This window comes from Lampetra fluviatilis, chromosome 18 (genome assembly GCF_964198595.1).
Source record: "Lampetra fluviatilis chromosome 18, kcLamFluv1.1, whole genome shotgun sequence".
Classification (NCBI taxonomy): domain Eukaryota; kingdom Metazoa; phylum Chordata; class Hyperoartia; order Petromyzontiformes; family Petromyzontidae; genus Lampetra; species Lampetra fluviatilis.
Window position 1 is genome coordinate 3,657,849 of NC_136292.1, and position 105,217 is coordinate 3,763,065.

The 105,217-nt window shown below is 46.7% G+C and overlaps 1 protein-coding gene across 9 annotated transcripts; it reads left to right on the forward strand.

The window, feature by feature from the left end:
- The first annotated feature begins 60,117 nt into the window (after positions 1-60,117).
- Positions 60,118-104,554, forward strand: LOC144937101 (uncharacterized). Of its 9 annotated transcripts, XM_078864362.1 has the most exons (29): positions 60,598-60,986; positions 65,081-65,158; positions 65,607-66,038; positions 66,575-66,775; positions 67,403-67,887; positions 68,003-69,170; positions 69,869-69,959; positions 70,237-70,335; positions 71,017-71,139; positions 71,544-72,241; positions 72,355-72,793; positions 73,032-73,192; positions 73,436-73,567; positions 81,290-81,332; positions 81,452-82,794; positions 83,322-83,685; positions 84,240-84,932; positions 85,422-85,742; positions 86,206-86,747; positions 88,744-88,905; positions 89,952-90,085; positions 90,245-90,326; positions 94,833-95,054; positions 97,119-97,230; positions 98,314-98,921; positions 100,327-100,492; positions 101,385-101,660; positions 102,317-102,679; positions 102,841-104,554. In XM_078864362.1, the coding sequence occupies exons 3-29, from the start codon at positions 65,697-65,699 to the stop codon at positions 103,821-103,823; spliced, it is 10,353 nt and encodes a 3,450-aa protein (XP_078720488.1). In that variant the 5' UTR covers positions 60,598-60,986; positions 65,081-65,158; positions 65,607-65,696; the 3' UTR covers positions 103,824-104,554. The 9 variants fall into 9 exon arrangements, with proteins under 9 accessions (XP_078720490.1, XP_078720488.1, XP_078720491.1 ...); XM_078864364.1 differs by lacking the exons at positions 60,598-60,986; positions 65,081-65,158 and adding an exon at positions 60,118-60,186; XM_078864365.1 differs by lacking the exon at positions 65,081-65,158.
- Positions 104,555-105,217: the final 663 nt, after the last annotated feature.

The following is a 105,217-nucleotide window of genomic DNA, read 5'->3' on the forward strand; positions in this document are numbered from 1 at the left end:
CCACGGAACAAACACAGACTTTAGAAGCACGTCTTGATATTCCTTTCGGAGTAAATCTAATTCATCTTTTTTTTTGGGGGGGGGGTCAATTTCCAACTGTAGGTTTTGGTCTTTTAAGAACACTTAATAGCATGAGCCAGACTTAACGTTTAAAACACATGTCAGCTCTCTAACGCTTATAGAACATTTTACATCACTCAGTCACCATCTCCCTTCTGTATGCGAGAAGCAAACTTTCTGTCCAGAAAGTCTGCATGTCGATTCAAAACTTCGCTTCGCAGTAGTCTCGTTTCACGCATTAATCTTGTCCCGACCAATTGTTGTTTTGTATTTTTTGTTATTCTCAATGAAGAGAATTATGAAAAGATGAACGAGCGCAGCGAGCGGTATTGCCACATTGCCTGTCGGACAACGAACCTCAGAAGGTGTACGTGCCAGAAACAACTTTGTTAAACCCTCCTCTGTATAAAAATCCTTGTTCATGCACTGCCACCGGCGTTCGTCGCGTGGCAATCAATCTGAGATTTTAATGGTCGCAGCCGGATAAGCCCAAATCAATTAAACAAATAGACCACATTGTAATGCGTGCGCTTGTGTAATCATTCAACCAATAAACTCGATTGATTTAAGAACCCGGCTTAACCCAGGGCATCTCTGAAACCCAGATTTGAACCCAGAATCTCAGCGGTGGCCGCCTTCAACCCCCAAGCCATCCCAAGCCGGTCCCACTTCTGGAAACTAAATTTATTTAACGCCTTCAATAATAAAAACCCAACACATTAAGGTCTCACTCCAATTGCCTAATCAACGTGTAACGATGACTCCGTCGGCGTTAATTGCCTGCTCCACCGGTGAACATCATGGGGCTCATATCGCTGAGGGTCCCGAGTGAAAGAAAGGAGGGCACCACTACAATCGTCTCGCATCACGACTGCTCCCACAGGTCACGGCTGGCCTCGTGTGCCATCGGTAAATACAATGCGGTCATAATATCACGAAATAGATTAGCGCACGCATGCCCGCAGTCATTTGTCGCAGGATTATAATCAAGGGTTTTGTTTTTGTATTATTAAACGAGAAGGCATGTCCTGCTACAGACGGGGTTATCTTCAGTTTAACACGTAGGCTTTCGCGACCAATATTATTCATAATATAGGTTTTTGGGTTTAGATCGCGTTATTTATAAATGTGTCGTAACCCTCCACCACCCTACACGGCCGAACAGTAAAAAATGTGTCACGTTTTTTCAAAGGACAAAGCAATTCACTTCTTTAGCCCCAACGGTGTGTTGAAGAGAGAATCAACAGCATTTTTAAATGTATTACTGGCCAAGACTAATTAGAGAATCTATTGAAATTGAGAGAAACAGAAATAACTTCAATCGCTCTGACAGCTACAGGCTTAGTGCGGCCTGGAAGTGTATTATTAAATAAACACAATTACAATTCCTTATAAAAGAAACAAATACCAATGAATAGCAATTGAATGATTACCAATCTATATAATTACAATACCCTCCCCCTCTCTTTGCCTCGAATCACTGCACCAGGTTGAATTAAATGATGTCGTCACCCTGCTGCTGCTGCTCTATTTAAGACTGGGAGCAACAGGAGAGCTTCACCATTCTTGCCCGATGAAGCTGATTGCAATTATACTCTTAAGTTTTTTCGGTAAAGTCACGTAGGTAAAAATAAATAATAATAATAATAATAAAAGAGTATGAATCCTTGCAGTCACGAAAGCTTCAAATCTAGAACTGATTGTAATTACCAGCGAAACGTCGTACTACTCAAATTTTAAAATGATGTTGATTCTCTCTTCAACACACCGGTGGGCTAAAGAAGTGAATTATACCATTGGAACCTCCTTTGCCTTTTGGCGTCATCTGGTCCAACACCATGTGAGACTAGGCTCTAAGAAAAGCTGTCTCGGGTGTGGACCAATCAATTTCAAGGACATTGCATACATTATCAGAGTTATGTTTTTTGTTTGCATTCCGACCGCAGGTATTGTGGTCAATGCAAACATGACTCCTTGTAAAAAAAGGTGTCAGTTTTGTTGCCAGATAGAAGGGTAAAAAAAACAATTATCGAAGTGAATTATTTTGTCCTTTGAAAAAACGTGACACTTTTTTTGCTGATTGGCCGTGTCGGGTGGTGGAGGGTTATCTTCTCCATCAGCTCCATCCCTCGTCTGCTGACGACTCTCAAACACTCACCACACACTCACCACACACACGACTCTCTCCTAACACTCAGAAGTTTATCGACCCCCAACACCACGACACGAATACACCGCACCACGACATTGCACGACTACACCACGCCACTACACTGCATCACATCACTAAAGCCAACACCTGAAATATACAATACATCCCTACACTACATCACCAAAGTACACCACTTGTATACACTACCACACCGTTTCTTCACGGGACTTTTGAACACTTTACCACACAACTATCAACTTCAATGTTATACTTGTTCACTTGTTTCACACTCATTCACCCATTCCTTCATCATTTACTTATGTATCTCTCACACAATCATGCCTCTCATTCATTCTCACCCATTCTCACCCATTCCTCCCTCACTTAAACCTCTCGATCCGTTCATTCACTCATTTACCCTTCTCATCTACAGACGTTTTATTCGGACGAACAGCAAAATATTTGATCTTGATTTCAAGCTTTCGTGATTTTACATTGCACGTGAGGGATTTTAGGGCCAGTTGTTGAATTTCACAACACATATGACGACAGTTGTGAGATTTAACAAAAAAGTTATTGAAGAAAATGGCTATAAGTCTTCCCTCATTCAATCGCTTAATTTTCTCCTTCATTCTTACCTCATTCACTAATACCTCTCATTCATTCTCACTCTTACCTCATTCAATCACTAATTTAAATTACTCATTCTCATTTAATTAAATCACTAATCCCTCTAATTATTACCTCGTGCACTAATTATCTTGTTCATTCTTTACTCATTCAATGAATCATTCCAACCAGCAGCTCCCACCAAGCTCCCTGATGCTCTCCTATGACTTCCTGGTCCAGCCGTTGCCTTGGACACCGTTGCTAGGGACACCGTTGCTAGGGACACCGTTGCTATGGACACCGTTGCCAGGGACGCCTGTCGCTAGGCCGACGGTTGGCCCTCGCGACAAGCAGAGAGACATTTGATTTCCTAAAGCGCATAAGCTCGTTAGCGTCAAGGGGGATTTGAATTACGTAGTCCACATAACTCGGCAACGCGTGGATTGTAGAATATATTTTTTTAAATCTTACACACCCTCAGACGAGGGGCTTTAAAACGATCCCAAAAATTTGTGCGAGTAGCTATATAAAAAAAATAGGATTTGTATAACGTTTAAAAAAAAAGTCATGCGAACAAGCAGGGGCTGGGATTTTACGAATAAAAATAATTGTGTGAGTTCACTCCAAGCCAATGTGTTATCCTTGCCTCTGTCCTCACTGTGATAGAGGCAGTTCTTAATAATCATCTACAGCCTCGCTTGGGAGTCGGCTGGCTTGAAGGCGAGATAATCTAGGCAGGCTCCGAGTCCGGATAATCTGTATTAGGCGATACTTTTCACGAGAGCATAAGTTAAGCTTATCCAGAATAATCCTATAGTATTGTTTCCACATATTCACATGATGGATGTGGCGTGCCAAATTAATTCCCCATAACTGAGTTCCGAACTGTTTGCGATAAAAATTAAGCGCTGTGAAAATGTCATATTCATATTCTAATTGGCGTTGTTTTGAGACTTGAGATGGGTCCTGGTATGACCTCGTGGAAATTTACTCATTATATGAACTAATTGACTCATTCTAGTTTTAATAATATTATCTTGATATAATTTTAGATTTGAAGCTTTCGTGACTGCAAGGATTCATACTCTTAGGTTTTTTCGGTAAAGTCACGTAGGTGAAAAAATTATGTAATAATAATAATAATAAAAAAAAAATTAAATAATAAAATAATAATAAATGAAAATAACTCAATTAAATCACTACGTGATTTGACGGAGGCTTGTGTTGCTTCTGAAATGTCGTGATTTAATTTAGTTATTTTCATTTATTATTATTTTATTTTATTATTATTATATATATTTTTTATTTACGTGACTTTACCGAAAAAACCTAAGAACTAATTGACTCAATTTATACCTGACATTAAAAAACGAATTCATCATCAGCTATGATCAATCTATTGTCAAGCACTCGACATTATTTAAAATAACCAGGGCAGGCTCTGGAGGTATCGGGTTGGATGGTTCAAGCAGATCTGTGCAACCTCCTACCCCACTTTGGAAGTGGCCATGGGACTGCAGTACAGCAAGTGGGATGCAGGGTGTTCCCCTCCTGTGCGTGGTGGATTTTCTCCAGGCACAGGACTCTGATTTCCTCCCCACGTGTCAAACATCATCTCCACATCTCCACATATATATAAAAGGCAAAGTTGTGATTTTGTGCGTCTGTTTGAAATGTTTAGCGTACTTCCCGACATGCAAAAAACTTGAAATTTGCCATGTGGGTACTTTCCAGACTGTACACCATGCACGAATTATAAAAATACACTTTTGGTTTTTTTTGGAGGAGGGGGGAGCTCAATAATGCATAGATTGTTTGCACGGCAAGTGAACTGTGACGTCACATCTGTCACGTGACCCGCGCACGTGGAAGCGTGACGCGTTGTAGTGTAGCGGGTAGCGCGCTGCGCTACGAACCCGGCGACCCGAGTTCGATTCCCGCTCACGGCCACCACCGGTGACGATTATTTTAACCGGTCCTGGGCCTCCCCTAGGTCGACTCAGCCTCAAACGAGTAACTGGTGTGGTGTGTGAACATCGCCACTGGGGAGACAATGGCGGCCGGGCGTGGTTAATCCAAGCCCCGGGCGAAGCCGGGTAGTAAAGCTAGTTTTTAAATACATAGTTATTATTTTTTTTTAGTGCAGGAGCCTCTTGCGTAAGTAGCACGTTGCATTGTTACGCAAATAAATAATATCACACTTGTTTACATGGCATTGTCCAAACATCCCAATTCACAACGGAGCTGAAAATTACCCTTAAGGCTCTGCAGCGTTTCTGGATAAACAAACAACAGGATTATTGTTGTTATTGTTTAGGGTTGTTTGTATTCACGCTGGCGTTCGTGTTATGGCCAGCGGAGCAAATTAAACGATGCCTTAGCCCAAGTCAAACAAACATGAGAGTTGAGAAACGTTATAGGGAAATCCACCAACATCAACACGTGAATTATTTCAAGAACTACTGCAGTATTTGATTCGTAACGACGGTGGCGTTGCGTGGTTGATGGGGGGGGGGGCTCTCTGAGGGGGCCTCGCCCTCCTCTTCGTATCCCGGGGCCTGGACCCCCCTTCGGCTCCTGTGCAGTTGCACCGCCTGCACTCTTGCTACTGACCTACGAGCACACCCCCTTAACGTGCAGCGTTTAAAGACACCGTCGTGCGTCGTCTCTTTATCAGTCCAAAACGCAAAATATTCACGAATATCAGCCACCATAAATCCACTGCTGGATGAAGGCCTCCCCAAGTCGTTTTTTGCAATCCAACCCATCTATCGCGTGCTTGAGATTTCATTGAATGGCTCCTTCCCGTCCATGGACGGGGCCTTCTCTCTCGGCTCATCGGCTGCCACTCCGTCCAAGGGGATCTATTCTCAACCAGTCGTCCGTCATCCCTTCGGTGCGTTACTTGGCCCACTCACGTTTGCTGGCTGGCAGTGCGCTGCGAAAAGCGCTCTTCGCCAAACTCGTATCGAATTAAAATCGTAAAATCATTTTCGTATTGCCCCCTCTGGTCGGTAGAGAGGGACCCCTAGTGGCGAGAAGTCGGGTGCCGTCGCATTTTTGCGGAATTTTTTAAAAAACTATTATTTGGAGTAAAGTGTGCACGTGCAAGCCCTTGGGTGTCATTCCACTGCTGGATGATTGCTTCCTCCACGCCGTGCGGGTCACAGGGGTTGTATTTCACCATACTTCATCATTCTGGTCGCTGCGGGTTGGTACTTACGCAGGATGTGTAAATTCTCCGATATGTCGATATTCAGTGATCGACTCTCTTTTTTCACGCGATGATGAATGTACACACGGCCACACGTGGCTGCAGTGGACCACGTAAACCTATCGTATTCCACTTTACATTCCAAAACTATTTTAAAACAAATATATTCCTGAACAGCGCGATGCATGCACATTGATCCCGGCCGCCTAGGTTCGAGTTCTAGCGAAGGATAAGAGTAGCAAGATTTTTCTGAACCTGTCGTGGGCCTCTTTTAGGTTGACTAAGCCTTAAATGAGTAACATGGTGTGTGTGTGTCAGTCGACCCGTGGCACCTGCTGGGTCTGCCGCGTGGCCTCCTGCCAGCGGGCGTTCGACACTTCACCTGATAGCCTCAAGGTGCACATGGCCTGGCACAAGCGTCGTGGTGACGTCACCGCCACTTAGTGGCGAATGTTTGTTGTTGTTGAGCTGTGTACGTGACCTCGGCAATGACGAGATGAAGGCGTCCAGATCTAAAGTTATGACCTCCCCACACTTTCAAGTGCCAGAGCCGACCTCAAACGATGCTCGCACTTGCCCCCGGTAGCCTATAGAGTTAGCTGGGGAAATCTACTTGATTACTGTATCATTTACTTGATACAGTAAATTTAGCTGTGACGGTCCCACCTGATGACGGAGACTTGTGTTGCCTCCGAAACGTCGTGATTTATAATTTTATTTATTTATTTTTCCCTACGTGACTTTACCGAAAAAACCTAAGAGTAAAGACAAAGATCCCCCGTATAGCCTTAGCAAACTGTTGGGGCAAGTGCTGTTAGCGAGCACCTACAAAGGCCGGCAAGGCGCACGAGGGGTGGGTGGCCAGCACCATGCCCTGTCGCCTTTGTCTCCCCTAGTGGAAATGTTTTTTTACAAATAGCACGAGATAGTCATTTGAGACTGAGTTGACCTAGGGCAAGCCCAGGACCGGTTCAGATAATCGTTACTGGTGTTGGCCATGAGCAGGAATCGAACTCGAGTGGCCACGTTCGTAGTGCAGCGCGCTGACCGCGACACGACGCACACGTACATCTTAGTCACTTGTAAGAAACTCTGGAAGTAACAGAGATGGACTGAAAATACTGTATTTAATTTAAATACGTATATGAATCATTGGTAAAAAAATATTCCCCTCCAAATGTCAGATTAGTGCGACCAAAATGCAGCGACGGATCAATATGGTTCGCTGGCCGTGTTAAAAGTGGCGAGGAATTGCGTAGCTGCGGGCCGAGTGAAATAAATCCACGGGACGGGTTGCTGCCCTGAGTTGCACGCATGTATGAGTGTTAAACTTCTTTCGCACCGTACGTTAGCCAACCGTGCTAATCGGAGGTGCGGGTGAAGGACAACAAACGAAACACACACAAAAAGCAGTGCTAAAGAAATGAGTGTTCAAACCTGTGTCAATTATTTAAAAAAAATTTGCCCTTCGGTGCGAGACGCACGGCTCGGGGGAGTCGTCGTCTTCATTCAGAGCATGACGTGGCTGCCACCTGCCCTCTCGCTACGTACGCGTGTTGTTCCTTGAACTTCTTTCGCGCCGTACGTTAGCCAAACGTGCTCATCGGAGGCGCTTTGGTATCGCGACCGTAGCCCACGTTGTGCGTGTCCAGCCAGCTCTGCGTACAGCTGTCAATCAAACCTTGGAAGACAGAAACCGCTCCCAGTGAAGTCGTCAGCGAGGACCTCGTGGTCTGTGAAGAGTTGGTGACAATTCGACCGCATTGACTCTTTTCCCCCACGCCCGTTCTATTCAGATCTTTGTCAATCCACTGCTGGATGAGGGCTCCACCCCCCCCCCCCTGCCTCCCCACAAGATGTGCGGTTTGTTGTTTTCTGGGTTACTTCGCCATACTTCCCCATTTTGGTCAATACGGTTTGCCACTTAAGTAGGATGTGTCGCAATGAAAAAAAATCGATTGCTTTTTAAATCCTTTATATTAAGTTCACTTGCTTGCTTGCTTGCGCGCTTACGACCGTGCAAATCTTTCGGTCGTTTTTTATCCCACTTCCCGTGATCCAATCGAGCTGACATTTTGCACACAGACTCGTTGTGCGTGACAATTTATTTTCGTGAACATTTTTTTTCCAAAATTACCAATTGCTTAATGGTGGCAGGCAATCATCTGACCCATAGGTGGCAGCCATCTCAAGCCAGAGGACGAGAGGACTCTAGCCGCCACGCATATAAAAGATTTATAGTGAAAAACTTTGTTTTTACGGGTTAATTTACGTTGCGATTAATATATAGCTGCCACTAGTGGCTGCAGTGGACCACATAAAATCATCCCGTACAGCTGAACATTCGAATAAAAAATACATATCTTCCTTCACAACACGACTTGATGCAATCGCATTGATCGCGGCCACCTAAGTTCGATTCCCAGCGATGGAAACCAGTAGCAAGATGTGTCTGGACTCTCTGGCACGTACGGGTTGGTCAAAAAAACAATGTTGTTTGTTGGGTTAGGAACTGGTGGCTCAGATATAGATCGCCACTGACGTTATCCGTGATCGGCAATTGATCTTCTGTCGTTAGAAATGCGCTAACCACTGTCCCACCACTCCCCCTCCCCTCACAATATATACTGCATGTATACAAATAAAGTGGCTAACATAGCAGTCAGCATCGGCTACATCTTACACGTTACACCCAAATGCGGTAGACGGGTGTCGTTCGCTTTCTCTCGGCTTTGGCGTCACACTCCGTGGGAGCTGAGTTGATTCACTGATACGCGATAATCGCACAGGCACACACAAGTGTTTGGAAAAAGACTCTCTGGCAACTGCCTGATATTGCTGGTTGTAACTGCCGGCGAAACGTCGCACCCGATTGTTAAATGTCGTGGCTCGCTCTCCAACGTTGGCGGTGCCGCTGAATCAGTGATGACGTCCGTACGTTTGTTCACGTGACATCGTTAATACCTGGCTGTGTCGGGTGGAGGAGGGTTTACGACACACGTATTACTTATGCGATCTGACCCAAACAAATTAATTGTGAATCGGACGCTGTCTTTCCGACAGCCCTGTTCTTCACCTGAGGACGGCTGCTTGCGTTGTGGCCGAAACGTCGTGAGAATTGTATTTTATTATGTTTTATTTTTATTATTTTATTATTTCCCTTCTACGTGACTTTACCGAAATAACCAAGAAGATGAATCCCTGCAGTCACGAAAGCTTTAGATCGAAATCTTAAATCAGTTCGTGTAGAATTCTCAGCTGACTTCCTATTTTTTTTTACCAGGTAAGGCCCACTAAACGATACATATCTCTTTTTCAGAAGCGACCTGGCCACAAATTATAGCTCAACGAAGTGGCGGTCCATCACGTGAAATTTTAAAAGTAGACAAACACTCTGAACACGTGTTTCTAAATGTAGAGAGAAAACCGAAGGACCCAGAGAAAAATCCATGCGGCAACGGGGAGAGAGAGACACGCAAACTCCAAATATATAGCAGCAGGCGTCAGGGTCGGGATCAAACACACGACCTCTTGTGCACCAGGCGAGGTAGTTAACATCTCCTAGCCAGCGTGATAATGATGGTGATGAGAGAGCCACGTAAACTACAAATATACAGCAGCCGGCGTCAGGATCGGGATCGAACCCACCGACTTCCTGTGCACCAGGCGAGGTAGTTAACATCTCATAGCCAGCGTGATAATGATGGCGATGAGAGAGAGACACGCAAACTCCAATTATACAGCAGCAGGCGTCAGGGTTGTGATTGAACCCACCATCCTACTGAATATAAAGCCAGGCAGTTAACATCGAGACTATTTAAGCATTTTGGTGTTTACAATTAAATAAGCAATTTGGTGATGATGGTGCTGCTGCATTGGCAGTGGTGCACAAGTACAAACAACAACAATAATTATTATTATTATAATAACGCAACGCATACGTCAATAACACAGGGGCATATAGAGAGGCCACAGCGAAATAGTCGCTTGTCTGTCTTCCTATTGCCATTAACGTCGTCTATTTTATATATAAATTCATTTTACGGCCACAGTGGTATTGATGAATGTGTTGAGTTTTGTTGTTTTGTTACTCTGTATCGGTGTTCGGACTTTTCTCGATACTATAACAAGCATAAGCACGTGTCCTCTCGCCCTCCTCGAACAATCATTAACACGTTCAGTGTTCGGTCACGCTCATCCATGTGTAGGAAAATTGCATTTAATAATAATACAATTTAACCGATCCAAACATAATTGTATCATTGATACGGCATTTTAATATCGTAGCGGATAAACTGTTTTGTTGACAACGTTACTAAAAACAACATAATTTACGTTAGACTTTTGGTTGAAACCCCAATTCTTGTAATCTAATTAATCAAACGATAGCACACATACGAGGGTATTTGGCGAACCTGTTTTTAGATACTTGCAAGAGAGTGGCAGACCGCTGCTCAGAGTTTGTGGAATCCAACAACAACTTCTGTACAGCATTCTGAGTATTTTCAATACGACAGTAATCCAGTAAACGTGGTAACGATGAAGACAACGTTGGTACGTGACCGGAATCATCGGAGCAACGTTGGGCCCAAAAGTTGGTCGAACGTTCGCTTTAACATTGACCCAACGTTGGTCCCCATGATGTTCCACGTGTTCTGGGAGACTGCTCCAAAGGTGCGGTGTGACAGCAGCGTTGGTTTAATGACATTTCCGGTCGTGGGAAATGTCAGAGCAGCTGAAATGTACCGGCACGTGACAGTGCAGGGAGGTAATGCGTGTGGTCCCTCACTCGGACGTGTGTTTGAGTGATGCTCAACCATTAAAAATGGAGAGAGTCGGCGAAAAAAAAAAACGGGGATGGAAATGTAAAAGCAGATGTCTTGAAATAGTAGCGTGCGTGTCTTAAACATGATACATCTGCCATTAAGGGGATTAACAACACCGACGCGTACGTGTGGCAGAGGGAATCTGAAAACTGGGAGTAAGTTAAATTCCCTTCTCGTTACATCGCAGGATGGTTTAGCGATATCGCTACGGATCGGGAAGACATTCATCCAGCGGTGGATCGATTGAATGGTCGTGACTGACGGTCATGAATTCACTCCGCTTTCAGATGGAATAACAGTGCAACCTTTAACGCAGACATCACGCGTTATTGGCAGCGAGAAAGAGAAAACCTGTTGTTGAAGACACTGATGTGAGTGAGTGTGTACACACGCGTCTAAGCTGTTGCTGGCTATATCGAGGATGTGAGCCACACTTGGAAGCATCTCGCACTGCATTCCCTCGACGCCCTCTCTGTTACATCTCCTCGAGCCGCCTCGTGTTGTACTTTGGAAAACATCGCGTACGAAAATAATTACCAATGTTACACTTTAAACGGACGCTGTATTCGGAGTGCGCTTGGGGGGTTTCTCGATAGACTCCCGGGTCTCGCTTTCACGCGTGTAACACGAAATCGTCCATTAATTAATGCGCATATATATAATGTGCTATGAAGCAGGGCAATTTTGCAGAAACATCGCCTATTATATGTCGATGTCCTTTTTAAGGCTACACAAAGACGAAGTATATTCTTTGGGTCTTTCGGCAAAGTTACGTAGATATGTTCAAAGAAAATAATACAAAATCTACAACGTTTCGATCGCAATACAAGCGGTCGTCATCAGCCCCCCCCCCTTTTTCCTGATGACGATCGCTTGTGTTGCGATCGAAACGTCGTAGATTTTTTTGTTATTTTCTTTGAACCTATCTACGTGACTTTACCGAAAGACCCAAAGAATATTAATTCAAGCAGTCACGAAAGCTTTAAGTCAAGATGTGGTGAAGTATGTTAAAGTTTGGTGAAGTGTGGTGAAGTGTGGTGAAGTTTGGTGAAGTATGGTGAAGTATGGTGAAGTGTGGTGAAGTGTGGTAAAGTTTGGTGAAGTGTGGTGAAGTTTGGTGAAGTATGGTGAAGTATGGTGAAGTGTGGTGAAGTATGGTGAAGTGTGGTGAAGTTTGGTGAAGTATGGTGAAGTGTGGTGAAGTGTGGTGAAGTGTGGTGAAGTATGGTGAAGTGTGGTGAAGTGTGGTGAGGTGTGGTGAAGTATGGTCAAACAACGCCCGTGACCGACAACGGCGTGTGGATATATTCACCCAGCAAAGGGATTCACAAAGCCTGAAGTTAACACGCACGGGACTGTATATAAGCATAAACGAACCACTTACGAACTAAGGTGACAACCGGAAGATGTCAGTACAGCCATGCACTCACTTCCCATATACGTGTGTGTGTGTACATATAGTTTGTGAATGCGTTGGGCCAGTCTGTGGATTTAATCCATCTGTGCGGAGTGTTGAGTCGTTATCACCTCGTTTTCGTGGTGGGTTTTTCTCGGGGCACTCCAGATTTCCATCCCACACCAAGCCAAGGCAGTCAATTCGTGATGTTGACCAAGCGTTCAACACCCAGGACCTTCTTGATCAAATAGTCTCAAGACTCGATGAAGACTTTCGTTGGTAAATCATTGTCATCGTTATTATCATTTAGATTAGGCACCGAGTAAAAGTCGGAAATTAGATACTGAGTGCTGTCGGGGTTAATAAAAGTCATGCCTGGTCTATATGCATCTGTAGAAATAAAAAAACAATCAATAAGTTGAGCGAATTGAATTGTAACTCTATCCACAAAACCGACAAGTTATTTGTTTTCAAGATACGCCACATCACGCTTACGCGATGCATACGAATATAACACATCGCTAGGAATTGTGTTAATACAATCATTCTAAAATTTTGATTTAAAGCTTTCGTGACTGCAGGGATTCATATTCTTGGTTCTTTCGGTAAAGTCACGTATTGTTTAATATTTGTATTATTTTATTATTTCCCTTCTACCAAGAATAACAATCATTCTAATTTTATACGTACGCTTTCACGATTGAATGTCATGATTCATAATCGTTTTTTTTTTGGGTTAGGTCGTGAAAAAAATGTGTGTCGTACACCCTTCTCCACCCATAATGCCACGTAAATAAAACGCGCCGAATGTATTCCAGCCCGCAGCGTGCTGCTTCAGCAGCGCTACCGGCACGGATGGAGGTTTACAACACGCGTTGTGGACACGACCTCACCCAGAAGAAACCAATTGTGAATCAAAGTAATTGTAACTAATTACTTAGCTTGATGCTGGGTAAACAGAGATGGGGGCTAAGCGGTGTACGTCTTTGAAGACAATATATCGCTCCATTGCAGTAGGAACGCGGGCAGTCGCGCATCCACTATCTTGCAAAGGTACTGCACATCAATGCACAAAGACAAAGATCCCCCGTATAGCCTTCATAGACTTGTGGGACAAGTGCTGTTAAGCGAGCACCTATGAAGGCCGGCACGGTACACAAGGGGGGGGGGTGGGTCACCAGCACCACGCCCGACCGCCTTTGTCTCCCCCCAGTGGCGATGTTTTTACACACTGCACCAGGTATTCATTTGAGGCTGAGTCGACCTAGTGGAGACCGAAGACCGGTTCAGATAATCGTCACTGATGTTAACCGTGAGCGGGAGTCAATCTTAGGTCGCCAGGTTCGTAGCGCATGCAGATCGCTAACCACTACACTACCGCTATTGTACACACACACACACGCATGCCATGCATTATACGTAAATTGTTACCATCACAATTAGAGATATCTGTCCATTGGAGATGTCTGTCGGAGGCACACAACTGGCCAACGCAGCAGAATATATTCAATTACATTTACATATAAAAGCAGGACTCTTCTGTTTCGTTATCATATTTTTTATAGTTTTATTATTACGAACCAATGTTTCTATAATATGAAGATTTTCTTTACTCATGAATGATGCGACGCATTTATTTTTATCGAACTCCGGGGCTCGCGACACGTGCATCGACTCCCGTCAATGGAATTTGGCCAAAGCATCACAGTGCAGGACTCTCCTGAATGAAATCAAGAAATAAAGGCGCCTTAAGACTCATTGAGACTCCCCTGGAGTGATAATACGCATGGACAATCGTTAATATTATTACGTGACGTATATATAGTAACTCTATATTACGGTGCTTGACAAACACTGGTGGTGCGATACCACTGTGCTTCGTGTGAAAACATGTTTGGAAATATTTGAAAATATATATCAATATATATACTCTTCTTGGTTCTTTCGGTAAAGTCACGTAGAAGGGAAGAAATAAAATAATAAAAATAAAACATAATAAAATAATTCTCACGACGTTTCGGCCACAACGCAAGCAGCCGTCCTCAGGTGAAGAACATGTCTGTCGATAAGACAGAGTCTGAATGACATGTCCTAGGCTTGGAGCGTCTATTTAAGCTGGGAGGGAAGAGGAAGAGCGCCTTCTACGTGACTTTACCGAAATAACCAAGAAGATGAATCCCTGCAGTCACGAAAGCTTTAAATCGAAATATATATACTGCCATTTATAAATGTCAGTATATATATATGATTTGTGTTGTACGTGTGTGTGTGTGTTGGGCGTGATGCTGGCACACCCACCCCTTCGTGTGCCGTGCCGGCCTTCATAGGTGCTCGCTAACAGCACTTGCCCCAGCAGTCTGTCTAAGGCTATACGGGGATCTCTGAGATCATGTACTCACAGACGTGCCACTTTGCCTACGCGGTGTGTAAAAAGAACACACGTTTTTGTTTTGTACAAATACGCGTGACACACACACACACACACCGTATAACACACACGCCTACGCTTGTTGAATACTTAAAAAGAAAACAAGTGCAAGGCCTCACCGCATTAGCGACAGTACCATTATGACCACAATGATGGAGCCGATACATCTCACAACACCGACGGCAATCGTATTTGACGGCTGTCGATTGCAACTTCAACAGCGCTGGTTGTTTGTTTGTGCTTGCTTTGCGTTTTGGGTGTCTTTGGTGGGCTTGTGCACGCACAGCAATCGTCATATGTATACACATCTCTACGTATATCTTCTTGGTTCTTTCGGTAAAGTCACGTAGAAGGGAAGTAATAAAATAATTTATTTTATTAATTTAAAGTCACGTAGAAGGGAAGTAATAAAATAATTGATTTTATTACTTCCCTTCTACGTGACTTTACCGAAAGAACCAAGAAGATGAATCCCTGCAGTCACGAAAGCTTTAAATCGAAATCTCTACGTATATATACGCCTAATATAATTCCAGAAACCCCACTCTCATATCGCTCGTGCCGCACATGGCGAAATATGGTGCACAAGTAAGTGAATGCTCTGCATGGGTTTAAATTCATCCGCTTCCCGAGACTATCGGCTTGGATTTATGTTTTCCCCTGTGGGCTATATCGTACGAGGTGCAGGAGTGGTGGGACAGTGGTTGGCGCACCGCACTCTGTGAACTCGGCTACCCAAAGTTCGATTTTCTATCTACGTGACTTTACCGAAAGAGCCAGAGAGTAATGTCTACATCTTAATTATGTCTGTATCGCTATCATTAATTTCATATATATAGCTATAATCACGTGACTTTCGGACAACCACCCTTCCGCACGTGAGGATAGACTGTTGCCTCTCACTGACTTGAAGCAGGGCGATGGCTCGAAACGTCGCTATGCCATTTATCTCTATCCGTGAAACCCGATTGCTGAAGTTTCACTTATTGTTTCGTATTAATGACTCTGATATTGAATGTTGTTGTTTTTTCCAGCTACCATATAATTCGACCACTAATAATGCCAACGCGTGGAGTCAATGCAAAAGTTCATATATGGTGTCCGATGTGGAACTGTGGACGGGGAGGGGAGGGGGGCGAGGGAGGTAGGGGGAGGGAGTGGCAAACGGTGGCGCAGCGGCTTGCGTAATGCGCTATAAACGCAGCTGCCTGAGATAGACTCCCGGCCACGGCTATCATCAGTGGCTATTCATATGTAAACCGCTCCTCGGTGACCACTTGGACCCAAACTGACCAGCGTGGTGAGTGAGGTATGGCTGATGCAAATGACATACACAGCGGTTACCCTACATGAAACCGCGACCTCTACAGTGAACGCAAGTAAGGTCACGATGGCCAGCGCTTGAGTTGACATGAAATTCACACAAGCTGTGGAAAAGAGGTTGATAGCCTAAAGAAGCAGCATTGCCTGAAACGTCGCCATTTATATAAATATATTGTTGCCGTTTAAGGCAACGCTGTCATTGACTCACGTCTGTTAACATTGTTTGTTATGAATGCTGGATGAAGGCCTCCACAGGCCGTGTCGGTAATTGGACTTTGGTTGGCCATATTTCACCACGATGGTGAGTACGGGTTGGGGAGAGAGGCAACAACGAACACACACACATCCATTGGAAACTCATTTCTTTGGAACTGATTTCGTGGTTAGTTTGTTCTCCTTCACCCGCACCTCAGATGAACACGGTTGACTAACGTACGGTGCGAAAGAAGTTCAACATGCCTACATATTCGAATAGCCACGTTTCACCATCAAACAAATCAGGGACCTAAAATGCGAGTAAAAGACCATCAGTCAATGGGATTTCTGAACCGGCCATTCACCAGCAATGTTGGTTCAAGCGCAGAACAACTCCAAAAGAAACCGGTTCCGAATGCCCCCTGAGCCTCATCGGCAGGGTGAAGTCTCGTAAACAACTGCCTCTGTATTTTTATTTAAAGCTTCTTTCGTGACTGCAGGGATTCGTCTTTTTGGTTCTTTCGGTAAAGTCACGTAGAAGGAAAATAATAAAATAATACAAATGTTAAAAATATATAAAATATTGTTTTATATTTGTATTATATTATTATTTCCCTTCTACGTGACTTTACCGAAAGAACCAAGAAGAATATGTTTAATTTGCTTTATACAGGCCACCCACATCGATATTTGATTAATTCTGGGATCAAACAAATTCATTGTCTACGCACTTTTTATTTCGATTTAAAGCTTTCGTGACTGCAGGGATTCATCTTCTTGGTTCTTTCGGTAAAGTCACGTAGAAGGGAAATAATAAAATAATAAAAAATACAACATAATTAAATTAAATTTCTGAAATTTCAGACGCTGTCTTTCCGACAGCCCTGTGCTTCACCTGAGGGCGGCTGCTTGCGTTGTGGCCGAAACGTCGTGAGAATTTTTTTATGTTTTATTTTTGTTATTTTATTATTTCCCTTCTACGTGACTTTACCGAAAGAACCAAGAAAATGAACTGCCGCTGGGTTGCTTCAGTTCCCCCTCCTTCCCCCCACATTATGGCGACACTCCACGACCACAAGGCACGCTCGCCATATTATTATACGAGACTAGAGTGGATGTGAAACATTACCTTTAGCCAATTCCTTAAAATTGGCACCCTACTGACAAGATGATCGCTATTATGGAGAGTAATGTGTAAATCCACTACTGGGTGTGATGCCTCTCGGCGCCGTGTCGGTCACGCGGGTTTGTTTGACCATACTTCACCACCCTGGTACAGAAGGCCTTTACTTGCATGCCTACACTTAACGCACACGTTCTGCCCATAGTCTGAGTCACGACCGTGCTGGCTTAGGCCTTAGACTTCCAGTCAAACAATAATATTATCGTCGTCTCTTTACATAATTCTATTAAGTAATAGCCATGGTAACTCGTACTCTGTGATCGCATGTTACAGTATTCTAACACACGTGTTTTCGTGCGTGCGCTTTTAATGGTGGAGCGGTGGCGCAGTGGTTAGCGCACCACAATGCTGATCCGGTGACTTGAGTTCGATTACCGGCCACGGCTAACATCAGTGACGAGTGATAACTCAAGCGGCCCCGCGCTTCCCCCCCCCGACCCTTCACAAACCATTATTAACCAACGTGGTGAAGTATGGTCAAACATTAAACTGTATATAATAGCCACTGAATGGGATGGCCTTTGTCCAGCAGTGGATTAGCAATGGCGGTGTCAGTTAATAACAAAAATATGCACTTTGCACATACAAGATGAATGAATATTAATGTGTGAATATGTACTTTGAACTGCCGCTGGGTTGCTTCAGGCCTACTTCCATATATAGTGGAGGCATACGACGCCGTTATATGTTCATACCGATACGTGCTGCCAAATCGTTACTGGAGTCATTCCAAACGTCAGACGCTGCTTTGTGAACTCAATACAGAGCGACCATTTCCAGTAATAAACTCTTCACGAAACGCGTTGTAAAGTTAATTCATATTAACTCAAACAAAACGTAGCCTGCTCTATGAGTCACTGGTAGATATTTAGTATAACAATAACAGCATGTGTGATTTAATCAATGATGTCAAATGTCTTGATTTGGGGGGAGGATATATTTGTTGTTAGTTTCTACACCTGTCACTGTTGTTATATTCTTTTCGCACCGTTCGTAGCCAACCGTGATATTCGGAGGCTCGGGCTAAGGACAACAAACTAAACACAAAAAGCAGTTCTAAAGAAATTAGTTTTTTTTATCTAGATTTACAAGTACATAGCTCAAGTTGCTTCCTAATATCGGAAGCCACTGCGTCTATGCACAACGCGGGTACTGGCACGTATGCGTTCTGTGCAGGTGGTGTAAGAAAAACATACAAGGATCCCCCGCATAGCCTCAACAGAGCGTTGGGGCAAGTGCCGTTAGCGGGCAGCACCTAAAAGAAGGCCGGAACGGCACACGAGAGGGTGGGTTGGCCAGCAACCACGCCCGACACTGCATGCGCACGGGTTTGGCTTGAGTTGACTGATGTACCTTCATACGATGTTCCATAAGGGTTAGAACAGCTGAAACTTGGCATACAAAAAAAACGCACGGCTGGGTTTATACTTACTGTGTATCTGAGAAAATCCAACAACGGTTGGTTTCCTCCAAACATATTATGGCGACGCGAAATGTGATTATATAGTTTCGCTCATAGGGTGGCGTTTACCGCAACGTTCTGGACAAATTTGCTGCAAGTCGCGCGCTGAGTGCGTGCACACACCCGACATGCACACACCCGACACGCACACACCGACACGCACACACCGACACGCACACACCGACACGCACACACCAACACGCACACACCCGACACGCACACACCGACACGCACACACCGACACGCACACACCCGACACGCACACACCGACACGCACACACCGACACGCACACACCGACACGCACACACCGACATACACACACCGACATACACACACCGACACTCACACATCGACACGCACACACCCGACATACACACACCCGACACGCACACACCGACACGCACACACCGACACGCACACACCGACATGCACACACCGACACGCACACACCGACACGCACACACCGACATGCACACACCGACACGCACACACCGACATGCACACACCCGACATACACACACCGACACGCACACACCGCAACAGGTACGTAGAATTCTATATTTGAAGTTTTCGTGACTACCATCATAACCACCATCACCGGGAAAGTGTAGGTACGTGGACGATTCACCTATCGTGGAGTGTGACGCTAGAGTCGATAAAAAGCGAGCAAAGCCCGCCCGCATTTAAGACCGTCACGCAACAAATGAAACGGCACACGCGTGTACGTCTCTTAGTCGGCTAGCCCTTACAAGACGGAGATTGTTATATATAGTTGTTGTTGTTGTTGTTTTTATAAATGCCACCTCTTCAACGCCGGTGTCCTCGGCTGTGCTGAACAGCTATGCGCGGCGTGTCTCTCCTGGTTGTGCTACCGCGTGTTGCTCGGCGCGATGTCCGACGTTTCAGCTCATCGACGAAGCTGCCATCGAGTGCATGACAAGAAAAAAAACGCCGGGCATCGTGCCGTACAACACGCAGTGCAATTCTCCAAAACGCCATCGGGGGGGGGGGGGGGTCTACATTTGAACACCTGGCATAGGTATACGGAGGTGCTTTAACGCGTTGGCGAAAATGTGCCGATGCTCTAATCCACCATCATCATCATAATTAACATCACCACCATCATCATCATAATGAACATCACCACCACCATAATCATAATCAACATCATAATAAACATCACCACCATCATCATAATCAACATCAGCACCATCAACATCATAATCAACACCATCATCATAATCAACATCACCACCATCATCATCATAACCACCATCACCGAGAAAGCAAGCAAATCAAACTAAGGCGAGATGATCGATTTTGCCAGCCGTGTGGTCAAAGTAAACCTCGCTCCCTCCCACCCACCACCACCAATGTACCAGATCGTAAGATGCGCATTCACAAAACGACTCCTCTCACAACTGCGTTGTCAACATCGTGCACAACTTTCGGTACGGGCGACGTGAAGGCAACAAAGACAAAGCCCCCCCCCCCCCCCCCCCCGTGTATAGCTTCAAAAGACTGTTGGGGAAGTTCTCATCGCGAGTAGCACCTCTGCACACAAGGGGGTGTGGGTGGCCAGCGCAGCGCCAGGCCACCTTTGACGATGCTTCACTACACATTGCTGCTGAGTCGACCTGGGGGGGGGGGACACACCGGTTTTAGATAATCGTCGCTGGTGTTGGCACATGAGCGCGATTCGAAGTCGGGGTGGCCGGGCTCGTAGCGCAGCGCGCTGACCGCTGCACCACCGCTCCCTCATGACAAGGGCAACGGGCAGGCACGCGGTTTGACGCGGGGACACGGCAACAGGAGATCCTCGCTCGGCGATGAAATCAAGCGGGGAGTGAAACTTCGAGCAATGGTCAAAGGCACGGGAAGACCCCCCCCCGCCCCCCATTGTTAATGCTGCAGTAGCACAATCTTGACCCGAGTTCTATACGCGTGCGTATTAATGCATGTACCGTGTATCAATACATGAGCATGTGTATCAATACTTAAACATGTACATCATTGCATACACATGTGTATCAATACGTAAGCATGTATATTAATGCATAAGCATGTGTATTAATACTTAAGCATGTATATTAATACATGAGCATGTGTATCAATACATAAATATGTGTATCAATACTTAAGCATGTATATCAATACATAAGCATGTGTATCAATACTTAAGCATGTATATTAATACATAAGCATGTGTATCAATACTTAAGCATGTATATCAATACATAAGCATGTGTATCAATACTTAAGCATGTATATTAATACATGAGCATGTATTAAAATGCATAAGCATGTGTATCAATACTTAAAAATTGATATTAATACTTAAGCATGTGTATCAATACTTAAGCATGCCCGACACACCACGTCCAGTATCCATCTCTCGCTACAGCTGTTGCTACTCGTCACGTTCCCCTACTTCAGCCGACCAGCGAGGTGTGAAGCGATGAATGTGTGCGCACACATTGCCATAGAGCGCTTTAGTGATATAATTAACACTTGTCGCTTTCTAATAACTGCAAATTATAGGTACACTTAGCCGGGGAAGGCAGCGAATCAAGTAACACCACAAGCAATTCCAACAACAACTGGATGCCACTGAGGGGGAGTGCAGAACGCAAAAGTTCCGGAGCAAACATCGCGGACAGAGCCGCATGGAAGGCCGTGATCGGGAACGCCTTTGAAAGATCGATCGACTAACATTGCCCATAGATTAACATTGCCCATAGACTAACATTGCCCATAGACTAATTTTGCCTATAGACTTAAATTGCCCATAGACTCACATCGCCCATAGACTAACAGTGTCCATAGATTAACATTGCCCATAGACTAACATTGCCCATAGACTAACAGTGCCCATTGACTAACATTGCCCATAGACTAACATTGCCCATAGATTAACATTGCCCATAGACTAACACTGCCCATAGACTTACATTGCCCATATACTAGCATTGTCTTTCGACTTACATTGTCCATAGACTTACATTGCTCATAGACTAACAATGCCCATAGACTTACATTACCCATATACTAACATTGCCCATAGACTTACACTGCCCATAGACTTACATTGCCCATAGACTAACACTGCCCATAGACTTGCATTGCCCATATACTAACATTGCCCATATACTAACATTGCCCATAGACTTACATTGCCCATAGAATAACATTTCCCATAGACTAACATTGCACATAGACTAACATTGCCCATAGACTTACATTGCCCATAGACTTACATTGACCATGAGACGTACATTGCCTGTAGACTAGCATTGCACATAGACTAACACTGCCCATAGACTAACATTCCCATAGACTAACACTGCACATATATTTCGATTTAAAGCTTTCGTGACTGCAGGGATTCATCTTCTTGGTTCTTCACAAATAGTATTTTATTATGTTTGATTTTTATTATTTTATTATTTCCCTTCTACGTGACTTTACCGAAAGAACCAAGAAGATTTCCCATAGACTAACATTTCCCATAGACTAACATTTCCCATAAACTTACATTTCCCTTAGACTAACATTGCCCATAGACTGACGACACAGAGACACATTTTTGTAAGAATAAAAGCAGTGGTTTGTGCTTCCCTTAAAGCCATTTCCTTTAACGTTAATTATACAGGCACGTCCACACACGTAGTGGGTGCACATTGAGTGGTTCATGCACATAGTTCGTACAGTATTTTGAATGGCCTTTTACAACTACACTCCATACCTAAGCCAATGCTTCTCAGGAGATTATCCGATGCTATTATTTGGCAAATCGTTCCTGAAAGTCAAAATCGTATCTCTCGTCTTTACAAAAAATACAATTGTAAGAAATGTGCTGACGAGAGTGTCTTTTTAAATATTCTACACGTGTACAACTCGAGTAATTTACACCATGTACCTACCTAGACAATATGTAAAGTCGGATCGTGTAAGAAAGTTATTGTAAACAAATGGGGCTGGGAAACATTGGCACAGATGGCTCATAAGGCTGATGGACTAAAAATGTATATATTATTTTGTTGCTTGATTATTTATTTATGATTTAATATGCTGCTATATGCATCTATAATATACACAATAACGTATGCATTGCACCTACATTTCACGCGAAATGGTATCAATATTCATGGTGGGTGCAGCGCACTGCAAAACTATGAACCCGTCCTGGACACACACCTACCCCCCCCCCCCTTGTTACCAACTGTGGTGAAGTATGGTCAAACAAGCCCCCCCCCCCGGTCCAATTACCCCGCCTAAAGACCGACCCGGCGCGTGAAAAGCCTCCACATTCATCCAGCAGTGAATTGACAGATTGGGCCGTACACTTTCAGCGCATTAACATGTGCGCACACATATACATACACACATGCCTACATATAATATGAGAACGCGATAATCAGTGAGTTTGAAACGTGTGTGGATGGATCCATGTTTATTTATTTTTGTTTAAAAACACATCTTAGAAAGATGCCCTGCGTGTTCATCCACACGCGCTCGTGAACGCAACCTGCAGGGAAGTATACACGAGTTGAACACTGTTTTAACCCGAGAAAGGCATTTTAATACTATATGTCTGTGTCTATTGGATATAGCAAAGTCCTGCACTTAAATATGTCACTGCTCTCTGTTCGTATGGAAACCAACGGAAGTTGCTATTCTAAGAACTGTGCGCATTACGCTTACGCCACTGCGTCCTTAGAATGATATTACGCACCGTGCAATAACAATTAATTAATTTTAAGTTCGGCGAACATATCGGTATGGGAAACGACAGAACGTGGTACACGCCTTGGTGCTGTTTTGTTGTTTTTGTTTAATATATGAATTTCTTTTGCAGCAACAACAACCAAAAAAACATTGCACATTAGCGTTTTATATATATACATGCTTATTTACGCTACATAATATCTTGCCGTGACTTGGTGGTAAGAAATCGACGGACGGCAGAAAAAAAGGAAAACGTGCCAATCACTCTTGAAAGTTTCAACAACAAAAAATAACAACAACAATAACAACGATTGTAACAGTAATAATCATCATCATCACCACCACTACGTCCCATGCACGAGTGCAAGCGACTCGTGAACGTGTGGCTTTGTGTAGAGTCTGCAGCGTCGATAACCGCATTATGCTGCAGCACATCATACATTACATAGGTACATATTTATATGCGATCATTAGTCGCTGTTTACGAGCGGTCTGGAGAAACAGCAGCGCCGACTTCGGAACGATCCATGGGGGGTGGAGATGGGGTTATATCACGATTAAAATCACAATTAAAATCACAATTAAAATCACAATTAAAACCCTTAGAGGGTTGCGAAGCGACAGACCAGTAGTTGATTCGGACATTAGGCTACGAAGTTCGGGCGATCTGATTTGGATTCCCGATCACGGTTAACGTGAGCGGAGAGGGATATAAGAAACTGGTATTAGTAGCCCCCCCCCCATCCTCCACAAACCCGCACTGACCAGTGTGGTGAAGTATGGTCAAACAGCCCCCATGCCTTCGAGAGGGAGGCCTTCATCCAGCAATTAATTTACAAAGGGCTTATGTTACATATGGTATATATAATATAAAAACCTGACCAGTTTTAGTCCTGGCCTGATAAATGTTGCAAGGGACTGGCGCAAGTGAGCGCAGGGTGACAACTCGTCAAATGTGTTGTTGTCACTGTGTCCTCACACCCCCGTGCACTGCCCGAAGCGAGCGTCGCTTCTATTCCGAGACCACTCGACAGCAACATTCAATGACCGCGTCAGTAAACCCGCGCTTCAAATCTGCGTTGTTATTATTATTTTTGCATATTTGTAACAAAAAAGACAGTAACGTGGGATGTCTGTTTGATTTTTACGCAAGAGTCTGACTTACGCGCTGGGATATCTTCCTCAGTGTCCGAAATAAGCCGACTGCAGTCCGGCACCAGGGAAGCCCATGAGTGACGGCGAGTGCGCCTGCCTGTGCCCCGCGACAGTCGAGTGGTGATGATGGTGGTGGTGGTGGGCAGCTAAGCCTTGCTGCAGAGCCGAACTGCCGAGCCCCAGGTGCCCGGCCAGGCGGTAGCCGGTGCCCGGGCCCACGTGGATGAACCCGGGGGAAGCCGCGGGCCCGTTCGCGCCGGTGCTGCTGTGCAGAGAGCAGCCACTCGGGCTCCCACCGCAAGGCACCACCGGTGTCGAGCCGCAAGCGGCTACGGCTGCTGCCGCCGCCGCAGCTGCTGCTGCAGCTGAGCCGTGGTGCTGCTGCTGCTGCATGAATGACTGCAGACCCAAGTGCTCAACGAGCTCCTGATGGCCGCCACCCAAACGTCCGAGGCAGAGGCCCTGCGCGTTCGCCGCGGACAGGTTGAAGGGCTGCCCGGCCGCGTCCGCGCAGCTCTGAGGTTGCACCAACTGCAGCGGGCTGTACGGACCTGCTGCGTGGTTACTCGCGGGATATCCCGGGCATCCACCACCACCACCACCCGCACCACCCGCACCGCCGCCACTTGCACCTCCGTAGCCGAGCATGGAGCCGGCGAAATGAGAATGCAGAGGCAGCAGCGGCGACACGGACCAGTAAAGCGACCCCGCGCGGTCCATGAGCGCCAAGTCGTGCGCTGAGAAGCGTGGAGGGGCTCTCAGGGCCAGCCCCGCCGTGGCCAGGTAGGGGTTGCGTCGGCAGGCGAGCTGCAGCTTGCCGCGCGGAGACACCGCGGAGCGCCGCCGGAGTTTGCCCGTGCGTCCGCCGATGAAGACGTCGTCGCTCGACGGGTCGAGCATCCAGTAGTTGCCCTTGCCAGGGTCGTCGTAGTGGCGCGGCACCTTCACGAAGCACTTGTTGAGGCTCAGGTTGTGCCGGATGGAGTTCTGCCAGCCCTGCTTGTTCTGCCGGTAGTAGGGGAAGTTGTGCATGATGTACTCGTAGATGCCGCTCAGCGTGAGTCGCTTCTCGGGGCTCTGCCGGATGGCCATCATGATGAGCGCGTTGTAGCTGAAGGGTGGCTTGTCACCCTTCGATCCGTCCCCGTCCTCCTTCGCATCTCCGCCGCCGTCGCTTGCCTTGCTCCCCGCTCCCTTCTCTCTGTCGCCAGAGCAGCCCGCGGGCTCCGCGTCGTCCGTCTTCTCCTCCTCCTCGCTGCCGCTGCTGCCGCTGCTGCTGCTGCTGCTAACGGTGGTGTTGGCGGCGTGGTTGTTGACACCGCCGCGGTTGTTGTTGTTGTTGGCGATGGTCGCGGTCGTCGTGGTGATGACGGGCGACTCGGGCTCGTTCGGGCACGACAGTGAGTCCGGGTCGGGAGATCCTCGGCTGGCCGGGCGACTCGCCTCGGTGTCCGGCAGGAGGCGGGCGATGCTGAAGAAAGAGGAGGAGGAAGCCTTGCTACTCGGCAGCGCCCGCGTGTCGGTGACACGGTCTGCCATGTCCGGCATCCCCCTCCCTGCTCGGTGCTAAACGCCCGCGAGTGCGGCGGTGACAGCGGCGGCAGCCGCCGCTCGCGGCACCGCGCCCGGCCACTGCGACGTCGCGCCTCCCCGGCTCATCACGCACCGCTCGCCCCCTCGAACGAGGAGGTCCAATTAAGGTGGAGTGCTTGAGTGAGCTAGCAGCCGGAATTAAGGGGGGTGGGGTGTTGGGAGGGGGTAGCGTTGCAGCGGTGGGGGGCGGGGGGTGAAGGGAACGACGACGAGGAGAAGGTGGTGGTGGCAAGGACTCGATAAATTACGAGAGGGGAAATACAATCGAGAGGGAGTGAGACGCTGGGTTGTGTGTGTGTGTGGGTTGGGGGGGGGTGCGAGAGAAGAGAAGTGGTTACTTTAAATGCGCATCGGACGTGAAGTTGTAAAACTTGGGCCGACCTCAGCGCTCCGCTCGTGCTGATTTGGCCATTGACACGGCGGTGTGCGAGTCTCACGCGATGTCGCTTGCCCGGGGTGGGGTCGTGGACGAGGCAACGCTCCTGATGATGCTGCTGCTGATGCTGCTGGGCCCTTCCATGGTTTGTGCGTGCGGCTGCCTCCCGCGCCTCCTGCCCAATGAAATCTCTGGATGTGAGTGGAGAGCGTAATTGGGCAAGGATTGTCAGCGCTCGCCCGCACCACACACACAGAGAGAGAGAGGATGGGTGGGGGGGAGACCATTCCTTCTCTGTCGTCCTTCCACCCCAACACGCCCACTCTCCAATGCTTGCTCGAGTCTCTCCCCATCCACCCAACTCCATCAGTAACTCCATCATCATCACAGAGCGCGGGGATTCCCGCACGGAGCTTCCGTCTGGGACGGTGTGTCGCCTGTGTGTGTCGCTACCAGCACTTTCCCCAGCAGTCTGTTCGGGGTATGTGGGAGGCCTCTGTTTGTGTATCTGCGGGGAGGAGGAAGCGTGGCGGTTAGCGCGCTGCGCTAGGGAACCCTGCGACCCGAGTTCGATTTCCGCTCACGCGAGTGACAATCATCTGAACCGGCCCCTGTCCCCCTCCCCTAGGTCCGTTCAGCCTCAAGTGAGTACCTGGCGCGGTGCGTAAACGAGGCCACCAGGGAGACAAAGGCGGTCGCGCGTGGTGCTGGCCACCCACCCGCTCGCGTGCCGTCCCGGCCTGCAGAAGTGTTCGCTAACGGCACTTGCCCCACAAGTCTGTTACGGATATACGGGGGATCTTTGTCTTATCTCAGTCTTGTCTGGCGTGGTGTTGCCCACACCACCCTCATGTGCGCCGTGACGGTCTTCCTTCATAGCTGCTCGCTATAGCTGACACTTGCCTCCCCACCAGCCTGGGTAGGTTATACCGGGGGAGGGAGGTGGGAACTTGTGCGTTGTGTGGTTGGTGTCGTCGGCCAGAGGCAGCGCCTCGATCGGCGCGGACGATGGGCACGTCTGGCTTACGTACGGCGCGAAAGAGTGCAACAAACGTAGGGTAGCACACAATGACAACCTCGTGACGCGCTGGACCGATGGGTCTCTTCTCTTCTGCCCCACCACGTGGCGCGCTCGCGACGACGGCAGATCACCGGCGATGGCACGGAGCGTCCGTCTTGACATGTCCAGGCCCTCGGCTCAGGCGCCGTCTAATTTGCTCAACTAAATCCGTCGTCAGGATGATCTCGTCGACCGCGTGCGCTGCCACAGCGGAACGCCGCAGCCTCGCTGAGATTGTCCGTAGCTCGCAGCCGTCCATCGACTCCTATGCTGCTGCTGCTACCCCGAGCTGATGATACTGCTGCTATATTTAAACAGGCCGGCTGTCAAAACGCGCCCGAGGCGGCAGGGAAGGGTGTGGACGCGACATCAATCAGCGTCGCGTTATTGACAAGAGTCGCGACATCGGCGCGCTAGGCGCGTTTACAAGCGAGTCGCGTCGCGAACGCCTCGCTCGAACCGAGTCAGTGGCCGCACCGCCTCATTGAACGCGCTCACAGCCACGACGAGTTACGAAGCAACAAAAGCCCCCCACGCCTCCACCCCCCCCCCTCAACTGGCTTCCCGTCCGTTCATTGTTTATATTCTTATTCGTCTTGGCCGTCCTATGGAGGAGTTTATTTTGTTTTGTTTGCGACGTGACCTCAGCAGCCATTTTGAGACGAGGCCTCCTTCCTGCGTCGTAATCGCCCATCGTGTGCGAAGTCGCCCGCGATGATTTCGTGTCTCGTCTGCACGTGGCCGTATGTACGCAGACCGTGCGTGCGTGCGTGTCTCTGTGTGTGTGGGGAGCGGTGGTGGAGCGGTTAGCGCACTGCGCTATGAACCTGGCGACCCGGATTCGATTCCCGCTTACGGCCAACACCGGTGGCTGATTATCTGAGCCGGTCCTGGGGCCTCCCCTAGGTCGACTCAGCCTGAAATGAGTACCTGGTGCGGTGTGTAAACATCGCCACTGGGGAGACGAAGGCGGTCGGGCGTGGTGCTGGCCACCCACCCCCTCGTGTACCGTTCAGGCCTTTAGAGGTGCTGGCTAACAGCACTTGCCCCTACAGTCTGTTAAGGCTATACGGAGGATCTTTGTCTTTGTGTATGTGTGTCCGTGGAGAGCGGTGGTGCAGCGGTGAGCGCTACGCTGCGCTACGAACCACCCCCCCCCCGGCCAACCGAGTTCGATACCCCCTCGCGGCCAACGCCAGTGACGATTATATTATGTGAACCGGTCCTGTAGCCTTCCCTAGGTCGACTCAGCCTCAAATGTGGCGTGTGAACATCGCCGCTAGCGGAGACAAAGGCGGTCGGGCGTGGTGCTGACCACCCATCCCCTCGTGTACCGTACCGACGTTCATAGGTGCTCGCTAACAGCACTTGCTCCAAAAATATGTTTGTTACAGCCTATACTGGGGGGATCTTTGTGTCGTCTTTGTGTTCTGCCGAGCGGTAGTGTGACTGCGCTACGAAAAGCCGAGTTGGAACCTTGTTCACGGGCAGCATCAGTGCCGGATATTTGTATCGCGGTCCAGGGCCTCCCCTATAGGTCGTACCTGGTACGTTGCGTGACGTTTCGGCCTTCACGGGTGCTACTCGCTAACAGCACTTTCTCCAAACAATTGTTGATGTCTTTGGTGATCGCAGAGAGAGCACACGGAGTGAAGAAAAAGGTTGGATTGTTTTTTTATGCTTTTAATGTGCTGTGCACTTTTATTGAATACGTTTAATTATTACAGAATTTATGTTGTTGGGGAGACAAATACAGGGGTTATTGACATTCTCAATAATGATTATGTTGTGTGTATATTGTATATAATTAATTGCCTATCTATAAACATCGTTGATCAGCAAATGGTTCGAGCAAGCCGACGCCTCCTGATGTGAGATACTGAATGTGAAACCGGTAGAGTGTTTTTTTGCATGCATCCAACCAATCACCGCTACTTGAAATAGTGCTCGTAAGATGCACTTTCAAAATTCCGTTCTGCCGATGGTTTGTGTAAACAATGCCGGGGGTTTTATTTTTAAACGGAGAGAGACAAATATGGAAAAGGAGGCGTTTATATATTCGTTGACTTTCTTAGAAAGGAGATCCGAGCAATGAATCTTTAACGTGACATTCACTGGGTGCTGAGATCTTGTTGAATTCGAATCACCGCGTCAGATAAAAATGCGCATTCAGCGAAAAAAAGTGTTTTGTATTTCATACGCATAATTTGCTACGGTATCGTATATACAGAAATATGTTAATATAGTTTTGGGTTCCGATCTGATAACATTGTGAACTATTCTTTTTTTGTACTAAATGTGCTAATTGGAGATGTCCATGTATTGTTCGTTAATGTGTTTACAATTGGAGATGTTAATGTACTGTTTGTTAATGTATTTACAATTGGAGATGTTAATGTATTGCTTGTTAATGTATTTACAATTGGAGATGCTAATGTATTGTTTGTTAATGTATTTACAATTGGATATGTTAATGAATTGTGTGTTAATGTATTCACAATTGGAGATGCTGATGTATTGTGTGTTAATGTATTTACAATTGGAGATGTTAATGAATTGTTTGTTAATGTATTTACAATTGGAGATGTGAATGTATTGTTTGTTAATGTATTTACAATTGGAGATGTTAATGTATTGTTTGTTGATGTATTTACAATTGGAGATGTTAATGTGTTGTTTGTTAATGTATTTACAATTGGAGATGTTAATGTATTGTTTGTTGATGTATTTACAATTGGAGATGTTAATGTATTGATTGTTGATGTATTTACAATTGGAGATGTTAATGAATTGTTTGTTGATGTATTTACAATTGGAGATGTTAATGTATTGATTGTTGATGTATTTACAATTGGAGATGTTAATGTATTGTTTGTTAATGTATTTATAATTGGAGATGTTAATGTATTGCTTGTTGATGTATTTACAATTGGAGATGTTAATGTATTGTTTGTTGATGTATTTACAATTGGAGATGTTAATGTATTGTTTGCTAATGTATTAACAATTGGAGATGTTAATATACTGTTTGTTAATGTATTTATAATTGGAGAAGTTACGCTACTTCAGATGTCCATCCACTGCCGGATGAGTAGCACCCCTGGACGCCGTGAGCGACATTTGCGTGGGGTGATGTTTGACCAAAATTCACATCGATTTGTGGTTGCTGGTACAGGCGAGAAGCATAGAAGTATATAGCACACACACAGTGCGCGGATGGATGTGTTGCTGCACTTGAACCCCCCCTCCCAACTCCGCAGTCTATAGCACCTGCTGTGCATGGCGATCTCCCGTTCAGAACACATTTCGTATCATCTCTGCTTCAAATTCCATCGATCGGGCGTATCTAGCGTGGTGTGGTTCATGCGCTTATTCGCAATGTGTGTGTGTAACTTCAGATTAAGTCGGATTTAAGGGGATAGACTTATCGGACGATCCACACGACTCTGAACGCTTCCAAACGAATCGATGCCGGCTCTGGAGCGTGCTTACTTCGCTGCGTTTACGCTCGCTGCTCTTTGTCAACAGCTGTTGTTCCAAACTCTCCCACGAGTTGTTACAGCAGAGCCCCTTGTCAATCCACCGCTGGATGAAGGACATCCCCAGGCCGAGTCGGTCATGGAGGTTGTTTGACCGTACTTCACCACGCTGGTCAGTGCGCTTTTAGGGAGGGCGTTGGCAGGAATTGTTCAGATAACTATAATTAGCCATCGATGTTAGCCGTGGCCCGGGGAATCGGAACGCGCATCGCCGAGGTTGATAATAGCGCAGTACTCTCTAACCCAGTGTTCTTCGCTCATTTTCAGAGGGAGGGACACTTTCGCCGATAAGACTTCAGCGTGTGAGGGCCGCCACATATTTGAAACCATGGGGGGGGGGGGGTTGACAGCAGCACGATGATGATGATGGGGGGTGGTGTTGCCACGTGTTGTTGTTGTGGATTGTGGGGGGCCACACGTCAGAGGCCGCCAGGGGCAGCCAGTGGCCTCCGGGGCCTTGCAATGGAGAAGACTGAAGAAGACTGCCTCTAACAATGACGAAGGCTGCTCTAGCAATGAAGAAGATTGCTCTAACAGTGAAGAAGGTTGCTCTAACAGTGAAGAAGGCTGCTCTAACAATGAAGAAGGTTGCTCTAACAGTGAAGAAGGTTGCTCTAACAGTGAAGAAGGTTGCTCTAACAGTGAAGAAGGCTGCTCTAACAATGAAGAAGGTTGCTCTAACAGTGAAGAAGGTTGCTCTAACAGTGAAGAAGGCTGCTCTAACAATGAAGAAGGTTGCTCTAACAATGAAGAAGGTTGCTCTAACAGTGAAGAAGGCTGCTCTAACAGTGAAGAAGGCTGCTCTAACAATGAAGAAGGTTGCTCTAACAGTGAAGAAGGTTGCTCTAACAGTGAAGAAGGCTGCTCTAACAATGAAGAAGATTGCTCTAACAGTGAAGAAGGTTGCTCTAACAGTGAAGAAGGTTGCTCTAACAGTGAAGAAGGTTGCTCTAACAGTGAAGAAGGCTGCCTCTAACAATGACGAAGACTGCCTCTAACAGTGAAGAAGGTTGCTCTAACAGTGAAGAAGGTTGCTCTAACAGTGAAGAAGGCTGCTCTAACAATGAAGAAGATTGCTCTAACAGTGAAGAAGGTTGCTCTAACAGTGAAGAAGGTTGCTCTAACAGTGAAGAAGGCTGCCTCTAACAATGACGAAGACTGCCTCTAACAGTGAAGAAGGTTGCTCTAACAGTGAAGAAGGTTGCTCTAACAGTGAAGAAGGCTGCTCTAACAATGGAGAAGATTGCTCTAACAGTGAAGAAGGTTGCTCTAACAGTGAAGAAGGTTGCTCTAACAGTGAAGAAGGTTTCTCTAACAGTGAAGAAGGCTGCCTCTAACAATGACGAAGACTGCCTCTAACAGTGAAGAAGATTGCTCTAACAGTGAAGAAGGCTGCTCTAACAATTAAGAAGATTGCTCTAACAGTGAAGAAGGTTGCTCTAACAATGAAGAAGGCTGCTCTAACAATGACGAAGACTGCCTCTAACAATGAAGAAGGCTGCTCTAACAACTCCACTACCACTCCACCCCCCAAAGGGAAAACACCGCAAACACATAATTTACACACACAAATACAAGACGTGTGTACACTTTGTGGAGGTCTTAGTGTGGCCATTACTTCTAATATCGCGAGCATAAACTCAGGTAAGTATGATCATTATTGTCACAATTTCCCAGAATGCTGCACCGTATCGCATAATCATTTGTATAGACGCTTAGAAAGTAATTTCATACCGCTGTGTAATATATAATACCGCTATGGCCAGTTAAATGCCCTTTAGAGTTCGTAGTGCAGACTGATAACTACGGTACGGAGCCAAGCGTGCCAATCGGAGGTGGAAAGATGGACTACGAACTAAACACACGGAAAGATTACGACGAAGTTACACTCGATGAACGTGCTCTTCATTCAGTATCTAGCGAGCGTTTGTCGCGGATGCCTCTGCAGAAGAAACAAAGTCGCAATTCATTCTACAGCATCGCAATTAGAATTAGGTGGGGCGACTGTACGTAGATGATCGAGTTTGTATAATGACGAGAAAAACTGATCATGAACAAAAAACACACATTGCGCCCCCCCCCCGGAATACAATAGCGTTCAAACAAACGCACACAAGCAGATATACACACAAAAAACACCAAGCCCTACTCAACCTTTGTGCATTACAGTCGGTGTCAATTACAACACTGGTCAACACACTTTTTCTGGCATAAGGTATTCCAACGGGTTTAATGTAATTTTGGGGTGCTGATTCCAAATCTGGCATCAGTTTGTGTCTATCACATCAGCTTTTTGAGATATCAAATATTGCATTTTCAATAAAAACTGCAGAATAAAAATATTAAATAAATGTGGATATCTACATAAAATGATATTATAAACACACTATCCTAAAAATACAGCACCATATTTTAACACTAAAGGAGTCACTGACTCGCAACAACTTGCAATCATAAGTGACAGAGTTAATTTCGGGTAAAACCAATGAAAATGGGGTATGCCGATAGCACAAAATGAGATGTGATAGAGCAAATCTGAGATCAGATTTGGAATCAGCACCCTGAAATTAGTCTAAAACAGCTGCAAAAGTCCAGGCCAGAAAAAAATGTTTTTTTTTGTTGACCAGTGTAATTGGCATAGAGATACTGCGTTTGCGCGCGTGTGTGATTTGCAAAAGACGTAGGGAGCGTCGATTCGTGTTAATCCAGCAGTGGATTGACTTGAATCGACGTTGTCTTGGTGTGGGCTGCGACTCTTGTTTTGGCTGTTGTTGTTTTTTGCTGGCCTCGCCACAGCTCGGGGGATTGGTGTACTTATGCGTTTGGAACTTACATCCATACTATCCATTTTAAGTATTTATTTTGAAGTGATTTGTTTACCTTTCGTGCTGTTTGTTGTTGTAACTTTCTGACTCGCCCCTTACTGGACATCTGTTTATAAAAAGAGCTTCATAGCTCATCGGATTTCTCCAGGATAAATCAATATTATGCTTCTGAACGGGGGCGGGGGGGAGGGTGTTGGGAGAGGGTTAACTTGCAATGCATCTGCTGGGTGGTGCGAGAAGAACGCCTTCCCGGCGGCGCTGGAGTCCACGGATGCTCGCGGGGGCTAAAGGAATAACTTCGAATTATTGACGATTCATCCCGGAAAGGGGATGTGTGCCGTGTGTGTGTAGGGGGTGGTGGTGGAGGTGTGGGGGGGGGGAGTGTGAGGTTGGAGGGGTGCCGCTGTTGAGGGATTATATTGAAAAGCGCGCTCTGCTCCATTCTCTCCACGCGGGCACAGATAAGATGACTCAAAACAAACACACCTGTGTGGTGCCCTGTGCGTGTGTGTGTGTGCACGTGCGTGGGTGGGTGTGATTGTGTGCTGTGTTGCACGTGTCCGTGTGGGCGAGATTGTGTGCACGTTCGCGTGTGCGTGTGTGAGAGATTGTGTGTACGTGCGCCGTGTGTGTGGTTGCGATTTTGTGTGTGTGATGTTGTCTTTGTGTGTGCGCGTTTGCGAGGATGTAGCGTAGCCGTTTAGCGCGCTGCGATACGGAGTTCGAATCCCCGCTCACGGCCAACACCAGTGACGATTATCTGAACCGGTCGTGGGTCTCCCCTAGGTCGACTTACCCTTTCATGATTCCCCGTGTGTGGCGTGTAAACATAACTACTGGGGAGACAAAGGCGGCCGGGCGTGGTGCTGGCCATCCACCTTCTTCGTGTGCCGTGTCGCCCTTCATAGGTGCTCGCCAACTGTTAAAGGCTGTACCGGTGGGGGGGGGGGGCGCATCTTTGTCTTCAGAGCGTGTTTGCGTAGGTGTGTAAACTGGCGACCTGGCCAAGATGCATGACTCAAGTGGCACATGTTATATCCGAACCTAGAGGCCAGGCGTTTCCCAAGTCCGTAGATACAATTGACAAGCCATTAAACAAGTGCGCTCTAAGCAATAATACCCGCACTTAAAAAAAACGCCAGTTAAATATGTACTTAATGCTATTAAAATTGATGACTTGTTGAAATACTAATATTTCTATAATGCATCGAATGAACGTATAGAACAAAGTTTACTGCTTCAGTTGCAGAATGTGTAGAATTTGGGCCACCTAATACAGGTAAATGATGCAGAGGTTGATTGGTTTGACTCTCAGAGGGCAGCCTCAGCCTAAAGAATCATCATCACCACCATCATCACCAGTGAACCGAGTAACTCGCCTCTTGTGGAGGATGGCGCTAAAGCCAATGCAAATCCCACCAACAGTCACTTCATCAAAATATATATATAGGGTGAAAATTATTATTTTGTCTTTAGTCAATTAAACTTCAAGAGTTATATATATGTAACAATTACGACAGTACATATAACTAGAGTATAACGTGTTTAGTTATAACTATTTACAAACTGCAATTCGGCAGAGAACCCGACTTTGCAAATCTTCGTTGGGGGTTAATGCAGCCGCAACATGGTCGACAAAATAGTTCCTGGTTCGTGGATACTCCAAAGTGGCTTTCCTGTGGATGAACTGACACTCGTCATGGGAACGTGGAAGTTCAACGACTGAAGAAGATTGCTGATGGAGATGGTAACTGTAACGAAACAGCACTTTCCCTAAACACGTGCAAGGCTCCGTGAGCTTATCAGTGGCGAGATGTTAACTCCATCGCCTGGTATGCAGGAAGTTGTGGGTTCGATCCCAACCCTGACGCATGTATATTTGGAGTTTGCGTGTTCTCTCTGTGATCGCGTGCATTTTTCTCCGGGTCCTCCGGTTTTTCCCTCCACATTTAGATTCAATACGCGTTTAGAGTATCTGGCTGCTATAAATGTTCATGTTATAAGCCACATCGTTGAACTATCACTTGTGGCCAGGTGGCTTCTGAAAAAGAGCTACATAGCTCAGTGGGCCTTACCTAGTCAACTCAAACGAGCTTAATTTCGTTGAGATCGTGAACATTTAGAGTCGGGTGATTCAGCGTCTCAGATCTCGCAAGCTCACCAAGTTTGAGCCGGGATAGTGCTCGGATAGGCGACTGCCGTGCATAGAGCAGCTGCTGTCGGATTGCTGCGGAGCGACGTCAGCTGGGGTGCCTTCATCAGCCTGCACGAACAAGCACGGTGAAGTATGGTGAAATAACCCAAAAAGATCCGCAAGCCGTGGAAAGGTCCTTATCCAGCAGTGGATTGACAAAAGTAGATGGACATTATTGTACATGTGCATAGAATGAGACACGTGTGTTTTGGAGACCTGTCAAACGGGCATTCGATGTGAATGTTAAATAATCTAATAATTTACATCCCTTTGGCAATCCACTGCTGGATGAGGGCCTCCCCCAGACCCACCGCTTCAGTCAGGAGGGGTTACTTGACCATATTTCACCACACGGTGGGGGGAGGGGGGGATCCAGGATCAGGGCCGGTTCAGATATCGCTCCGCCACTGATTTTGGTCGTGATTGGGAATTATCGGATCGAGGTCGCCGGGACGACTGCTCCACCACTCCCCTACGAATGTTCCGTGTGAATCGACTTGGTTGCATCTACCCTAAGTGACGGTGACGGCTTGGATAGGCCTTCATCCAGCAGTGAATAAATCATGACTCCTGCTGATGATTATGATGGGACAGAGGTCAGTCTTTGTAATGCCACACTCTGTGTGTGTTGCGTATCTTTCGCATGCAGTGCACGAAATAAAATCAATGCAGTCCAGGTGATCGTGGTGGCATTTCTGTGTCCTGCAAGAAGGACTCGCTGAGTCTCGGGTAAAACATTTTTTTTCCCAGAAACGGTCATTGCAGCCGCGATGTTTGGCCAATTCCGCTTGGACGGGTGCTTTGCATGCGGGAGGAATACAGAAAGTGGAGAAACCCCACCGCTGCATACAAGATGACGATACTCAAAGGTCCGCACAGATGGGTTCACGAACACGCGTGTTGCATGCACTTGCACTGCCCTCTCTTGGCCAGCACTACCTTGCTACCCAACGGGTTGTGGAGCCCCACGCACCCTGCACGTGATGTGTGCACGTACTATGTTGAATTTCTTTCGCGCCGTGCGTAGCTACCCATGCTAATCGGAGGTGCGGGGGAAGGAGAACAAACTAAACACACACAAAAAACTGTTCTAAAGCAATTAATTTCAATCTAGATGACTGTGCAACGCTTCGTAAGTATCGGAAGCAAGAGCGTTCCAGACGGCCGCAGAAGCGCATCTGAAAGCGCGCGACGCGGCGACCGGCGTCTTTGTTCGATGGCCAGTCGTAAGCCGCTGCTGTGTGAATGACCACCGCGTCTGATCCGCCAACCCTCGCCTTTACAAACAACAGCTCTGGATCACAGGCATCGTAGTGAGCCACCTTGCTGCTCGCAAATCCGACGTAAACAGAGTAATCTTGATTTGAAGCTTTCGTGACTGCAGGAATCCATACTCTTTGCTTCTTTCGGTAAAGTCACGTAGGTATAAAATAAAATATCCAGAGTACACCACCTCCCCCCCCCCGTCCCCACCGAAAACAAAAATGTGTACAAATTTCACGATCGTCCCTCGGTGTACGTTTACACGCGCGTCGTGCAGGCAGCACTAGGCGCTTTGTAACAATGAGCGAGCGGTCGGGGGAATTAACGCGTGTAAGTGCGGCGGGGGGATGTTATGACGTGGCACGTCAAAACAATCTCCCGCGCGCCGACACCTTTGTGTGCCGAGGTTGCCGACAGCATTCGCTCCAAGGATTTTTTTGTCTCTCCTTCACACCACAATGGGAGGTGGAGGAGGATGAGGAGGATGATTCTGCGGCTCCTCTTCAACAACGACTGCTGCTGCTGCTGATGTGGTGCGTGCCACAGTTGGGCGTCCAACCTACCTGGGCGCGTGCGTTGGCTTGCACGATGGATTTTGATTCTAGTCCATAATGCAGGGGGGGAGGGGGTTAGATCGCATAAATATATAAATGTGTCGTTAAACCCGCCACCACCCGATTTGTGAAGTCCACCTGTTTCTGGCTGTCGCCTGATGAAGCTGGTTGTAATTAGTGGCGAAACGTCGTACTCAGATTTGTAAATGTTGTGGCTTGGCTCTCCAACACACCGGTTAGTGCTGTACTAGTGACGAATTGGCACGTTCTGTTTTCGTGACAACCCTTACTAGTTGGCTGTGTCAGGTGGTGGCGGGTTCAACAACACATTTATATATTTACGCGATCTAACCCAAAAAAACCCTCTATTATGGATGATATTGGTCGCGAAAGCCGAGGTGTTAATCTGATTCTAGTGTTGGTGTGTGGATACATAACAGCATATTACATGGTGAGAACAACACACACTAGACTCGCAATCCAGAGGTCACCAGTTCGACTTGATTTCCCTGGGGTATGCTGAGCTGTGTACATATATATAATGTGTGGTTGACCCGCCTATGATCCATTATGGGTTTATCCAGGCTGGTTTGTGTGAGGACCTCAAATATCCTTGAAAGATCTGGACACACTCCCATCGGTAAGCTCCTCCGGCAGGCAAGGCTGCGTTGGCTGGGTCATGTAGCCCGCATGTCCAGCCACCGCATGCCTAAACAGCTTCTGTTTGGACGGATAGAGGTGGGCCAAACGGGCGTGGTACCAATGACTGGTACAACTGCGTCAATATTGGCTTATGTGGAGGAGGCTCGTGAAGATCGCTACTGGGCAGTTGAAGGGAGTCGTTCTCCAACAACGACGAGCAGAGCGCCAGGCAGCTAAAGCACAGCAAGTTGACACAGTACGGGGTACAGCTGATGCATCGGCCAGTCATCTCAATCAGTCAACCGACGCGCCCGGGTGTGTCCCGTGACCTCCGGCCAGCGAGCCTTTGACACTTCACGTGGCCTCAAGGTGCACCTAACCTGGCACGAGCACTGTGGTAACGTCACCGCTACAACAGTGGCGAATGGCGGCGGCTGTTATCTAACGTGACCTCACGTGTTGCTGGGGGATTGTGTGTCTTGGTTTTACACGTTCCTATCACGATCGTACGTTTCATCGCCTTTGACGGCCGAATGAGTTAGCACCGTACGAGTGCCGTATTAACGCCCACGCAAAAGTATCTCTCGCCACGTTGAACAGAACTAAATCAGTGTGGGTTAGGACATCGTGGTAATGGTTCAGGTGTCTTGTGTGTCTAAGTGGCCTGTTACGTGGGGTGCGGTAGCGCAGCCAACGGCGCGCTGCGCCACTAACAAGGCGACCCGAGGTCGACTCTCGCTCACGGCCAACACCAGTGATCATTGTTTGTACCGGTCCTGGGTTTCCTCCTCAAATAAGTACCAATGAGTACCTGGTGCGGTGTGTAAACATCTCCACTGGGGAGACAAAGGTGGCAGGGCGTGGTGCTGGCTACCCGCCCACTCGTGCGCCGTGCCGGCCTGCGTAGGTGCTCGCTAACAGCACTCGCCTCAACAATCTGTTGCAGGCTATACGGGAGATCTTTGACTCTTTGCGTCGTGAGCAATCCACGATCACATCGGCAGAAATGTCACAACCACAACAACAACCACAACAACAACATCAACACAATCCCCGTGGTGGCGACACAGTGTGGGGGGCAGCCTCCTGCAAGACGACAGCAACATGCGTTACGCTGTGTGAAAATGAAACCACATGTATTTAACAAAAAGCCTGTTTTATTTTTTGTTTTATTCCTTAGCCTTTAACAAACTCCGTATTGTGTAGGAAATCTCACGAAAATTGGGAGGACATTAAGAATGAGTTTCGGATTAAAACAATTTTTTCTCGTCGTTCACATCATCAGAATCTGTATTTATGCTGGAGGAATCCGATGAGCTATGAAGCTCTTTTTCAATGTAATTGTGTTTCTTTGCGCTAGCGATAGTGACGTCACCCGATGCTGACACTTCTCACCTCGGCCCGATGTTCGTGTCATTCAAATGAATCTTAAAATCTGGGGCGCCTCCATCGTGTGCACGCACAAACCTCGGCCATTCCACTGCCCAATGGGTGCCACCCACAATGCCATTCTGCGGGTTTGCCGTAGAGGTTATGTGTCCGTACTCCGCCACGCTGGTCAGAGCAGGTTAATGAAGGCCGGGTGCAGAGTGGTAAGAGCCCATCGATTAATATTTAGTGCACTGCCTTCTGCCCACAAGCCTTGCTTCTGCAGCAGCCTGTGACAGCTGCCATGCATGGTAGTAGTCACTTTGCTAAAGCAATATCCAGTCTCAACGCTGCTTAGCTTCCAAAAATTCGACAAGATCAGGCACCATCTGAGTGGTCTGGTCAAAGGCTGATTCGCAGCGTGGCCTTTTCTCCACCCCAGCAGTGCTCATGACTAATGTAGTAACTTCTTTTTTGTTTGTGGAGGGGTGGGGGGAAACTAAGATGAGAGACAGAGACTGCATGGCGAATCAAACACTTGCACAACCCGAGTCGGCACACGACGCGAGAACGAGGTGAGATGGCTGACGGTCAGAATTACCCACAGGGCGGCAGCCAAGGACAGGGAATCACGCTCGAGAGATTCGTCCACCGCGGGAGATGGAGCAATGAAAATCAGTTCACGTGCAGGTGCTGCGTGGATGTATCCGCTGCGGAACGATAAGAGATGGCAGCAGATTGGGGGGGACCTTGGTCCAGCATTTGATTGACCGTGGCTCGCGATGATGATGACGACGACGACGATAAGAAGCGGTGAGAGAAGGGACAATGGGGTTAGGGCACACAGCTTAAGCAGAGGCCGGGGGTCGGGTCAGGTGTACGGACGGACGGCTGAACAGGGTTGCTGTGTGTGTGGACACTCCTTGCCTCCCGGCACTGTTGCTCTTGGTCTTATCTCCACCCGTGCTGCGCACCTGGACACAAGAGGTGACGGGAACTCCCTGAAAGAGATTCACGGCGTAGTGACGATTCACTCAGCCCGTGTGTTTGTCGCCTCCGCTAGAATGCACACACACACGCGCCACCACACACACGCACCACACACACACACACCAACACACACACGCACCACCACACACACACGCACACACGCCACCACACACGCACCACACACACACGCACCACACACACACGCCACCACACACACACACCACACACACACGCCACCACACACACGCCACCACACACACACGCACCACCACACACACGCATACACACACACACACGCACACACGCCACCACACACGCACCACACACACACGCACCACACACACACACGCCACCACACACACACCACACACACACGCCACCACACACACACACACACACGCCACCACACACACACGCACCACCACACACACGCATACACACACACCACCACACACACACGCACCACACACACACACCACCACATACACACACACACCACCACACACACACGCCACCACACACACATACACCAAACACACACGCCACACACGCACCACACACACACGCCACCACACACGCCACACGCACCACACACACACACGCCACGCACGCACAGAGAAACGCAAACTACTGCTGTTGTCTTGAACACGAGTAAGAGCCAATCTCAACACGAAGTAGGACCCTGTGCAGAGAAAAGGGCTGGGAAGACGGGTCAATACAGAAACACATCACAGAATCTGTCTTTATCCTGGAGGAATCCGATGAGTTGTGAAGCTCTTTTTCACGGATGTCCCGTCGGGGCTGGTCAGCGCGTTACAGAGAGACGGACAGACACAACACACGCACAGAGATACAGACAGAGCGGCGGAGAGACAAACAGTTACGCAGAGATTCAGAAAGAGACGAACACAACATGTTTGGGGCGCCCCGAAAGAATACGGAGAACTGTGAATGTGTTGCACACGTGTGTGGGTGGCGCAGCTTATAGTAATATTAAGAGGTTAACGATGCACTCACGTCCCATGAACAAGTCACCCGAATGCGCCCAATCTCATGCGATCGCAGACGCTAAGCCGACGTGAAATCTGTGCGACGCCACACGCAGCCTCCTGTAAAGCTGTGCAGCGGTTCTGTGGTGGCGTCGTTCTTAACAGCGGACGCCCCCGAAATCGTAGGCAGAATCTACCTTTTTTAGAAAAAAAATTACGACGAATTTTACCCCTGTACTTCATCGGTGGACTTGGTGAAACATCCCAACGGAGGAACATCTTGAACAGTAGTCTTGAGGCTCAGTGAGGCTTCCCTGCACGAAAGGATATGAACAGAGTGGCATTCATATCACCAAATCACCCCGAATCGCGATGGCTCATCAGGATGGCGCTTGGATGTATGTACAGTATGTTGAACTTCTTTCGCACCATACGTAGCTAATCGGAAGTGCGGAATCAGTGACCGCTTGGCATCAAACAGACGCCATCGGCGGGTCAGTGTAGCAAAATTCATTGTTGTACGGTACTCCCACGTCTATGTTCCCTGTCGTCACCAACTCGCATTGACCAGCGTGGTGAAGTATGCTTTAAGGAACCCGTGCGATCCACACGGCATGGGCATGCCTTCGTCCGGCAGTGGTTAGACAAAAGGGCTACACGGATGACGTGTCATGTAACAGCGGCGGGCACTGTTGTTGTTGAACCGTGCCAATCGGAGGTGCTCACGTTGGTACGTGGGTTTGGGAACTAGCATTTGCATCAGACATATAGGGCAGTAGTAGTCGTAATAAAAATAACCAGGGATTAATTTCCCCCTCAATGTTCTAGGGTTTTGATAACCACGGGTTAATTTCTCACGCTACGTCTTGTTGGAATGCCAGATAGGCTCGGACTAAGGATAATTATCGGGGTAAGGCACTACCACTAGAGTGCAAGCTGGTACGCCTATCCATAATAATCTCATCTTATTGAGCCCTATTCACGCGCCTTTATGTTTACACACCACCACCACCGTGCCCACCACCGCAGGATCGCGAGGACAAAATAAGGCGAGAAAAATCACCGTCAAATTGTATTTCTTTTAAGGCACTTTTCTTAACACCATACATTACCCTCCATTACATTTCAGAAAATCATGCGATTACAATCGTAATTAGGTTTGTCTCCAACCGTACATTTTATAACATTGGTTTTCTTTTGTGAATGCCAGGCGAAACAGGTGACGATTTTGAGTCGCGTGGACGATCAGGGAGTTGCCCTTTTGCGACGAGGTAGGAATTCAGCAGCGTAGGCGCCGTGGATGCGACCTGCAAAAATAGTTCCTGGGCTGTCCCAGCTGGATTCGCGCACTTGGGGTATAAGACCACAGGCACGAGTGGGTGTGTTGGGTGAGTGTGGCACGGGTGGGGGTGTTGGGTGAGTGTGGCACGGGTGGGGGTGTTGGGTGTGTGTGGCACGGGTGGGGGTGTTGGGTGTGTGTGGCACGGGTGGGGGTGTTGGGTGTGTGGCACGAGTGGGGGTGTTGGGTGCGTGGCACGGGTGGGGGTGTTGGGTGTGTGTGGCACGGGTGGGGGTGTTGGGTGTGTGTGGCACGGGTGGGTGTGTTGGGTGAGTGTGGCACGGGTGGGGGTGTTGGGTGTGTGGCACGGGTGGGGGTGTTGGGTGTGTGGCACGGGTGGGGGTGTTGGGTGAGTGTGGCACGGGTGGGGGTGTTGGGTGTGTGTGGCACGGGTGGGTGTGTTGGGTGAGTGTGGCACGGGTGGGGGTGTTGGGTGTGTGGCACGGGTGGGGGTGTTGGGTGTGTGGCACGGGTGGGTGTGTTGGGTGAGTGTGGCACGGGTGGGGGTGTTGGGTGTGTGGCACGGGTGGGGGTGTTGGGTGTGTGTGGCACGGGTGGGTGTGTTGGGTGAGTGTGGCACGGGTGGGTGTGTTGGGTGAGTGTGGCACGGGTGGGTGTGTTGGGTGTGAGCGGCACGGGTGGGTGTGTTGGGTGTGTGGCACGGGTGGGTGTGTTGGGTGCGTGGCACGGGTGGGTGTGTTGGGTGCGTGGCACGGGTGGGTGTGTTGGGTGAGTGTGGCACGGGTGGGTGTGTTGGGTGTGTGGCACGGGTGGGTGTGTTGGGTGCGTGGCACGGGTGGGTGTGTTGGGTGTGTGGCACGGGTGGGTGTGTTGGGTGCGTGGCACGGGTGGGTGTGTTGGGTGAGTGTGGCACGGGTGGGTGTGTTGGGTGTGTGGCACGGGTGGGTGTGTTGGGTGCGTGGCACGGGTGGGTGTGTTGGGTGAGTGTGGCACGGGTGGGTGTGTTGGGTGTCTGTGGCACGGGTGGGGGTGTTGGGTGTCTGTGGCACGGGTGGGTGTGTTGGGTGTGCGTGGCACGGGTGGGTGTGTTGGGTGTCTGTGGCACGGGTGGGGGTGTTGGGTGGGGAGCGGTAGTGTAGTGGTCAGCGCGCTGCCCCACGCACCCCGGCCACCCGAGTTCGATTCCTGCTCACCGTCAACAAACACCGGCGGCGATTATCTTGAACCGCTCCTGGGCTTGCCCTCAAGTAAGTACCCGGTGCGATGCGTGAACACCTCCACTGGGGAGACAAAGGCGATCGGGGCGTGGTGCTGACCTACCCGCCCCCTCGTGTGCCGTGCAGGCCTTCATAGGTCCTCGCTGACAGCACTTGCCCCAAAAGTATGTTAAGGCTATACGGGGTGGGGAGGGGGGTGGGAGGTTCTTTGTCTTGTGGAGGGTGGAGGGGTGCACAGCCTTTCGGAAAGCCCCGCTTAGCGTTAAGTGGAGATTACTAATTGCCGAGCTGATGCTATCGTGTGTGCTTGCGCAGGTGTGCCGATGCCTCACATTGAATTTCCTCCGCAAGAATCCCGTCTTCGGAATCCAGCTCATGGAGGCTTTATCAAACAATAATGCGGATAATTCTGCGCCTATTGACATTATACTGCCGGTAGGTGATATCGCTTGCATGCCTCCTCAATGGAACTGCCTAAGGCTCAGTGCCTCTACAAAACCACAGTACACTAACAATACAGTCGGACAACGCAGATGTTACAGTGAAACAGGACACTCATATTATTATTATCATCATCAATGGAAAACGAAACTGTCAAACACTGAGTTCTGGCATGAACACTTTTTTCTGTACCGTGTCGATCCACCACTGGATTGAAGGCTTAGCCGTGCTGTGCGCAGGCTGGGTTCCCATACTTCACCAAGCTGGTCAGAGAGAGGCTGGAGCAGCGGGCAGGATCGGTTCAGATATCACTCGCCACTGATGTTGGTTCTGGCCGGGAATCAGAACTCCGGGTTGTTGGGTTCATAGGGCAAATGCGCTTATCCACTTCGTCACCATTTGGGGCATTAGGAATTCGAGATTTTGGTTCAATAAATGTTCCGCTTTGAGGATATTTTGCCATTTAATTTCTTGTCTGTGACTGTGGCAAGTGCATTGGTGTGATGGGCGTAGAGAGTGATGTTAAAACTTGAAGTGCCCACATTAAATACGTTTTTTTAGTGGTGATGCTGCTGCTACTGCGTGGTGCACAGACACAATAAACAACAACACTCAAAACATTCGTCAATAACAACGCTATGGTCTTAAAAGAAAAAAAAATATATAATAGGTCACGTTTCGGACGATGCCCCTTCTTCACAGCACACGTAGAATGTAAATATATATGAAATAAATAGGCATACACTATTAATATAAATAACAGGCAAATGTTATTGATGCGCTGTAAGTTTTCAAGCGTGCGCGTGGCGCCACCTGGCGGTCAATATAGCAAAGTGCGCGCTTCGACTTTCAACACTGAACAATAATAATGATAACAGCACTCCTACAAAGTAGGTCCATCAACCTCAGGGGTCTTCTTGTCTTTTGTTAAAGCAGTAACATTCTGGACCGGTTTTCCTTCATGAATTTCACCATCAGAGTGCCCACCCGCTAATGTAAATACGCCCTATATAATACGTCGGCCCTAATTGTATTGTCTGCGCGGCCGAGTAGACACAGATTGTCTCGTTCAGTGTTGTTCACTCATTTTCAGAGGCGTTGGGGCGGGCGGGGGGCACTTTCGCCGGATAAGACGCCATCATCAGTGTGCGAGGGCCGCCACGCATTTAAAACCATCGGGGTTTGCCAGCAGCACGGCGATGCTTGGTGTTTTCACGTGATGTGTGTCTTGTCGGGGCCCCACGTTAGCGGCCGCACTAAAGGCCACCTGGAGCAGCATTCAGTGGCCCGCGGGCCTTGCAATGAAGGGCACCGGTGTTAGGCCCTTGCCACAGTGGTCAGAGCCGCTTTATACGAGCTGCCCGAGTTTGATTCCTGGCCACGACTAACATCGGTGACGAGTTGATATCTGAAACGGTGTCGACCGTTTCCCGATCTCTCTCCCCTCCTGTCGCCCACACGCTCTGAGCCAGCCTAGCGAGGTGGAGTAAAACAATCATCTTTACGACTGATACGGCGTGGGGAAGCCTTCCTCCTGTCATTTCCATATATATATAAAGGCAAAGTTGTGAATATGTGTGTCTGTTCTAAATATTTAGCGTACTTCCCGACATGCAACAAACTGGAAATTTGCAATGTGGGTACTTTACAGACTGTACACCATGCACATATTATAAAAATACACTTTTGTGTTTTTTTTGGAGGTGAGCTCAATAATGCATATATTTTTTGCACGGCAAGTGAACTGTGACGTCACATCTGTCATGTGACCCGCGCACGTGTAAGCGTAACGCATTGTAGTGTAGTGGTTAGCGCGCTGCGCTACGAACCCGGCGACCCGAGTACGATTCCCGCTCACGGCCACCAACGGTGACGATTATTTGAATCGGTCCTGGGCCTCCCCTAGGTCGACTCAGCCTCAAACGAAGAAGTGGTGTGGTGGATCCAAGTCCCGGACAAAGCCGGGTAGCACAGCTAGTGTGCTCATAAAAAGCTGTAAGTTAGGTACCGTTGTACCACAAGACAGCAATACTACATTTAGTTTAATGCTAGACATCTGTGAAAACTGGACATCTGTCAAAAAAGAGCTTCACGGCTCATCAGATTCCTCCAGGATAAATAAAGATTCTGATTCTGAGTTGGTATTGCAGGACACGAAGAACGCATTGGCTAAGGAATCAACTTCATCATCCATGGGTAGAGAAGAGGTTCTTTGCTCCATACATTTCCACACGATGGCCGGGTTCACACAATTGAAAGGTCCACAACCCTCTAAGCCCGCTGGCACAATGTTTGCCGGTAGCGTACGTTTGCAATATGCGGGCGAAACGCACGGCCGTTTTCTTGTGCCGTGTTGTTTGTTATGCGTCTCCGAAAATCAATCGGAACAATGCACGATAGATACATTTTAGTGACGTCTATTGATACGATGTTGCTCTCGGAGGATTTTGGGAATTGGCCTGAGGTCAAACATTCACTGCTACACCAATGGATTCCTCCTCCCAAGCCTGTTATCAGATGTTATGCAATATGTGTGTCTGTCATGGTTAATGTAAGCTGCAGATATATCTATGGGTGCACTTGTAGAACCACTCACCCCCCTCTCTCCACTCACTCTCTCTCCACTCTCTCTCCACTCACCCCACCTCTCCACTCACCCCCCTCTCTCCACTCACTCTCTCTCTCCACCCCCCTCCACTCACCCCTCTCTCCACACCCTCTCGCCACTCTCTCTCTCCACTAACCTCCCTCTCCACTCACTCCCTTGTTGTTATGCTGAGTGGAATGCACGGCGTGGGGAGGCCATCACACCAAGCAGTGGATTTACAAAATAGGACTGTGCAGTGCGTGTACAATTAGAGTGCATTTAATGGCTGAAGATGAGTTGCAAAGCCAAAGCGAATAAGCGGACAATATTTATCCTCCATATATCAGTAACTCCAGGGAGTAAATATTAGTACACGTATTTTTTACACTTGTCATTTAGAAGGCCTTCTGAAGGTGAGTGCATCATGTCAGCAGTCCTCGCCTAGAGCATTCGACCGTTCACCGTCATTGGTTGTCGAAACTGGCCCAGAGATTTGCTGGTATTTTGTTGGAACAAACGATGTTGCAGTTATGGACTCTCACAACTCCGTGCTCTTGAGGAGAAGTTTAACAAACAATATTTTTAATTTTTCTGTACGTGGACGGAAAGCTGCGGGTAACGGTACGCGTAAGTACGGCTCATTAAGATAAGATATTCTCCACAATGAGGCGAATGATGATTGTGTCCATTGCCATAAGTGGGACTCGTCATTTAGCGATGCTGTGTCGGCAGTGGTGCACAAACACCAAACAAAGAACGATCCGCCACATTCGTCAATAACTCCCGTGGCCTTTAAAGGGGGGACACACATATACACACACAGACTATAATTGGTGACATTTGTGCAGTTGCCCTTCATCGTAGCGCAATAGGAGTGGAGGCCAGGGAGAGATGGAGTGGAGTCAGAGCCCTCACCCCATTGTTGACCCCGCTGGTGGGTGGTGCAGTGGGAGCAGCGGGGGTCAATGGATGAGGGGAGACATCACCCAGTGATCGGGGCAACGTTGGGGCAACGTTGGCATGTTAGGGTAGGGTTAGGTCAGGGTAAGGGCTAGGTTTAGGATAGGGTTAATGTTAGGGGTTAACTTCGAGTTTAAAGTTGGGTTAGGCTTTGGATCAAGGCAGGGTTAGGTTAGGGGCCGTCCATAAATGACGTCACGTGATTTTGGACGATTGTTAACCCCCCCCCCTCGTCACACGGCGTCACAAATTTCTGACCCCCCCTAGGTGCGTGACGTCATTTATGGACGGCCCCTTAGGGTTAGATTGTCAATGATTTTGCTGCTATAAATTTCCACGTGATAAGCTACTGCGTTGAGCTGTCATATGTGGCCAGGTCGCTTTTGAAAAAGAAGCTAATAGCTCAGTGGGCTTTACCTTGTTAGATATAAAAAAAAATTGTTTAGTTTTATATGTATTTTAAGTTATTTCCTTTCCTATACTTTGCACTCCGATCGTGTTTTCGTATTTTCTGCTGTTGTACATCTGTGAAAAGAGCTTCATAGCTCATCGGATTCCTCCTGCAGTCTAAATAAATATTCTGATGCTTCTCATACTTACATCTCCATCTCGAGAAACATCTCAACCGCATGGCATTAAATCGCAATGGGTGTGCGCGCGCGCCGCCTACTGGCTAACGCGCGCTATTGCACGCACGCAGGCAGTGCGTGTGTGGTAGGGAACGCCCTGGTCTGAGTCTGTCCTGAGACCTCCTTCCTGCCAGCGAGCCTTCACGTGGCCTCGAAGTGCACCTGGCCTGGCACAGGCGCCGTGGTGGCGTCACAGTCACTTAGGGGCCGTCCATAAATGACATCACGCGATTTTGGACGATTTTTGACCCCCCCCCCCCTCGTCACACGGTGCCACAAAAAGTCAGACCCCCCCTCAAATATGACGTCACAAAGCTCTGCCCCCCCCCCCCGCCAAAACCATATTTCTAGTTTGAAAATTAAACATGCTTCAAATCGCTTTAAACTATTGTCATTGTAGTGTGCATTTAATATGGCGCTGCACTCTGATGTTGTAGGAGTGTTGTTATAACAATTAGTGTTGGTATAACAATATATATTTAAAGTTGCGCATTTTGATGTGACGTCACATTTCTCAACTGCCCCCCCCCCCTAGTGACACATCATCACAAAAATCTGACCCCCCCCCCCCCCAATAGGTGCGTGACGTCATTTATGGACGGCCCCTTAGTGACGAACGGCGGGTATTGGTTGGTGGTGTCGCGGTTAGCGCGCTGCGCAACGAACCCAGCAACCCGGGTTCGATTCCCGCTCACGGCCAACACCGGTGACGATTGTCTGAATCGGTCCTGGCCCTCCCCCTAGGTCGACTCAGCCTCATATGAGTACCTGGTGCGGTGTGTAGTAAACATCGCCACTGGGGAGACAAAGGCGGTCGGGCGTGGTGCTGACCTACCCGCCCCCTCGTGCGCCGTGCCGGCCTTCATAGGTGATCGCTAACAGCACTTGCCCCAACAGTCTGTTCAGGCTACACGGGGGATCTTTGTTGTTGTTGCTCTGTAGACCGGGAGATCGATGATCGATGTTCGGCCGCTTCGTTCATGGTGGAATTCGTCGTGATTTCTCACTCAACAGAGTAGGTTTGCGTAAAGGCTGTGTGGCACATTAGGAATGGATCACTCTTTTACTGGTAGGAACGAAGTGAACCAGCCTACAATAGATTATATCGTCCGTCCATCCGTCCGATGTCCGATTAGGTGTAGCAACATCGCCCCCTACTGCAAACACTTGGCAGGACCCTACAAAAACCTTTAGACTCAGTGACGCTTTCCTGGCTAAACAATTGTAACATTCCCTTATAATTCCCTGAGATAGCTTTTAATTAAAACATTAAAATTTAAAATTAACTCACAGCGGCCTAACGACTACAGCTAGGCCTAAAGCCTAATAATTCCCTGAGATAGCTTGTAATTAAAACATTTAAATTAAAAATTAACTCACAGCGGCCTAAAGCCTACGGCTAGGCCTAAAGCCTAGAACTAGGCCTCAAACTCTCCCTTTGTATCGTACCCCCGCGTGTGTGAAAGGGAGTTAATGTTTAACAATGTTACATTCCCTGATGTTTTTAAATAGAAACATTTACATTTAAAGCTTTTACATTAATAACTAAAACATTTAAATTTAAAAATTAACTCACAGCGGCCTAAAGCCTACAGCTAGGCCTAAAGCCTAGACCTAGGCCTCAAACTCTCCCTTCGTATCGTCCGATTAGGTGTAGCAACATCGCCCCCTACTGCAAACACTTGGCAGGACCCTACAAAAACCTTTACACTCAGTGAGGCTTTCCTGGCTAAACAAGTGTAATAATACATTATGTTTATATTCTTTGGTTATTCGTTCCTACCAACCCACCCTGCAGGGACCTGTTAATTATGCCCTTGTGCAGCCAGGGAGTAAAGTGTGGTTCTGTGAAAGTTCTGATGTGCTGTGCAGTGCATCAATGCAAGTGTGTACAACAGCATGTGATGACTGAGTTGGACCTGTAGGTGGCTGGCAGGGTTATTGAATAACCGCACTTGTATACCAGTCACGTGGTTAATGGCGACTCGGTTGAGGATTGCTGTGTGTGACACCACGTGCTGTTGTTGCATCTTACAGACCACAATACATGTCGATTTAAAGCTTTCGTGACTGCAGGGATTCATCTTCTTGGTTCTTTCGGTAAAGTCACGTAGAAGGAAAATAATAAAATAATAAAAATAAACATAAGAAAATAATTCTCACGACGTTTCGGCCACAACGCAAGCAGCCGTCTTCAGATGGAGAACAGGTCTGTCAAGTAGACAGAGTCTACTTGACAGACCTGTCTACTTGACAGACCTGTTCTCCATCTGAAGTAGACTCTGTCTACTTGACAGACCTGTTCTCCATCTGAAGACGGCTGCTTGCGTTGTGGCCGAAACGTCGTGAGAATTATTATGTTTTATTTGTATTATTTTATTATTTTCCTTCTACATGACTTCAACGAAAGAACCAAGAAGACACAATAAATGTGTTTGCCATACTCTTTGTCCCCTTTGGTTTTTCGGTAAAGTCACGTAGGTAAAAAAATCTAATCAAATAAATGAAAACAACTCAATTAAATCACGACGTTTCGGGCGCAACACAAGCGTCCTTCTTCAGGTGGGGACAACGTAGCAAAAGCACAACCGCTTGAGCGTGTCTAAGAGATGACTGTGACGAGGAATTATATAGTCGCGGGGGATGGAGGGAGGGGGGGCATGTTGAGTGTGTGGGCGGGCTGTGGGCTGGGAGGCCATGATGTGAGGAACGGGGAAGGCGTTGGGAGGCAACGCATGGAGTTCAAACTGAAGCTTTGTGATGCAGGGGGCAGAAGTAGATAAGAAAGCCAAGATTAAGCAGCCTTTTGTTATGCTGCCGGGGGGCAAATTAGAAATGCGCAAGATGAACACTAACGTGTGGCAATGGTGATGGTAGTGTGTAAGGCTGGGAGTCGAAGACTGGGAATATGAATATGAAAATAAATATAAACTGGCTGTCTCGCAGTAAACTGTGTGTGCCCTCGATTTGGAGCACCTGCCCACGTCCTTCATTTCGAGTGTGCAAAAGCTGCCTGCCACCTTCCACGCACGGCATTGCCGGAGTGCAGCCTCTGCTGTGGATGCCAAGAGGTGAATGGTTACTGATGAGTTGTTGCGAGGTTCGATTCGATTTCCCGACGCGGCATGTGTAAACAATGTGGGTGGGTAGGTTTCTTAATTAAATCTGGGTTTTTTTTTTACTGAAACAGCTGCCGGTTTTCCTGACTTGGTTTTTATTTTTTGAACAAAAGATACAACTGAGGAAATTATTGATTGATGCTGCGTTTGCAGTGGATCAAAAATAACAAAGCACCAGGACACGTTCGTCGATAACACTGTCTGTGGCCTGCTAAAAAAGGAAGATTATTTAACAAGCAACGTTTCGGGCAATGATCCTTCTCCATATACTCCCTGGCCACAGAGTTATTGTTACGAATCAACGCGGACGTCCGGAATAAACACCTTCTTACTCGAGATGCGAACATCATCGCGTCCACTCCTGGCTTTGACAACCCTCCTCACCCCTCCTCCTCCTCCTCGAAGACACCGGTGATGGAACCAGCAACCCGCATCAGAACATCACCAACCAGCCGATGTGCAACATCTCCTTCATGAATGGACAATTAAAGACGCAATTCCACAGTGGTGGGATTGTGGCCATGCAATTATGGGCGATTTAGCAAACCCATAGAGACTCATATATACACACAGATACACACAGATACACATATTGACACGTAGAGATACATCGAGATGAAAACAAAATGACCATGCAAGGCCCAATGAGCTATCATAGCTCCCGTCATTAATGTTCATAGAGCGGGTAGATGTGTACACTCACGCAGAAGGTCGAGCGGAAATAAAACATCTTCTCGCAAATTCGCTTTAAGCTTCACGTTTCTTTATTGAAAGTGAATCTAATAAATTATTCTACGCAGCAACAAAGGGGATTTGTTGTCTTTATTTATTTCTTCAGCACTTGAGACATATAACCCGCGGGGTATACCACTTTTTACAAACAAAACAAGACCCTGCGGGGTATATGGAGGTGCGGTCTATCCCAAAAATATTTTACACGTGTGACATGTTTAATTTTTTCACGGTAGGACTATCCACTATGCAATACTTACCTTTGACTAAAGCACTGCTGAATAAACCACTCACACTAAAATTGCACATTTTATCACGTTTTAAATTATTCGGATTGTTTGTACAATGAAATGACAATGTTTGAAGTGGGTGCACTTTGTTTACCGTAATACTTTCAGTGGCTGTAGGGGGGTGCGAAAGTTTCAACTGAGTCTATGGATTGAAAAATGGGAAGGGCCTTAACAAGCGTCTACCTTATGCCGCTGCTATTGGCTGAGCACTATACAGTCGCGACCTTGAGCTTTGTTTCAAACTTCCAATGGCTTTGTTGCCAGGAGGCAACGGCGTTACCGTAGTGCCGCTATTGTCTGCGCAGTGCGCAATCTACCAGCGCTAAAACTGTACAGGGGTAACTACCGGTCCAGTAGCTGTAATATGATGAGGTCGAATGCTGATAAGCCTAACAGTGCGCTTACTTACTTATCTACCAGTTATGTGTTACTTATTTATTCAATATTTACTTTTGTTACTTATTTACTGTTTTAAGTTCACTCGTTTCCGGTTAGTTTGTTTTCTTTGTGCACGTTGTGATTTTAATGTTAACAATTGATAGTGGAATGTATTACAAATGTTAACTTTGTATTAATATGATGGAATTAAGCTGCTGTAACGACATTAACGATATGAATGTATCCGGGCTATCTGAAATTTGTTTTACACAAAATGCTATTTTTGCGGGGTATATGCGTCTGCGGGTTCATGCGTATGCGGGCTATATGCGGGAAAATACGGTAAGTCTAATTGATGCTTCTACATTACGGTAAAATAGACATTTCTCGGTGATTTTCCAGATATTGTATTAATTTCTAATTAATTTCAACCCCAGCGACCGAGAGCAGAAGAGATTAAAGTATCAAAGCAGTGAATTTGAACAAATTGAAGGTCAGTTATATACAGTGCTACAGTGACATGAAGTGAGGTGTTTTATGACATAGTATCGTGCAATAATCACTGCCATTAATACAGTGCTACAGTGAAATGCAGTGAGGTGTTTGATGACATACTTTAGTGCATGATTCATTGCCATTAAATTTATTATACCCTGCTCAATATTTTCCTAAATATTACAGCTTCTGTCCTAGGGCGGGAAAACAAGCTAGTTATTTTATAACAAGCATACTCTGGTTTACGCCGATGATGCGGTCCTGAAAACCGGAACGTAAATCGAAACTTAAATCGAAGCAAAGAGATGGGATGGTGGCAAAGTATCTAAACAAAGTTTGCTCAGTAAACCCATTGTGCATCTGTATTTTATAACCATCGGTGTGACAAATAAGTGTGTTTGATTGAGTCACAGACGTAGACTTGGACGTAACACATTTATTAAGTTACGGGGTACTTTCCCCTTAACAGAATAACAACCTATATTCCTATTCTTTGGGTCTTTCGGTAAAGTCACGTAGATAGGTTGAATAGCAACCTATGGTGGTGACCACTAGGCTACCTACACTAGTTACAATGTAACTGCTACTACGGACTGGGACCAACAGCTAGGGTCCGAGTCCACGTGTTGGAGACTTGTAGAACGTAGACGAAGGTTTCTTCCAGGATGAACAACAACCCTGGTCCCTCTCGGGGCCCGGCTTATATTCTCTGTGGCGTGGCCAGCTCCGCCCTTGGCCACATCCACCTTCCAGAATCCTCGGGAAGGATCTGGGTCCCAATCACGTGACCACCCCTCGCCCCGAATTGGGGCCCCTTTGTAGACTTAACTGGTCACGTGTCCTCCCGGGTCAACCAGAGTACCGTAGCCTCGAGTAACCTCATCCTCGGCCGGCACCCACATACCCTGTCCTGTAGGGTCGGCACTGCACACGAAGCGTGGTCCCATCTAGAGCTTTTATTTAGCACTCACCGGGCCCCTCTAGGGTCGGTACTACACCCAAACCACCATTGTGGTATCCGCGATGTCGCTACATCGCATGCCGTGCCCCTCTCGGGCCGGCACTGGACGCAACATGTTGACATCCAGCGATGTCACTACACGTGTACAAATGAAAGAGACTATAGCCAGTCAGGGATGCTAACGCGTGGGTGTCATCTGGTGCCTGAATGTCGCCATGTAACGTAAACAATGTTGGGTCTAAGCGGTAAAGTTCGTAAATCTCAAGTACCTAATGGCGAGGTACCACAGTCCATAAAATAGGATTGGGTATCAAGTTGGGCACGTTATAGCGGAAGTGCGTAAAAGGAGAGGACCTAAATTGGTGTATGACTATGTGGGAGTTGGTCCGGCTAACAGTTTTTTCACACCGTTTTGCAAACTCCAGTCCTGCCATTCAAATTAATGAATTCCACACTGCACGCGCCCAATGATTGTTAAACAGTGCACGTAAGTATGGCTGGGTCATGTAGCCTGCATGCCCAGCCATCGTATGCCGAAACAACTTTTGTTTGGCCGGAAAGAGGGGGATAAACGGGCGCGGCACATGCTAGAGAAGAGATGGATTTATGTGGTACAAGAAAATGTGGAGCTGTGTGGACTTGCCGATGACTGGTTACCAGCGGTGTCAAGATCGGCCTCTGTGGACGCTACTGGGCAGTTGGGGGCAGTCGCCCTCCAGCAACAAAGGAGGGCAGAGGAGCGATGCTCACAACAACGAGCGGAGCGCCAGGTGGTTAAAAAACAGCAAGTTGGCACAGTAGGGGGCACAGGTGGTGCATAGGCCAGTCATCTCAGTCAGGTGACCCATGGCAACTGGGTCTGTCCCGTGACCTCCTGCCAGCGGGCATTCTAAACTTAACGTGGAATTAACATGACATAGCCTGGCACGAGCGTTGTGGTGACGAATGGCGGTTATGTGTGTTTACACGTGTTCCACGTGACGCGGACAGCATTAATTGCTTAGCGCGTCAGGTGGCATGTGTTTTAACGACCATCGGGCGCGTGCAGCGTGGAACGAGTCCATTTGTATTTGAATGGGAAATAGATTGGTAAACGTGGAAAGACGTAGCGTGGTGGTTGGCCGCGAGGACTGGAATTTGGGAAACCCTCGTACTGTAAAGGACACCTAGAGATGATCATATCAATTCATTCATTCACTGTCGGCATTGCTCGCGACTGCTAACCTATTTGTCGGTTTGAATACGGCACGGAGAGCCTTCCATTGGCTGAAACAGAGTGCCGGCTTGAGCCCTGATTGGTTGAGCAGAGCAGTCAAACGGATTCCAGGGCTGCCTTGGCAAACGACCAGCTGATTGGCCACTACATTCAAAAAAGCGAACGCCCACGAAAATTGAAGCTGCAACGGCCGATGGAAAAGTCGAGAGTCGGGGACTGGGAAGGGCAGCCATTACTCGGGGTCTTTTTCCGAGTGCAGTGCTCAATTCCCTATGCGTAGTCTAAGGAATAAACACTCAGACACCACCCACGTGTTTTGACTCCTTTGTTCACTTTCCTTCGTCTGGTGGCAGCGGTGGCATAAACGAATGCTGCATACAAAGACGAGCCACGATTCAAGAGAGGCATCAGGAGTAGGGGCTGAAGATGCCATCCTCCCCAAAACAGCAACTTTGTCGGCGGGGAGCTTTCCTTCTGACCTTCGAATATACCACTTGTTTATATGCCTCAGCAAAAGACCAGTGTGAAAAGCATCTGGCACCTTATCAAGGGTGAAACATAGATTACCTATAAAGTCCTGGGTGAGATTTGGGAAGTAACCATTTGAAGTCAGCTATCCAGTCCTCAATTGCTTGGGCTGTGATTCTGGAGTGAAAAGTATACGTCTCAATTCCACCCATGCATCTTGGGCCAAAGAGGCACACTCTGGGTGGATGCTATCTTCAACCACAGCACCGCTCCATCATCTGAGAGCAGTTTATCAGTAACCTCCACTGTGATGTCTGGAATGATGGCTCTGCCATCACCACACCACATAATCGGCACTGTGATGGCTCTGCTGGAGAACTGCATCGAGGTGGAAGCTACTTATCAGAGTATCCAGGATGTGGAGAGATCAAGAGAGAACGAAGACGAATAGGTTGTGGCGGAAGCCTGAGAAAGCTTACATGGGGTGAGTGGGGGGGGGTAGTCTGGACAGGGATACATAAATAGGAGAAAGAGCATCACCATCACATGGGGGAAAACAAGCAAGGCCCAGTACCAACATCGAGCCTCAAAGACAGCCAGAGCAGCCAAGGCAGCACCAACAAGTTCCAGGGTATCCTTAGGGGGCCCAATGTTCTTCGACAAGTCCGTGGGTATTTTGTGGGGTGTCTTCAGGAAACCAGTCCTAGGGCATTAATGGTGGGTCGGGCCCCCCTTCCCAACTCTATTACCAGTCCTGCTCTATTACCAGTCCTAGTAATGTCCTGTTCAAACCCCTTTTCTTTCCAGTCAATAAGATTTCTCTAATCTGTGTTTCTTCTCTGATCTTTCTATCTCTTAGCACGATCCTACATACTTTAGTTGTCACACTCCATATTTACAATCCATGTCATGGCAGGTATTATGTACTGCTCCGTGTGCAGAATGCATGTCAGTTAATCTCGAAATATTAACTGGCTGGGAAAAAAACACGGTATGAGGATAAATAGAACAAATATAAAGGATACGAGAACCAGCTTCAGGCAGGAAGTGCCAGATAAGTAAGCAGTAAAGTTTGGGGAATACCCTCTACTGAACGGTCGTTCATTCAGTATCTAAGATCCAACTCGACCTAAATTACTCTTGCATCCTAAAATTATGTTTCTACTCTTGACATAGATATTCATATTCTAAATTATGGTGGCAAAAACTAATCATAGAAGGAAGTAAATTAGAAGTCGAGTTTTAACCTTAACCATGCCTTCAACTTTGGACAGCTTATCTTTAATAAAATGTGTTTTGTAGCCATGCAACAGTCTCCCTTTTTGATTTGATCGATTGTGCATTGCCTCATTTGTATTGTGTCCCATTTTATATTTCGCAATTGCCGTTTTGTTCACTTTATCTTAAATTTGCATTCGCATCAAAATGTCATTTTCATATGAATCGTAGTCAGGTCGTAGATTCTGGCTACATACTAAGAACTAAACTAAACTTTTTATTTTACCAGGTAAGGCCCACTGATCCATATAGCTCTTTTTCAAAAGCTACCTGGTCACAAATGATAGCTCAACAAAGTGGCGTATCACGTAGAACTTTATAACAGCCAAACACTGTAAATGTGGAGAGGAAAACCGGAGGACCCGGAGAAAAATCCATGTGACTACGGGGAGCGAGACACACAAACTCCAAATATACAGGCATCAGGGTCGGGATCCTGTATACCAAGCGAGGTCGTAAACATCTCGCCACCGCAGTTCCCCTATGTTTAGGGCCCACCATTTTAGGGTCAAAGCATGAGATGAGCATGCTACTCTTGCTACTGGTCTGCGTCCAACGAAAAGCACGTGCTCCATGGCGGTTTAAAAAAAAGTCAAGCAGGCCCAACTGAAAAGGCTGACGTTGCAATGGGGGAGGGCAAGAAGTGTGGGGGTGGAGCTCACTGCCAGCCAATACAATCAAATGAGCGTCTTTGTTCCCACACCAGCCAACCAGCCACGAGCACTTGCTCTCCCAGTGACTATAAATCTACCCTGCGAATTTGTTTCTGCGCAAAAGGGCCCATTTTCACGTGGGATTTTTTGTTTGAATTCACAAATAGCCGTTCCTTTTTCAGTCTTGTCTGCACGGTGCCGAGAGGTGGTGAGACGTCTTCACTTGGCGGTAAGCTTGTACATGTACTGGTAAATACGTGAGCATTGTGACTTTTTGTATTGTTCAAAGGTATTGTAACACTTGTGTAAAACTTGTGCATAGGGGCTGAGGAAGAAATAAAAACCACAAGTGTATAATAACAGTACTGTATCTGTTTTGTAAAATCGATCGTTGGTCAACCTGAACAATATAAGGGACAATAATTTGCTATTTTTAGCGATTTGTGGGTCATTGATTACAATGTACTGTAGCTTCTGTCGGAGAAAAAGTCCCAATTTAAAACAATCTCTTGACAAAGAACTAGATCTGTGCGATGTCTTCATAATACAAAATCACTTTAAAATGGTCGCATGTGTATTACTGTAACCGTCACGTCATTGTGTCTAAAGTGACACGGGGGTTTTCTCATGAAACGCATGACCGCATTAAGAATGCTTTTGTGTATTTAGCAGCGCGTCAGTTTAAGAAACACGAGGAAGGAGCGGTCTGACGTTTCTCGTTGCATTATCTGCTATTATTCATGAGTTCATTGCGAATGTCGAGGTGGTCATCCAGCTACGAGATTCCTTGAGGAGAGAGATCTAGTTCGCGTGGCTTTGGTATTCCTTCGTCGATGAAGGGGCGCGCACTCGAGTGGTTTATTACACGGGGCCATAGTTTGGGTTGCAACATGGCCACATTCGTTTTTCCCCGCGGCAGCCATCTCAAGTTCAAGTGTGCGCCACGTGGCTACCGCGTGATCATAACCACGTGGGGCGGCGGGGGGCGGAGGTGGGGGGGACTCGCGATGGGGGGGGGTGTACGTGACAACGGAAGTGACGTCACTGCGCGAGGTATGTGACGCGCTCGACGTTAAGTTGCAGATTAAAAACTTTTCATTTTAGTTGTTAGGATTTTTCTGAGGTGTTAATTGACGTCGCTTATTTAATAGGTTATTTTGACGCGCGTTAAATATCGTTGATTTAAAAAATATATAAAACGCGTTGTCGATCGTCAGTTTTTTTTCTCTTTAACGGCGGGTCACGTGGGGCTGCGGCGTGGCCCGCGCATGCGCAGTGGCTCTGAGCGCCTGCGTGCTTCTACGCGCCGTCGACGGTCGTCGAAGAGCGGGAAAAAGGTTCGTGAGAAGGGAGGCGGCGAATCTTTGACGATTGCGCCCCTCGAGAATTATTAAACCGTTTCTTTTAATCACAGAAAATAAAAAAAAAATCCTCGGGGGTTGCCATCAACTCGAACGTAACAATAGCGCGACGTCGTGTGTAATGCGGCGAGCGAGGCGTTCGTTTTCACTTTGCATTCTCTAGAGCGTTTCGGCAAATGCGCGGCTGCTCCACCAATAGGGAGCGAGCTCTCGATCACGTGGCTGCCTCGCTCGCCAACGGTGAGGCCGCGCCGTTGCTTATCCCAGTTGGGGTTTTGAGTGCGGGGGGTGGGGCCGTGACGCGCTCGGGGTGTTGCGGGGGGGGGGCCCCGTCACGCGCTCGAGGGGGAGGGGGCGTTTCCCGATACGCACCGGGAACCGGAAGCGCGCTCGGCGTGCTTAACGCGTGCGCCACGCTGCATTGTCTCGTCGGCGAGCGTGGCGGCGCCGCGCGTTTGTCAACCGCAGCGCTCGACGAATCGTACGAATTAATAACAGGTCGCAGACGCCTTCGAAGCGTCGAGCTTTTCTGTCGTTTGTCCCGGCAGTTTTTTTTATTTCGATGCGGCGGCGGCGTTGAGCCGCGTGTTGGGAGGAGGCGTTGGGGGGGGTGGTCTCTGTGTCCCCCTGGCGGGAGCGTGGGTTATGGACCAGCTCGGGCACGACAACCGGGACCAATGTCTATCGGCAGCAGCCACTGTTTATCATTACGATTACTACCTCAGCTGCTGCTGCTGATGTTGCTACGACAACGTTCTTCGCTCCGCGCTGCGCAGGTTTTTCAAACAAGACGACGCGGGCACTTGTGCGGTGTGGTTTAAATGTTTGTGTAGCCATTTTTTTCTCCGCACACTTTGTTAATTGAAGCTGTTTAGTGGAAAAATGTTTTGGCCGAGCTTCTGGCTCTGTGTTAAAACTACGTAGAAGCGATGTATCTGTCAACGTGGCAATTTGTAATCGTCACTAAAGAGGGTTTAAAGTGGTTATTGTTGTAAGACGAACCTGTCACGTGCTCTCTCACGATGGCTCGGTTGGCCCTGAACGCGTGCAATGGCAGCTCCGCGTGTTGACGCGATGTTTTGTTTATTTTTTAACGTTCTGCTTTTATGCTCGGCCTTGAATGAGCCTCTTCTTTGTGTTCTTTCATCGCAAGCGATTTGTTAATAACCACTGTGATAAAGATACCCCCCCACACACACACACTATTAAGGTTTATAACATGACCGTCAAAATCCGCCTCACGTGAGTGAAGCGGCGCGTCAAGGAATACGCCCATCAGGGCTTCGAGACCAAATCCGATTGGCGCAACTCCTTTCGTAGTACTCTTAGGTTTTTTCGGTAAAGTCACGTAGGTAAAAATAAAATATAAAATAATAATAAATGAAAATAAATTATTAAAGTAATCATAAAAAAATATTTATTATTATTTTATTTTTCTTTACGTGACTTTACCGAAAAACCCCAAGTATGAATCCTTGCAGTCATGAAAGCTTCAAATCTAGAATCCTTTCGTAGTCTTCACGGCTGCGCCCCGTGACCCACTGGGGGGGTAGTCCCTTACCGCTCGTCTCGTGGTCAGTGGTGTCCGTCCCCCTTTACGCTTCCTCGTTGACGTCGAACAACCAGCAACTGGCCGGCGTTAATAAATATATATTTTAACAATTTCCAACACCAGATGAGCAACACGGTCGGCTACGTGCGGTGCGAAAGAAGTTGGACATACGTACGTGCTAGGGAGAGGGGGAGAGATGGCTCCAGCCAGTCAGTGTGTCTTAAAGGTCGGCTACATCGCTTTGATGGTCGTGTTTGTAGTATAAAAACACAGGCGCATGCTTGAACCCAGCGAGTCCCGTCACCCGCGCCGTGTGTTTGCTGGGGTGTTGTTGTTGCTGTTGTTGACACAACCCAAAGCAACATGCAGTACTTGCACGCTTTTGTCAACTCACGGAACGTTCAAGCATCATCGCATGTCTCCACAATAATCGTCGGCGTGATAGTAGTGGTCGCTTTACGACGCCGCAGTTTGTAGAGTGCTCGCTCACGTTAGCTTCGTGTACACACACCATCCTTTTGTTTCATAAACGGGGGTACGTGCGAGATATTTTCTTTACACTATCTGGAAGTGGTGTGAGCGGCGATAAAAACATTTCGACATTTCGTGTACTGCATATACTGCGCTTCGTAGACTGCATGGCCCAGGTAGAGCGGCGGCGGGGGGGTGAGTCACGGTGCGTTCCCGGTGTTTGCGTTTATTCTTAAATGGATAAACATTGGCCACGTACCAGCTTTGTCTTAGTTCAACATCGTGCTCGTGTGGCTCTTAGTCCGGCAATAATACTAATTTAGCGGTGACGCAACACCTTCATCTTCTCTTTACCGAGGGCGTGATCGCGTTTGTTTAATTCCACAAAGGGTACTTTTATTCGCAAGCCCTTTGTGTCCATCGCGTTGTTAGGATAGAGTACTTTGAGACTGTTACAACAGTAGTGCCAATTTGATAGTGTATCGTGATTTATAGCCAGAACTCGTGCTGCTCTTGTGAGCTACCACCATGCACAAACATATTTTAATCGGGCTGCGGGCTTACGCATTGGGCAGCAGATAACTTTTGTTGTGGTGTACTTCTATGATCCCCGCCTTAAAGAACCCGACCTGACTAGCGTGGGTTGAAGTGTGATAACCGAAAACCCACAGAAGCCCTTACATATGTGGCGATGTCTTCATTCGGCAGTGTAATGTACATTGAAAACGCTGGTTTTCGTAGCTAAGAACAACAATCATCTATATTTGTGTATCTGGTAAGGCCACGCGGAAGTTTTTATGCCAGTTTTTTTGTTTCGGCCAAGTCGTGTTTTTTATACCTAATTTAGCATGGCCTAGCCCAAAAAACAAATATGATCGTGTTACAGGCTGTGGTGTTCCAGTGATCGCCTCCGTGTTGATGTCGACCACGGGGGGGATTATTGAGGAAGAAACATGTTGGTCTTGTTGCTGTTGATGGGAGCTCACAAATGGTCGTCGGCAGGCAACGACACTATGGGGGTTGCCTTACCCCCCTCCTCTCCCCGGCGCTTGCAAGCAAACAACATTCTCACGCGTCACGACGCATCCCCACACACCCCCACCTCCTATCGATGTGCAACTTAACCCCACACGGCCAATTGTGTGCAGAAAATGTCGGTGCTGTAGTTAAGCAGCAGCAGCAAGCAGCAGCAGCTTTGCTCGGCTCGTTTTTGGGCCGCGCATAGGCCGACGACGATGATGATGTCTGTCTCCCACCCCACTCGGCACGTCACCAACATGGACGAATCGCGGGTCCCGTGTGTTGATCGGCGTTGTTGTGACGCACTCCCGCGAGGCGGGTGCGTGCGTGCTTTTTTGGTTGACGCTTATTTTCCCGAGGCGTGTTGTTGGTAGGGTTTGTTGTTGTTGTGGTGATGGTACATAGTCCTCGAGTTGTTGGCGTGAGCCCCCCAGAAAGCAATGTTTGATGGGGCTTTTTTTTGCGCGCACGAGGGGTTTGGTGAGAGATGTTTACGGCTTGTTAAGGCTTTAATGCACAGCACCATTTTATTAATCCACCGGTGGATGAGGGCCTTCCCACATCGTGAGGGTTATTTTTATCAGACTTAAACACGCGGATTTGTATGTGTTAGTGAGGTGGGGATCATACGGGAGCATAGTACATTACAGCAATGAGTTTTGCTCTACTGCCCTGGCAATATAACTCTGCAGCAGCCAATAGCACCCGTGTTATTCATAAGAGCACAATGTCAGGGCCAAATTATCTTGCGCAGATATATTGACCTTTTATTGAAAGTATGAGGCTAGCTGACGTTCGGTCTAGTTGGCTATTTTAGTATTTGGCTGCTGTACATTTCCATGCAATAATCCGCCACTTCGTTGGGCTATCATTTGTGGCCAGGTCGCCTCTATAAAACAGCTATATAGCTCGGGGTGGACCTTACCTGGTAAAATAAAAAATAGTTTGAATAACTTTAGTTGCATGGATAAATCAAAAGACGGTTGTGAAACCCCAGCCATCCACATCCACGTGTGTTTTTACTCACCTCGAATGTCTCTAAAAAAACATTTGGCTGACATTGTGTTGTACTTTATCAGTCGTTGAAAGTACTAAATGTTTCATTTGCATTGCTATCGATATAGAGTTTTGAAATTGGGTACCTTTTTATTCGTTGTTTAATAAACAGGCAAAGGTCTCTCTTGCCATTCACATTCATTATTGGTCTAGGTTTGTGGGGTTTCATGACCAATGTTTTCTATCGCCATTTATTTTGGGAGTTGTGCGTTGTTAGTGTGTGCATTTCGGTTACACAATCTGCATATTAACTCCTGGCATGCATTCAAGAATGTTAAAGGGCTGCTAACCTCATGCATGTCAATTCGTCTGACATCAACCACTCATCACCTATCAATACTGACTGTAAATATCTTGCCTAAAGCCCAAGCAGCTGAACTTTAGATTTTTTTTCCTTCCCCTAAAAAAATTAAAAAAAATTCATAGTTTCTTAAACTTTTTGTCGCGTTTTCCAACTACACAACTTCAATAATATTTGTTTGTATGGGGGTACCATATCACACAAACTCGTAAAGATGATCTCATGTAAATGAAGGAGCAGTGCGTTCGTGCTCATCGTTAATTACATGGACCTCTTAGACATTGCATAACGTTACTTATCATGGATGATGACCATTGCATGTCTCTAGGCCTCAACTGTATATCCGTGTAAAATTTCTTAATTATTTAAACACACGTTGACATAAAAACACGTGAAGGTATGTTACGCCTGACGTAATCTTTTTCCTTATAATTAATCGATTTCCCCTTTGTGCATAAACCCATTTTAAGGTCCAGTGCTCACGGGGCCAGGCCTGTCCCACTGGTCCACCGCACCTCACCGATTCAGGGAATCTGGGAGAGACTGGGGTAGGCTTACGTTCTCAAATGCACGTGTTGCTCTTGCTGTCTCAACTGCAGCTCCAAGTGTGCACCTTTTTGACACATTTTACTCTTTAACAAAGGAGATTCATATGTGCAATGTCCATGTTTCTGATCCATGTAGTAGCAGGTAATTTGTCTACATTTTTGTAGACTTCGGAGCACAAAGACATGTTGGAACAATATTACAGAAACTATGCATATGTTAGATTTGTATTGTTATTAAGTGTTCACTGATGCTACGACTTAATGCCTTGGTATTGTCTTGTTCATATGTGTTAGAATTAATTTCGCTATTTGAATATATTTTAGTATTTTCCCAGCAAACATGAAAGTTAACGTGTTTTTTTTTTCATGCAAGTTGCATAACTTAAAAATGTACGTCTATCGTAACACCAATTCTTTTGCATATTTTCCTTTCAATTCCCTCTGGCAGTGTAGGTGAAGACCATGGCTGCAATATGAGTTGACTTCTGGTCTCCTGGAAGCCATTTCAGTCCTCAAGCCCCCCACAAGCATCACAATAATGGATTTACTTGAGTGTGGTGGCAATAGCAGTAGCGAGAGCAGCAGCAGCAGCAGCAGGGTCGTGTCTCCTACGAGCTCTATGATCCCCCCTCCCACCTCCCTGCTGCAGGGCATGGCGGGGGTGGTGGGGGCAGCGCAGGAAATAAATCAGGATGGCAGGAGTCCAGCTTTGAGCCCCTGCAAGCGCAAGGAGGCGCGGGGCATGGCCTACACGATCCGCTCGTGTGGCTTCCAAGTGACGCTCGACAACCGAGAGGTGTGGGAGCGTTTCCACTCGTGGGGAACTGAAATGATACTCACCAAGGCCGGGCGCCGCATGTTCCCGTACTGCCGCTATAAGGTGGGTTGGCTCCCGTCGCAAATGGTCGCATTGCGCGTGTCTCCTTGTGTCTCGGTTTGCCTTAGTTTGTGTGGCTCAAACTCTTCAAACTTTTGATGCAAAAGTTGCGTAGCGATTTAATGAAGAAACCTTGTTATTGTTTGTAATGACTTGAAAATGTGAAAAAAACTCTCTTTTATATCGCCCTGGGCTATCCCAATTATTTAAGGAGTTGATTACCAATTGCTGGTTCAACTAATTGGGCAACACAAATAATTGTATAAGATCAAAAAAAACTCCCCTCTGCTTCGTGTTACTGCTGGACAGCAGTTTATGGTTAGGACTTGGTAATGTCTGCTTTAACATGCCCTAACGTATCATCAGTTACTTTTAAATCATTAAACGTGAGAACCGGGTTTATTCACAATTGGCTGTCTTGGTACCAACTCTTGCTTCGACAACTGGCCTTATTGTAGCACCCCAACCTACCAGACCACCACCAGACATGCCTGCTTTAATGAACACTGATCTATTCTGAATGTCTGGGTTATTACCAGATCCGTGGCTTGGATCCTCAAAGCTGCTACCTGATGGCAATTGACGTCGTGCCGGTGGACGGACACCGCTACCGCTGGGGTGATGGCTGCTGGATGCCAATAGAACGGGGGAGACCACAGATTCCTGACAGCGTCTACGTTCACCAGGAGGGTGTCGCGCCTGGCTCCTTTTGGATGTACGAGAGCATCTCGTTTTCAGAGGTAAAAGTGGTTGGCACCTTACGCAAGCGCCAGTATTATTTTAAGCGCCACGAGGAATTAAGATCGAGCGGCGGTGGTGCGGTGATTATCTCGCTGCTCTTGGATTTCAGTGATCTCGGTTATGATTCCCTCCCATGGGCAAACATCGGTGGCGAATGATGTCTGAACAGGTCCTGGGCCCACACTTCACAAACCTACACTGATGATGAGCATGGTCAGCTTTGACCAAACAACCCCCAGAATCAATACAGCGTGGGGAGAAAGTGTCCCAAGTATTTTTAAATTATTTCCAGCTCTTATTCTATTCCATGTGCAACAGCTTTGATAAAAGTTAAGATTTATTTATTATTAGGCATAGGCATACCTACTTTAGGGGTACATAAATGTATATTTTCGCGTAAAATTCGTAAATGCACAGTTGTTGGATTACGTTAATGATGTAGCACGGTTAAACTTGACTGTATTATGACCGACATTATCCGATGTGGTTTTTTTAGTGCCATTGGCATTATTTATGTTGTTCAAACTTCTGATTTTATAATCATGGCAAGGCTTCACTTTACTTTCAGCGCCTTCACAACAGCTGTTGATCGACACTGCTATGCTTGTTGTTTGTGATGGCTGTAGGTGAAGCTGACGAACACCGCTTTGGGTCAGGACGGGGTGATCTCCCTCGTCCCCATGTTTAAGTACGTGACGCGCTTCCACATCATCCGGGCCAACAAGGTGCCACGCCACCTGCGACTGGACGCGGACAACGTGCACACCTTCATCTTCCCGCAGACAGAGTTCTTTGCCGTCACCGCCTATCAAAACACGGCCATCACCCACCTCAAGATAAGCCACAGTCCCCTTGCTTGGAGCACCGAGCCAAAGCCAGACGTGTTGAACCAGGATGAGGAGGGAGGCGGTGACGGCAGTGGCTTAGCGCTCAACTCCCAGCAGGGCCTGAGAGAGAGAGTCTCGCTGGGCTCGTCAGGGAAGAGGGATCACGCTTGCATGGTTGGGACTAACGACCTCTCATATGATGCTAGCCGAGGAGATGGATCTGTTGGGATGTTGGAAGAAGATGTGCTGTCGGATAAGTCAACAAATGGAGATGGTGTAATAAGGTGTGTTTCTTTCGTTTACTTGTTTATAGCAATTTTTTGTTTATGTTGGCATTTAATTAGTTATTTTGAATGAATACATGTATTTGTTACGTGACTTTTTTCTCAACTTTCGCAGGAATAAGTTGAAACGAGACGACAATTCCAATGGCTGTAAGGATCAAAACACTTTGTTTGACATCAGCAAAGTCAAAGACGAACCTAATGACACCTGGCAGGAGCTGGTGGAAAACGTTGACCCTCCCTCCAGTCTGGGAGGGAAAGGAGAGTCCCAAGGTGTGCTCCAGAATATCCCTTTGAGTGATTGTTTATTGCCTGCTGGAAACAGCACATGCAAGTCAAATCTCATTAGTAAGGTGGAATCTGCTCGTGCAGGAGCCATGATTGTGCCTACATCGGTGGAGCAGGGCAAGGATCCCAAGTGCCCTACTTCTCATCTGCTGAACCAAAATCTGTTTCCCGTTGTGCGCTTGAAGCAATGTAACATATCAAAGCCCACAGTCAAGCTTGGTGAACTGCCATCCTCCGTCTTGTACTCGTACAGCATTCCGCAGATTTCTCTCTCGCGATCCGCATGTGGCGACCGACCGTTGATCGTGCTGGTGAGCGAAAGTCCGCCACACTGGTCTGAGCCAACGGACGATGTAAAACCCAGCAAACTGTGTTTGTCAGAGGGTAATGGAGCTGATGTGTCAAATGTTGAGGAAAGACCCGGAAAGAGCCCTTTGCCAGTACAACCACTTCCGACAATTCCTCATTTGAACAACGAGGCAATTTCTGGCGATGCCATGGATGTAATCCCCGAAGACGTGAAGCCGACGCGGTCAGAATTGGATATGAGGTTGCTAAATCTGACGTCCGTGCCGAAGGATGATGCCAAGGAGACAACGGAACACCCGGACGCCCCGAAGGGAGAGTACGTGAGCGACAACGGCAAGGGCAGCGTGCTGCCAGCGCTCAAGATCGGGCACACGGGTTTCTCCTCGTGGGTGTGGACCCCGCCCAAGGAAGGCAACGCGCCGGCTTTCCAACTTCCGCCGCCCTCCTTCTCGTCGGTGTCGTCGCGCTCGGGCTCCCTTTGCTCTCGCTCGAGAACACCTTCCCCGACGCCGGGCTCGAGCCAGCCCCGGGGCCGCAGGGCGGCACCGCGTGGACTGGCCTGGGAGGCTCCCACTCAACGTGCCGACGCCGCCGCTGCTACTGCCACCCACCACGATCCTCGCACGGAACCCAAAGCCGACAGAGTTGATGTCGGAGGAGTGTCCTTCTTCTCCTTCTCCAACAAGGTGTGATGCTTGGCGTGCTGTTTGTTTGGAATGATGACCACCGTCTAGCAGTTTTCCAGAAAAGCTGTGTTTATGGACATTTTGATGCGTAAAAATATGGATTACGTATGAGGTCAAAACAGATTCTAGATTTGAAGCTTTCGTGACTGCAAGGAATCATATTCATTCTTAGGTTTTTTCGGTAAAGTCACGTAGGTAAAACATCAAAATTAATGAAAATAAAATAAAACAAAAATCACGACGTCTCGGAGGCAACACAAGTCTCCGTCATCAGGTGGGACGTCGTGATTTTTGTTTTATTTTATTTTATTTTCATTAATTTTGATGTTTTACCTACGTGACTTTACCGAAAAAACCTAAGAATAGGTCAAAACAGAATGTGTGATGTACATAATAATTACCCTGCGTGGATTTAGTTTGCATGATATGAAAAAAAATATGCATATGTGATTAAGGATTGAACCAGTGGTCCTTAGAGCTCGTGCTGGATACATTTCGTAATGTGTGCTGCTCATCAACAGTGTAATTTTGCTTTATTGTAGAATAAATATAATACAATGTGTACAATTTTAATTTAGTGAAATGTTTTTTGTTTCAAAACTTTCATGTTTAAATAGAATAAAAATAATGGTGCTGTTTGTGAAATGTGTCTGATCAACAGCTGCTTTTGTTTGCAATGTGGTTACTATTTCAATCAGGAGGCTATGTTGGCTCATCGGAACATGGAGCAAGAAAAATTGGAAACCCTTCGTTTGTCCCCAACATTAAGCGACAACAGTGCAGAACATGGTAAAAAGACGCATTTGTTAAATACCATGTTTAACATAAATGTTGCTTTTCAATCGTCACCCACACGGCTGTCCATCGTGTAATCATAACAGAAAAAGCTGATTATTTACATTATTTTATAATGCCTAATTTAGCAAAATGTTCGTACTTAAATAATTAATATGTTTTTATATTGAACGTTTGATAACTATAGCCACCACTGTTATAAACTTATAAAGCATTGACCAGTGACATGCTGCTTTGCTTTGAAAAACTTTGCTCTTTTTCGTTATCACAGTCTCAACCGGGAGAGCACAAGAAAGAATTCAGAGGCTGCAAGATAGGCTTCAGTCTGCGCTCAGCCAGTTCCAGAAAAGCAAAGGGAATGACGAGTCAGGTTCGTGTTCATCGCTGTCCTAGCTGGGATTGCTTTTCAAAATTAGAACGAAGCTGGGTGCTTATCCGAGACCTCAAAAGCAAAGTGCTGAACGCTAAACCCAGTGAAAAATAATACAATTCAGCATGTGATTGGCTTGGTTTTTAGCTGGGCGTGCTAATTTGTACGTACATTATACACTAGAGCTGTGCAATTCCTGCAGAATCCTGTTCGATTCCTACAAATCCAACCTCTATAGTTCTTGCAAGTATCGCATTATTTTAAAGTTGATTCCAATGTTAAAACCGATTCAAGGCCATCCCTACCCCACTGGCTCTCCCAACTTGCCTAAATGGCACAGCAAAATCAGGGTGGAATCGAGCCATGTGCACTAAACATTGGTGTTTGTAACAGCTGGCTGTTAATAAGCAGGATCGCTATTGAAACATGTGTTTTACACATGTGTCAATAGCATTTCCACTAAGCTGGCCAGGACCCACGAGTCCTTCTTTTTTGCCTGAATACCACTCTGAATTCCACACATCCCCAGCTCCCCCTTCCACGGTTCTGCTAATCCCACCCTGTCAAAAATCAAATCACGATTCCGAGCTATGAATCGTGTGACTAGATCAGCTTTACTCTGCATATCAGTGTGTTTGAATTTGTTTTCAGTTGGGCTATTACTTATCATTAATTGTTCAGGTGCTGATCCAAGGTTTGTGTCTCGAACTGGAAAGACGAATGATGTGACGAAGATTAAAGGGTGGCAGCACAAGTTTGGGCTACAGACCCCAGTGTCATCCAGTGGCAGTGCAGGTGCCCCAGGTGCGTTCCCATGTGACTCATATTCAACTCTGTTCTGCGTTGTGCCCTGTAGGCATGTAACTGGTCACCCTTGAAAAAGAGCTGTACAGTGCAATTGGCATATTCAGGAAATATACTTCTTAATAATACACTCTTCCAGTAATTCTTTGAAATGTTACGATTCAGGTTTGCGATTTCAACAAAATATTTTTGTCTCATTTTTACTACGTCGTTGGGATTAATCTTTAACATCTTATTTGTATAGTTTTATTCACTGTTATCCTAAATGTAACAACATGCAATTTTCAACTGGTTTTCTTAAATTATAACGAATCAATTCTCATGTGCATGATTCTTTGCATGCATTGTGAATGTAAGAATACGTTTTAATCGCCAAATTGCGTGCCCACTGCTATCACCCACAGACATGAACACGCTGGGCAAAAACCGTTCAGTCTTCCTGAGTGACAAGCTGGACGAGTACCTGCAGGAGGAAGAAAAACTGCTGGAACAGCGGCCGAACATGTACGCCAGCAAGGCGGCCGGTGTCACCTTCCAGACGCCACGCACGGGCAGCACGTATGTGCGCACCCTAGACAGTGTGCTACGCCGCCGTGCGGGCCCAGCGCGGTCCGCCGGGGAGAGGGAGGCATTTGCTCAGACCTGCACCACGTCTCCACCGCCGCCGCCATTGCCACTATCAGGTGTGACACAAAAACGTGGCGCGCTGGCTGGCCGGGGCAAAATTTCTACAGCGGCGTTGAGAGCGACGCAAAAGTCTTTCAAGCGGGGGACCCGCGGAAAGCGCTGCAGCAGGGGCGGCAAGTATGGCAGCAGGGGCGGCAAGTATGGTGGCCGGGCAGAAGTGGTGGCGACTGCCACTCCCCTCGCTAGTCCGAAAAAGGTGACGCTACCCTCGTCGCCACCGCTTACGCCTCCTTTGCTGAAGCCAGCTCGGTCGTGTGCTGTCAGTGGGGCAGCGCTTGTGAAGAATGCTAACAGCCGCAATGTGAACACCATGCTGCTTGCTCTGGAGGAGATGGCCTTGTTGGATGGGAAGCACCGCACGTATATCACCACCGATCGGGCAGAGCGCTCCATCACTACCCTACTTACCCCACAGGTGGGAACATCGTGCTGTTTGTTGTCTTATGTGAATGTAAAAAACTAAGCCAAAGAAATTGCACATCACCTAATGGAGCTGCTTCTTAATGTCCTGTTTTTTTGTTTACTCAGATGACCGCGACAGGCATGAAAAAGCTGTCCGTGCGCTTTGCTGCAGCCACAACGTCGACGTCACACAGCAGTAGCCCATCATCAACACCTGCGGCCAGCAGCCGTTGCCAGAAAGAATTCTGCCGGCTGGGCTGCGTGTGCGATAGCCTGGGTGAGGGCCGCGCCGAGCCGGCACACTGCGGCAAACCCGAGTGCATGCTGGAGTGCAGTTGCCCTCCCCAGGCGCGACATCAGGCAGGCTTATCGATGAGCAAGCAGAGTGGCATCACAGATGGCACCGAACCCGAGGACGAGTCGTTTGGCCGACACAAGCGCAGGAAGAGGCTGCCGACGAGGCTGAGTGGCACCCACGTTTTCTACGATGACGTCGCGTCGGATTGCTACGCCTTCTGGAAACTTACAGGGCGAAAAGGGCACAAAAGGAAATTGGAAGGACTCGGTACTGCCCCTTCTTCTCTTATACAATGCATGCACGTATGGGTTTTTAGGACGGTGTATCGTGTGTGCTAATATTTAATGAAAATGTGAAGTAACATTGCAGTATCAATGCATGCGATGCAGGATTGTGGATTTTGTTGCAAGTTGTCAGTGAATGTAGGATAACGTTATTTTCTAAGATTTTCCTTTCATGTAGACATTTTATATATTATCATCTAACATGAATGGATTTTCTGCAGAAGATTCGGAAATCCACAAGAAGCGGATTGCACTTTGGTCAGATATGGACAAATCTTCCCAGGGGAATGTGGATAGTGCAAGTTCCAATGATATTCCTGCTCCAGAGGCTCAGTCTTGTAAGACTGAGCTGCCTCCTACATCCAATGAGATCAAGGCGCAGGTATAAGTTTGCTGTGTGTGTGAATATAAGCTTACGGAAATATTTTTGTTAAATTAACTTATCACTCAAGTAACACTATCCACCAATGAAAACAATCTGGTGTTTTTCTTTTGCAATCTGTGGAGGATATTTTCTTGCGATATTGCACGCATAATTATGCATGCACTGCTTTAAATACTCGTTCTGTTAAAAATTGTACGAACATTATCAAGCTTGGTTATTTTCTCTTTGGTGGTGTTGCAGATGCGGGATGAGTTGATGGCCTGGGCTCTGGAAGATGGGTACACGTGTGCTCGTGTGCGGGAATATGGACCGAAAGAGCGGACCAAGGCAAACCTACAGTGCACCTGTGGGAAACCCCACTGCACAGAGAAGGTGAGACACTCACTGTTGCTTGTCACAAAAGAACATCTGCAACTTCACAGAGCAAGCATTTACCATTCTCTTCATCGATGTGATAAATGCACCCCTAGTTGTGGCTGCAGGGTTTGCATACCCTCATTAAAATACAACATTTCTGGACAATGAAAAAGTAATCTTATTATTTTGCACTCCAATTTGATGCTTGTATAATGGGTGTTGATTTTACTCTGTGCCCTTGTGTGATCGTATGCTTCTTAAACCATCCAATATAAGCAAGCAATGTTCCAAATGTTGACAAGGTTTGACGCTTAATAATGTAGTACTGCTAGGTTATGCAAACGCTGCATCCACTGACAGTGATACATTGATGAGTGATAAAAAATAATCGATTAAATTGTGACCTAAATTCATATGATTGTTAACATGTCATACCCCACCGCACATGTGAGGAAACTTTTTACATACAATGTTACTGCCATTTAAAACTGGGTTTCGATACCTGTGTTAAGCCCATTTCTCACAGATGGTCACAGACCCACTCCCGACTATATCACATGAGAATTCCATCCTAGTGCCAGTTCCTCGATGTAACTATTAATTTTAACGGCTGATTTGCAGGGGTTTTTTGATGTCGTCGTCAAGCAATAGGGAAGAACAACTTGTGGGTTGGAGTGGAGAGCGTTGACGACCGCCTCCTGAAAATGTGGCGTAACTCAGGCACTAAAGCCAATTTTATTCATATGGCTATTGCAGACATGATTCGACTTAATTGCGTGAACCCTTACGAGCCCACCAGGTTGTGGGGCATTTTTTTCTAATTTGTTTCTAAATGGCGACCCTTTTCAACCCATTCCTCTTGTGACACGAGTATCGAGTTTAATGGTGTGAAATGTATCAAACTCCACACAGATGCATTGCATATGTATGTTAGAGGTTCTCCAGCCCTACTGGCCCATGAAACAACTGTTACCTGGGTTGAATTGGGATGGCATCTCCTCGTATGACCCAGCACTCTTTGACCTATAGGCATTCTTGATTCATTCTTGAACACAAGCAGCCACTCTGCTTAGATGCAGGTCCCCCCCCCCCTTCTGTCGATACAACACAAATAGTTGCTCTGAAGACCTCCCACTCCTTAGAATGCTTCGGGTGAAAAGCGAAAGCCCTAACAGCATACAGTCTATGGGACTTGGCATCCTACCTGAGAACAAAAAGGGGCCAGACAGAAAGATGGGAGTATAATCTCCTGGTTGACATGAAAGTCTGATGACCTTTAGGCATGCATCTCATGGATGTCCTCAACAGCACCTTTTCCTTAGAGATGACCGTAAATGGCAGCACTGCCACGGGAGAAGTGGGGCAACCTGCAGGCCCGCCAGCCGCACGCGGCCCATGGAGCCCCTCGTGGTGACCTGTTTTAAGTGTATTTAAGGCTATGCGTGGGGTCATGATTAGTGCACAAGCACGAATTAAAGCGTACGGCCCACTGAGGTGAAGGAGAGGGCCGCTTGTAGCCCACGAACTAGTCTAGGTTGTCCACTGCACTGGAGCCCACAACTCTCTCGCTCTCCTAGCTGACGTGATTGCCACCAGAAACACCATCTTAAGTATCAATCCACTCTAAGCACGTTGCCTGGGGCTCAAAAGCTGATCCGCAAAGTGTTCAGCACCAGATGCATGTTCCAGGGTACCACCCCCAACAATGATAAGCCTTGCAATTTTTTTGGTCGAACTGACCCTCATCCCCTTGACCTCATCATTGAATGCTTAATTCGCTAAGGACCTGACTTTTATACCTACTATTAAAATTCCTCTGTGCAATGCCTCTTTATCAGGAACCAAGCGAATCAAAGCCACCCTGCACGAGATTGGATCTAGTTTCTTGCACATAATGTATGGAACCTGTTTTGGGGATAGTTGTAAGATCTCAAGGTGGGTAACCTCCTAGACTTGAGTAATTACTGTACTTCACCATCGATCTCTTCTGAACTGGGTCCTCTCAACATCGAGTCAATCAAGTTCAGAGCTTGTAGTCATGTATGCCACACCCCCCTCTGGCTGTGTAGGTATGTTCTCTGGCAGCTGTCATGCCTCTACCTCTGCCAGACCCACCACGACCCCTTCAGCCACCAAATGTGGCTATTATCAGATCATGCAGGCCCCTTCCCTGCTCACCTCCTCAAGGACTTTGGGAATGAGCGGGAACAGATGAAATGTTTATCCCAGTGACCCCCTGACTGGCAGGAAAGTGTTGCCATTGCATCCTGCTACCTGAAGCTGGAAATTAACGAGTAAAATTTGTGCTTCCTACTCGAGGCAAACCAATCAACCATTTGAAGACCGAACCTCAGCTTTAACTGATGGAATACGTCATGATGCAGGACCGACTCTTCTGTATCCAATAATTGCTCCCTGCTTAACCAGTCATTGTGTTGTCCAATCCCACCAAGTGCTTCGCCAGCAGCTGATTTTGGTTCTCTGCTGAAGGCATGAGGAAGAGTTACTCCCTCATTAGATGTATCAAACCTGGAGGACTCTTGTGTGTTCACCAGTTGCACCCGCAGTAATGTTGTCACACCAGACGAAGCCGTCCCTGCCCAAGACCACAACCTTCATTTGAGCGAGAGCCAACCTGGTCACCCAGAGCTCCAGGAAGTTTACGCTCTCCCGAAAAGCCGAACACTGACCCTGCAGAGCCACCATCTGATAGCATGCCCAACAGGCTGGCATCTCCAGCCCAACAGTCACTTGTCCCTTGAAAAAACCCCGGAGGATTTGCTCAGGTCAGCTGTGGGAACTCCAATCGCCATGATATATTGACTCGTGCGGCCTGGGACCACGGAGCAAACTGCCATATCTTTTTTTGCTTTTCACTGGGTTTCTACAGCAGGTTCCACTGGAAAGCCCACATGCAAAATCTGGCCCATGGGACTATTTCCATGGCAGTAGCCATGGCCTAGTGCATCAGAGACCCTTGCCGGGCCTCTGCCCTGTGCCAAGACCCCGACCGACAGCCCCAAGCCATTTTATCTTCCCTTTCCTTATAGAAATTGTACTCTTGGACCATGTCGAACTGGCCCCAAGGTAGGTCAGCTGCTGAGCTTGGTCACAAAGGACATGTTGGCCCATTTAGTATGAACCTGTGGTCTGCAGTGTTCTCACCACATACCTTCACTGACCTCACCAAGTCTCTTTCCAAGCTGCCTCTTGTTTGAACTCGGTCTAAGAAAGGGTAGATATGGTGGCTCCCTTCCTGGGATGTGCCACCACTAAGACCAAAGTTTTGGTGAAACCTCTGGGTAATGCTGACGGCCCAGAAGGGAACACCTAGAACTGCCAATATCCCCCCAATACGGGGAATTTTACGTATTTGTGATCGTTCTTATTTGTACATTTACATAGGTGTCCTTGAAAATTCACAAATTCCAGCCAAGCACTTTCCTTTTTGGCCCTGATTCTAGAGGCCAAGGACTCCGTCTTGAAGTGTCTTTTCGGCATGTACGCATTCAACCTGCTCAAATCGCCGATTTGAAGCCTCCCGAACCCTTGATCACCATAAAGAATTGAGCCGAACCCTGAGCCGCTCTAACCCCCTGGGACATCATCTATTTCCCCTATCGCCATATGGCTTGTGCTTAGAGCCTTTTTTAATCTGGGGTGTTGCGGGGCTTTACTTTTCCCACGAACGACAGATCCGTTTGTCTCAAGTTGTTATTTTCCACTCTTGGACGGAACTGTCACATGACCTCCTAATTGAGCTGGAAGTGGAGCCTTGCACAATTTTTTCCCCCCTCCCCCTCTTTTCACTAATTTGAGAGTTGAGGCCTGGGAGGACATCTCCTGACCTACAGGGAATGGCAACTCTGTCCTCTACCCTGTCCCCTTTCAAACTTGCCAGCTTCCAAGGCTGCTGGTCCCAACGCAAGATGGTCTGGTTCAAGTTTGGGCTTTAGCCCGTGTACTTATGAAAGACGCAAAAAGGACAGGTCCAATAGTTCTGCCACGTTTCCTCGGGTTCCATTTCGTATTCCTTGATGGCCACCTTTTCTGCTTTCCCAAAGAGCATTCTGCCCTTGTAAGGCAACTTCATCAGAGGCATCATCCTGGTCTGTGCGACAGTCAGTTCTCGGTTTCTTTTGCCACAGGGTTGTCCTTGTGACCACTAATGATGCCATAGCTGTGGTGTTCCAGTTTACTAAGTTTAGCCCAACATCTGTTGCAAAATCCATGCACAACCACATGTCCTCATACGCCCTTTTAACCACGGTGCTGTTTTGCCTTACCTTCAAGCTGTTCGAGCTTTCTGGGCCAATATTATGCATATGCTATGTTGCGCCCCCATTCTTTATGCAAGACCCTCATGAAAAAAGCATTTGTAGAACTTAGGGTGGCTTTCCTGGATAAATAAGTCCTTTATTATAGTGACAATGACACTGCTGAGAGGGCATTGTTGGCCTCCTACTGCCCCTTCTGCTGGCTCCATGATTGTCAAGGTCGGGTCCTCTTTTGCTGCTGTCTTTTTTAGCAGGATCCACCTCACCAGAGCCATATCCACGAGAATGAGGACAGTGAGCACTTCACTCCGAATCTCTGGTAGTAGAGCGTGTCAGGCTTTGACATAATTTTGGGACCTGAAAGCTTTTGTTGGGTCTTCCCCACTCATGTCACCATATTGAGTATGTGCTGGTCTAATGGAGCTCCATCCACTCGGACCTACCCATTTAATGAAGGGTGAGGGGCTTCTCACCCTTGGCTTTTTCAGGAGCCTCTCAGATCTGGATTGACCAACTCTTAACTCTGCGGCCGCCCTGCAGGTCTCTTGCTAGGTCCATATCCTCGCCCCTCCTAAAGCCCTGTTCATCCCGATGTCTGTCAGCCTCCTGAAGTCTTATCAACCTCCGGGTAGAAACCTTGGAGCTCTCCTGATTCCAGTCCGGACGAGGAGGTGCATTATTTACATAATCCGAGCCTCCTTTATGGCCCTGATGTTGTCTATGACTGCGACCCATCATGGTGCAGGCTGGATCTGCCCAAAGTCCGTGTTTGTCTTCTGGGTTCTGGAAAGGTGTTGCCACGTGGCAATTTGGGACCCAGGAGGACTCCCATGCACCCCCGTGGTGCGTGCGCTAGTCGCCACGTCACTGCGTCCTCCACTGCACCTCAGGGTGACGGCCTACACCCGATGGGCCCCGGGCCACTGGAGTCTATTTTCCATTGCTTGCTTTGTGCTGGCTCTGGGCGGTTTCTTCAGATAAGTTTTGACACTGACAGCCTTCGTAACCTGGTGACACTACTGCGCCACCACCGCAGTCCTGTTTGCGCCTGGTTTTTTGGCACGCAATACGCAACTTCTGCGCTCCACAAGTTAGTGCTCAATGCATGCTGCCTCGGTGCTAATACGGTAAGGCCTCGACATCTGCGAGGGTTAGGTTCTTGAAATCTTGAAAATCTGCCCGAATGTAGATACAGGAATTCCTCCTTTATAACTCTGTTTCCTTAAAACACTCTTTGTCCTAGAGAAAAATTATCGTGCCAGATCCCTGCGCTGAAAATCCCTGCACGGTAAAAAATTCGACCTCTGGTAATTGTTTTTACTTTCTTTTGTCTGGAAAAATGCTTGCAAGTGATGGTGCTGGTTTTTTTACTAAACAGTCAAGGAAAAGCATCGGTATGGATGTCAAAATGCAAGTTATACGGAGTGTGGAAGTGGGAGAGAGGTCAGGTTGATGTCGGTTGGAGGTTGAAGCCCTCGTATACCGCTCCTAAAACACAGCGCTGTCTGTAACGCATCTCCATTGGAACCATGTTATAATGACCTGCTGTTTTGTTGTATAGTGCTCCGTTTACCAAGAACGCTTCCTGAGTGCTATAAGATGTATATATTTGGAAAAATGGGGTTAGATTCCAGTGTCCCACTGAACATACGGGAGAATGTAAATGTTTCATAAGATTAATCCTTTATTGTACACTTGAATAATATCAATATCCAGCAAACCCTTGATCATGACGGCAAGTGTTGTGTCCTTGAAAATAGCTGCAATCGGTATATCCATTATCCGAAAACTGAAAGGCAAATGGGAAAATTACGACACCCCCTCGTATTTTATGTTAGCCTTCATCAAACCAAACATTAATCAGGAAGTATTGTGAATCTATAATCCGATTAATATTTTTTTTGAGTTTAATATAACTTCTACGGTAAACACATTAAAATTGGGGAACATTTACGTAGTGTGCAATACAGTATACGTATCCGTGTACGGTAGTGTATATACTACAGGAAGAAAAATCAAACCTCGCTGCCTCCTTGCGGGAGGCTGGGAACACGTGACCTGGGACCTGCGATGGGTCGCTTGGGAGATCAGATGGAGACAGGACGGCTTGTGTGTTCTTCCGCGACAGCATCATCACAAGCAATACAGTTGCGACGCGTACAGTAATCTCGCGGTCAACCGCGAACGGTTGAGACCACGGGGGCGTGATCGGTCAACTGCACCTCAATTTGGTACTCGGTTTGGTTCACAACCGCGATAGCTAAACCCGCGAGAGGGAAGGGTTTGCTGTACTTAATTATCCAATAATACAAATAAATAATATCACATAATACAACAAAATTGTGCTGTACATTTTTGTTTACCATGGATGATTATGCGGGTGTGATGACGATACTCTTTTGGCGGTCATCGGTCCACTTGCCGCTACACTTTCACTAATTGCCTTCTCGTTTTTCTTTTTATATCTTGAGTGTGGAGAATTGACAGTTGACTCGTTTACTATGTAATGACGGCCAACATGTGACCCTTCCCCCCACTATCACCACGAGGAATTATATTCACCAACTCAATTCGTTGAGCTAAACTCGTCACTTTGTTCTGCCTTTTGCTCTTGCTCTCACTCCCTCAACTCCACTTGATGCTTATATCCCCATGGTAAAAATAAAAAAAACGCCACCATAAGGCTAAAATACCACAATGAACGGCACTTGAGTAAAAGCTTCAGCATCATTAATGCCGGCACACTGGCCACAATCCCCTACTGTACTGCGCAAGTACACTACCCCTCCCCATGATGCGGTGTTGTCAAAGAAGTGAATAGTCGGAGGAAAAAGGCATGACCGTTAAGCTGGTGTACAAATATAAAATCGTGAATAATACAAATTCTTGAAAGATAACTCCGACGGAGAGGTTTAATTGTACCATCTTCTTGGTTCTTTTGGTAAAGTCGTGTAGAAGGGAAATAATAAAATAATAAAAAATAAAATAAATATTATTTCCCTTCTACATGACTTTACCGAAAGAACCAAAAAGATGAATCCCTGCAGTCACGAAAGCTTTAAATCAAAATTTTACTGTACCAATTTAGAAATTAGAAACTGTAAGCTCCTCCAGTAGGGCTCTGTTAGCCAGCAGCTTCTACCACGAGCATTTAAATCTGGACGGTGAACTTCCCATCTCACTAAAAGAGTTAAATGCGACACGAACCTCATCATTGCAGAAACCCTACACAACAACTCTAGGCACCCAGTTTAGAATGGGTGCCTGGCACTGGGATGGAGTTCACATGTGATGTAGTTGAAGCGTGTTGGGGATTGCCCTATGCATAATACATTCTGAGTAATGTTTAAAAACAGTAATTCATACTCTTGGGTCTTTCGTTAAAGTCACGTAGATAGAAAAATAATAATCAATTGAATTTTTATGATTTTAACTTTGTTCTTCTTGTGTCATCTTTCAGGGTCCAAGTAAGTCCAATGGCAAATTCAATAAAGAATTCAAAGGTACGTGTTTATTACGTCAGACAAATTGACATGTGTCACTTAATGCTGTTCTATTCTCAGGGCGTGGGGGAATCTCAGCATGGCTCTGCTAATAATTTTTGTCTTTTGCAAAATTGCAGGAATCATACCAAAGGAAGAAAAGTTGGAAATACAAAGCTCTTCACTGCCCAAGGCATCTAAAAAAGTAACGACTGGCAGCTCAAGCTCAGGCGGTGCATTGTGCCCCCCAGTGCCTCCTATCCAGACTGGCTCTGTGGGCTTCGTACAAGCCAATGCTTTGAGCCCTCTTACAGTGGCGTGGAACGTTGTACCCCCGATCACTCCAGCGATTACGCCCTTGAAGCAACAGATGCATCCAAGTGGCTTGCCACAGTCCAAGCTCATCGAGATCGTGTCGAACTGCAACTGGGAAGCGGAGCGCACTCGCGTGCTCAGCGCCATTGCAGAATACTCCGGTGGGCAGAGCAGTGGTGACGTAACCACCGTGCAGTTGGGAGACTTGCAACTGGAGATCTCGCACTTGGACAACAAGGAGCGTTTTAAGGAGAAGCGCGATCCATCAATGACGGTTTCATACTTGTCGGGCCTCCCGTCCCATATGTGTTGCTCCAGGGTTAAGATCATCAACAACCCCAAGTTGTCATCGGCGTCTTCTCCATCCAAGCAGCGGGCGGCGGTGGCTTCGGTCAGAAGCTCCAACAGTGGCGACAGTGCTTCAGAGGAGCCGTGCCAGCAGCAGAATGAGCGACAGCCGAATTGGTCGCAGTCCAAACAAAGTTCTCCGCCACTAGAGCAGCAAAGCCTGCAACCGCAGCAGCTGCAGAAGCAGCTATTGCAGGCACTAAATCAATCGGAAGAGCATGTGGAGAATGAAATACAGAATTCTGAGAAGGAGCTGGATCAGCAGGAACAGACTCAACCACAGGAGGCTAAGAAGCAACAAGATGAACGGCTAGAGAACGAAGAGCAGCAACCACAGGTGGTAGAATGTCATTCAGAGCTACAACAACAGAATGAGCAGCCAGAGCATGAGCCACAAAAGCGGATACGATCTCATTCTCTACATCAGCAAGAACAACGACTGGAAGATCAGCCAAAGAAGCAGCAAAGTCCGCCACAGCAGAATAAACAGCAACTAAATCAGGTGCTGCTTCTGCTTCCAAAGCAGCAACAAATAAATGACCGGCAACAGAATCTCGTACAGCCACAGGTTGAATGCAAACAGGCACTCGACAAGGATGTCCCATCGCAGCAAGAGCTCAAATCTGTTGAGGGTACTAGAGCCGAGTCGTCCCCACCGGCGAAGAGGAGCATGCCCTCTTCCACTGCCGGAGTTGAGAGGCCGGCCGCTGGGACGTCTGCGGCAGCTAAAGGAGGCACTCTCAACAAGACTCTGTTCCTCACCACGGCTGCAGCCCAGGCTGTGTTTAACTCCGGCGCCAAAGGAGTAAACATAATACAGGTATGCAGCTTGACATACATTTGTCCACATGTGCGTAATACAATGTTGACATTTCTGTACTGTATAAATGCAAGTCCATCTTAAGTTTATTGTGCAGAAGAGTGGGCCGTGCATCATAGGCACCACTAATTAGGGAGGCATGTATATTTTTAAGGAAAGGTGTGATTTCAGTCATATGGCCGAAAGATAGGTCTTAAGCTTGGGCTTGACTTTTCAAAAAGCAGTATGCCTTTGAATTTTTTTTTAAACTAAGTAACAAAATATCAAAAACTCTCAGCCTATTAATCATAGTTTATATGTTATTACCTAGCTATTAAATATATATATTTGTTCAGATTTAAAACTCCACAAGCCCTGTAATGAATTCACAACGATGGTGCAGCTTGTGTGCAAGTTCACGTGAATGCATTCACGCCCCGTATTATTTGCAGTAAGTTTGCCTCGGTCATAGGTTAATGAAGCAAATTTAATGGGCTGCGTTAATCGATATAAAGTGCCTGACTGTTCATGGCCGTTCTCTTTTGCAGGTGAATGGCAACTTCATGCCGCAAGCCAAGCTGGTAGTCGGACAAATGGGGGCATTGCAGGCTATGGGACCGGCCGAGAAGCAGCAGAGTATGGTTCCGAAGGGGAACCTGACACTCCGCGGGCATTCTCCCTTTCTGCAGGTCAACGGTAACATGGTGACGCACACCAAGCTGCTAGTCGGACAGATGGGATCCCTGCAGGCCATCGGACAATCGGTTGGGCCGTCTCCTTTCGTCAGCACGGTAGGGAACCCGTCGCCTGGCACCAACTTGGCGTTCCATGCGGCGACGCGACTGGTGACCACGCCGCTGTCCCCCGTGTCGATTACTCTGCCCGATGGGACTATGGCGATGCCCACTTCAGGTAAGAATTTGCATCATACTGATGTTTCAGCAAGCTGTGTTACCAGATCACAAGGGCATAGTTTAAAATAATGCTACCCAAACTCCAGTCTTAATGACCTACCATGGACTAGCTTTCCTCATTTGCCAGTCTGCTCCTTTCAAATACAGATTGGATTCTGAAATGCTCTGCATGTCCGATTTAAATTAAGACAGAGGTGTGTGTGTATATTCTGCTTTCCCTTCAAGGTAAGGTTTTTGGAACATGTTTTATAACAATATGAAGATTGGCCATTGCCTGAAATGTTTGCCCACCATATAGTTTTCGATTATAAGCCAGTCTGAAAGATGAATGTGAAGTTTTTAAAGACGTATTAATTTCCACCACCCGCCCCCTCCCCGCCTGCTCTGATGAGTCCGGTTTGGCTGATATTGTTGATGTCCCTGATAATGCCGTTCAGATCGTCAGGATGTTGCAATGTATGATGTTAATTGATGTACATTTCCAGAATTATATATTGTGAGGTTTTTTAATACGAATTTCCCACCTGTGTATTTACATTTTTTCGTTAACAGGCAACAAACCCGTCACGCACCTGATTATGAACAAGGTGGGTACTCTGGTTGCAGGGCAGCCTTTCCCCAAGTCCATAAAGCTTGGCCCATCCTCCGCGACCAGCACACACGTGGCGTCTGGAGCAGCTACTGCTGCTGCTCCAGGGGCATTTGGTGCTACTCTGGCAGCTATTGTACCTGAAGCAACTAATGGACCTGTGGCAACAGCTGGTCTTGTGGCAGCTGATGGACCTGTGTCAACTGGTGGTCTTGTGACAGCCGATTGTCCTGTGGCAAGTGGTGGTCCTGTTACAGCTAATAGGCTTCCTACGGCTGACCAGCCTGTTACAGACGATGGGCCTGTATCAGCAGGTGGTCTTCTCACCGCCTGCGGGCCAGCGTCCGCTGCTGATGCGGTTGTGGCTTGTGGGCCTGTTGCGGATGGTGAACCTGTTGGAACCAGTGGGCCTGTGGCAGCCAGTAGATCTTTGGCAGCTGGTAGGCTTGTTGCAACTGGAGAACCTGAAGCAGCTGTTAAGTCGGCGGCATCCGGGGAAACTACGGCAGACGATAAGGATTCATCGTCGACCACTGCTAGCTTAACCCGGGCAGTGACCACGTCGGCTTCGGCAGGAGTGCCTATAGCGGTGCCCATTACTTCCAGCAGCCCAGCAGTCGCCGTCAATCTGAGTGGCGGCCTTCAACTGCCCACCGGTATGTCGATGCATCGTGAGCTGTTGTCCGTGGGACATGGTAAATTGGCATGCGTAGATATAAACAATCTGCGTAGTTTGTTTGTTTGTGTTAAGTTTAATCTTGCATTGTCAGCCTCATTGAAATAATGTTTTGAAGTAATACAATATTTTTATTAATTTATTGTCATTTCAACTACATTTTAAATATGTATACATTTGAGAGGAGTAGGAGGAGCATGAACTTAAAGGATTATTAGGATTTTCAGAGAGGCGAGGGGTCGAATGCTGGTACGGGCATAGCGAAGGGATGTTGGCAGATGAGAACAGGATGACTGTTAAGCCTCTACTTGAACAAACGAATGATCTTGGCTATATTGCAGCAGCAAAGAGCAACTTTGGAATAAGCAGAGGTGTGGAAGTTTCAGCAACGTTTTTCCAATGGAACTTTTACAGTCGCCGATCATTTGTCTTCGCCACTCACTGCTCGATGGCTTTCGTGCATACGCAGGCATTCCCATAGTGCGCGAAGTCTCGCTGGCCGATCCGCAGCGACTGGTGCTCATCCCCATGCAGCCACCGCAGGTGCGACCGCTGGCGAACCCGACGGCAAATAACCCAATTCGCCTCCCCACACCAGCACCCATGCTACTTCCGGGCCAGCGCATGGTTCTGCAGCCCGTGAAGGCCTCCAGCGGGATGCAGCTGTACCGTCACCCGAGCGGGCAGCTCGTGCAGCTGGTGCCTGTGCGCTCGACACGGCCTCGACATCCCGTCAGCACCACGGCGGACGCTCCCAAGCCCCCCTCGACTTACACCACCCTTCGTACCGGTAATCTCAACAGGAAAACACATCTTGGCCTTTCCCTATTCTCAAATGGGCATCGGGTAGTTCTCATGTCCACCTGAAGGCCCCTGGGAATCATTTTATTTTTAGTATGTAAACATGGCATGTATTAATCACTCCATAGGTCAACTAATTTTATAATCACTCAAACGTTGTACTTGTATCTCACACCCTGAAAGACGATAGACAAGAGTGGTCAATTTATAATCATCTTTCAAAGATCTTTGTTGTTGTCGTCTTTGTCCTCAAGCCACTTTTTTATTCCCTATGTGTCGATTGCTGGTTGGTATTAAATGTTACATATTTTTTTATAGCAGTTTTTTTGTTAGCGAGTCACATTGGGTTGCAGAAACATAACATTTTGTCGTGCAGTAGTAAATATGATGGACTTTTTCAGCAGTGTGACAAATAGACATATTTACAGTGGACTTTGTTTTGTTATTTGCAGGCTTGGTGGTCCATACTCTTAACCCCACTGGCCTCGGTTTACAAATGAGACCAACTGGAACCATGTTGACTGTGGCACGGACTGAGGTACCGCAGGTTTCCTCAACCACCATAGCTTCATTCTCGGCTCCAAAGGGTGCCGAGGTGGCCACTCTTGAAGCATCAAAATCGTCTCCCGTGAAAGTTAGTCAACCGCCTGCAGATAACGTTACTAAAAGCACCGTGACGCCATCTAGCGAGGCGGTGTCGAAACAAACAGCGGAGAAGGTGCTGTCGGGTGGACCAATGACGGCTCTTGAGATGTGCTTGGTAGAGGCAACGAAAAACTTAGAAATCAAACGCGAGAAAGAGTTGTGGAAAGAAAGGCTTCGTAAACTGGATATGGAAATGAGCAAGGAAGCGAAGGTTAGTCCGGAGGAGATTTGTCAACCTATAAAGGTGGAAGTGAAATTGGAAAATCCAGTACCGATGTCTCCTCAAGCAATGCCCGGTGGTGAACAAACGCAAGCTGAAGGCGATGCAGTGAATCCCATTGTCGTGAAGGTAATTTTTATCTTTTAGTTTAATGCAACCTCATGTCTTAGTAGCACTACCAACTGATTTGCGCAGGATATAACGCGAGTGAATTGTAAGCGATATGGATTTATTGCTATTCTTTTCCCAATGACGCTTGTTAGCCTACTTTCAATCAACAGCAATAATGTGACGTAGCATAAACATTCACAACAATCACATCAACAACCCCGATAAAAATTTGTTATGGAAAAACATTGACATCAACACATGACATATAAACAGAAATGTTGATATCAACACCACAAGTAGAAATATTATCAACTAGCGTGTTAGCTCGTCCTAGGACGGAAGCTGTAATATTAAAGATGTTAATTAATGTTTTATTGCGTGATTGTTAATTTAATTAGGGAATGTAGCACGTAAATAGTTCTTTAATTATTAAATGGAATAAAGGACTGATTTCTCGGTATACGATATTTTGTGTGAATCTCTTATCAATGTTTAAAAGGTTTCCCTGCAGTTGACTATCCTTGATGAACACTTTGATCCGCTGAGGATATTTAGATCTAGACAGCGCTTTTTAGACATTGTATAAGGGCAGTGTGATCTGCAGAGGGGCCAAATCTAGCTAGCATAGAGGCAAAAGAAGCATTAAAATAGGTAAAAAAAATTTTTACCAGGGACTCTTCGGTAATTTACACATTAGGCAAAGACAAACAATCTCTGTGGCTGTATAATTTGAAAAATGCCCGTAACTTCACTTTAGCACTGTTTTCAAACCACCTTAAGCTGTTAACTGACAAATGTATCTTCACCGATGGACGCTTGATAGCGAAGAGTGAAAATAGAGTAGAGCGCTGATACTGTCTAAAGTAACTTTGCAAATAATGAAGTCCAAAGAGAAGCATTAGAGTTCTGAAAAAATTAATCGGAGTATAATTGTATCTTGTCTAAATATAATAGCAGGGAATATTGAAATAAAGTATGTCATCAAACACTTCACTGCATTTCACTGTAGCACTATTAATGCCAGTGAATTTTGCTCAAAAAGAAGTCGTAAAACACCTCTCAGCATTTGACCGCAGCACTGCATTAATGGCAGTGGTTGTTGCACCCAACTAAGTCCTAAAACACCTGACGTCATGTCACAGTAGCACTGTATTTAACGGACGTTCAATTATTTGAAATTCACTGCTCCGATACGTATCTTCCGCTTTCGTCCGCTGGGGTTGAAAACAATTGGAATTCGATACAATGCCTGCAAAGTAGCAGAGAAATGTTTATTGTCGCGTAATTTGGAAGCGTAAAGTAGACTTAACTTTTGTTGGACGTGCCGAATAAATAAATAAATGCGCCAAATGCACTGATGCGGCGTAGAATCTTTATTGCCTTCACTTTCTATAAAGAAGCGTAAAATCGGAAGCGAATTTGCGTAAAAAAATTATCAGCCGCTCGACCTTCTGCGTTAGTCAAAAAATGCAAGCACACATGAATAATAATGAGGGGGGGGCCCGTGTGGAGTCACGCGCAGAACACACACACACGGCCTTGTTTGGCTCGTTATATTAGTTGCTGCGTTGATTTTTTTATTAGCTTTAATTTCCATGAAGAAATGTAAAAATTAAAGCTAATTTTGCGTCAACGAATTTTCGTTTCCGCTCCACTTTCATGCGGAGTGACGTCACCCATTCACGATTATTAAGGATGGTGGCGGGGGGGTGTCCATGTGGAGGACCCCACCTGTTCATGATTATTAATGAGGGGGGCTGGTCGACATGGAGTGACGTCACGCGCATTACACACAGACATTATTGGCTCATTAGCGATGGCTGTACAACTATTTTATGACCACACCTGGAAGCGATGCGCATGTACGTTGTGCCACGTACGTCATCGGTGCGTGAGTACGTCATAGGAAGAACTGTAAAGGGTTAATTTTATCAGCAGCGCGTGGTCTTTTGTTCTGCTTTATACCGCCGACCGCAAGACTCGCCTGAGTTAGTGTTTGGCATTCTGTTTGTAGGCTGCAAGAAAAGAGGATGTAAATAACACAGACGAAGAAGACTCTGTGAGCAATAAGTCTGGGTCGGGAAACACCGCCGCCAGAGAAACGGCGCAGTCTATGGACGACGAGTCGACAGAAATGTCCAGTGATGAAGATTCCGAAGTGGATGTGGAAAATTTAGTAAGTGTGCACCGTTTACTGGGATGATTTTGTCGATGTGAAAAGTAACAGAGAATGTAAATTAACATTTCGTGCCTTCGAAGTAACTTTGTTTGTGTTATTGTTCATTTTTCTTGTAATTTCTGTACAATTCAGTTGAATGTAATAATTTATTTTATTTGACATGACAAGCTGTAAATAAACGATTGGATGCCAAACAACTTTCCACCGTTTATATGCATTTTATCCTCTTTTCTTTATTCACCCATAAGGGAAATATTTTACGCCAGATCAGGGGTGTCAAACATACGGCCCTCGGGTCGGACCTGTCCCCCCAAGCAACTTTTTGCACTTTTTTTAATCATCTACCTAAAATGCCACATGAATTTAAACTAGGCATTCAAACAGGGCATTTGGTGCAGCCTGCCGCAAAAAATACATCACTTTTTTACTGCACTTTTAGATTTTTAATCGGTACATTAACACCGTATTATTATACTTTTCATAGGCCCAACCGAATGCCCTACTGGAGGTGCATTTTAATCCAAACCGCCCCATTGTCCGACCTTGAGTTTGACACTCCCTGCACTAGATTATGCTACCCAAGGAAATTGGGAAACTTTTTTTAAGTTGCCATTTTTCCATTTTCATCGAATTTTTGGTTTCGCTTCATGGTCTGCATACACGTTGCAACACCTACTCACATCTAACCCAACGGGATCCACAAATAACTCCTCGTTTCATCTTGTGGCGTTGTACAGAACTTTAAGCTTCAAAACCCCACTTCCATTTCCATCACATTGACTTTCAATAAAAAAAAAACAACCCCTAGACATGCATATGCATTTTTATATTGTAAATGTAAACATGCATATGCCTCGTGACACTTTTTTACTGATTGGCCGTGTCGGGTGGTGGAGGGTTACGACACATTTATAAATAACGCGATCTCAACCCAAAAACGTTGATTATGAATGCATATGCCTGCTACACAGTTAACTTGTCCCTGAGCACCTGTTGCCTGCTAACCGGATCGATGGTGAACCACATGTTTTCTTTGCGAAAAGTCTGAGGGGGAAGTCTCTGGTATCAATTACCCTCAACAAAATATGGACATAGAGACTGTGGTGGACACCAAAATGAAGGAAAATCTTTCTTTGCTGAGGTCGAGGGTGGCACAGAAAGACGGCATGAATTCCCAGTAAGTACCTGCTGCATTGCTTCACTCATTCCTTCATTTGTTTTACTTTAACCACTCTCGTAAAAGGCTTGCCGTAAAAATATTGGGTTTTTTCTAGCTTCACGCCAATGGTGTTTATGATGGTCAGTCGCGTGTAGCTTTTTTGCTGTCCTTTTACAGGTGTGCACTTCACAACCCCGAATTTTCAAACCAGGAGTTGAGCGACAGTGATTCAGACGATGATATCCTCAAGGAAGTTCGGGTAAGGGATTTACACACTGGCATGTAACCTGATTGTGTTAACTTAATTATAAACTTAAGCGCACTTACGGAGGGTTGCAATTTTTTACAAACTGTCCACAAACAAAACGAGGTCATCATCCCATGGACCATCGCGAGCTCGAAGCATTTGCCTTCATGACAGAGCACGAGGAGTCTTTAAGCAGCGTTGTTCATCAAGGTTTTTGGGTTAGATGGCGTAAGTATAGATGTGTCGTAACCCTCCACCACCCGACACGGCCAATCGGTATGGGATTTGTCGCGTAAACAAAACGCGCCAATTAGTTTACTTCTTCAGCCCACTGGTGTGTTGGAGAGTCAATCCACAACATTTACAATTTGAGTAGTACGACGTTTCGCTGGTAATTGCAACCAGCATCATCGGGCGATTTGCCAGAATGGTGAAGCAGCAATCCACCTGCTTCCGGTCTTAAATAGAGCAGCAGCAGAACGACGTCATCATTGAACCCAGTCAGGTGCAGAGATCGGATGGGGGGGTTATTTTAATTATATAATAGACTAGTAATCAGTTAATTAGTGTGTTTCCTTTAAGGAATTGTAAGATGTATTAATTAATAATACACGTCCAGGCCGCACTAAGCCTGTAGCTGTCAGTGGTTAAAATACCGACTATAATCACCCAGGGATGGCTGTCCTTAACGTTCGTGACGTCACTCCACATCGACCAGCCCCCCTCATTAATATTCATGAGCAGGTGACGTCCGCAGAATGGACACCCCCCCCCCCCCATTCATAATTACCGGCTGACGTCACTCCACATGGGGGGCCGAGGCGCCTCCCCCCTCCTCGGCGCCAACTTACAACCCTCATGTCACGCGATCTCCGTGACGCTGTTGAGACAAAGTAAAAAGGGCGTCGTAATAAACAAGGGATTATTACCTTTAAATGAAATAGGTCTGTGTCACCGCGCCCTTACAAATTGCGCTCGCATTAATGCACTGAATATCACGTCGCGGTCTGCTTTTCGCTTGCAAGTTTCAGATTTACTGCAATACACCCGTCCTTGGACGGGCAAAATGCTAGATATTTATATTTCTCTCAATTTCAATGGATTCTCGAATTAGTCTTGGCCAGTAATAATTAGTTTTACACAACACTTCAACGTTATCAAAATCAATTGTGTCCTTGTTGGCAAGCATGTTCTGCAACTGCCGACAGTTGTGTTTGAGAGCCTTTAATATTTATTTGGTATTCTTTTAGTCTTGCACTAATGTTACGTCCCTTCTGTCCAATATAGCATCTGCCACATAAGCAAATAATCCGATACACACCTGTTGATAACTTAGGCAATTCATCTTTAGTACAAGATATCAGTTTTTTTTATTTTGTGTACCGTGCCAAAGATTTTTTGCTATTGCAAAACTCGAACTAATTTGTCAAGATATATGGAATTTAATTGTTTTAATGACCTGATCGCTTGCAGCAGTATTGCTGTTCGATCTTGGTTTGGCATTCAATGTTCTGTTAATTTGTACATGGTTGTAGCCATTAATTCATAGCGCTTAACATGTTTAATCTGTCTCCTCAGACTTTCGCCATCTGACACTGTTTTAGCCCTATGTATGAGCGTCTTGATGAGAGAGGATTTGTGCGGGGTGATGATGCGAATCTGCATTCAGATAGGCATCAGTGTGCATTCCCTTTCTGTAAACGCTGTGTTATTTTACCATTAGGCGGCGTCCAAGCAAAATATCTAGGAATGGGAGTGTGTTATTCACCACAACTAACCAAATTTATACATTATCTAGACTTCATAACAAACAATTCCCAACTAATAACGAACAATGAAAATACAAAACTGTAATGAGGGTGGAGGTTTACGATACATTTATACTTACGCGATGTAACCCAAAAACCTTTATTATAAATAATATTGGTCGCGAAAGCCTACATGTTAAACTGAGCGTTGCTGTTATCCGCTTTAAGCCTGCAATTTTGGGGAGTGTTCTTGCTTTTAACGTCTTGGCAAGAAGGTAATTTTAGAACAGAGGTACTCAACTAGAAGGACTCCTGGCACAGGGCAGCTGAGACTAGGTGGAAGCCCATGTTGGCTTTCGGTCGGATGATAAAACAAAGAAAAAGATCCCCCGTATAGCCTGTAACAGACTGTTTGGGCAAGTACAGTTAGAGAGCACCGATGAAGGCCGGCACAGCACACGAGGGGGTGAGTGGCCAACACCACGCCCGGCCGCCTTTGTTTCCCTAGTGGCGATGTTTACACATCGCACCAGTTACTCATATAAGGCTGAGTCGACCTAGGGTAGGCCCAGGACCGGTTCAAATAATCGTCACTGGTGTTGGCTATGAGCAGGAATCAAACCCAGGTTGCCAGGTTCATAGCACAGAGTGCTAACCGCTACACGACCACTCCCCACAGCACCCATTCTCACTGACAGCAGCCTCGTGACCATCCTGAAATGCGTTGACAATAGCCTCTGTGGCACTTGCCCTGTTCAGTTGCACGCCGAGTCATTGTTTGCACCCCTGTTTTCCTTAATTCTGTTGTATTTTTTCAGTTAATCTCTTTTGCTTGTGCGTTTTGTAAGGCACATTTGAGATGCACTAACATATATAAGTGCTATATGAATACTAATATAAAAGCTGTACGGTTTTTTTCAACAGCATGTCTTATGAATGGGGTGATTCTGTGTGCTAAATAACAATTACCATAACTGTACATCATTACCTGCAGCTTTGTTCTGGTTCACCTCCACCACTTGGTATTTTTAGTTTTGGATGCAATGCTGCACTTTTTTCGCCAGGGGGTGCATCACTCATTACAATTGCCTTATTTAACATTTTGGGTCACTTATTTTACCTTTTGAAAGTCTCAGTGTGCCATTAATAGAAAAATATTGAATGCAACAAGGTGGGGAAACATTTGAAATTAATATTTGAGCATTAAAATTGAGGATAACCAGATGTACGGTCACGAGATGTTGACTAACTCGCCTGGTATACAGAACGTCGTGGGTTCGACCCTGACACCTGTGTATTTGGAGTTTACATGTTCTCCCTGCAGTGGTGTGGAATGTTCTCCAGGTTCTCTGGTTTTCCTCTCCACATTTAGAAGCATTTCGAGTATTTGGCTGCTATGAATTTCCACATGAGCCGCCACTTAGTTGAGCTATCGTTTGTGGTCAGGTCGCTTAAAGACACGTTCCTTCGGAGAGAGCAGGTAGGAACTTGGTTGGACAGTGCATTCGTGCACGACAGATAAATATGCACGACAGACAGACAAATAATCCCTGGTGGGCAGTGTGGAACTTGTTGTTCTTACCTGTAAAAAAAGAACTATATAGTTCAGTGGTTCTTACCTGGTAAAAAAATAAATAGATATATATTTTTTATACATCGTATTTATTTATAAAGTGAAAAAATGAAATGGAGTTGGGTTTGATAGGACAAATGAGAATGTGTTTTTTTTTACACTGGAGGGAAGGAGATAACTATATTCTTTGGTTTTGGTGTTGCGCCCGAAACGTCGTGATTTAATTTAGTTGTTTTCATTTTTTTATTTTTTACCTACGTGACTTTACCGAAAAAACCAAAGAGTGTGAATCCTTGCAGTCACGAAAGCTTAAAATCTAGAATTGAGGAGAGAACTAGACGGACCATAAGATAGGAGCACACTGAATGGACGGTGGAAAGCGATTGCAAAGAGTGGATAACAATGAAGGGAGGCTGTTGCCAAGCAGTGGGATGTAAAGTCCAAGAGAAAAATAAAGGTTGATGGTCATAAGGTTGCATGTAGGTCATCACCAATACCATAGGCTACTGTTTCGTTCCTGTGAAAATAATCCTTTGCTCAATCATACGAAACAATATACCACTGTTAGTGCTCTGGCTTATGAACACATGATATCGTTTACATGTAAGAAATGTGTGTGGTGTCAAGATAATGGAAATTGTATTGGTGTGTGGTATATGTGTAATTTTATTTTGTAACAAAATCATTCGCTTAACCGTATTTGAGATTGTAGCCTTATTGAGACTGGGGATTTTTTTTTGCCAATATTTAACCCAACTTTGCTTTGTACAACGGATACACCAGCGTTTGTGACCGCATAATGCTGATTTATAAATGCAGGCAGGACTGAAGATACCAGTTGTGCAAATCAGCCAGTATTTTAGGCAAATGTTATCGCAGTGGGATGCCGTGTGTGCAAGGAGTCGTGGGTTCAATCCCCACCCTGACGCCTGCTGTATATTTAGAGTTTGCATGTTCTCCCCCTGGTCACGTGTATCTTTCTCCAAATCTTACGGTTTTTCCATCCACATTTACATGCGTTTCGAGTATCTGGATGCGATAAAATTTTTGTATGAGCCACTTCGTTTTGACAGCCAGGTCGCTTCTGAAAACGTGCAATATAGCTCAGTGGGCCTTACCTGGTAAAATAAAATGTTTTTAGAAGTTAATAAATCCTCACCTTGGTGTCCTTAGCATCCGCGTCTTTCTTATCTTCAGCCAACCCGGTCGAGCCTCATGCGCTCACTGCAGCTGGAGAAATTGATCGCTCTCAAGCTGCTCTCGGTGCCCATGGACGAGTTCTACGACCCCAAGGCCTCGCTGCACACGGTCAACGAGCGGCGACGGCGCTCGGAGCTGCGCGATCTCTTTAAGAACATCAAGAACCTTCTGGGTTTCCCGGCGCACACCAAGATGTCCAAGTACGCCCTGCTAAAGCAGGTGAGATCTGGGATGGGATGGCAACATGTGGTAAAAACTCTCTCTTCGGTCATTTGGCCATAATTAATGTCAATGTTTACATACAGCTGTCAATTGGACTGCCATCGGATACATTGACACGTCGTTTAAAGAGAAAACAAAGTATGTTAAGACGCCCTGCATAATTAACTTACATTTTGGGTTGTTAATTGCATTGCTGAGTCTTATTCTTATAGAAGTCCCATTTGTTACACGCAGAATTCGCCCAATCTCTGGTCACATGAACTGTCCTTCTAACTTGTTCCACAACATCATTCCATCCCACCATCAGTCTCTTTTTGCCCTAGTTCTAACTTTGTCTCTTTTGAACACACATGTCCACCATCTAAACCTAGCCTCCCTCACCTCGAATATTAGTAACCCCAGCCAGGGCTCTAACTGCTCTTTGAGAGTTGCACTGGCTCCCAGTACACTTTGTGGATAGTGTATAAACTCTGCCTATTAATGCACATGGCCTATATAAACATGTCCAGTCTACTTGTCCAAAACCCCTCGCACCCATCGCAAACCTCATCACGGGCTGGTCTTTGCTGTACAGACAGCTCTGACCACAACGTCCCGAGTGTGTAAAAAAAAAAGCTTGAGGAGCGCAACTTTCTGGTATGCTGGGCCCCGAAGGCTTGGAATTCACTTTCCAGCAAACCGTGGAAAGAAAAAATCTAATTTTTCAGAAACTTCTAAGATCTTCTCTTTTCAAACTGACTTTTGATTCATCAACTCGGAATTAATATTGTGATGAGCTGCTGGTCCAATATTGTAAGCGGCACAATATAAGTGACTTTCATATTTCCTGACACTGAATTGCCAGCCCGACGCCCGCCCCTATCGTTGTCACTTCATAATCCGCCATCTAGGCGTCCGTATGACTGATGCCCTCAACGAGTAGACGGATAGATGCATGCGGGAATGTGTGTGAACATTTGCATCGTGTGTTACCAAGTTGAGTGTTACATTATCACAAAAAAAATATACGTACTAAACAAATCATTTTCACAGTCGATTCACCCACATCATAGTACCTTCCAACGGATGTAGCACTGTTACCTCTCGTGAGCCTATCTAACATCTATCTTTGCAACAATCTTGGCAACATCAAACCACGTAAAGCCGAAACATCACCCCCGTGTTCTGGAAAAGAGCTCATTAAGTAAACCGTGTATAGCTGAAACACATGTTCGATAAAGCTTCGTTTGGTGACATTTTGCAATATATTTCAAGTTTTTTATTTAAGTGTTTGCCATCAATTCTCATGAGAAAGTTATAAACATTGGATATGGACTGGATGGAATTGGCAAAAATAAGCCTCTGAATGCGAATGCTTTCCAAAGGGTAATTTGAGAATGATGGAAAAACAATTTTGCCTGTCTGCACGTCTCAAATGAACGCACTAAACCCAAATGAGGTTCTCCACCCTGAAAGAATTGGCGAGGTTTTGACAGGCGTTTATGCATCAAATCCCCATGGCTTTGAATGTGCACATAGATTAAGCTGCCCATGATTAAAGCCATACAAGCTTGTGTACGTGTCAGGATCTTTTCAGGATTAACCAATTAATGTATTCATCATTAAGCGACAAACTTTATTGTTTTTTTCTAGACAATAAATGTGAGTCTAACTCTCCCCTCACTGCTGGGTAAAGGCCACCTCACATTTTCTGCCCTTCCCTCCTTTCTTTGGTTGCTGCTGTTCACTATTGGCCTCCGAACCCTTTCATCTCATCTCTTCCACTGTCTTCCCTATGCTTATTTTTTATTTTCTCGGTATCCACTTTGTACTTTATTTTGTCTTTCTCGTAGGTTCTAATTGCGCAACCTGCCAGATTTCACTATGCAAGATGATCTATTCCAGTTGCGCCATAGTTAACTATTTTAATATAACAAAAATCTGATTGGGAAAAATAGTTTTGAAGTGCTTTTTATTGCTTGAATTAGTCTAGAATTGTTTTATGAATGATAAAAACTCATTGTATGTCGCTAATGGAACGGGCCCTTGTGCTGTGTGCCACCACTGTCGCTCCCCTTGCAGGCTCACAGTGAGATCCAGCATCTTCAGGAGCAGGGCGACAGGATGATTGCCGAGAAAAACAACCAGCTTCGACGGCGAGATGCCCTCTTGCGGAAGCTGGTTGGGATGACGCGTAAGCAGCAGCAGCAGCTCGCTCTGTGGTCACACTGACATTCATTCTACAGTTTATTTTTTAAATGTACATTTGTGTTTCTAAGCACACATTGAAATCAGATTACACAAGGTTCGATGAGAAATGAATTCGGACAACAGACTATAGGCAGAAAGGAAAAATATTCCAAATGTATCCTAATTTGTAAAATTCTGAATGTATCTTGCTTATCCATAATACAGGTTTTTTTCGGTTGGATCGTGTAAATATATGTCGTTAAACCTGCCACTGCCTGACACAGCCAATTAGTAAGGTTTGTCACTTAAACAGAACATGCAAATTCGTTACAAGTACAGCACAATGGTGTTAGAGAGCAAAGCCACAACATTTACAATCGGAGCACGACGTTTCGCCAGTAATTACAACTAGCTTATCTTGCCTAATTTGTTAAACCAAAGCAGCATTCGAGCAGGCCAAAGTAGAATGTTTCTGTTAAGTTCATCTTACTTGACTCATTAGGTCCTGGTGTGTAAAATGAAACCCAAGAGTAGGGCAATTGTGATTCCTACAGGAATCGCATTGGAATGGTTAAAATTCCATCGGTTTAAATGTCTCCATTCGTGGTTCTTAGAGTCAAGTTGGATTATCCTGCCATCTGGTGGTGTTAATGGAAATGTCCGTTAAGAATGTTATACATTTCAATGGAGAAGATAAGCCACCAGATTGCCTATATGCTGTGAAGAAGGGCCATTTCTCGATACTTCTCACATCCGATCAGCACGGTTGGCTACATACGGTTCGAAAGAAGTTATGCATACATAAATACATCACCTATTTTATCTTTTTACGAAGTTACCTTTTAAGAAGTTATACATACAACGCCAAATGCTTTGTTTGGTCTTGCATTCCAGTGAACAGCATGCCTCCCCTGCCCATCAACATCACGTGTATGAATATAAATTAATATAAATTCACTTGCATGCATAGTCCAAACATTAACTTGGTTAGAGGTACAGTTAATTGTTACAAATTAATGCAGCATATAAAGTATCTTTCTATTTGGGAAGATTCATACGACTTTGTTTTATATTTTTTTTCCTCCAGACAAAAAAGAAGATGTTATCATCAGAAAGTTGGAGTACATCTGTGCCAAGCACAGGATTAAAGAAAAGCTTAAACTGACGTCGCCAAAGGATCCAGAGGAGGACATTAAGACGTACATTTTACCATGCAACCAGCCCCTGAGAGGGCGTCCACGCAAGATAGCACCCAAGCCATCTTCGGCTGGGAATCGGCAACAAGAGTCAAGTCAGCTGGACAGTGAGGAACAGCCTTTGTCGCCACAAGAGCGTATATTGCCACCACCTCCACCGCTGCAGTCGCAGCCCAAGCAGCAGACGAAACCCCATTCCCAAAGTGAGACGGAGTCTTCCTCTCAACCGCAGGCTCCGTACGAGTCTCAACTGCGGCCCAGTCTCAATGGCCGAGCGCAAACCAAGTCCGAGTTTGAGCAGCAGCCAGATGACCAGTTGCAACTACAACCCCAGTCTGAATCTCAACCGGAGGCTCAGTCCAAGTCTCCGTTGCATTCTCGGTCAGAGTCTCAACAGGAGCCAGAACTCCAGTCTCAGCTGCAGCCCCAGATCCACTGTGAGCCACAGCCTCAACTACAGCCCCAGCTGGTTTCTCATCTGCTACCTCTTAAACGGCAGGTATACACTTGCTGTTTTTTTACGATTGCATTAACATACATGAATAATTTTGCAGTTGATAACGGAAAATAAGTCCCGTTTCCTCAACTTCCAAGTTGCGCCCCTCATTAATCCAAGTCCCCCCATAAGCAATCATTCAATCCCTGCCTCACCCAATGAATAAAAACAAATCTTGCCGATGACCACAGTACCTTAAATGTGCCCTGATGTCATGAGATTTTGGAAGCTAAGCAGGATTGATCGTGGTTAGTAATTGTGTGCGAGTGCCTGTGAATACCAGTTTGCCAGGAAATGACCATTCAGCAAATAGGTTCTTGAAGCAATACTTGTGAAGCTTTACCCTTATATCCATGGGTTTTCTTCTGGCATTCCGGTTCTGCCCCACATTGCAAGAACTCATTATTTGAGGTGATCAAAAGCATCCTAATGTAGGACCCTTTTGAAAAAGTCTTGGAACTCCCGTGAAGCTTTTTGTGGGTACTGAAGGACATCATTTAGGTTAAATGTTTATTTGTATAACACAGTTGTCTCCTCAACGTATATATGGTAACTATATGTTAACTGCCTTGCCTGGTATACAGGCGGTCGTGGGTTCAATCCTAAACCTGACGCCTGCTGTATATTTGGAGTTTGCATCTTCTCCCAGTGGTCGTGTGGATTTTTCTACGGGCCTTCTGGTTTTTCCCTCCACATTTAGAGACATACGATTAAGAGTATTTGGCTGCTATAATTTTCAATGTGATAAGCCAACTCGTTGAGCTATTTCATTTGTGACCAGATCGCATGTGAGAAAGAGCTGCATAGCTCAGTGGGCCTTACTTGGTAAAATAAATAAATATTTGTAAAAATGTAATATCTATAAAACACGAATAAATAACATTTTTTTATGGCCTGGACTTTTGCAGCTGTTTTAGACTAATTTCAGTGTGCTGATTCCAAATCTGATCTCAGATTTGCTCTATCACATCTAATTTTATGCTATCGGCATACCCCATTTTCATTGATTTTACCCGAATTAAACTGTCACTTATGATTGCAAGTTGTTGCGAGTCAGTGACTGCTTTAGTGTTAAAATATGGTGCTGTATTTTTAGGATAGTGTGTTTATAATATAATTTTATGTAGATATCCACATTTATTTAATATTTTTCTTCTGCAGTTTTTATTGAAAATGCAATATTTCATATCTCAAAAACCTGATGTGATAGACAAAAACTGATGCCAGATTTGGAATCGGCACCCCAAAATTACATTAAGACCGTTGGAATACCTTATGCCAGAAAAAGTGTGTTGACCAGTGTAATCCTTGCAAAGTATGTGCACCGTTGCTGTAAAAAATGGCCCGGTTGCAAATGCATTCCCACTCGTTTCTGTTGTGACGCGTCATCTGCGAAACCATTGTGCAGCTTAAAGCGTGTGCATCTGGGAACGAAGATACGGCAGCCACGACCGCGAGCGCCCCTACCACCATCCCTGCGGCTCCTCCACTCAAGTCGTCCGTGGTCTCCCAAGCGACTAAGAAGCCGTCAGTGGCCCGCAGCCGGCCTCTGATCCTCACCCGCAAGCGCCCATGTATGTACCGAAATTGCCTCGTTCTGCAAATGTTTCTCCCCACCCAACCCCACGCATCGCTTGCCGTGTATCCGTAGACTCTGTTTGCCAAATGCTAAGTTGCTCGCTCGTTGAATTGTGTGCTTTGTGAGGATAACTGACATAAATGCTTGGCTTTTGCGTGCAAAAACTGATTGATAATATTGGTCTGGAAAGCCATAAGTTGATGGACTAAAGATTGTTGAGTTATACTAGCAAGCACGCAAGTTGTCCGTCCTTCCCATCCAGCGAGCCAAACTTTTACCTTTATACTCAGTTTAATCCCCTTTCACTCTCCTGTCTCTTTCTCTCTCCCTCCCTCCCCTCTATATCCTCCATCTGCCTCACTCACACCTCTCAATCTCTCACAAGCGTCTCCCTCCCCCACCTCCCTCTGTCTCTGTCGCATTTGCATGGAGGGTGGGTACGGGAAGGCATGACGTCAACACGGCGCAAGAACCCACAACATGCGGGCAGATTCTTTACGTAGCGTTGCATCGTTAACAAAACGTGCTCCGTCCGTCGCTATTTTCAGGGTACCTAGGTTTCTCACTTTATTGTGTTGCAAACTATGTGTGTATATATATTGTGTATTTTTATCCGGGTAAGGTCCACTTAGCTATATAGCTATTTTTCAGAAGTGACCTGGCCACAAATAAAATGGCTCAACAGGAGCGGCTTATAACATGGATATTTATAGCAGCCAAATACTCTAAACGCATGTCGATTTTAAATGTGGAGGGAAAAACCAGAAGAGCCAGAGAAAAATCCACGCGACCACGGGGAGTGACACACGCAAGTGTATACAGATGTCGGGGTCGGGATCGAACCTACGACTTGCATACCACCGCGGCACCCATTGTTGTTCTTCCAGACGCGGTGGAAGCACACGAGTCGCCGACCACGACGACAACTGTCACAAAGTGGACCACCGTCAGCAGCAACGCCGCCACCAGGAGAGACTCCCCCATCCACGTGACGTCCGACGGCCTGCTGATGACTTCCCACGGGCAGGTGCTCACGCTGAAGGGGAAGATGCTGCCGAGCCACTCCAACGCGTCCGGCGCGCAGATCATCATGACGCAGGGTGTCCTCCAGGGCAAACCACTCGCGCCCAAGGGTCACGACAAAGTGGGCGCTGGAGCTCCAGGTAAGGATGTCTGGCTCGTACCTGTGCGGCTGGGGAACCTGCGCTCGCAATCAACTGCTGCATTGTTTGAGTCTCTTTGTTTTTGTGTTTTATGCAGCGCGGTCTTCTTGCCTGTTTGTGATGGACAAAAAAAAATCAATGCTGCCCCCTCCCCCCCTCCCCACCATTTCGGTGTATGAAACAGCTTTATAAGTAATGTAAATGTGAGGTTAGTTTTCTAGAGGGATTACTCTTGCCAACGATTCCTTATTTGATCATTTATAGGTGTGGTGTAAAGATATATGCTACTACCTTTTGTCAACATGCTGCTTGATGAAGGTTTTCCCAAGCCGTTCAGATTATGGGCGTTGTTTAACCATACTTCACGCTGGGGATTGTACGTTGGTGAAGGGAGGTGACCTAGGACCAGTTCCGATATCACTCGCCACTGACGTTAGCTGTGGCTCCAACTCGGCTCTCTGGATTCTATTGTGCAGTGTGCTACTTGCGCCACTTCTGTACCCTTAAATGGTGCAACGTGTAACTGTATAAAGTAACTACATACTGACAGTCCCAGTTCTCTGCCTCAAGAGAGAATCTCGATGGGCAAAACATGCAAGCCGTACGTAAACGTCGTCGGTTAAATCGGCGATGTCTTTTTTTGTGCGTGCGTCTAGGCATTGCGTCCGTCACGATCCGCCTGCAGTGCGTAAACGTGCCCACCTCAGGCGTGAGCACCGTCACTCAAGCCCTGGAATACAGAAACTCGTGCTGCGACACCACGTCGTCCACCGTCACGAGCACCAGCTCCAGGCCCGTCCCCAGTTTACTTTCGGGATCTCCCGTCTGTTCACAAGCGGCGGTGGAGTCCGGTGCTAGCGTTGCCACGGTCGACGAGGCACAGGTCTCTGAATCACCAGAAGGGGCTCCGGCTGATGGAAGCTCATGGGCGGCGAGTAAAGAGGTGCCAGACGGCAAGAGCAGTACGGACTTGATGGAGACGACTGAGACTGCAGGGCAAGATGAGGTGGAAGATCCCGGTATGTATTTTTTTTATCAAATGTAATGGGGAATGGAGTATCTTGTGTTACTCTTAACCACGTGTAATTTTTGTGCGTTTTGATGCACGTCCGTCACTCGAGTTGACTTGGATTTTCTAACTATCGTGTTAATTGGAGTTTGTGCCTGTCTTGTATTGCAGATTCTGATTTGTTCAAAATAGTGAGCGTAACATCGCTTGCTGTTGAACAATCGAATGAATGCCGTACGAAAGGTGATGAGGTCCCCCCCTTAAAAGATGGCATAGCGAACAATGCAAGTGTTGCAGACAACAACACGCCTTGTGAAACCGTCTCTGTGGACAGCGTCGGCAGTCTCGCATCAGTGATGAGTCCGGACGCTGATGACACCCACCAGGACAATGCGGATACATCCATGAGCGATGCCGACACTGAAAGCCCAGTGGCCGTGTCCCCTACACATTCCTACAAAGGATCAACTGTCAACCCTTCCCCACCAAGCCCTCCAGTGCCACTCGAGCCTCTGACATTGTCGACATCAACTCGTGGAGATAACCTCAGCAAAGACCACCCAAGCAGCTGTACCCCGGCGTCCACCAGAACTCTCCCTACCAATAATTCCTCGCATGCCCTCTTGTCCCACCGTCCAACGCGGCTTCCCTCCATGTTTCTGGCATCTGGCTGTATAAACGCCGCCTCCGCCATGGGCACCATTCCGTGCAGTGTGAGGCTTCCCACCCTGTCACTGTCCCAGCAGACCACGTTGGCTTTGCAGGCGGCCGCCAGGTGTTTGCCCGACCCACCCAGCAAGCCCACAGCCACCACGGGGCCCCCGGCATCTCTCTCCTCCTTGCAGGTCAAGGTCTCCTCGACCGTGCCGGCGACGGTGACAACCACCACAGCTGCCGTAGTGGTGGCAGATGGAGAGGAATCACCGGGGCCCCTATCGCCGGGGGCCCAGGCGACGACACATTCCTTGGGGGCGACGACGGGCAAGAAACCGGCGTTGAGGCCCATGCCGCAGCTGTTGCAAATGCAACAATCCAAGGTGCCGCGTGTGACTTCGCGCACGCCCAGGTCGCTACCGCCGCTCTCTCGCGTCGCGAAGCCACCGTCGCCGCTCGGTGGTGACGAGTCGCCCGGCGAGCAGAGCTGCCTCGACTGAGCGCGCGAGCCCTGTTATCGCAGCGCCGCTTGATCACGTGCGTATCGCAGAGACTCGGGACCGGCACGCCGCCAGCATTCTGCGGTTGGAACTATCACGGCGTGGGCCTTTAGTGTTCCATGCCGATCTCTTCACTCGCAGCTCTCTTGTAGAGCGACACAACTGGGGTGCCTTTATTTGTTGTGCAAGATGAAACGGCATTGTGTCATAGCTTTTGTGCATTGCACCTAGTTTCTACTGGTTGTCGCGTGTGTACATAAACGTTGCGTGTGTATAGTGAGTGAGGGTGGGCAAAGGAAGATGCGGGTGTCTTGTAACACTGAATCAATTAATTTCGTTCACTTTGAAACATTAAATTTTTCCTCAACTTTTTAAAAGAAATGTTCACGCTGGAACGACACTAATGAAATCGAATCGTTGAAAGTAATTTAAGCTGTCATGTTTGCTTTGAAAAAAAAGACATTCGCCCATCTAAAGGATAATGTTTTCCATGTCATTAACATATTTAGCAGCCATTAGGTAATGAATAATATGAAAAATAATTAAATGTGATGCAAGGCGGGTGCAAGGAGTTGATATTCTGATGAATATATTTTTACATGGCCTTTTTACAACGTTAATCCTGTACACCAATCCACGATGTACTATTTGTTCCCCTGGTTTATGATAGTAAATAATGCTCCTCGTATAGCGTCAGCTTTTGAGTACACAATAAAGTATGATAAACCATTTGTGACATTGTATTCTTTCACATTTTATTGCAAATGTTTGTTCATACACGCCATTCATTTATTTTAACTTGTGTACGTTTAAATACGTACTAAAAGGCAAGGGACAAAGAGTTCGGTTATATGCAAACGTTTCCTGTTGAAATGGAGTTCTGTTCTCATTGTGGTCAGAATTACACGAACATAATTTGGACTGCAAGTTAACACTTGATTTACAACTTGGTTGATTCATTTCAACCCGTGAGAAATTGGTAGGAATATCATCCAAGCAATCTGTTGTGATGACTTTAACTCGGGTGCAGGTGGGGGGGGGTGAAAAATGTCACACTGGTGACCCCCAAGTCTGATGTGTGCGTTGGAATTTAAGACGACTTAATTCATTGTTCACCCTCTTGTCAGGTCTTCATCAGCGGCGTGAGCTTGTTTTCGGTATGCTGCACTAGCCCATTCGTGTGGTTATACTGGCAGGAACCTCCTGGTTACACCAGCCCACAGGGGATTATTGTGTCCGTCCATCGTGCATCCAAAAATGGGAGGGGTGGGGCTGGGTGCAGAGGGGGGGTGGAGGGTTGGAAGGGTGGGGCTGGTCACCCCGTGGTGCCCTTATAAAACTCAACGTTTAACCTACTCACGCCGGCTTGTGCCCGCCCTCACAGTCGGGCATAT

Coding starts and splice junctions, on each gene's coding strand:
- LOC144937101 (XM_078864364.1), top strand. CDS start 65,697: ATGGATTTACTTGAGTGTGGTGGCAATAGCAGTAGCGAGAGCAGCAGC. Junction 72,794..73,031: donor AAGGAAATTGGAAGGACTCG/GTACTGCCCCTT, acceptor GATTTTCTGCAG/AAGATTCGGAAATCCACAAG. Junction 95,055..97,118: donor AGTACGCCCTGCTAAAGCAG/GTGAGATCTGGG, acceptor CTCCCCTTGCAG/GCTCACAGTGAGATCCAGCA.